The sequence below is a fragment of the Cheilinus undulatus genome, linkage group 15 (assembly GCF_018320785.1).
Source record: "Cheilinus undulatus linkage group 15, ASM1832078v1, whole genome shotgun sequence".
Lineage (NCBI taxonomy): Eukaryota > Metazoa > Chordata > Actinopteri > Labriformes > Labridae > Cheilinus > Cheilinus undulatus.
The window spans coordinates 17,817,955-17,943,155 of NC_054879.1; the positions used below are offsets into that span (position 1 = coordinate 17,817,955).

General features: G+C 38.6%; 2 protein-coding genes across 12 annotated transcripts; one reads left to right on the forward strand and one right to left on the reverse strand.

The window, feature by feature from the left end:
• Nucleotides 1–9,005: 9,005 nt before the first annotated feature.
• serp2 (stress-associated endoplasmic reticulum protein family member 2) lies at nt 9,006–66,251 on the forward strand. Of its 9 annotated transcripts, XR_005992964.1 has the most exons (42): nt 9,006–9,332; nt 9,704–9,897; nt 11,620–11,780; nt 12,020–12,244; nt 12,539–12,729; nt 12,810–12,842; nt 12,931–13,128; nt 13,341–13,596; nt 13,709–13,796; nt 14,100–14,275; nt 15,677–15,845; nt 16,330–16,426; nt 16,497–16,574; nt 18,279–18,497; nt 19,896–20,067; nt 20,292–20,487; nt 20,993–21,058; nt 21,330–21,489; nt 23,029–23,160; nt 24,841–24,969; nt 25,242–25,265; nt 26,280–26,350; nt 27,248–27,314; nt 27,621–27,799; nt 28,217–28,282; nt 28,519–28,617; nt 29,362–29,526; nt 30,861–30,972; nt 31,657–31,734; nt 31,884–32,020; nt 32,268–32,420; nt 32,568–32,682; nt 33,001–33,158; nt 34,663–34,761; nt 34,906–35,088; nt 35,248–35,293; nt 35,467–35,528; nt 35,871–36,020; nt 36,278–36,374; nt 36,573–36,684; nt 64,013–64,085; nt 65,457–65,512. XR_005992964.1 is itself a non-coding variant. In XM_041806681.1 (40 exons), the coding sequence occupies exons 2-40, from the start codon at nt 9,878–9,880 to the stop codon at nt 36,609–36,611; spliced, it is 4,866 nt and encodes a 1,621-aa protein (XP_041662615.1). In that variant the 5' UTR covers nt 9,006–9,176; nt 9,704–9,877; the 3' UTR covers nt 36,612–40,566. The 9 variants fall into 9 exon arrangements, 7 of the variants coding, with proteins under 7 accessions (XP_041662615.1, XP_041662616.1, XP_041662618.1 ...); XR_005992965.1 differs by lacking the exons at nt 64,013–64,085; nt 65,457–65,512 and adding an exon at nt 60,898–60,981; XM_041806681.1 differs by lacking the exons at nt 64,013–64,085; nt 65,457–65,512 and having other exon boundaries at nt 9,006–9,176; nt 36,573–40,566.
• Nucleotides 66,252–68,405: 2,154 nt separating this feature from the next.
• On the reverse strand, nt 68,406–112,676 carry LOC121522614 (TSC22 domain family protein 1-like). 3 transcript variants are annotated; one of them, XM_041807158.1, is made up of 4 exons: nt 112,517–112,676; nt 109,273–112,049; nt 71,618–71,669; nt 68,406–70,066 (listed from the first exon to the last, which is right to left on the reverse strand). In XM_041807158.1, the coding sequence occupies exons 2-4, from the start codon at nt 111,966–111,968 to the stop codon at nt 69,797–69,799; spliced, it is 3,018 nt and encodes a 1,005-aa protein (XP_041663092.1). In that variant the 5' UTR covers nt 111,969–112,049; nt 112,517–112,676; the 3' UTR covers nt 68,406–69,796. The 3 variants fall into 3 exon arrangements, with proteins under 3 accessions (XP_041663092.1, XP_041663091.1, XP_041663093.1); XM_041807157.1 differs by having other exon boundaries at nt 109,273–112,676; XM_041807159.1 differs by lacking the exons at nt 109,273–112,049; nt 112,517–112,676 and adding an exon at nt 72,029–72,329.
• Nucleotides 112,677–125,201: the final 12,525 nt, after the last annotated feature.

A 125,201-nucleotide genomic window follows, 5' to 3' on the forward strand; every position in this document is an offset into this window, starting at 1 on the left:
GACGTTACTTTCCAAATGGTTTAGTTCAGTGTGTCCATCCATATTATTAATACTGCCAAAAATGGTATCACTATTTGTTTTTTAAAGAGGTTTACATTTTGAAATTGGCTTATATGGAAATACAGAATAATTGAAATTCATTTTTTGTTGCTTTGATAAGAGTGATTATAATTCAGGTAAAAATAAAATTTCATTATCACAGCTAAACTTTACAGTGAACCATGATTTTTCTGACCTCCATGGGCCCCACATTAGGTCGGATCCCAGAAGGCTTTCTCCTTTATCCTCCCTTATGGGCGTCCTTGCTCAGTAGTCACATTTGTTAGGCCAGTGCTGCCAAATTTCAAATAACTGTGTTTGAAATTAAACATCAAAATTTGTGATTCAAATTGCACCAGAGGTGATGAGATTGTTCTAGTGGAGTAATAACAATTACAATATCCTCCATCTAAAGAGAAAAGGGAAAAGGGTTAAGTAAAAATATTTCAGGCGTATGCTACAGAGCTCTTTTGGCTAGAATGACCATAGGACCAGCAGGGTTTTGTGCTTTTTTATCTTCATGAGTAGTCTTATTATAACTTTCTTTGTAATCATTAAGGTGAGTGCATGTACATATGCAGTGTTTGACATTTACAGTGTGTTTATTTGGTAATGGGCAAACACATGACAAAGCCATGCATTAAGTTTTAAAAATGTTTATTCTACAGGAAAAATGTCACGGACACATAAAATGACACTGGACTGCAAGTTACCTCTAAGACAAAATAGTTATGCTGTACATGTCCTTTCAGATCAACTTTGTTTGACAGATTGAGTTCAGCAAAGCAGTAAATCTCCTTTATTGCCTCCACACACAATAAACATTTAACCCCCTCTTTCTCACACACACCCACACACACACCCACACTGGTCTTAGAGATGAAGTGCTAATTGATGCAAAGTAATGGAGGAGGTGAAGCGGATGCTGTGCTAAGCTCACTCCATTTTCTTTGTATGGCTTGTGTTCATCTCATAATGTGTTTAAGACTGACAATTGATGAAGGGACGGGAATAAATGAAAGAGAGGAGAAAAAAAAGAAAAGAGTTGTATTGGAGGAAAACTGAGCATGAAGAAGGAAGAAAATCTGGAGGGGGGAAGGTTTCCTGCAGTTTTGAGGTCAAACTTACAGCTGTGATCATCACCTTTCACTTTGAGGGGACTTTGTGACACACACTAAAGCACACAAACACACACACCCACACACACACACAGACATAGACACACTCAACTGTGATCATCACTCTCTGTGGGAGTTTGACCTGAGCCAGATGGTCACTGCTGACTCTTTTTATAACTTTCTCTCCTGTCATGGCCATGCTAAGCCAATGTTTTTACACCTTAAAACTGAGCTTTTAAATGTGCCCTTCAGAGACGAGACATTGTAATCACACTTAAAAACCTGAAGCCAAATCAATCACATGTCACTTAGGATTTTTCTGTAGGAGTTGTGAATTGGAAAGACATTTCCTTGGAAGACTCATTTTAAATGCCTGTTGATACTACACAGCTGGTTTACATGTGTCTGAGCTCTTATTGTATAGAAATTAGCTTTGATAATTTAATAAGAAAAAAGCTCAATAACAATTGCATGCTTTACTAGCTGTACAGGATAAAAAAAAAATCAGTCTAGCCCTCTGTCCTACAAAGGCAGAGTGACTTTTTATTGTTTATTTAGGATTACGGCAACATCTTTTGTCATATTATCTCCCACAGAGTTGTCTTAGGCATTCTGCTCTATTGTGCACACTGATGGCTGCATTTGAGGACAACTTAAATGGGACATTTTTTTGTCGAATCAGTCTAGTTGACATAATGCTGGCTGCATTATTAAGTAACTGGTACATTCTAAACCTGAGTTAGTTGAGTTTATTAAACAACCAGGTGGAAACCTGTCTGGTAAAAATATTTGATATCACAAGGTTTGGAGGACTTTTGACTCGTCCACTGAGCTGCCTGTAAGGTTTTTAAAGCTGAGACACTGAGGAGCAATGTGGACTTATTTTACATCGCTGTGGCTGCAGGGAGACACATCAGTGGCTTGACCAAGTTTGATAAAAGTCAAAAATAAAGCATGTGATTAATTATGATTAAAAATAGTGCGTTAATTGTGGTTCATAATCGCAATTAATATGATAAATCTTGACAGCTCTAAAAATGTCTAAAAACAATTTGTTATAATACGTTATCTTTCTCTTTTAATTTAATGATACTAAATGATAATAAAAAATAATTCAAAATTCTGCAACAAAATGTAGCACCATAAGCTAGAGTAAAAGCATTCTGTTGTAACTCTCACTTTTTTCAAAAGCAGTTTTCTTTCCACACAGTAACATTAACATGCTCACCATAAAAAAGCAGGAGAGCCAGTATGTGCATGCTCTTTCTGTCATAAACTCATGGTACTTGCAACACCACTGCATCTTCTCAGGGGCCTGTTAAAACAAAACATAAGAAAACTTTCAGAACAAACAATTTCACTGAAAATTAAGAGTGATTATTCACTGAGTGTGCAAGTGTTTGCATAGGCCTATTAAAAATCTTTCAAACTCCATTATTTACAAGGGTTAAATTTAACGGTACCGTAATGGAGTTTAGAAGCAATCCCAGTGACAACATGTATTTTGAGAGGGGGGAAGGACAACAGCCCACCCGTAGATATCAGGCTTTCAGCTAACCTAATTTAGGTACAGGGTGTAGCTTGCTTCTGTTCTGTGTAATTAGCCTACTACAGCTCAGATTTAACCATGCTCCTCTTAAACCTTCTAATATCTAAATGTTAATTTCATAGTAAGCACTACTCTTGTAATTGCTTAGGTAACATGTTGAAGTGGGTGAACGAAAGGCAAACAGGCACATGACATGTGACGTAGCACTTAGGACCTAAAACTTAGCACGCTAAGCTTCAGGGAGCTTGCCTTGTTAGCACCAAACCAGTTTTGAAATGATTTCACAGAGAGATGCCAACAGTACAGAGCATTAAACTTTGTTAAATCTATGCTTATTTAAAAAAAACAAAACTTTCTGTAATATCTTAAAACAAAAAAAAAGAACAGACACAGAACCATTAGCATACTAATGCTAACGGAAGCTTTGAACTGTTAGCTCCCAGTTTGGTAATAATTGCTACCAGTTGTCCAAGTTTCTCGCTAATGAATTCAAGGGTGCCATTTTTTAAACACCTTATTTTATATTCAATAAAATCTTTTTGGCCATTCCTCTCTTCACAAAGGAAAGAAAATATGCCTGCACTTGTAGCCTGTTGTTCTACCTCATTACAGAAACATAACATCCTTAGTCAGATCAGCTTAACATGATAAATGCACCAAAAAATGACTATTGCAAACAAGTATTATTTAGTATTTGCACCCCTCTTGAAAAATCAAAACAGAATATGTAACAAAAACAGTTAAGGCAAACAAAATCTGGGTTAACACTGCATGATGCAATATCTGAATTGTACCATTTTGTTTGTTTGTATCTATGTTTGTTTGTTTCTTTTTACTTTTTAAATGTTGATAAAAAGGAACTGAGGCCATGTTGAGGTTGAAGATAAAAATACCTTTTGTATTAAAGTTCTTCCATCTGTATGGTCCTGTAATTGTTGTTTCCCAGAGGGTCAAAATTCTTCAATCCAAGAGAGCATGCTTGCGTGATTGTGTGTTTCTAAAGATCATGCCAAATCACCCTGTGCTTCAAATGTTTTTTATCGGTCTCCAGACATGTGTTTTTAATGTTCCTTAAATATGCAGCCTACACAAACGCACACATACACACACGCACACACAAACAGAAAACCAACAGTACTTCAGTGCCAGATAGTTATACTAAAACCCCTCCCTTGTTGTTTCTGAGACTTTTTTTTCCATCAGAGCACATGTGAGTCAAATATTTATGGCCTAAAGAAATGATTCAATGCTGACTGTGAATGTTGATCAGTCCAGCAAGCACCGGGTACAACACAGGTTTTGAAAGTAAACTTTGGAAAAATCACCTGTGGAGAGCACACTGGGGTAGTGATGTTTATAAAAATGTACTTTCTTGACAGTTTCTCCATTGGATTAGAAATTACCCTGAAGGCAGTTGACGTGTTTACTTTGCAGGTGTTGGGATGATGCAAGTTGTGGATATATGCACTGATGCATCCCTGATGGCCGACATCGGCCCATCAGTGAGTAATGTGGCATGAACCAAGGTAAGGAGCCAAAGTTTTTATACCTATGTGCTGACTCAGAGATTTTTTTGGATATGGCAAGAAGGCATAAGCGAGCGAGGGGGTGGCTTATGGGGCTTAAGCCAAAAGCTTTCTTAAAGCCCTGAATGCAAAAAGATATAAGCAATAAAAAATTGGGCCTTAAAAGCCAAACTTTATTTCAAAAAAGTCTGAGATTTTTTTTTTACCCTTTAAGAACTTATACAGAAGAGGATTGGGGCCACTTAAAAAAAGGCATGCATTTTTTTTTTACTCTGCTGATTAAACTCAGAATTTTGACTTTTTTTTTTTTTTTGGTATTTTAAAAAAATTGCATGCCAGATTTATTTTTCAATGCCCCTAATCCTCTACTGTACTTGTCTGCTCACTTCAGTTTAACAAGCACATGTAACATTGTTCTAAAAATACAATTTTCAGCATTTTTGTTCATAAATCAACATCTCTAACCCTAGTTGTTGCATTTTAAGTTCTTTGTTTGAAAAGGCATGATTTCAATAGTAAATTTTTTCACTAAATTCTTACCATGCCTATACAATGTAACTTTAAAAATTTGCTTCAGACATTGTTAGGGGGCAGAAGTGAAAATCATTGGACTTTGACATGGTGTACCATGATTTTAAACCAAGGGTGTCCAAACTTTATCCATCAGGGGCCACTTAAAGAAATAAATAAGCATGGTGGGGCTGCTTTCACAAACCTTGAGGATGTTAAAGTTAGTAAAACCAGTCTAATGTAGGTTAAGATACACTTGGTGACTGGGCATGCCAAAATGGCTATTTAATGGCTGGCAAGACAAATAGCCAATAATTTTAAGGAGTTTTGGATGGCTAGTCAGATTTCAGGAGCCTCTGGTTAGCCGTTGATACCACTGGCTCTATTCCTGGAACATCACTGGTGCTGCTATTCGCTCTCATGATCTATTAGATTGTTATAAATCAAGACATTATTATTATTTTGGTTGTCAAAATGTTTGTTTACAGAATTTGCATGGTAGCACTGCTTTGTTCTAAATCAAAGAATAATGCAGACAAGTACAAGCTTCATACTCTAATGTGGACCATATTTCATTTCATTTCATTTTAAGAATTTGTTAAGGGCCAGTCAAAAATGGCTCACAGGCCGCATTTGGCCCCTGGACCACAGTTTGGACACCCTCGTTTTAGACTGATAATGACACTTTTAGTGTAGGTAGATTAAGGAAAAAATAATGTTAGCAGTGAAGTACTACTTTAGGTTGAGCAGCATTATTTTTTGCCTCTATGATGCGTTGATTTGTTGGCATTTTAAATTGGAATTTTTGTTTAATGTGCATAAAAATAGTGCATAAAACCAGACTTCAATTGTCTGTGTGTAGCTAGTATATACCTTATCATAGAAGAGAAATATCATAATAATAAGAAATATCAACTACATTTACCTCCTGAGATATACAATTTTAATTAACTTTTTTTCTGTACAGGGGCATTCATTAAGATCTTCTGGTGAAAGACTGTTCTGTGTCTTATTCCTCGACTCCTCACGACATTGTGGTCTAACAAACCACTCTCACCACCCTCAGACATGCTGTGTAGCTGTGGTCTGGCTACAACCCTCTACAGTTTTATTCCCCTTACAAACATGCAAGCACACTGTGCTTTGGAGTCTTGTAAATTCAGATTGTGTTGTTTCCAGCAGCAGTTGGAGTTTATGAGAGTTTGGATGGGAGTAAACAGGCTGCTCAGGTCACGACATGGAGTTAATGGACATATGCTGTGTCTGTACGTGTGCACGTGCGATTGCTCATTTGAAAGAGTACATCAATGCATTTTAAGGCATTCACAAATAATTAATGTTGTTTTCTTTTGACACTTTTTTGCAGGTTTACAGGAGATTCCTTCTAATTCCTTCTCCAAAGCACCAGTCATACATTCAGGTGTGCAGAGACATTTTCAACTTAATTTCACAAAAATAAAAATAAATGCTCAAGCTAAGTCTCTTGCATAGCGTGTTCATGTTTTTTTTTTGGTTTCTGTATCTGAAGATATTAACTAAAAAACACATAGCCTGCTACTTTAAAGTTCTAAAATGTTGAATCCTCTTAAAATGATGGAGCTGATGTTAATGGAACTGAGATGTATGCATGATTAAAATAGATTAGCTAATGAAAAGGGCCACATGCTTCAATGCAAGACCACAGAACCACTGCCAGCAGCTGTAATCTTTAAAGTCTCCTTTCAGCTCCAAGAAGACAAGTATACAGCAACCTATTTTCCTGGATTCCCTTCTGCCTTTCTACTTTTTTCTTTTCTTTCTTTTTTTCATTTTCCCCATTTTACTGCAAGCAATAAAAGTTGAAGCCAAAACCTGCTGGGCAGAAAACACTAAAACGGCAAACAAGAGCTGATCACGAACATGGGTGAAGAAAAGGGTAAGGAAGGAGAAAAAAGGGTTGAATTTGATGTGCTTGCCATGGTATCATATCTTCCTTAATGCATGGCCTCCATCTGTAAACTACAGCCCATGTTTTGCACCCTGGTATTCTGCATGAAGTGTAGGCCTTGAGCTTCTCACTGGAGGTCCTATTGCTCAATTTAGAGATAAGGGAGCTTTCAGAAAGAGCGACATCTACTGGTCAAATACTGCTGATGTCCTACTTTACAGCCCATTTTACACATGCAATCCTGAAAATATCTAGAAAATTTCCAGAGAATTTTAGGGTAATCTACCAAGAAAGTTTCCCAACTTGCTTGTTCACACTTGTCCCTCACAACAAGATGTTTTCCTGCAAGTTTGTCTGCCGGAAAAGGGGCTTTGGGGGAGGGGGAGAACAAGAGGGCAAATGAGGAAAATTCAGGGTAAAGTCTGTGTGAAAGCTATGCTGTTTCTGTTTCTTACATGCAGTTCAACCAAGTACACTCAGGATTTTTTATGAATTTTGTGCAAGTGTGAATGGGGTTAATGTATGCTAAACATTACACCTTTGCAGTCCTATTAAAAAAAAACTAATCTAATGTCTATATCTAATGTCAGCCATTCATCTCACTTGTCAGAATTGCTAGTGTCTGTGCTATAAAAGGTAAATGGAGCTGAGCCTGTATGGGGCCTTTAAGTTGTCTGACTACTCAGGGCGCCTTTCTCACAGCTGTTGACACCTACCCAAGGCTGCCTATAAAGGGGATAGAGGGGAGAGCTTTCTGGGGCCTAGTCAAACTGGGGGCCCATGGAGGTCAGGAAAATCATGGTCAATAGTAAAATTAAGGAAACAAAACATGAATTTCATTTATTTATGCTGGAGAACAATTTTGCCTTTTTGAAAATGTAAACCCTTTTAATTAAATGTCAGGAAGCTGGGAAATAAGAACAAGAACTTTCAAAGAAATATAGTGAATGATTAAATAACAGTGAAAAGAGATAAGAAATTGGTGAGAAGTGGCACAAAAGGGCAAAAATGGGCAAAAAAAAAGATTTAAAAATTGGGTAATAGTGGCAAAAATGATTAAAAGTTGCAAAAAAGGCCAAAAATGGGCATAAACTGGCAAGAAGATGTTTAAAAATGGGCAAAAAGGGGCAAAAGTGGTTAAAAAGGGACAGAAATGGGTGAAAATGAAACAGGCAAAAATGGCACAAGGTCGCTATATAGACAAAAAAAAAAAAAATAGAAAAATGCAAATATTGGCAAAAGTGATTAAAAAAGTGGCAGAAATGGGTAAAATGGGGCCAAATTGGGATAAAAGTTGCAAAAATGGGGGGGGGGGGAAAGCAGTAATCATCCTTTGGCCCCAAAGGATGATTACATTTAGAGAGTGTATTAAAGCTATTAAATCAACCTAAAAAACGATCATTAGTAAAACACTTCTATCAGGAACTTACAGAAATCCACCTGTCAGCCATCATTAGTAATGCATGATAAATACATACTCATCATTCAAGTCCTAATTATCTGCTGTTTTTGATTTCCTGTATGTGTTTCCCACCAGTTAGGACAAAGCAACACTATTTTAATTGTATCTGATGACTCTTGGCATATAGCATCCCCCTTTATTTTTCTGCCTCCACAGAGTACGCTATATGCCCAATTCTAAATCCCCCTTAGGATGGCAAATGAAATAGTAAGAGTAGCTGCACCTGTGCGGTGTTTTATAATACATGCACAATTCAAAATGCAGTCGTGTAGTTGTCTCACCCTAAATTAAGCGTGCCAGACCTGTAAAATCTACTCTTTCTTTGCTGTAAATTTCATTAACATCCTTAAACTGAAGCAGCAGCAGTTAAGTGACAAAATGCCAATACTAAATTAGTTAACTAAATATGCAGGACGCTCTTACGTCTTTGTTTAAAAGGCGATTTTCCTTTGAAGGACGGGCCGCTTGATAGATGTGGGGGGCATGAGAATACCCACTGCTGCAAGCACCACTACATCACTGGGTTGTGTGAAAAAAACGTACAGAAAAAGGGTGGAAAATCGGCAGCTATGGGTTCTTTTATTATTAAAACTAGGCTACGTAACTGCCTATAGACTAAATATTGGTTAAAATATACTGAAAACACTTTCAACCAAATATTTTCTAAAATGACATTTGTCTTTAACTCGTAAGGTTGATTTGTTAAGTTTGTATCTGTAAAGTTTGTTTCCAGATTACAGTAAGAGGCTAAGCTTATTCATTAGAATGCCTCATTGGGCACTAACGCCCCTCTATGAACCTCAACAGCAACAGGTGTGTCACTTCCGCAACGTTTGTCCCTGCTCGGTTGCCTTAGAAGAGCTCGTGCCCCAGAATAACACTGTCAGAGAGAACTTCTGCATTTACTGCGCGACACTGATTGAGCTGTCAGATACATGCCATAGCTCTGGCTTTTCCGTGTCTGTCAGACACAGTTGTCGGAGCACATTCAGAGTTTCTGCATTGTCAATATTAGCTACGTTCTACCGAGTTAACGTAGCAGTCGGTAAGTTTAGTTAGCTTCTTTAGCCGTTTTAGCTTTGAGCTAACAACAGCAGTTTATAACGTCTGTAGCAGTTTTAGCTTTTAGCTAACAACATCACGCCCGTCCTAACCGTACAGACAATGTTAGTACTCGGTATTCAGGTGTCATATATCAGTGGTAAGTACAGTTCCGTACCATTTCATACAAAATGTTGAGCAATGTTGTCTTGGTCCTGGAGTTACATGTGTCTCTGTTTTCGCTGAACATGTCTTGTGATTAGACTTTAAAGCCATCATGTCTAGTCTACGTGCGTAACGTAGGGACTCTAACGTTCAGGTGGAAGAATCGTTAAGATTATTTAGTTAAACTTTGGTGGTAATTTCAGTAATGATTGAAGAACTGTATGTTCTTGCTTGTCTAAACTGCATCCATACAAACATGACAATGGATAACCTTCTGATCCTGAGCCAGAGATTACATTATAAATGCTACTTTTTAATGCACATATCATTCAATTAAAAGCTACTGAATGAATGATTTTTAAACAGTTGTTTTACAGTAAGGAGGCACCTGCAGCCAGATGGACCAAAGATGTCATAATGGGGCATAGAACCGTGTTTTTGTGAGCACCCTAATAGTTGGGATTGGCCAGAACAACAGATATTTTGAAATATGTTGCTAAAGATGTCTTTAATACCCCGTGAGATGGAGAGACTGAAGTGATGGAGACCAGGGAGGAGAGGTAAATATGTTCACACTCCAGAAATGTTCATTGGAATAATGTTAATAAAAACCTAGATGCTCATTTAATCAGTTTGTTAAAATGTCATCTAGACTAGAAAAATATGTTATCTCAGAATAGATTAAAAAACGGTTCTAAATAATATGTGTAATTTGAAAAGGCAATTCAAACTGCTACACAATTTACAACAAATTTAGAGATGTATATCAAAGTCATTTCTAGTGGTTCCTTAAAAAACTATAAAGATTTTTCACTTTTGTATGTTTTATTTTTATGTTATTGTTGAAAAAGTTGAATGTTAATTTAAAGTAAAACTATCTGGCTATTTCATCAGGGTGTCTACACAGTTTTAAAAAGAATTAAAAGTTGATGAATCAATTGACCAAAAACACAGGCATTTAAAAGTCTCAAATGCAAGACCATCAAGTCTTAAATGTACCTTTTTTTTATCATTTTTTTTATATTTGTCAAAGGAGGATGTGGGCTAGTTTTCTACTTTTGTTTTTACATTAAGTTTTAATCACAAGTGAAACTCTGATGGTACCTTACCAGTTTCAACGTTAGTCTGCAGGCTTGTTTATGTTTCGGCCCACTGAGCTATCAGTGCATCCCTGTCTCTAACTCGCAAGTTATGTATGTGACTGGTGATGTATGTATGCAAGTGATAGGTAAAGGTGTTTGAGCTAATGATGGTGGGACTTATACCTGTTAACACTTTACTGCATTTTGCAAAGAAAGCTGCTGCCTGGTGTAATACCAGCAGAGTTTGTAAATGTTAGCACTGCTAGTATCTCAGAGAAAGCTTTTTGTAGTCTCATTTTTATCACACAGCCTGTACAAAACATGCACATAACTGTCACTGATGTAACTGCTTGGAAATTAAGGATGCAGTTGGGTTTTAAAATATATTGAGGCAGTATTAAAAAAGGTCTTTCAAAATATTATATCTAATATCACATTTTCTGTACCCTGATCCCTGCAATTGAAAGCAATTAGAAGGCTTAATTTCACTGAACAACAGGATACAAAAAAAATTAAGATTGCTGATCCCTGGTAGGTGCATAAAAGTTAGAAAGACACACATGCATACTGGTAAAATATCTCCATAGACTGCTAAAATCCATACAAAGAAACATGCATTTAAAAACAACAGCGTCACACTCAGCACATAAATGAATAAAAGATAAAGTGTTGGAGAAGTAACAAAGAAGAAGCCTTAGAAGACCTAAAGTGTAATTATTAGATTTCACAGTTCATGTGGGTTATTGCACTGTCCTTAGGTAATTCTTGTGGAATAGAGTAGATGTTGTAGTGTGAAAATGTAATTTAGCAGAGTGTAAGTAGGCTTAATTTATTATGTGGCTTTTTAGTGGTGTTTCTGCTGTGTGCGCCCAGCTCAGTGTATGTTTTGTGGAGAGTACCCATTCCCTCAGTTGCTGTTGTTGCTTCCATCTGTGAAAACATAACTGCATGTCAGGGCCTGCATGTACTGTACAAACATTAACTGGTTGACAGATGAATGAGTTTGGATTTAACTTTCAGAGATAGTTTGCCTCTTAAGCCAAACTAAAATCAAAAAGAATTTATCAGGTTCAGTACTTTGCATTGTGATCATCTCTTTTGAGTTTGGATTGAAATTTTTTAGGAAAAAGGCTTGTCAAGTCTTAATTCTTGGTCCAAATTGGAGCAGTATAGCAATAGATTTGTGTATGTTAATTTCAGCCCTGTGGGAGAGCAGGCCCAAACATCTCCAGAGCGAGGACTGCTCCACTTCTGGCAGTCAGCAGGCTCCAGTCTTCAGGTCTGTCCAGAGAGGGTATTCCTTTCCAGGCCTGTCCTGCAGGCTTCTCTTGGAGAATATCATGGACTCCTACTTACAGAAGGTATGTAAAAAGAGCTCCTTCTTGGATCAGTTAAGTTAAAGTTGAAACTTTTTTAACAGAGAAGCTAACTTTTTAAAGTTTTAAGTCTTTTTTTTTTTTTTTTTAACTTAAATTTGTTTTTGTTGTTGGGTTTTTTATATAATGTCCTTATTACAAACACAGTATGTATCAGTCTTAGAGGACTTGTCATAGCTTGCTGTATCCCTGTTTGCTGATACTCAGTCATTGCTTTCTGGCAGGTGGTCATGTGTATTCTTTTGGTGAACTGTTGTGGAGGGATTTACGCGTCCCAGTGTCTTCTCCAGTGCTGGAGGTTTCATTGCTGGGAAAGGTAATGGTCCGTGTGGCTGCTGGTGGTTTTCATTGTGGAGCTTTGAGTGACCAGGGCAACATCTACATGTGGGGGGAGAGTACTGCAGGACAGTGTGGGCTGACTGAGAGTGGTGCTGCTTCAAACATCACAGGTTGGTTGAACCTCAAGTCTCTTCCCTCTTCTCTTATGGACAGTATTTCCCCCTCTTTTTTCTACGATAGTCCTTTTATGAATTTTCTGTACTCTTATATTGCTGAGGAGAGGATTTATTCATCAGCAAATATCAGAGTAGTTCAGTTATTTTATGTACCAGCTTGGTACTCTCCTCTCATTTAGTCTAAAATGTGAGATCAGCTGTTAAAGCCCATAACATGACTTTGGGCAACTGTGATCATGTCAGTCAGCGCACCTTTCTGAGTCCATCTTTTGTCAACCGCTGTATCAGTTTCAGAGCCTTGCCATGTCCCTGTGGTGGACACTGAGGTTGTTCCTCCAGCAGTGGTTAGGGTGGTGGATCTGGCCTTTGGACGGGAGCACAGCCTTGCCCTGTCAGCCCAGAATGAGCTGTGGGCGTGGGGAAGTGGCTGCCAACTTGGCCTTGTCACTAGTACCTTCCCTGTCTGGAAACCACAGAAGGTGATTAATTCTAATGCGTTTGACAAACCTGTAGGGCCTATATATTTTGATGAACTAATCATATTCATGCAATTACACAGGTGGAGCATTTGGCAGGCAGACATGTACTTCAGGTAGACTCCCTTTCTCATATCATTACTGTTGCATTAAAATCACAGAAATTATGATCTGTGCCCGGAAATACTGTCTTATTCTCCACAGGTGGCTTGTGGTGCTTATCACAGCCTGGCCCTGGTTCGTAGTTTACCTCCAAAGAACTACAGTACATTGAATCCAGAGAAAGAGGAGCAGGGACAGTTATCTCAGCCCCTCATGACAGAGAGGGATGACTTGTCTGCAGCTGACACCAGTCACTATTGTCCTCTAGGAGTGGAGCTGACTAAAGGCATATCAGATGAGGTAATCATAGCCCTAAAATGACAAACTACAGGAAAATATGGGTTTGGGCTTCTCTAATGCTTTGTTTTCAGGAGGGGATTCAGAATCTCAGACTCTAGATGGTGTAGAATGTATTATCAGCTGTAGTCACACTATTGCTTTTAGCCATATTTTTACTCATTAGAGGTTGTGCTTCTTAGTTGGTTGATGCCCTCATTGGTTTGCATTTCCAGACCCCTCCAAGAAGAAGAAGCCCCAGACCAATGCCCCAACATGGTGGTGTGCCAGCTGGCAGTAGCCCTTACACTAATCTTGAGACCCATGAGCCCTCTGACTCTTTCACTCAAGTAGATGGCAGCATGTTGTCTCGCTCCCTGCCAGGCTCTGAGGAAATGGAGCTTCAGAACCTGGTTCAAAAACATTCAAATTTCTCATGGGACAACGTTACAGGACCAGGAGATAGTGACTCAGTGAGCAGTTTTACTTCAGGTTAGAAATGTAATTCAGTGAGGCAGATTTGGCCTGTTTGCTTGCCTGTTATATTTATGTTTAATTATCTTTCTTTTCTTATTCTTTCTCTTCTGTCAAATGACAATTCCAGATGACAGTTGTGTTTCTTCAACTCCACCTTCTGATCATTTGACCTCTAGTTTCAAAGAAGAGGTAAAAATTAAAAGCCAAACCAACAGGTAAGACTTAGATTTATTCAACATTGGGCACAGGGTTTGGTCAAGAGTTCTAGCTTGTGCAATTCATCGGTGTGAGTGTAACTTTGTGTTTAGGAGTTGAATTTGTTTCATTTAATAGGGATATAGAGTTTATAGCTATAGCTTCTTTCCGACTCTTGTCCTATTTGCTGCTCAAATAGCTAAAAACTAATGTAAATGCTATTGAAGAATGCTATCGAGATCTTCTATTGATGCCCCTCTGTCCACACATCAAGAAGATCATCAGCTACAGTGTATCTGCTGCTCTGCCCTTAAATCCTACAGTAACAGCGGAGTTCTCATCCCATGCTCTTCATCCGTACGTGTGGAGGAAGTTCAGCTTTGTCTTGCTGAAGAGAAGCAGGCATTTCAGGGGAGGAAGAGCGCAAGTCTCACAAATGTAAATCAGAGGAGGAAGGCTACAAACAGGGGACGCTCCCTGCCTGGAACACCCACCCGGGGTAGGAATGATTCTGTGACATCTTCACAACACAAATTTGCACATTTACTTTCTTGCCAGTACTATACAAGAGAAGGATACCTGAGCCTGCTTTACTTAAAGTTTGTATTTTTAGAAAAAAATAGATATGAAAAATGTCTTTCAACAATGAGTAAATAGCATACTAATGCTAGATTTTTGAACTACAGACAGAACAGAGCTGTTTCCCTCTGCTAGTATAATTCTTGTGCTCATCATAATGCAGAAGGTGAAGGTATCTGGTATGTATACAGTGTTGCCAGATACAACTTGTAGTTTCCAGCCCAATACGTGTCCAAAATAGATGGGACAGAAAAAACAAATGTTTACCAAAAACTTAATGGCTATTGGTGTCATGCTTTGGATTTTTGAAAGGGCTAGGCATTTAGCAACATAATCGTGTTTTATCTATCGTCATTCATAAGCTCCCTTAACAAAGTTGATTTTAAAACTTATCCTAAAAGATGACGAAGACTCCCCTCACCTGGTACCAATAAATAATACCTGCAGAATCGCCTCTGTAAATGTGAAGCCTGAGTTTACAGGGAAGAGGAATATGAATGCACTGTACTCTCAAACAGTAGCACACAATATAATCTCAGCCCATGTTTGCCTCTTTGACGCACACAGCATGTGTTCTCCAAAGCTTTACCTTATCTGCTCACTTCAAATACTTTATAAGCCGAGATCACAGCACGCCTATCATGCTTATCTTCAGATAGCAGTATTTGCTTTTTGAGACAAAATTATACAGTTAACTTTGAGATAACAATGTTTGCTTTTAAAGATATCCTTACTCAATTTACAACAATAAAATGAAATGGCTAATCATTTGAAAGTGAATGAATGACAAAGACGTACAAAAAGAAGATGCAAGGGATATTTGTAATCGGCTGATTTAGGACAGGATTAAAGGTTTTCATTAGTCAACAGACTGACACATGTTTCATTGAGTTTTGATATTCATCCACTTACTAATTTATATATTAAATTTGAATAGGCATAAAACATAACTGGTTTGAGTGGTGGTAGTGTCTAATAGGCTGGATCTTCAAAAACAATGTCATGATTGCCTTGCCCTAAGACAGTTGTTCCCACCCAGCCCAACCCAAAAAACAATGGGTAAAAAAATCAACAGTGATTTATATTGTTAAATGATAAAAGCCCAAGAAAATAGGTTAACATGCTTTTCTCTTACCTAAAGAGTCTTGTTTACACTTTCTGATAACTGTTTTATCATAGTTTTAGTTAGTATGTGCAAATCTTATCTTGACAACCTCAGAGCACACAAAGCTTTTAAGCCCCCCTGAGATCTTTGCCCCCAAGGGGGTCCTGTACACCAGGCTGGGAACCAATACCCTAAGATACAGTGTTTTTCTTAAAGGGTCTCCAAGACGACAGAGGCCTTGTGCATGCAAGCCATCATGTATTTGTCGAAACCAGGCTGTAGCTCCGGAGACTGCTGGAGATGGGCTCCCAACTCTGGAGACCGAAGTGTGGAGCTGGGGTCGAGGGTCTGAGGGGCAACTGGGCCATGGAGATCAGCTTGCTAGGTCTGGTCACACATACACACACTAACACAAAGTCGTATAACAAGTTTAAAGTTGCTAGATGAATTAAATAAATCTTTTTGTTTAATATTAGTCCTTATGGCATAAACTGGTGAATTAAATTAACTTTCAGATAGCCTATGAAGTGAAACACACAAGACTTTACTCTTGCACAGTATCCACAATCAAACCTGAGCTTTTCTAATCAGTTTTGGGCCACTTTTGTGTTTGAATCTGTTTAAATCAATGGAGGAGTCTGATAAAAGCCACATCTTAGAAAGAAATGTCAACAGATAGAAAAACACAAGATCTGAGCAAATAATCTAAATTGTGCTTAAAGGCTTGCAGTGTGAATGAAGCACACAGACTCTCTTTAGTCGCACATGTAATACAGAAGGAGCAAAATAATGTGAAGAATGAAAATAAGACTACATTGCCTCTTTTGTTGAAAATCTGTGCTTGTCTATATGTTTTTGTTTATGTCTAGACTCCAGCCTCTATGTGTCAAGTCTTTGACAGGTGAAGAGGTGATCAAAGTTGCTGCTGGTTCACACCATTCTTTGGCTCTCACTGCTAACTGTCAGGTAACAGACACCTAGCTCACACAGTCTCATGCTCAAATGAACTTTACTAACCTTTGCCTTGTGTTTGCAGGTGTACTCATGGGGTAGCAACATGTGTGGACAGCTTGGTCATATTAACAGTCCTGTGACTGTTCCTCAGCTCACAAAGGTGCAGAATATGTCTGTCGTTCATATTTGTTCTTTAATTTCTCAGTCAGTTGTCCAATTAAATAGCAGTAATTGAATTTTAAGTGATGTCTTTATTTATATCATCTATGCTCTGTGTGAAATATTTGTTTCTGTCTAAACAGGACCTTGCATTGAAATAAGATGCTAATACTGATTATTTGAGCAATTTTGGAGATTAAAATATGCAAACGTCCTCTTTTACACCTCAAATATTATTATTCTTCCAGCTTCTACTGGAGAGGAAAAAATGAATAAATTATCTCAGATAGCCTACACAAGCAATTTTAGCAAACTTAAGTAGCTTAATACCAGTATTTGCATAGTGATAGAGACAAACGAGTTCTGTTAAATGAGTTGAGCGATGACCTTATACTCCAGGGTAGATGTACAGCCCAGTCAGAGCTCTGATATTCTTATCTTGTCAATAACTAGTCCCTCTTTAAATGCATGAATTATATTGATATCCCTGACTCACTTTGTCAACTCTTCTGTTCAGTAAATCTCTAATTCTTTAGTAAGAATTATTAATAAATTGATAATAAAGAATCACATCTTTGATACGTTCAGACAGTAAACGGCATGTTTATGATACCATTGTTAGAGACACAGACTTGACTTTGTCTAGTTATTAGTACCATAAACACAGCAACAGGTACCGGGCATTAAGTTACATTTAACTAGATGTTTGATTTAACAAAAATGAAGCAGTTCCTATTAAATTAAAGATGTATTCCTTTCAGAAAAACTGCTGTTGGCACTAAATTACTTTAGTAAGCCTTTGAAAGAATCACATTTTTGCTATTATCATTACTGTACCAGAAGTGCCAGCGTATGGTGTAGAGTGCTTTTTTCTTCCTTATTATTCAACTTTCCATTCAACTAATGGAAAACAGTTATTCACACTTGAAATAATTCAAAAAGCAAATTAGAATAAAAATGTCCTGACAGTAAGAGAATAATGGTGAAACTATGACAGAAAAATTTTAAATAATAACTGAAATTTATAGATGAAATTTCGGCCTTACTTGTTATTGGTCAAGATAGTACTTTAAAACATACACAAGTGCAAATGAATATCAAGGCAAAGGTTCAATAGGAAATGTTTGAGAAAAGGCAGAGGCTTTGAAAAAAAATCGTGTGATTGGGTGAACGTTCTGTCTGTCACATCTCTATGGGCCAATCAGAGCAACAAAACACATGACGTAACCGCTATCGAGCTGCATGTGCACAGCTACTGGGGAATAACACGAAACATGGCGGTTATAGACATGTAAGTACTTTTGTCGTTTTTGAAAAGAAACAACTCACTGCTGTTCTTAGTCCCTATATTAACAAAGATATGTCGTCAAGTTCTGATAAAACTGGCGCTTTAGCAGCATCCACGCTAAGCTCTTCCGCCATAATTGCACCGGCCTCTTGCTGCTTGTTTATCTGCCGCGCCTGAAAGTACTTCCCCTCGTCGCTGATTGGTCCTGTCACTTTCTAACCGGGCCCAAACGGTTCAGATGGGAGCTTTGCAAGATGGATTCGCCAGTGAAAAACAAGGAAACAGGCATATCCATCTGCTTTGCAAGGTTAACTGAAGTGTACACAGAGAAATGTATGACTCAACATGTAAAAATATGTCAAGTCAATACATCTTCTAAATGGTATTCTGTGTTTTGTCCCTGATGTTCCACTATAGCTGTCCGATGGTCTCCGGGTTTGGGACGTATCAGCTGGTCAGAGTCACTCCCTCCTCTTGGCTGATGGAGACTGTGTCCAGCCAGTTCTGTTGTACTGCGGTCAGCAGCTTGAGTCCTTGAGGGAAGAGTCACACAATGATCAAAGGTCATACCAGAGGTCACCCAGCAGAGCAGAGAGTTATACTGTGAGACCCACCCTGCTGCCCTCCTGCATGGAGGTTTGTATGTAGAAAACAGAACTGAAAACAGTGTTGGTGTTGTTTTCAGCAGGATTGTCTGTAAAGAAGAAAGATGGAGCATTTTTCTAACTGCAGCGCTGTAGTACAGGAGTGTAAAAGGGGCTGTGGTTCAGTTAAGCATGGCCCGCAAGATCATATCATATTTCTATTATAACTGGCCCACTGATATGAGGTCTGCAGATTTCCTCCAGCATAAAAAATGTAAACCTTGATGATTTGGAAAATCCATATTGAGTCATAAAGTTTGAAAAAGTAAAGGGTAAAAATAATTTGATAAAAAGTTAAGAATGTGTGAAAAGAAGTTAATATGTGTTTTAGTTTCATATTTTTAATTTTGCATTTCACAATTATGACTCAAACTTATAATTTAAACTTTTTATTTCATATTTTAGCATTTTTAATTCATAATTTTGACTTTTTTAACCCACAGTTTGAACCTTCAGATTTATAATTTAAAATAGTAGTTCATATTTCCCTCTGGAATTTATTCCCAAAAAATATCCAACACTGTATGGACTCATCCACATTCAAATCAATGCTCAAAACTCACCTTTTAAACTGGCTTTTAACGTTTGTTGTCTTGCCACCTTGGTTGCTTGCTTGTTTGTTTCTCTGTTTGGCTGTGATGTTGTCTGTTTTTGGCTCTTCCTTCTTTGTGTAATTTCTTTTTACTATTATTGTACAGTGTCTTTGGGTTTTTGAAAAGCGCTTTATAAATATATTTTTACTTTCATCATTTGACCTTTTAAACTAATGATTTTCTTTTTTTAAATCATATTTTGACCTTTGACACTCATGATTTTAACTTTCTGTCTCATATATTTTCCTATTGAAAACATTACCTTGACTTTTGATTTCGTATTTTGACCTTTTGAACTTATAGGTTTGACTTTTTATCTCAGATTTTGAGTCTTTAAACATATTATTTTATTTTTGAAATATCAAAATCATTTGTCATCAGTGCTGTCTTTTTCCATCTTTCATTACTAGTGAAAATAAGGTTGACAGTTCTTGGTTAAATGGTGACCCTGTTAGGCCCTCAGGTCAGACCTAAATTCAACGTTAATTGAGTTTGACACCCCTGTTGTAGTTTATTGATCTGCACATATTGTTTTTAGTTTTGTGTAGTAAAAATGTTTTTGCAAGTACGCTTAAAAAGTGACTTCTGTGTTACCAGTGGAAATCTGTGATCAAACAGCATAAATACATCACACAGTGACGGCAGTCCATTTTAGCTGCCTTTTTAAACGTAGAGTATGAAGAGCATACTGGACTAAAAGATAAAGAAACATTCTCGCACTGCCAATGCCTGAATATATTTAAAGAAATGACCCTTAACTTTATTTCTTTTTCTTTTGGGAATGTCTCTATGTGTAGATGGGTTACATTAGCAGAGTGTGTTGTGGCGGCCCTAGCTGTGCAGTGTTGGCGGATCAAAACGTGATGGGTTTTATCTCAGCTATCCATGAGCTGGCCTCCAGAGAGAGACAGTTTTTTTGCTGGTTGAGCAACACTAGGAAGCTCCTCCTCGCACCACTACGCAGCAGAGGTCAGAGTGATTCTTGCTGGCTCTTTTTTCAAATATCTGACTGTTTCAACTCTGCTTTCCACCTTTAAATTTTTGTTTGGAAAATTGCAGTTTGAATATTTTTCATATTTATTAAAAATTAAAGTATGGCTTGGAGATATTAGTAGCATGATTTGTGCACCTTATTTGTGCTGTAATAGTGAATGCATAAAGCTAAGTGAATGTCTGTGCATTGTCCTCCACAGAGAGTGTCTGTCCATCGCTAGGCGAGTCATGCACTCATCTCTTCTTCTCTCTTTGTGAGAGTTTCACTCGTCTGTGTGTCCTGATTGGTCGCCATTCTACATCACTCAGCTACTTTCTACATGACGTTCAAGGACAGGATGTCACTTCTCTTCTGCTGCTGACACACACTGAGCACTTTATGGACATTTTTAAAGAGTAATGGTCACTCTTATAATAAAAACAACATCTTCACTTTATCAGCACAGATGTTTTTAATGCAATAATAACATTTTTAACTTGTTTTAGTTTGTGTTTTCTGCATTTACTTTAATTTCTTGAAGTTAATTTATTAGAGAAGCTCGGTCAATTGTAAAAAAACTGTACAACTTTAGCATACAACACAAGTTGTTCCAAACATCCTAATTATGTGCTTGAGCAGTAATAAATGCAAGCTGGTTAAATACCAGCTACCTTTATCATGAAGTCAATGACCTAAAGAAACATGCTTCATCTAAAATCTATGGCTCCAGATTTCTGTGTACACTTTCTTTTATAATAATCTATGTTAGAATTTGGTTTCCTTGAAATGAATTAAGTTGCATGGTTTGATAAAAACAAAAAAGCCTGTAAATAAGACTGACTTAAAGGATTGTTTTCATGGTGCCTGTAGTGTCAGATTGACAGCTCAAATTGAAATCCCTTCCTCTTGTTGTGCCCTCAGGTATTGTTCGTCAGTAGGTGATTTCCATGTGATGGGTGGATTCCAGTCACTTCATAAACTCTCACTGTAAGCCTTTTCCCCTCTAATTTTTTCAATTGATTATTGGGGTTTACCTAACTTGGTTTGTTGACAAGTGTCAGTGTAGCAGGAGAGCTACTTTTGATACCCTTAAAACATAGAATTGATGTCAATCAGTAAAAAAAAGAATAAAAACAAAACAAGATCAAAAGATTTGGTTTTAATCAAAATACAACTGATATTTTTGGATGAAGGAACTTCTAACAAATAAGTACTGGGTGTTTTATATCCTTTAATTTCTCTGTTTGTCTGTGTTTAGTGAGTGTTTAGGCTCTCAGCAGACCATACTAGCTCAGCTGTGTGAATCAGACCAGTCCGTCAGCGGGGATGTTGATCTGGTTTCACTGTTATACTGGCCTCTGCAGCAGCTCCACCACTACAGCCGAGTGCTGCTCAAACTGGCAGCATGTTATGATGTGGTGAGGCTAATGTTTTCTTGTGTCCCTGTGCTTGTTTTCATATTTCTCTCACATACTTTCTTGATGTTCTCTCTGTCTTTCACTTTCTGTTTTCAGAGTTTTAGGTTTCCCAGTGTTGAGTAATCTTGGACATGGTTCAACATTTTAAAGTCACTGTGTTGGCTTAGTATTAACCCGACATTTTTAAGACATACTCAAAGATAGATTGAAAGTCATAAATGTGCATGACCTAAAACTTAGAGTTTTTGAGATTATAAAACCAAAACTCAAACCATTGTTTTTATTTTCATTTCTTTTAATTTTTAGAAAGAAAAAACTTGAAAATTTTCAGTTTCTATTTTTAACCTCTCATATATTTAAAACTTTTAAACTTCAAAATTCTGAGTTTGGTTTGTAGTTAATGAAAGACTTTATTATCTTGAAATGTTCAACTTTTTATTCCAAAATATTTACAGATCCTCTAAATGTTTTTTTTAATCTTTTAGGGTGGCTCCAATACACTGTTGTTCATTATGTTTTGAATCAAGATTTTAGTAAAATACATGAACATCTTATTTTGACATCATCAGAGCAGACAGGGCCCCACGCCAGGTTTGGAAACACTGGTTTAAATAGCTAATACTTGAAAGTAAGGCAGACATTTATAGCATAGCATTTACCACTATAAATACATTTTAATCATCTTTTACTATAGAATCGAGCAGCTTGACTGTTTCATTTCTTTCTTCTTAAGATACTCACTCCTGTCGAGCTCTTTGTATTGTTTTTTGTTTGTCTGTTTGTTTTTGAAGGCATAAGATAATTTCAGATTTAGTCTTTAAAAATCTCTTCTTCTTGCAGTGATAGCATTGGTTTGAGATCGCTAGTGTGTTTTTAGTTTGTTATTTTAGTAAAGAAGTGAGTCCCTTATCCTATTTACTTGAAATCCAATGTCTCTCTTATCAGGGACTGGAGTGCAGTGAAACTGCCCCTACTTGAAGCATATTTAAGAATTGACTCCTTGCTGCCTCAGTACTGGAGGAAAGTTTTGAGAAGATGGCAGAGGAGATTCCCTGTAGAGCCAAATAATCTAGATTATTCTTGGAAATTGGAAAAATATTTCTTTTTTGGTTCTGGTAGAGCACAAGGAATTATTCAAACAATATCCAGTACCATCCTGTAGCTTCATGTGAAGTTGTATGCATCTTAGTCTGTTCATTATTTGTAATCATTGTGTAACAATCAGGAAACATTTCTACATCTTCTAAATCTTAACTGCATATAAGACATTTCCACTTACTACCCACCCCAGTATGAAAAATCTGAGGCCCATAAGCCTGTTTCAAGTAATGATCTGTCTCACTTAATGTCAAATTTTACAGATATTTAAAGATTTTAAATACTTGGTGTTGAAACAGAATCAGAGCATTGATACTTTACCTATCGGAGTGTAAAATCTGTACTGAACTGGGATAAGTTAGCTGGGATAAACATTTGTTCTAGTATCAAGAAAGAAAAAAACAACTAAAACCTTGTGTGCTTTTTCTCTTTCTCCTGCAGTTAACTACTGAGTATCAGTCTCTCCATCAGGGCTGTAGTCAGTATGAATCCCTCTCTTTGTCCCTGATCAGGAGGAAAAATGAGGCTGAAGCCACCTTCCTCTTCTGGAAGACCCATCCAGGAAAAATTACTGTGAGTACAACTTTGTCTGTGTTTGAAGATATTGATGCTGCCAGAATTCAGTCCACAGAATTCTTGTAAATAATTTGTTCTAATAACACTTAGACTTCTTAACTTGTGATTTTTATTTCACTACTGTGGGATGGCAGTAACTTTTAATCTACCAGACATCATGACTGTCTGTGTGCTCCTTTTCAATCAGACATAATCCACAAAGTGAACTGTTTGCCCCAGCATGTGTGCACACTTGCTTTATTGATAAACCTTTATATTATGTTGGTTACATGCAAGCTAGATTCAGGGTACAGTTGTTAATTCTGAGGAAAAATATGTATCACATTGGTTATAATAGTTAAACCAACTTAAGTAATAAGAGATCATGTAGATCAGTGTGGACTGTGGCCCCCTGGTGGGCCTTGGGGAGTTTGCAGGTAGACTGTGAGAGCTCATTTACAATGAATAAAAACTATGACCACAATTTTAAAAACTTCAATCACATTTTAGATTATTTCAAAAGCTTTCTGACATTTTTGAAATTGGTTAAAAAGACCCCAAATTGCTAGATTTAACTTACATGTCATCCTTTAACATGTAATTTGTCTGATGTAACTGGTGTCTTGGTTTAACTGGTGTTGGGTCAACAGGTGTCACTCTCTTAAACAAAATACTTCATTTTAGTTTAGTTTTTATTAGTTTTAGTGTTAGCTTTTTAGCAATGTGGGACACCTGTCAGGGGCAAGACCCAAAAGAGCTTTTCACTTCTGATTTTATTTTTAATTTTGATGTTTGTATACAACTCATGACCTAAAATTATTCATTGTGTGAAGTCTTCTGCGATCAAATCAGGCCACTTAACTCTTCAGGCCTGGGTGTTCATGTCAGTCTGCTGCTGTCAAAGACTAAAACTAAGGAGATTTTGTCTCTAATTTTATTTCATTTTAGTTAGTTTTGTCAGGACAGAGCCAAGTTTTAGTTAGTTTTTGTTTTTCTTATCAAGCTCAGTTTTTATTTAGTTTCAGTTAACTAAAATGATTTTGTATACACCAAAGCACACTATCAGACATTTTCATGAACAACCTGTTCTTTATGAATTTATTGAAATATATACTGAACTGAAAAAAAAAAAAATTGCCAGCCATTGTGACAGCGTAAACAAAAGGGATGCTGCAACTGTCACTATGGCCGTTATTAGTCAGCATTGTACTGGTGAGGCAGAGGATGAGATATGAGTTGTCATATTTTGTTATCTATCTTTTTATGACTTTTATGAAGATTTTTTATCTTTGCATTTATCTGGCACTCCTTTCTTAAAATTGCTTTGCTATGCTAGCAGTTTTAAACTTATTGCATTTTTTGTTACCTTGCTGATCAGATAATAAAGATTGTATACCTGCAACATGAAGTGCATGTCAGGACCAAGATAGGAATAACATTTACCCAGAGTAGAAGTTTTTGTAAAGCCAAGACAAAATGTGGTCTTAAAAGAAGCTTAGAAAAATGGTCAGCAAAGTGTTTGATGTCCTGATAAACTTTTTCTAGAAAGTCTCTTCACATGTTTTCATAAAGGCAGCCTGTTCCTCTTCACGCTGGTTTTAACCTATCACTTGGCTATGAAGGCAGGACTTCTTGCAGAGTGCAAAATTGTTTTTGTCAATCTTTGTTTTAAGAAGAAAATATATATTTTCTCATCAGGAGGTTCTGCGTCTACCTAAACGACGTGTGGTGTGTGAGAGCAGCAACAGATCCCTGACCCTGCAGAACTCTGGGCGGTTCTCTAACCACTGGTTCATGCTGTTCAATGACGCACTGGTGCACACACAGGTACACACATGCAAGCTAAAGTATAATCTGTGCTCTAAATGATTGTATGAGTGTTGATTTATATGTAGTAATATTTAATGGGAAACCAAACCTGCCCATTAAAGGTTTTTTAAACTTCATATGGATTCTAACAGACATATTTTTAAAAATTTATTTCTGTCTACTTGACTAATCTTCTGTAGGATTTTGTGTTCATCGCTGTCTTCCTGCTTCTGGAAATCTGGCATATTTTTTGATAAAGTTCATACTTAATGTGTCTTTCAATCATCTAGGGTGCCATTTCCTCACAGAGCCTTGTGAGTATATCTGACATTAGTTTACCCTGTTTTCCCTCCAACTAGCTGACCCATTTAACTACACTGAGCTTTGTGCTGCAGCAGCATTCGGGGTTTTTCTACACAGACAGATTTACAAGGACAAAGCAGTTACATTTTATCACAGGACTCAAAACGTTAAATTGATGGTTAAACCTGGTTGATGTCTGGCTAGCTACTAGCTAAAATGATGTTCAGAAAATTCTATTTTCATGAAGTTTAAAACATTCGGTATAAAGTCATTTTTTAGCATTTATTTTAGTTTGAACAGCCCAATGAGGTTGCTTTGAAAATTAATTTTAGGCTTTGTTTAGTGAATCCCTTGACATCACTGCCGTCCTGTTTTAAAATGTGTTTGCTTTGCTGTCCTGGTGGCTGACTATACGCTTTAGCTACTACCAACAGGCTGCAATGTGTGGCTGTGGGTTAAGATTTGCTCCCAACGTTGGCATTAGTGAGTCGGCGTAAAATAAATGACGATGAAGTGGAAATAGCTTTGGGCCTAAATGACGCTTGTGAAGGGCTGAAACTTACCCCTGTATTCTGGCTTTCAGAAGAATAAAAAACATTAATAGGTCTTTGACATCTTATCGCTGAATTTGCAAAGAAATCTCTCTCTTTTTCTTTTTCATTTCAATGTTAAAAATTTTCTGCCATAAATAGTTTGTCTCCCTCTGTTTGATGTGGTGTGTTACTACAGACAGTGAGTTAATATATCCTGTTTCTCTGTGTTTTGGGGTTTATGCCTTGTGTTATGTACTTAACTTTAAGTGTTGATTCAGAACTTTTACAAGGTTGTTTTGCATCACTGGTTGAAGAAAATATGTATATATTTAAATTGATTAGAATCAGGACGAAAGCCCAGTGACAAAGTTAAACATTGATGTCTTTTTCCAGCCCACAGGTTTATCTCAGCAGGTTTGATCACAGCTTATAGTAAAGGTATGACTGTCATGTTAATTTAATACATAAACTTCTTTCTGTCTTTAATTGCAGTTCTCCACACATCATGTCTATCCTCTGGCCTGTCTCTGGGTGAAACCAGTCACAGAAGAAAGCAGTGCACAGTGAGTTTTTGTTTTATATGTTTGTTTTTGTCTGTATTATAAAGGCCTAAACTAGTATGATTAATAAAAGCTTGTGACTGAAAAATGACTGCCCTAGCTATGTTTATGTTAATAAACCATTATGAAGATTATATTAACAAAAAGACATCAATCAATTATCAGTCATCCTCACATGTGAGGTAATTTAACACTATAGATCAGTGATATTTAACCTGCACCTCTCGAGCCGCATGTGGCTCTTTAGTGACGGGTTGCAGCTTTTTTAAGGCTTACCTGGAAAAGAAACAGTTGCCTTCAGCTCCTCTGCGTTGTTGGGTCTGGTGTCTCGCATCTTCCTCTTCACAGTCCCCCATAGATTCTCTGTGCGGTTTAGGTCAGGCCAGTTTGCTGGCCAATCAAGCACAGGGATATCAGGGTTCTTTAACTAGGCATTGGTACTTTGGTTGTGTGGTCAGGTGCCAAGTCCTGCTGGAAAATGAAATTAGCATTTTCATAGAGCTTGTCAGCAGAGGGAAGCATGAAGTGCTCTAAAACTTCCTGATAGACAGCTGCATTGACTTTGGACCTCAGAAAACAGTGGACCGGCCCCAGCAGATGCCGTGGCAGCCCAAACCATCACTGACTGTGGGAACTTTATGCTGACTCGGCTATCTGGATTCAATTTCAGGGAATGGGAGAAGTGATTAAAGACTATTTTTACTAGCCCTGTTCATGGTTGTGTTGTGTATAGGCTGGTATACTGGTATAACAACACCTCAGAGTTCACTTTTATGGTTGAAAAAAACAAAACTAAAACCAGGTATCTTTAATTGTTTTTCCTTGTCATCATTTCACTAACTTTTAAGTGAAATAGAAGTTTATACTTAAATGTTTATTATTGTGTCTGTGTGTTTACAGCTATGCCATCAAAATTACATGTCCTGAAGAGAGTTTCACCCTGGTAGCATCAACACCACAAGAGAAGGTACATTTATTATCAGCAGCCCCCCCCCCCCCAAAATGCTGATAGTCGATTGTGATTGCTGGATAACAGCCTGCAGTCATTTGGTACATTGAGTATCACAAATATTTAAGGGGTTTACAGGACGTTGTTAAAAAAAACAATGAAAGACCCCAAAAACACATGAAGACATTATTCACTAGAAACTGCAACAGCACACATGGAAATAACCATCTTAAACTCAGAATGATGTGCTTTTTGTGTGTATTACTTTCTTTCTCCCATTGCCATCCTTTCTGTAAAATCACTCGTTTCCATCTCTCCCCACAGAACAAGTGGCTTCGTTCTTTGAATCAGGCTGTGGATCAGGTGCTGGGAGGTGGAAGTCAAGGTTCATCGCCTGGTTTGACAGCAATGTCTCGTACGGCATTTTATGTGTTCAGTGGAGAGGGACGGTTTAAAGATGCTCAGTACACTGGGAGCTGGCTGGCAGGGCGAGTTCATGGCAGGTAAGAGAGCAGTTTGTGTATCTTATATGCATTGTGTGTGCCTCCTCTATTTCCATGTGTGCTGCTACTCTGTGTGCTTATTAATGCATTTGTGTGTTTTTGAGCTTGTATTATCATGTGTCCCTGTATGTAAGTTTGTGCTTTGGTTTTGACAAACTCCTGTGAACTCTAGAAATATGGGTGTTCTTTAATGTACCATCACAAGAACATTTATAACATCAGTAATCATAAGTCAAATAGGCTGACAACAGCGACATTAGCCTGCTGAACCATCTTAAATCACAGTTAACCTTTGGGAAGAAAAGAGGGACCAAATAAATGAACGTCTCACAGTAATCTCTAATTTCAAACCATTGAGTGTATGATGGGTTACCTAGGTGCAAATAGCTAAATTATAAAATATATTTGCTTTTACAGAGGCACGATGAAGTGGCCAGACGGTCGAGTTTATCATGGGAATTTCAAGAATGGACAGGAGTGTGGGTAAGTGCTGTCATAATACAACAGGTATCTGTACCCCTTAGGCAGACCTTTGATAAGGAGATAAAATAAGTATGTGCTTTGACAGAAAACTCTGAGAATAGGGTGATCTACCTGATCTTGTAGTTTTGAATGCATACAGTGATATTAGCAGGTCATTTTTTTACCTGATGACTGTGATTTACAAGTTATTAAATGGCTGTTAAAGCTTTCAGTACAACTGTTATTGTTCTTTACAGCTTTGGACTTTGTTTTATACCTAACAAAACACTAAATAAGCCAGACATCTACCAAGGAAACTGGAGAGATGGCAAGATCCATGGATTTGGCAAGTACAAGTCAGTATACTGATTTTTTAATTGCTTTTTCTTAGAAGGGAGTGTAGCAAATAACATGGTTAGAAACGTAACATTAACAGAGTAATTTATGTTATGCCTGATATAAACAGTTACTTACACCAAAGTAGACATAAAAGGATATTTTTATTCATAAGTAATTTGGTCTCAGCAAGGCTTGAATAACAGATCGTCAAAATTGGGGAGTATAGAGTATAGAGTATATTGGTACATCGCATTTATTGAAAAAAAAAAAAAAAAAGAGCCATGTGGGTAATTGAACCATCTTGGAAATTTTTTCTCTTGTTCAAACTTCAGATCCACATTCTTTAAAAAACTAAAATTGTATCCAGATGAAATTAAAAAGAAAAGAGAAATCAAGGAAACTGGAATAAGGACTTTTGCAAATCCAGTCAATCAGATATTTTAGATGATTTAAAAAGCAATTCTAATTGGGATTGGTTCATCTCTTGCCAATCATATTTGAGTTTCAAAGCGTAATTTATTTCACTTACTATGCCACACAACAATGCCAATTTAAGAGTAATTAAAGTGCTTAATGGCTGTAATTAAATTTGATTTGGTTATTGCAAAATAAAACAGGATATTATGTTGATCATTCATTATGAGGAACATATCTGATCTGTCCTTAGTCTAAACAAAGCTTTAATGATTTGCTTGGACAAGAACATATCTAAACTCTTCATGGTTATCAGTATATATTTATGTGTCATGGTCCTTATCCAGGTATGCCAGTGGTGAAGTCTACGAGGGCTGTTTCTTCGAAGGGCAACGGCACGGTTACGGCATGCTGAGCTCTGGCAAACTGGACAAGAAGTCCTCTGGTGTTTTTATTGGCCACTGGGTCCACGACAAGAAAACAGGATATGGAGTCTACGATGACATTACAAGGTCTGTTTCACTCATTTATATAAAATTAGAGATTAACAGGTCTAATTCTCTCCTTTCGCTCCTGTCTCTCACCTTACTTCTCCTGCAAAAACTGTGATAGTGAGGGCCTTAGGGATTCCAGAGTGTCAATTGGTTGGCAAAAGAAGGATTTAAACAATTATGTATGCGCAAGTTGAGACAAAGGATTCATCCATTGAAGCACAGTCAGAGGTGAAGGCATGTGCCCATTGAACTCTTATTGGCCCTATAACTCCAGCTGTGAATCACATGGGAAGGCAAGTGAGGGCTTAAGTGAAAAATGAGATTCTCCCATTCACGAAAGTATTTGAACCACATTTCTGCAACATAAAATGACAAGATATTGATAAAAACACGGCGGCGAGTGGTTAGACCTAAAAGCTGTTAGGAATAAGCATGATAGATAGAGTCCCTCTTCCTTTCCTTTCTTTTCTCTTTGTAAATTGTTTTGGACTGGTTTTCATGTGGGAAATAAACATTGGGTTAAGCTGTGTTGGAATGTCCGACAGCCTTGAATGCACCATGCCAGCAGCACGCGCGAAGCTGCGACTGTGACACTTTTAAATGACCTCAGAAGACTCAGGTAGTGGGGAACGCTGCCACTGAGAGAAGGAGAAGACGCCAACTCAGACTCTACAGCAAACCAAGTCCCGTGGACTTGAATGAAACTAGTCATTGTTTTTGAGTTGTTACCCAACCGAACTAAAATTGAACTTAAAGAAAGCTTGGGCTCGCCAAACCACGCAATGCTTGCCAAACGATTCAGGCCGGAGGCCCAGATGACAACTGCATACAGGTGAGCTTACCCAGCTTGTGTTTCCATACTGAAAACCAGTCCTGTTTATTTTCCTTTTCCCTTTAATACACTAGATGTTAGGGCTTCAGTTTCTGACATTGTTTATCTACCCGGGATTAGCTCGTAACAGTTGATCAGTGTTCCTCTGCCACTGAGCATGGGTGGGTAATAATTTTCTGTAGAGCAAAAAGGAAGAGCAGAGGTTTAAGTGCTTGTGAAAAATCCTCTTTACAGCATTTTTTTATACATGAGGTTAATGGAGACCTAATTTATTCCATGCTTGTCTCAACAGGGAGAACATCAACATTTTTAATAAGACCTGGAACATGTATTTGTACACAGATGAACACTAAGCAGTTTGTTTTTATTGTCAGCCTTGGCTTCAGCTGTCAGTCTTAAAACCCAAAAAGTTGCTATCACAACCAGATAGAAGTAAGGTGTTATACTGACTTTGCTAAGTGCACTATATAAAAAAGAAGCAGGAACCTCATCAGTCATTACTCTCATGTGATCTTCCCAGAGGTGAGAAGTACATGGGACTGTGGTTGGAGGAGCAGCGGCATGGCAATGCTGTCGTTGTCACGCAGTGTGGTGTTTACTTTGAAGGGATCTTCAGAGACAACAAGATGAGTGTATGTTCCCCATTTTACATTTCAACATTTCTGCATAAAGTTGGAAAATGTATGTAAAAATGTTTGTAACTTTATTTTGCAAATATGCCTTCGACTTCAATATCTCAAAAATAGCTGGATTGGAGTAAACGTATATACATTTAAGTCTGACGTATTTTTTTCCATTTAGTCATTATGTTTGATTGATTTATTAATCTTTAGTTTAGTCAAATACAATTTGAAATGTGCTATTTTTAATGGACAACATCTGACTGTACTTTATAGGGAGCAATTCTAGCATAGATGTGTAGAAATTTGATTTGGTGCACCTTAGCATCTAATGAAGATCTCTGAGTGGAACTGCAGCGTTGAAAAACAACCCTGATAAGTTACTTACAGTGTTTAAAGCAGGCGATCAGAGCGGTCTGTAGAAACAGGGAGTATGCCATTTCCCCTGTTGAAAGTCATTGCCCAGTTAGATCTTAGAGCTTTGAAACTACCTTATGAAGTGGAAATATTACATTTTGTTGATTTAACACTTTCACCACCAGTATAATTAACAGTATAAGCTATAACAGCCTGTTCAATCACATTTTCTGTCCTGCTTTACTTAATAAAATTAAACAACTCCTTAAATCCTTGATGACAGTTCTGATTCTTTTCAACGTGAGTTTCTAAGTTTGACGAGGTCATGTTTTCTCTCAGGGTCCAGGTCTGTTGGTGTCAGATGATGACACAGCTCTCCATGGGGAATTCTCTGATGACTGGATTGTCAATGGGAAGGTAGAAAGAGTATACATCTCCTTTTACAGCTGTGATTTTTTATTCTCTAGTATTCTTTCTTCATAAAGTTGTACATGGTCACTGGTACAAATATTGATATATAATACAATACTTGATCTACAAATTCATGTGCACTCATTTGTCTTTAGGGTGTTATGTCTCTTGCTAATGGTGACAGTCTGGAGGGCATGTTCAGTGGAGAGTGGACCACAGGTCTGAAGGTGATGGGAACTTACACCAAATCAGCCACTGAAGAACCTGAAAACAAAGAGAGAAACGGCCTAGTGTCAGTATTTTTTTGGTCACATGATATGCTGATGCACAAATGTTCACCAGTCTGCAAATGTTTAAGATATTCGTTTTTTTGTCTTTAATCTATTTTTTGTGAATCTAATGTTTTCAGTTGTTTGCTCATCTGTTGTGTGTGATATTTTGAGGCTGATGGGTGACTTAAGAAACAGAGAGAGAAAAAATCTATAATGTAGTACACTTGGTTTAGAATTTTACGTTGTCTATGTGTTCATGTTAAGCAGGTTGGGTCAGCATGCGGTGCCTGCAGGGCAGCGGTGGGTCTGTGTGTTCGATGAGTGCTGGGGTCGGCTCAGCTGTGATGCCCCTGGGAGAGGAGAGAGGGCTACGGCATGGGAGAACATCGCTGTGACTATAGCAACAGCCCGGAGACAGAGGTAGACAGAGCAGCACACAGACACACACAAACTGGACAAAATGTTATTTATTCATTCTTTATTTAAGTTTGTTGAATGAAAGATATCATAGCCACACTGACATACAGCTTTTCTACAAAATAAGGGGGGTTATGTTTGTCTTTTTAGCCCAGACCTCAGTAGGCCACAGAGCAAAGTGCTGGAGTCCTTGGAGTTTATCCCTCAGTATGGAGAACAAGTCACTACTGCCAACTATGACAACATACGAAGATACCTCCTCAAGGTACAACTCTAGAAATGTGAAATTCTTAGTTTTTATAATTGTCTATGCATTGATTTGGTTCGTCTTAAATGTTTTAGAGGATAAGAACTGCTGATTACTAACTTAGAAAAGTTACACATTCCTTTGACAACTCTATTAAGTTATCATCTGTTATTTACTAGTACTAACAGCTAGATCTCAAATAAAGCAAAGTAAAGCAGTTTAGCAACCACCACACATGCGGTGTGTTCCTAGAGTCAGTGTTTTCTTTTTAATTTTCCTTTGTCCTGTTAAAATGAATCACAAATATCCATGCATGTGTCTACTCTTGTTTGACAGGCATCTGAAACCCCTTACCACCCCCTGGGCTGGCTGGTGGAGACGCTGGTTACTGTTTATAGGATGACTTACGTTGGTGTTGGATCCAACCGCAGGCTGCTCCGACAGGCTGTCCAGGAAGTCCAGGCCTTTCTCACACATTTCTACAACATTGTCCGGTAGATCCAAGTCCTGGGTTCTCTAGTTCAGTGTTTTACACACCATGACTTGCCGTCACGTAGGTCTTAGTGTGCTGTAGAAATTTATACAACCATACGGTATAACTACAACCAAACCACAACTTGCTGCAACATGTTTTTAAAGAGTCTAATTAGAACGCATACAGTGTGCCTTAAGATTTTGGCTTGATCTTTGTTGTGTCTTGCACCAAAAAGGTTGAAAAACACCTCTCCAGCTTGTTTGCCTCTTAACAGTTCAATGTATAGAGCTCTCAAGTGTTACCTTTTTTTAGCAGGGTCCTGAAAGTTATCATAAAGCCCCAGAAAATGCATCTAGACATGTATCAAGAGTATATCGTAATTATAAGGATGTAGTCTTCTCTGTTTCTTTGGAAGACCAGTGGGAGTAAATACTGTAATTGTCTGCTGATGGTTCAACCTTCATTATGATAGCAGCATAAACGATATAAGAACTCTTTCAAAGTCACATCTTTCAAAGTTAGAGTTGCGTTGAACAGTTTTATGATATTTCACTGTCTGCAAAATTAAAGACATACTGTTAAAAGTTTATTACTACAGAGATCAGTGCAATTTTTTTATTTTATTATGACCCAATACAAGTCTGGGTACACACAGAGCTATCACACCTGTATTGAACCGATAAGTTTAGAACAAATCAATCAGTTCTATCTGACTTTGCAAAGAGGGCAGGTCTAGACCATATTCTCTATTGTGGCCTACAATAGATGAGCATTAATCATTAATATTATAATAAAAGACTATGCCCTGTTATAATAAAGGCCAGCGTTAATCACCATTAGCAACAGTATTTAGCGCCATTACAGTGGTGACATTAACCTTCCCTTTAATGGGCAGGAATGTCGAGCAGACCAGGTTCATGTTGAGCAGCTCTTTGCAGAAGCTGCAACGAGGTTGGAAAGGCTGAGAAAGAGAGGATTACATTTGTTACAATCAGCAGAGAAAGTTATGGAATCCAAGCGCCATTTTTTGGGACAAATATGCTCCAAACATTGTGCAAGTATCAGTTTTACTTAGTATGAAGAAGTCTTTTCCTTCAATACAATACTTAATATTGAATTTGCAGTATGAGTAAAAATTGATTACAATTGGATATTTTTTCACAATTGTTCAGCCTTAGTCTAATCTACTAAATGTTGTGTTTGTTATGCTATAGAATAAGTTATTTGCTTGTTTGTTGAGAAATACATCAGATGAGGAGCTTAAGAAAATAACCACATATTAAATCACAATTGCAATATTGGGGGAAAAAAAATTGCAATTAGATTATTTTGTCAAATCGCTCAGCCCTCCTCTAGACATCATTGTAAGACACTGACCAGTCCCTCCACACAGCATACTGTGTGACTGATACTGTCTAAATGTAGAAGTTTGAGTCTTAAAAACATAGAAAGGCACATAAAACCAAATCCTTAGAATACATACACACATGAATCATTTGATGAAATAGTGTATTTTTCTGCAGGTTTCTATTTCCTGGGTTACCTGCAGATGGCAGTGTCATTCCAGACTCTCCTGCGTCTCAGTCTGTAAGACGACACAGCACAGCCTTTGCAGAGCAAGGGTAAGCACAAACATACACAATCTCACACACATGCAGTCACTCTGCTAATATTTTTTCATGACACCTCTCTCTCTCTCTCTCTCTCTCTCTCTCTCTCTCTCTCTCTCTCTCTCTTTCTCCCTCTCTCTCTCTCTCTCTCGTCAGAGGTGTTGTGGTGGTGAGCTGCTCCTCGTTGCTTCTCCCACTGCTGCTCCCCCGCCTCTACCCCCCTCTCTTTACGCTTTACTGCCTCCAGGAGGAGCAGGCAGAGGCCCAGTACTGGGAGCACATCCTCAGACTCAACAAACAGCCTGACCAGTCCCTGCTCAGCTTCCTGGGAGTGCAAGAGTGAGTGTGTACATCTAACACACACACATAAACATTGTTTATGTGTGTGTGTTGTAAACCTGTTGTAAATGATGAGAAGTTAATCTATGTAGACCAGGTTTGTGTCAACCAGAATTTTATAACCTCTATTTTTTCCCTTCATTTCTTCTTCTTCTGTAGGAAGTTCTGGCCTGTCTGGATGTCAATCCTGGGAGAGAAAAAGCAGGTTAGATGATAATTTGCTCTTCTTCTTTGAATTTGAGTGAGTTCTTCCTGCAGGATTTACTCCACTTATTCGTGGCTGACATAAGTAATGTATCTCCCATGACTCACATATTAGGTTATTCTGTTGCATCTTTTATATTGTCTCGTCTAACTGGCATCTTTACTTTATAACAGATTGTGTCCAGCACTAAAGATGCCTGTTTTGTTTCTGCTGTAGAGACACTCCAACAAATCAGGTAACTTCAGTGTGACCTAACGTGACATAATAACTGGTACCTCTGAATTTGTCATTGCTTGACAGAGTAAGATATGGTGTGTTTTTGAAGTCCAAGTTCTCGGCCTGATTGACTCTAATCTAAAAAGTCTTATAACCATGGTGAAACTGATTAATTTTGTTGGTGGTAATTTTAAAACATGTCCTTTATCATCTGCAAGGATGGATGTAAATGCATTTGTAATTCTAGAAAGAGGTCAGTTTTGCATCCATACTTGACAGAGTAATGCTTGCACAGCGCTGCACAGGATGGTATTACCCAGATTAACTGTTAGTACAATTAATAGTCTTCTCTCTCATGCAGCACCACCTTCACTCCGTCAGACAAACTGCTTGTCATTCAGAAGACATTTGAAGAGTTGACCCAGGAAGTAAAACCTATGCTCGAAGGAGACTTTCTGTGGTGCATGGATGACCTGCTCCCTCTCTTCCTCTATGTAGTGCTCAGGGCGAGGTGCGTTACCATGCATACACACACAAGCACAAAAGTAAATAAAGTCACAAAAGTAAATTAATTGTGTACAGCTATTAAGTAAACACTGTTTAACTAATATAACTCAGTTATGCTTTACAGCGTAACTCTTGTTGTTGATAATCATGGAGTAGGACTGTATTAGTAGGAGTTTATTTATATTACAAACACAAAGTGGTAATCTTACCCTACAAGCATGGTGACAGATCATGTTTTGTTTCTGCTGGTCTGCTCTTCAGGATCAGGAACCTGGGAGCTGAGGTCAGTCTGATAGAGGACTTGATGGACTCCAATGTTCAGCACGGTGAGCTGGGACTGATGTTCACCACACTGAAGGTAAGATGTCCTCAACACACAAAACCACACTGATAACAAAAACTACAGTTTCAAAATATGCTAGCATTCTGACAAAATTTATGCAAGACAAAATTCTGATTTTAAATTTAAAGTAAATTAACAGATTTACCACAAAGGCTCACAGGGCCTGAAAAGGTGTCATTTTCACTTAATCTTCATGTAATAAATCTTCTGTAGGCCTGTTACATCCAGATTCGACAAGAGTCGACTACGTGAGAGTGGGCGGAGAGACTCAACACTGTCAACGAAAAACTACATCAGCGATTAAAGCACTGCCAGGAACAACAAGGTGCTTCACACGTTCAAGCTGCAGAAATACAACATTACTAAGAGCCAGAATAAGGCCACATGAGTAGTTTGACAGCTGGTTCACTATTCATTAATTTGGTTTGTTCCAGCATGCCAAAGTTTTCACATTTCTGTGAAATGTGTTAGAACATGTTAGAAAATATTTTCACAAATGAGTGTGATAATATTTTTTCTGTAGATTTTCAGTAACTCTCATAATAATATCAACTCGGTTTTCTATTGGTTCAGTTATCATCAAAGTCTTTTTTTTTAAGTCAGATATTGATGAGTGGGGTTTGCTTTGCATTACATTTCCCTAAAGGATGATAAAGAGAACAAACAGAGCATAGTTTTCTGTTGTCACCCTTTTTTGCAGTCTGCAATTAATTGAGACTCAGGAAAATGACTAAATACTTCCATAAAAGGAAAAAGCAGTTTTAAATAGAAAAAAGGGATGGAGTCTAAAATAAAAGGGAAAATATAAGGAAGTTGTTTTTAATGGAAGGTAAAAAAGAAAGGCTGTAAAGGGAACCACACTATGGTTCAAGCTATGAAAGGGAATAATGGTTGATTAGAAGAATACTGCTTTAAATATTACACAAACAAGTCCGTTGAGACCAAGGTTATAATAGTTTTGGATTTTTTCATTAGTTTTTTTTTTATTTAGTTTTTACATTTTATTTTGAAATTCAGTTTAGTTTTAATTCATTGTTACTGCTGTTTAGTTTAGTTTTATTTTACAAAAATGCTTCGTTTTCATTAGTTTTTATTAGTTTTAGTGTTAGTTTTAATTTTTTTTTTTTGGAAATGTGGGATACTTGCCAGGGGCAAGACCCAAAAGTGCTTTTCACTTTTCATCTTAATTATTAAATTTTAATGTTTGTATACAACTCAAGACCTAAAATTACTGTTGTGTGAAGTTGTCTTCAATCAAAAAAGGTGATTTCATTCTCTTTAGGCTTGGGTGTTCATCTCAGTAAGTATGCTAGTGACAAAGAATAAAAACTAAGGAGTTTTTGTTCATTTTAGTTCGTTTTTAAAGCGCACAATACAGTTTTAGTTAGTTTTCATTTTATTTGTAAAGCTTAGTTTTTATTTAGTTTAATTAAACAAAAATGATTTACATTTCAGTTTTAGTTAATTAGTTTTAGATAACCTTGGTTGAGACAGTTTCAGTTATTTCTCTTCACTGAATTTTTGAGCTATTAAAAGCTTGACCTCCTCTCAACAACAATCACTGGTTGGTTAAATTCACAAAGAAGCAGTTTATCTCAGGTCTGAATATTTGATAACCATAACCAGGACAGCTGCATGACAAAACAAAGGAGAATGATTTAATAGCTAGTAGGTAGGGATCCCTTTTACAACATATCACTAAAAAGGGAAATACTAAAACCATAAAAAATGATGTCTTGGAAACCCCGACTGGCTAAGCATTAATACAGTTTTTGTTTCCTTGTTCATATTTTACCTACTGTTAAGTTTTTATTTTGTGTTAAAAAGCATTTATGAATGTGTGACGAGGAAACACTGAATTTTGCACTGACAGTTTTTAGCTTAATTCCCCAACCAGCAGAAATTAGAAGATTTTTCTCTTTCTGCTTGAAGGACATTTTGTGTTCTTTCTTGTTTGTTTGCAATCAGGATCTTTCTTAAACATGTCACCTAATTCAAACATTTGATGGGGGGTTGGTTTTAAAATTGTATACTTCAAGGATGTACAGTTGGTAAATTTTAGATTACTTTACTTGGGAGTTGACAAATTTTAAACACTTAATGCCTTCATAAACTACTGCACTTAAAGAATATTTCATTGATATTGAACAGCTATCACATTGTACGTGTTTCAATGCAGATCAAACAAAAAGATGTTTTAAAGATTATTAGCTTATGAACAAAAAAAGGTACTTTTATTCAGTCGTTTTAATTTACAAGTCTGTGTTTGTTAGAAATGACTGATAAGACAGCATAATGATTTTGTGTTTCTATGTTTTTTGTTTATTATAAGCCTTAGGGAGCTTCACCTTAAAGGTATTACTTAATCTACTCAGTCCTCATAATTGATAAGAAATGTATTAAAATGACCCATCAGCTGGAAAATTACTCACATCAAACTTTGAGATGTCAGAGTGAGTATATGTTAATCTATTGTAATAAAGAAAGCTTTGATTAAAAAAATCAGGTAGACCATACATTAGACATCATGATTAGGTTATTTGGTGAGTAGTCACATTATGCAGAAGGTATGGTCAAGGTGTTACTGAATTATGATGAGCAGTCTTTATATTCTCAGGAAAAAAAACAACCTACAGACAAACTCAACTTCAGAGTGTAACAAGACGTTACAGAACGTAGCTGCTGCATTAAAGTTTGATGAATTATTTTCTTTTTTTCCCAACAATGCTCAACTTTATTTGCACTGAATTCAGTTTTCTAGAATGTAGACGGTCGGTTTTTTTATTTTTCATGTATTATTAGAGTGACTGCAGTGTTATTTAAAAGAGAAATATAGAGGAATGACAACATTACTGAGTCAAAGTCTCATGGTTGATTACACATTTAAGCCCACTGTTAACCACTCTATCACAGAATTAGGGTTTTTTTTCTTACCTTTCACCTGACACTAGTTTAGTTATGTTCAATATGAATTGAAGCTTTTGATTTTAAGTTCAACATGCTGTCTATCACAGTGAACATTGTTGCTGTTTTAAGTCGTTTACTTGGGTGCTGATGTCATGTAGAAATGCACTTATAAGAAAGAAAATTCTAATTTCATACACATAAACACAAGATGATAAAAAAGTGGTTATTTTCTGGGTTAAAGTGTTTTTAACATCAACATATCATGATCTTTTATAAAACCTACATTGTTGAATTTAGTTTATTTTTTTTAACTAAGCCTATTTTTGTAACTTTATCCCTCGGTCCCTACTATGTCCGTTTTGAGGACATTCATAATTTTAATCATCGTTTTTTTTAGTTAATAGTCACATTTTTAGAGATTGAGGCATCAAATTTGGCCAAAGTTATTATTTTTCTTCATATTAAAAAAAATAACAAAATGAAAACCGTGTCACCCATAGAACGCCCATGACGTGAAATAGCTACATCCAGCCTTGTTTGTCCGAAATCGGACACATAGACTTCCATTCAAAACACATTTTTTGACTGTGTGTCTAGGGCACCAAAACAACTTTTAGCACCCATTTTTTTGCAGTCAGTCGATCACCAGGGATCTAAATTTCACCATTAAACAGTGATCCAGCGGATAGTGCAGCGCACCATTTTAACCCTTTCAGCAGCGCAGACATGGTTTTCCTTCCATGCGCTCAGAGTGTTTGGAGTGCTATTTCACCCACTAAACATAACCAGAATTAAATGAACCGATTCATGCCACTAGATATGGATGTCTGAGAGTGGGCTAGATGTGTAAGGAAAAGTTTGTGGGCTCCTACGTGTGTGATTGGGTGCAAATCTGCGTGTATGTTTACAAGCGGAAGTGCCGTAAGTGAAGTGTTTACATTAGGATATGTTACCTGTGGATTCTGCAGCCTGGGACTAAGAAAGAGGGACATTTGGACAATTTCAACTTTGCCCTCACTTCATAGCAAGTGGATTAACAAGCATGAGGATGCATAGGTCCTTTTGATCAATAGGTAAGAATATATCATATCTCAAAGATGCAGTACATTTATATCTGTGCGTAATTGGCATATTTGTGGTCACATTTTGGTTAGAGGAGGAACTGTGCGTGTTCGTGCTTCATATCCTACATATATCCTCTGATTCTTTATGCCTGTACATAAAATAAACCTAATATGAACAAATGCATTCAATCGCATTAGATTTGGTAGAGGAGGAAGCACGAGAAAAGGAGGGTAAAACTGGCGTGTTTTACGCACGGATGGACTCATCTGTTTAGCATGGACGTGTAACATTGAATTTTTTTTTTTTTTTTTTTCAGTAGTCACGGTTGAAGTTGTTGAAGAGATCTGAAGCAGTGAAAGTTTTTAAAAAAGTTGAAAAATTTGTATTTTAGTAACACCTTTCTGCATGTCCGTTTTCAGGACAAACAAGGGTGGATGTAGCTAAAATATGGCATTTGGCACTACAGAAAAAATTTCAATGCATCAAAATCAAATTTACTACTTATCATTGGCATGGCCCAGACTCTATTGAAAAAAATATTTTTTTCTAGATCATTTTATATGGGAATTATGGTGTTTTTGTGTTTTTTACCATAAAAAATAGCAGTGACATGGTGTACAATAACTGGCATAAAAAGCGTGTAACATTGAATTTTTAATTTTTTTTTTTTTTTTAAGCGGTCAGGGTTGAAGTTGTGAAGAGATTTGAAGCAGTGAAAGTAAAAAAAAATGTTGAAAAATGATTATTTTATTAGCACCTTTCTGCATGTCCGTTTTCAGGACAAACAAGGACAGATGTAGATAAAAATTATAAGGGACCGAGGGTTAAACGTGTAAAAGAAAAGAGAACATTAACAGAAATGCTGTGAGTGTTAACTAGTTTCAATGATATGGAAATGGAACAAACTTGTGGATTTAAAGAAGTGGCAATAAATCTGGTTAAATCCTGGAAATGTCTGTGTTTTATTATTGCTCTAAATGAGTTTGACTGCATGATAGACTTGTGGATATGTTGGATAGGTCCTTTTAGAAAGCATTTGTGTTATCAGTAACACCATTAGCAGAGGCTTTAGTCTGTTTCATTCTGTAAGCCATGACATCGATCAGTACAGTTCCCACTTCCTAACATTGAAGCAACTAAAGGGAAAATAATCAATACTTAAGTCTGTGATTTCAGACTGTTCTTGCCCACAGCACACCTAAGATCTAACCAAAATCTCGGCACACCATGCTTATATCCATGCAAAATCACCACACAAAGATTTCTTACAGTATCTTTACTTGATATTTAATTGTAGTAATAATGCATCGGCGTTAAAATTCACCATGCACACTTAGACATGCCTTGCTGCACCATATGGGAATAACCGATTTAAACTGATACACACTAAAGTTGATGTTTTTTCAAAGTACATTTCAGCCGTATCAGCCTTATTCACAGTTAAAGATTAAATCAATCTGCTGTAGCAAATTCAAAAATGTTGTACCTGTTATTTGTCATTTTTATACCAAATTATCTAAAATATACAAAGCAAAGACACAGTTCAAAAAAATGAGAAATGCATTTGTGATATTGCAAGTTTTGAAATAATCTGGTATCAAAAACACCTTGTCATTAGTTTTTTGTATTATTATATTAATTCAGCATGGTTGTACAAATTCCCACAGCACAGAGACTTGCCTCTAGGCACACCGCACCTTTTGAGAACCTCTGCTCTAAGTCATTTGATACTGTGACCATACAGGAAATGGTCCAATAAAATCAGTAGTTTGCATGTATGTTAGCAATGGTATATAAAGGAATATAGGGCGTCTTTTCTGTTAATTTCTCTTTGCATTTCTAATATAATCATCAGCTGTAAGTTAAGTTTCAGTCTGGCAGGTAAAGATGTGGTAGTTGGAAATTCGTACTGAGAAAGATTTTTAAGCTTTATAAAACATGGGCAGAAACTTAATGGCTGCAGCTGTCAATGAGCATAAGCTGAACTTTATTCACTCAATTCTTTATGACAAATAATGTATTTTAAAACAAAATAACTTGAATTTTATCCAATAATATCACCATCAAAACTAGAAAGGCTTTATTACGATCCTAGACAGCTGATTTACATAGCCAGTGGTTCTCTAGGGTTCGTTGTGGAGTTATGAAGTATTTTTTCTGTCTTTAACAGAGGAAAGCTTCTCTTACTTTAAAGAAAAATAAGACCTAAGTTCTTAATTTTGGTTTTCTTGTCTCATATTTACCTTCAGCAGATTCTCTAGTTCTGCTGCAGCATGGATTGCACAGTTATAGTGTAAAAATGAGCCCAGGTTTGAATGATTTTGTTGCATTTAAGGTTCTCTAACCTCATCCCTGAATGTTACTCTGCAAAACTTAGAGGCACAGGCCTTTTGAGCCTTCAGGGGTACGGACTCTGAACATGACACGGCGAGCATTAGAGCTATAAATGTAAAACTATTAAAATGTTTCACATATATTGGAGACACTGGGGGTTGAGTCTTATACATTGTAGATTAAAACTTTTGTTGCCTACTTATTGATATCCCCTCACTAGAATATTTGAAAGCAGTTGGTTAACGCTGAATTTTGATTGGTCAAAAATGGGAAAGTTTTGCATAAAGCGACACAACTAGGGCATATCTCAGGATGGCTGCTAAAGTAGTAGTGGCATAAACTGGACACAAGAGGGAACTGTTGGTATCTGCAGGGACATTGTGGGATGGAGGGATAGCAGGAATGCAGATGTGGATTATGAAAATAATAGCTGCAGCCATAACTGAGGTAAGCAGCACACTAACTCAGAAAACTGAGAAGTTTTGATTTGATTAAAATAACCCATGTGTTAGCTTCAGTCTCCTCTCACTGACTTTTTCATCCTCTCTGCCTCCTAACATGGATCACAACACGAGTATGGTTGAATTTAAACAGCTGATTGATCGTGACCCTGCTGTGTCTCGATAGTAAATAGGAGAAGATAATCTCTTCAGTGACTAAGGTAATATAATATTCAGGCCTTTAATTATTAAATCATAGACATTAACACACTCAGCACTGGTCTATTATCATAAAACTGTAACAGGCAATTGTAATTGAATTAATTATGCTCAAACTTTTTAGCCTTTTACCTTTAATCTTTTAGGTTTCCTGCCAAAAAAAATTCTTGATGATCATTTCTGCATAAAAGAGTGTCATTAATGAGGCCATTCAGTAATCTTTGTTCCATCATCCACAGGGAAAGTTTTATTTCTGGCAACAGATGGTTTATATATGCATCTGTGAGACTTTTTTTTTAGATTATTCAGCACTTTTATTTAAAGCAACAACACAAAAAGAGCAAAGGGGGAGCTTTGGCTTGTCTTAGACAACCTGGGAGGCAGTATTGTTGATTAATGACTGGATTTACTGACATAAAGCTGCAATACTGACCTTTATAATACCATTAGAACTGAACATTATGAAATTGTTATTTGTCAGTCAACATTTATTTCCTAATAAATGTAAGAAATGGTTTATATTTTGTGCATGCTTTTATGATTCATTCGCATCCTTTTCCCACATGAAAAAACATCCTGTGGTTGGCACATGGATGTTTTGAAGCAGCAGTAATTTCAAACCTGCATGGTTTATTTTCCACACCAAAGCTGCATGAAGCATAAAAGGTATGATAATCCTGGAAGTAAACTTGTTGACATTTTGGTTGTATAGTGAGAGCTGACGTTCAGCTCATCTGCAGGGAGGGAGCTGAGGGGCCGTCAGAGCTGCAGGTCAGCAGGTTCAGGTTGGCACAGCTTCCACCTCACACATCCTTACACACACACACAGTCTGATCGTTTGCCCACACTTCAGCTGTGTGACTCCTGAGTGGAGGAGAGAAATTAAGGCGAAAGTGAAACCGACAGGAAGAGCGCAGGACAGAATACAAAGTACGCAGAGCAGGGAGAAAAAAAAGATTACCTTCTTCTCTTATAGTATCCTGTTAACTTCTGGTTATAGGGAAGGGTGCTAGCCTGCCATCTATTTCAAAGATCGGTATCCACATTCAACTGTTGTCCAGGGAACGCAGAATGAAAACCTAAATTGAAAATGAAATACTGTGTAGCTTTAATATCATGTGATAAGAAATCCACTACTGATATACTAGAGATGAGGAGGCATTCAAGAGAACATAAATGTATGGGAAAAGGTATGTTTGAAAGCCCAGAAACAATCAATTAATACAAGAATTAAGTTATTACAATGCAAATGGTTGATGAGTCAAGTTTCATAGCTGGTCATGTGCCTTGCCTCTAACCCTGTATGGCAGCACCTTCATCCGATTGGACTTGAAGCTCTCTGTGGCACTTACTAAAGTTTCCTCCTGTCTGTTGTGTTTTACTTACTCTTGGATGTACGCCACTTTGGACAAAAGCCTCTGCTAAATGTAACACTCCAAACACTAATGTTCAGAGCAAAAAGTACTCTGTTTCATTGTATATGGGACTTCATAAAATTGAAACAATACTGGAAAACAGATGCCCAGACCATATCTGAGATTTTTTCTCATACAAAGTGAAATATTCCAAGATTTTTTGTTTTAATCCTGAGTTTACAGCTTACAAAAAAACTAAAATCTACTTTCTCAAAATATAGTAATATTGTGGAAAAGTCAAATTCCTTCATTCTTTCACTGTGGTTTAGTTCACACAGCTGCAATCATTGTCATCTATCGTTGTCATCCTCCATGAGGAAGGTAAGCCACAGAAGGTCATTCTTTAAAATGCAGGCTGTTCTCTGAGGCTGCATCAAAGCTTATTCATGGAAAGTTGACTGGAAGGGAAAGTGTGGTAAACAAAGGTGCAAAAGCAACAGGGATGAGCTCAGCCTTCAGAGGACTGATAAGCTTTAAAGCAGTCTTCTTAAGTGGACGTGCGTGTGTTGTATCTTTATTCTATTATTTAAAGATATGTGTGTGTTAACATGTATGTACATGAGTGTGTAATGATTGTTTACCTATGTTCATATGTGTGTGTTAAATATATGTTAAAACGAATAAAAAAATATTGTTCAAATAGCATTAATGATAATAAAACACTAAATAGACACATCCTCCTAAACTGAAGAGGAATCTGTTGTTGCCAGTGTGGAGTCACAGCGTACTCAAAGGCAGTCTGCTCACAGTCTGTGTTTGTGTTTTCTCTACCCGTACTTGTCTTACACTTCCACCCACACAGAATGAATGGAGGAAGGTGTTGAATGAGGACTTTATGGCTCACTGACCCAGTTACCTGCCTTCACTAAATACTGGCATCACAGGTACATTGGTCTGGCAGTCTTCGGTGCTGAGCTCTGCCATCAACTTTTATTGAGCAATCCAACAACACTTTCCATCAGAGGTGGCTGCCAGTGAGGTTAAAGGGCCATTTCACTGAACTTACATAGGAGAATAAGCACGATGAGAGTGTTTTTAAAGAATTACATGAAATCATTCCAGACAGCAAACTTTGTCGTTTATGCAGCTCGTACAGTTGGTTTATGTTTGGGTAAGATCCAAGTCCTAGACTTTAGTTTATAGGAAAAGGGGAACTAATATAGAATGAGATGGGACATTACCAATAAACCATGACCTGCAGAGGCAGTGACAAAAGACATGGTTTATTAATAAAAACATATATATTTATTATAACTGAATACATGATATACTCAAAACTGGCAACCCAAGAGGCAACTTCATAAAAAAAAAAAAAAAACTTTTTAAAATTGTTATAAAGTTTATGCATGTTTATACGTTACTAAAAACAGATTATGCTCAGTTATTGCCCAGAGTTTTTAATGCTAAGATGTTTTTACATTTCAAAGATGACTTCTTTTTAATCTAGAACCATACAAATATAATCTATTTTGTAATTAATGCCATATTAAGTCACTTCTTATTTTATGTAAGTAGCCCAGGAGTAATCCATCCACTCTCTCGTCATTAGTAACTTAAGAAAAGAAATGAAAGATGATAGACTTCTGTCTACTGGTCAATCAGCTGTTAGCTGGCTGTTCCCACGCCATGTGCTCGTTACCCTTCTTTTCACTGAGCACCAAAGGTGTCTTATATCACTCCTAAAGGAAGCTTACACACCAGCATGGTAAACCCCTACAACCCAGCCATATAAGCCCCTCAGTCATCTACATGACAGTCTGCAGTAACAATAGCTCTTTGTCTGTCAAAGTGAAACCAAAGAAACCAAAACATCACGCAAAACATCAAGCTTAGCCTGAGATGGCCCTGAGGAGCTCCATATGTCTATGTATATCCAAACAGGTAGGCTGGTCATTGTGACTGTAGGCATTGCTTTAAAAAGGTTTCTGTTCTTTGCCTGTGTAAAAAAAAATGTAGGCTGACTGTGGATATCTAAGGTGATGATTACTGTCATTCAATATTCATCACTTATAAATGGTGTGAGCTCTATGTCCCATATAAACAAAGGGACAATAATGACAATGTATAAAATAGAGTGAAATCACAAAGATGGCCAAAAATGGATCAGGCTTTCATGTGAAGAGCACTAGGCATTTTGTGTTTATTTTCCATTTTAAATCTCTGGTCTTTCTCAAAATATAAGAAATGTGGAAAGGAAAACAAGGACATGTGCTTTTTTACTCTTTGGCTAACTTTCAATGTTCAGAAAAATTCTACAAAGGTTAACTAACAATCATGCATGCCCATTCATTATAAAGCAAAAAAACACAGAATCAAATTCACAGGCCAACCAGCTGTAAGCTATAAAAGTTTCTGCATTAATGCTGCGTTCCATTTGTCATCGTAACTCGTATTCCGACTTGTTTCCCGACTTCCGGCTGGAAGTGTCTAATAGAACGTCTCTCCAAGTCATATTCATAATTCGTGAACTCGTTCTTTCACAGAGCACCCCGACCTCAGTGACACCCCAGGGTGGCACAAAATATTAAGTGTAGTAAAAATTTGATTTTGCTCTATATTCAGAGAAGTTTGCTGTTTCTCAGTGCATTTTTAGAAACTGTAGACACAGCATTACCCTATCTAGTGTATTTATTGACATATAGAAAATTGTTATTTTCCTTGTATTATCATTTTCTATCAGTTATTTTCTGAGTGTCTTTAATTTTGATATGAGAGGTTATCACGACTGTAGCCTGTTTTGCTTGTGAAGTGTAACAGATTGTGGTATGTTCATAGATCATATGGATTACGAATCTGTCCATCGTGGTTTGCATAGGGCCCCAACAAAGCTAGAAACAGCCCTGGTGGTAGTGACAAATGGAACACAAACAACTGGGAAATCCGTTTTTTTAGATGAACGTGACGTCATTCCCAGTTCTGACTTCCGAGGTAAATGGAACGCAGCATTAAGTCCATCTTTGCCAGTTTGATATTAATGTGGCATAAACACTACAGTAAAGTAATATCTATAAAACAACATTTTTAAATACCATTTTGTAAGTAAAGAACTTTAATATTGGATATAGACTACCTTCTCAAATTGCTCTCTCGCCCACACAACCTACAACTCTTGCATCTCTCATTTTGATCCTTTCACATACAGATGAGAATTTAACTATTTCATGCACACAAATGACCAACCTACATATTACCTCACAGGTGCTGCAGACATTGATGGACTGCGGCACCTCAGATATCTATACAACATATTTGCTTCTTGTTGGCTCATCTGGAGTCCTGCTGACCTGAATATTACATCAGGATGTCTCTGACAGTATTTGTAAAAGGAGTTGTATTTTGACTTTAGTCATTCCACAAACATTGTCATCTGCCCATGGAGGTTCCTCTTTCCGTCAGCAAATTTGTCTTTTCTTTTTCTTTTTGCTCTGTTTAGTAGACTTCGGTGATTGATTGTGTCAAAACAGCAATTTTAGTAAATAGTCCACAACTGCTGTACCAGTCCAGCATTTTCAAGGAAAAGGTGTCTACATCTGAGATAAACTCTAGAGAGGATTCTTAACAAGACAGTGATGCCATTTTCAAGACTACTGTGATAATCTGTTCACAGTAGCGGCTGGATAGCTTAGTGGTTTTTATTGGCTTAAGTATTGGAGATTGGGGGTTCAAATCTTAGTCAGAGCACAAGTGTCCAGTGTGGGCCCCTGGGCAAGGTCCTTAATGCCAGATCACCTGTCCCAGATGTAAGATGCTTTGGATCAAAGCATCTGCTAAATGATGTAACAGTAGTTGACTGTCAGGAGATTTGTTGAGGGCATTGGTTTAGGGTTAATCTCCATGACTAGTTGGTTTACATTGAATGTATTTCATTTCTGCCTTTGTGTGAAACCTTTTCTCCTCAGGGACCCTGATTTTCTTTTCCAAACTACTGCTTGTCAAAATTGTGTGTGGTTGTGTTTGTCTGGGCATATCCCCTCTCTCTCACACACACACTCGCTGTGGGTATGTGTTGTCATTGGCTGCCTCTGAGTTGTTACTCATCCATGCCTGGGTAGCCAGGAAAAGGCCATTTTCCAGGAAGTTTATCCAAAACATACACACATAACTCTTTTTTTCAATGTGCAAATGCTAAAGGCACTTTTTTAGTGAAATAACTGTGCAAGATTTATGTCTTTGTTTATGATACATGGTGGTTTGTTGCTGAATAGGCAGCTTAAACGTGCTGAAGATAAATTAAGAGTATGTTAAAAACAACTATCTTAAAACAACACAGGCTTGGTGATGAGAAATAACCTGTATCTCTTTTCCGTGTGTGATTGGATTATGAAACAGTCTTAACATGGTTGGTCATGTTAACTCCATTCAGGAATACTTCTTTATTCTCATAACTACAGTCTCCCACAGTGAAAGTGGGATCTTAAAGATATACAATGAGCAGTCAAAATAAACATCCCCATGCTCCATGTTGTTGCCCAGTCGTTTTACTGTGAAGATCTCAGCTTTCACAAAGTAGACCACAAAAGCAGGTGCTGTTATTCCCCTTTCTCAGTTTCTCTAAGCCGTTGATTCATCACACAGTGAGATGAGACACAGCTATTTTATAAAGAGAATGAACTGGACATATTCATTTAACTGTGCTGGTTTGCTGGCTCCTGTGTTGACACTTTCAGCTCTTTCCCTCGTGTGACGGCACGTGAGAGGCATGTACATCTTTTCCCCACCACGCGTACTGTAAGTGCATACATGTGTTTTTTGCCCCCTTGTTCATGTCCCGGGTTTTGGGGCTTGCTGTCATCGTGCTTCTTTTGTCTGCAGCTGCTTTGTTCAACTGGTTGATGGTCAGTAAAACAGCAGTGGTTAGCTGCTAAAGCAGTGCGCTGGTTTTGTGTCTCAACATAGCAGGACAATATGAAGCTTGAGCTACATAACCGCCAGAAGACCTTAACAAAGAAATGCTGGGAGCACTAATCATCTGGACAAAGAGGGATGAGCATCCTCTGCAGTACCAAAAACCAAAAGCCCAATTCATGGCCCCTGCAGGAGATGAGAGCATTGGCAGGCTGGACCAACGGCTACACTGACCATTATATGGATTATGCATTGCATTGCATTTATGCAATTTATTTAATGTAATTAATGGAAACTGTGGGACAAATGCCCGAGTGACATAACCAGGCCTGCCCACAGAACTGACTGGGCTGTGGAAAAACCCAGTGAACCAGCCTTTCCCAGTTGTGATTAATTGATGATATCAATGCATGTGTGTTGGATCAATAGCATTAGTGCTAGCATCCTGGCTAACAGTTACCTTATTTTAGTAGATGAAAAAAAGCATCTGATGTTCAATTAACTTATTTGTGCCACTTTTTAACCTCTTTTCACAACTGTTTCCACCCGTTTTTCACACAAATGATCGATGTTTGCATCTATACACCAATTTTTGCCACTTGTTGCCATTTCCCCCACTTTTCACCAATTTTTGCTACTTTAAGCCCATTATTGACATCTTTAACCAATTTTGCAACTTTTCAAACTTTTTTTTTTTTTACCACTTTTCACAATTTCACCAGTTTTTGACCCTTTTTGCTTTCCTTAAATGTTTGTTTCCATTTCAAGCCCATTTTTGCTAACCTGACATGCCAGATGGATGTGTTACACACATCCATCTGGAAAACCTCCCATAGACTCTGTTTTGGAAAGGACAGAGCCTTTGAAAAGAAACTCAGAGGGTGATTGGATGAACGCTCTGTCTGCTACATCTATATGGACGTCGTAGGTTTGGCTGCTACTGAGGAGTAAACTCCATAAAGAACTGCATAACGCGAACCACGGCGACTGTAGACATGTCAGTAAACGATTTTTGTTGTTTTTGAAAAGAAAACAACTCACTGCTGTTCTTTGTTCTTCTTTTAACAAAGAAATGTCGTCAAGCTCTGATAAAACAGGCGCTTCAGCAGCATCCACGCTAATGTCTTCCACCATAATTGCACCAGCATCATGCTGCTGCTTGCTTACGTCACGACCGCCGCGCCTGAAAGTACCGCCTCTTACTCTTGATTGGGTCCAAACTGTTCAGATGGGAGCTTTGCAAGATGGATTCGCTAGTGAGAAGCACAGAAATGGGCGGATCCATCTGCTTTGCAAGGTTACATTTTTGCATCTTTTAACCATCTTTTGCCACTTGTCTCCCATTTTTCTCACAAAACATATTTTTACAACTTTTTAATCCCTTTACACTATTTTAGCTGCCTATTTTGCCACTTTTGCACTTATTAATCTCTGTCACTGTTGCCACTTTTCACCCATTTTTGCTCATTATTGACACCTCTGACCCATTTTTTCAACTTTTTAATCACGTTTCACCATTTTTCTTGCCATTTTTGCCACTTTTATCCCATATTTGCTTCTCTGAACCAATTTTTTCTACTTTTTACCCAATTTTCCCCCTTTGTAACCCCTTTCTCCCACTTTTTTTCAACCAGCAAGACGGAGGAGTAATGAACTTCATTGATGACCTCTGACATAGTAATAAACTCATATTTGGAGTTCATGTCTCCATGTTGTTTGTCCAGTTCTTGCAAAGTGCTGCAGTGTTCCTGCCCAGCAAAAACTTGATGTCTTAATCATGGTAAGGTCAACCAGAGGAAGGTCTATACCTTTATTGAAGATTTATGTAATGTGGTTGCTGAGTGAATGGAAAATGAGAGGGCATTCCTCTTGCTGCTGAGCTGAACTTTGAGTTGTTTTAGTTACACAAATATGACACACACATTCTGAAGTCTTAAACTGATGACTAACTTTTGTTGATCATTTGTTGAGTGAGAGGAAGTGATGTTGAATGTGAGACATCACAGTGTCTGTCCTTGGTAGGATTAAGTGCTAGAGCAGAGGAATGCTATCTTGAGTAAGCCATAGGGGCAGATGGAAGTCATGTTCACAGGCAGAGTGCAAACACAGGCCGACTGAAGACTCAGTGGGTGAACGGATGGTCATCGAGTCAGACATGATCATGCTGTGTGTTGTGTGCATGCCCATCTCATGTTGGTTTTGATACATTCAAGTGAGGGTGTTTTTTGTCCAGTTTCAGATAGCTAATGGACTCCTATTTATCTAATCCAGCACCATTTCATAGATTTATAGGCAGGTAGAAGCTGTCCTATGTATCCAGGTTTGATATCAGTGATGTAAAGTCTAAAATGAGGTCTATGTTATGGAGCTCAGACAGGTGAAAATACTGTATATCCTTGTTTGATTTTATTACTGTTTTATAACTAACATAATGAGTAACTGTGCATGCTTGCTTTCTGAACGAGAGTAGGTTTACTGTAACTGTGCTATGCTTACTTCCTGGTTGGCAGTTCCTGCAGCCTGGGCAGCTCCCTCCCAGTGATGTTTTGGGCCATGTGCACCACCCCCTCCAGTGCCTTATGGTCCATGCTGTCCAGCTGTCTCACCAGGTGGTGAAGAAGAAGCCTGTCAGCAGGCTTTCTATTGTGCTTCAGGGGAAGGTCCTGGGGATTTGGGGCCTTTCTTAGGCTGCCGTAGGCCAAACATTTCTGTTGAACCGTTTTTTTTTTTTTTTTACAACCAGTGAGATGTGGTTATCCTATATCAGGTCTCTGCTAATTTGCATCTCCAGACAGAAAATAGCCATTATCTCCACCGTTGCCTTGTTGGTGTTGAGGAGTGAGTGCCTCTCCTTCTGTGATCCCTTTGGTCTTGGAGATGTTCAGCGAGATATGCTTTTCCTGGCACTGCTGTTTGACGGTGGTCACAATGGTTTCTGGAAGCCTGTGTTGCTAAGCGGCCATGGGTGTAGAGATAATACAGGATGGAGCCCTGTGGGGCCTTTTTCAGAGCTGAATGTGTGGCTTTCCAATCTAGCCACCTGGAGGCCTGTCAAAGAAATCCAGAATCCAGTCACACAGAGCTGCGTTCAGTTCCGAGACTTCGATGGGCAAAAGAGAAAAGCAATGTCTCTCTGTTTTTTAATTTCCCAAGAGATAGGAATATATAGGAGAACCCTCCAGGGGTACAAGCTTTCCAGGCCTGGCTGCCAAGAAGCATCCCCACAGCATGATGCTGCCACCACTGTGCTTCACAGAGGGGACGTGTGTTTGTGTGATGTGCAGTATTCGGTGTCCACCAAGCATAACGTCATGTCTGATGGCCAAAAAGTGCAATTTTGGTCTCAGACCAAAGAACTTTCTTCCACTTGACCACGGAGTCTCCCACATGCCTTTTAGTGAAGTCTAGTGGCATTTTAATGGCGTTTCTTCAACAGTGGCATTATCTTTGTCTTTCTCCAATAAAGCTTTGACTGGTGAAGAACCTGCGCTACAGTTGTATGTAGAGTCTCTCTCATCTCAGCTGCTGAAGCTTGTAACTTCTTCAGAGTAGTCATAGGTGTCTTGGTGACCTTTTTCACTAGTCTCTTTCTTGAAATCAGTTTGTGGGGACGGCCTGATCTAGGCAGATTTACATTCCTTCCGTATTCCTTCTATTTCTTAAGGACAGATTTTACTGAATTCTAAGTGATGTTCAATGCCTTGGAAATTTGGTAAAAATTGTATCCATTCCCTGGCTTATACTTTACAATAGTCTTTTCTCTGAGTTGCTTGGAGTGTTCTTTTGTCTTCATGGTGTAATGGTAGCCAGGAATACTGATAAACCAGTGACTTGACCTTCCACTACAATCACTTTAGACACAATCACTGCACTCAGGTGATCCCCACTTCACTAATTGTGAGACTACTAGCACCAGTTGGCTGGACCTCTGTTGAATAGGGTAAGTTTAAAGGGGGTGAATATTTATGCAGTCACTTATTTTACATTAGATATTTTTATTTATTTTATGTTTCTTTGTACAGATCTGTTTTCACTTTGACATTAAAGAGGGTTTTTTTGGTAAAAAAAAAAAAAAAAAAGCTTAATTATATTGACCATGATTGATTTATAAAATCAATTAAAGGATAATATATAAATATATAAAGAACAAAGGGTGATCTCTACCATCTCAACAAAGGGAGAAATCTAAAGCCAGGTTTTAAAGGCTATAGCATTTATTTGTGAACAAACTAAGCTTTTGTCTCTAGTGTTACTCACCTGCAGAAATTGTGTTAAAGTAACCTAGTAAAGATGAAACAGCCTTCTGGGATAATTTAGTAAAGACTGAACACTTTGTCAATGGCTCTCAATCTATTATCTGATACACAGCATGACCTCAAATTACAGTCGAAATGAATTTTTTTTTTTTTGGAAGTCATTTTCCATTTCTCTAAAACTGGAGAGCGCCTGAACTGTGGTATTTTTACTCTGCAGAATTGAAATGGGTTTCTTTTAATGGTAAATATTTAAAAAGGCAGGTTTCTGTCTTTTCTGGGGGCCAGTGGAAGCCCTGCCTGCGTTTTTGTGTATTTCATAAACACGCAGTGCTGAAAGTCTCTGAAAGGCCTGTGCTCATGCAGCAGGAAGCGTGTCAGTGTTGTTTCCCACTTGTGACTGCAGCACTGCTCATTCCGAGGGTGAGCAAAAATCTGAAATCACTGTTTGCTGACATAAAAATAAGCTGAACATAGAGCTGCTGGTGTGTGAGAGTGTGGCGATGTGTAAGTCTGCCTGTACTGAGCTACTGTATACAGAGTTACACATACAGCTCTGTCTGGCAGCTTGAAGGCCAGAGGGAGTTGGTCAGTGGGGAAAGGAGGCAAGCAAATAGCCTGGCAATCAAAGAGAAGGGGGTTTGTTTGGGGGCGTAACGAGTTTCAGCCCTGCAACCTGCCAACATTTTTTTTCCTTACAGGGCTTATTTTGTTCATGTCACACCCTCACATGCAGACATCAAACATTTCCTTCCCTCCTCCACCACTCCACCCTCATCTCTCTTTACCTGGATTCATCTCTCACGTTTCTGGTTTATTTTGCTAGCGTTAACTACTGTTTACCCTTCTCTTGTGCGGTAGTGGACTGCATGTTTCTGCTCTTAAAGGTGTGTTAAGGGTGTAATTTAACCAGCAAGTTTGAAGTAAACAAGCAAGAATTTAGGTCAGAAGTTCTCAGTGTTACTTTCTGAAAACAGATCCATAACAGGGTTATTGTAGGGTGTGGCCCCTAACAATAGACATGCTTTCATTTTACAATGAGAGATACTGTAGCTGCTGGACTGCACTATGTCTCTCTGCTTTGATCTTGAGTTATATCCCCCTTAGAGTCTGCTCCAGCTGCTATGTTGCACGTGTATGCATGTTCATGTACACCTAACTTTTTTGTCTGCCATCCAGACGACTTTTCCATAATTATCACCCAGAGCAGTTGTAAACAGCCTCTGCCTCCCATGTCTCCATTAATTTTGGTCTAACTCAGAGTGAGAACATATAGGTCCCTCTGTTCTTACAGCAGTGTTACTACTGGCACGTTCATGTGTAAATTTAAAACACAGTGTTTGAACAGATGTAGAACTTCTGAACGTCTGGTCTGTACATCTGTAGACTGTAAATGAATGAGCTGCATATTTGGCGGTGCCTGGTTCTTTCCTGTCAACACAGCATTTTTGCCTCACGTTCATACTCTTTCTGTTTTCACACTAAATAAACTGTATAAATCTTGTTACATTTTGAAAAGACTGGACATTTTTTTTTATTTTATGGAAATTTTCTTAAGGGAAAACATCTCAAGTTTGAGAAAAGTTGTAGAATACTGGAGTACAGGAGAAACAAATCAAAGTGCTGAGAGAACTTAAATCCAGATCTGGCTTAATATGCGGCTTTGGTTATAAACCTGATGGGGGATAAAAGCCCTGCTTCATCAAAGTGGTAGAATGAGAATGAGTGCCCATCCACACTGAACACTGCAAAAAAAGAAAAAAGGTATTCCTGTTTTTTTAAAGGTTGAAATTTTGAAAATGTCTATATTGTACTAAAGAATAAACAATATTAATATATTTTGTCTTGATAATAGTTGTTATTATTCAGGTTAAATCTGAAATATGGTTTTAACAGCTTAACTTAATAATGATTTTTGACCTCCATGGGCCCCCATTTGGGCCCCCATCATGCTTGTCTAGTTATCAGTCACTACAAGAACAAAGCGACTGCCATAAATTTACTTGACTGACAAATTTTCATCCAGCTCTTTTGGTCCGGGTCGGTTTCTCCAATTCATCTTCAGAAAGTTGAAGCAGGTCAGTAAAACAGCAGTGATTAGTAAGGCAGGGAACTCTGGATGGAGAGTGATGCCCTGAACTCTAACCCCTGACTCATTATTCTTAAACAGCTGAAGGTAGATGGTAGTGTTGTAATCAAGATCACACTATCTGAGACTGAGACTTGCCCAGGACCAGAGTGCATTGAGACCAAGACAAGACAAAGACTTTCGTGGGCCGAGACCGAGACAAGACCAAGACCATAAAACCCAATATTTAAAAACCATGACAAGGTTGAACAGTTAAAGAGCATTCTCTCTTTAATTTTAGTTTTCTTTTTTATAATTCTGACAGATAAAAACAAGGCGTCTGCAACTCTTTCAAAGCACAACATGCAAAAATCTCAAATCTTTACAAATTTGTTCAACAAACCAAGGTTATAATAGTTTTGGATATTTCATTAGTTTTTATTTCTATTTCATTTTATGTTCAATTTCAGTTTAGTTTTTATCAGTTTTGACTGTTGGTTTGTTCGTTTAGTTTAGTTTTTATTTTGCAAAAATGCTTTGTTTAAGTTTAGTTTTTCTTAGTTTTAGTTTTTTACGGATAAATGTCGAGGATGAGTGAGGGTCATTTTTAAAAACATATTAAAACAGGCCCGTCCTCACTTCACATCTTTACTGGTCTTGATGGAAAATCCTGAGTCAGGCCAGTCTGAGACCGGAACAAGACCGAGTAAAAATGCTCTAGAGACAAGACAAAGACATTCAAAATGTGATCTTGAGACCGGTTTCAAGAACAAGACCATTCTCGAGTACTACAACACCAGTAGATAGTTATAAGAAGTCTCGGTTCTAGTGGAAAACCGAAGACAAATGTGGCAATGTTGTTGAGGAATAGATACTTACACCTCCATCAAATAAAAACCTGATGTAAGGTTATGGTCAACAGGGATCCCAAAGCAAGAGAACTGACTCAAAGAGAAAAGAGAAAAGGCAGGCAGTGGAGACAAGGAGCAGGCTGGCTAGTTAAAGCTCAAAGACAAAACTTGCAAGGCACACAAAGGGCTAAAACAAGCAGAAACACGCAAAAACACACACACACACACACAAAAAAAGCTCTGGTAGTGTGTGAGAGCACTACAAAACAAGACAGAATTATTTGGCAGAGTAGTGGAGTGAAGATCAGGCTTTTATATTCGAGGGGATTAGCTGCCTGAAGACAGGTGTGCCTCATCTGCCGCTGCACCAGAGGCCAGCCATGCCCTCTGCTGCACTCACGCTCTGCTGATGAGGAGAGAAAAGGGAGGAGAGAAAACATCAAAAAGTCACCTGAATGGATATGACCCAGATCAAGTTTTAGAATTTTTATCTCTGCAATAGTTCCTGATTCTATTTGAACATAAATGTTAATTTTAATACTTTACAGACTTAACAACAAATTCACTATAAGTAAGTTTAGCATAAGCCTTCTCTCACTCCAAGCACACACAAACACACAATAGTACAAAAGGGGAGTCACTCTCATGTACTTAATTTGCATTAGGAGTAAGACAGCATACATGTGTGTGGTGTCAACAAAAGTCAAAAGCTGTCATCGTCAAAGACCAAGAGGCATCCCTTGTTGCTTCTTTCAAGCCAAAACAAACTGAGTTGTGTGTGTATGTTTTGGATAAAGTTGCTGGGAAATGGACTCTTCCTGGCTACCCATGGAAGAGTCTTACAACTTTATGAGAGCTAAGAGTCTCTCTTTTTTTGGCAAGGTGCATCAAGGTGCTCTCTTAACTCGTACAAAAGTCGTCTGCCATCCTTTTTAAAAGAGGAGACATTATAAAGCAGCTTTTGGTATCTGAGGAATTCATGTTGAGCTGTTATGTCAGAAGTGTTTAATGGGAGAACACTGCTCCAAAGCTGTGGCTGGATGGATAAGTTGGCTTTGTCAGTGAATAGTTCAGGCGAATCCATCAATGGTTGTTTATTCATTTTCCATAATTTCATTAACTAAACATGACATGTTAATGGATAAGTATAACTGATGTGATGTTTTCTGATTAGCCACAAGTACAAACAACAAAATAATAACCCACATGCATGTTTTTTATGCTTTCAAGTCTCCTTTAGTTGGAACTCCCCCTCAAATGAACCTTTCAGCACATGTTCAGTCTAATAACTAACAGATCATTTACACAGTAAGAAAGACAACCAAAGAAGACTTGTGTTTTGGATTACTGTAGCGTAGCACTTGTCAATCCACACATCAGAAGTTGACTGTTTGGATTTGTGAGGGCTTCCCTTGTTTGCGTCATTGGTGAAGTTTGTATCCCTCCCCATGTAACCCTTTAACGCTGTTGCTAAGCAACCTCTGCTCTATCCTTTTCCCAATGTCCTCATTTCTCTGAGCAGCAGAGCTCATCTGATGAAGTGAATGATGTAAGTCAGTTTAAGTGATTTCACACAGCGAAGGACAAATGTGTAATGTCAACTTGATTCAGTCCTACTTTAAGATATGAGCTCTAGACTACAACTACATTTAAAAGTGGGATTTTTGTTTTATGTTTGCTTTCAACTTTAGTAACAGATTCTATTGCAGGAATGAACACCACAGTACTCAATATATGCACAAGAAGGGCAAGCAATGTGTCTATAGCTTAACCATGTCCTCATTCCTTTTGGTTTCACTTGTTTTAACTTTTGGGATATCACCAAAGTTGTTCTGAAGAAAGCCGGGACAAAGAAAAGAATGATGATTATGTAGGAGAAGAAAGCAGGGACAGACAGCAAGATGAAGATGTTGGAGGAGAAGAATGCAGTGGCAGAAAGCAAGATGAGGATGATGGAAGAGAAGAAAGCAGGGATAGGGAGCAGGATGAGGATGTTGGAGGATAAAAGAATAAAGAGCAAGATGATGATAATAGAGAAGAAAGCAGAGGTGGAGACCAGGATGAGGATGATGGAGGAAAGGAAAGCAGGAGCAAGGAGCAAGGTGAGGATGTTGAAGGGGAAAAGGGATGGAAAGCAAGATAATTAGGAGATGAGAGCAGGGACAGAGACAAGGATGAGGATGACATGTAGGAAAAGCAGGAAAGGGGAGGTACAGGTACAGAGAGCAAGATAAGGTTGTTTGAGAAGAAGAAAGCAAAGAACAGAGAGCAAGAGGAAGATGACTGAAGTGCAGAAAGCAGGGATGGAGAGGCAGAGGATTATACTGGAGGAGAAGAAAGCAGGGACAGGGAGCAAGATGAGGATGTTTGAGAAGAAGAAAGCAAAGAACAGAGAGCAAGAGGAAGATGACTGAAGCGCAGAAAGCAGGGATGGAGAGGCAGAGGATTATAATGGAGGAGAAGAAAGTAGGGACAGGGAGCAAGATGAGGATGTTTGAGGAGAAAAAGGGACGGAAAGCTAGATGAGGACGTTGGAGGAGAAGAAAGCAGGGATAGAACGCAAGATGGTGATGACAGAGGACAAGAAAGCAGGTACAGAGAGAAAGATGAGGATGTTGGAGAAGAAGAAAGCAGTGACAGAGAGCAAGAGGAAGATGACTGAGGTGAAGGAAGCAGGGACGGAGAGAAAGATGAGGATGTTAGAGGTGAAAATGGGACGGAAAGCTAGATTAGCATGTTGAAGAAAAAGTGAGCAGGCATAGAGAGCAAGATGAGGATAACGGAGGACAGGAAAGCAGGGACAGAGAGCAAGATATTGACTATGAAGGGGAAGAGAGCAGGGACAGAGTGCGAGATGAGAAAGCTGGAGAAGAAGAAGGCAAGGAAAAAGAGCAAGAGGAAGATGACTGAAAAAAATGCAGGGACCGAGAGCAAGACAAAGATGACTGAGGTGAAGAAAGCAGGGGTGGAGAGCAAGATGATTATCATGGAGGATAGGAAAGCAGGGACAGGGAGCAAGATGAGGTTGTTGGAGGAGAAAAAGGGATGGAAAGCTAGATTAGGATGATGGAGGAGAAGAAAGCAGGGGTAGAGAGAACAAGATGAGGATGTTGAAGGAGAAGAAAGCTGGGACGGTGAGCCAGAGCAGGATGATGTAGAAGAAAAAAAGAATAGGGATCAAGATGATGACAATAGACAATAAAGCAGGGACAGATTAGGTTGAGGATGATGGAGGAGAAGAGGGCAGGGATAGGGAGCAAGAGCAGGTCAGATCATCTATCATCAATCCCTAGCTACATCCCTGAGGTTGGCTACATTAATACAGGGTAGAAGTTAATGTTATTAAGTTTTAGAGAGACTTAAGCATCAACAGGTACATTTATAAGTCTCTGAATATTCTCAATATTACTCAGATCCCTCTACAATGTAAAACAAAATATTTAGAAATGAATGGGAAGAGCATTCATTTCAAATTCAAATAATTAATTTATGTTATTTTACTTATTTATGTTATTGATTTTTAAAATATAATATGAATTGATCAGTTGTGCTTGGTGTGTTCTTGTTTGTAGTTTTAAGGACAAACTAGATCAATGGCAGTAGCCTATCACCGTTTTTTGTAAAATATTATAGGGCTAGATTATTCTCTATCGAACAATCAAAATGCAGCACTGTGTCAGAACAAACTTTACATTCTTTCTTTAATAAATTAAAATCCATCACCCAGCAGCGGAACAGTCGCTGGTAATGCAGTCCCCCCTGCACCTGACGACGGGGATCACTGTAAAGGAAATGATTGCATGGCAGGTTAGTTCCTGAAGTAACCTTCAAAGTAAATGTTGTAACTATTTTTCTACTTTTGCGTCTCATTGATAGATTGGCAGATGAGGGGAAATACTGATCGAAAACAAATACCAAAACTGATATTTGAAAGGTGCAAAATGTGTATCTAAAGCAATGTGAAATGATTCATTGAGTTAACTAAGCTTTTATTTTGAAAGGAGGATTGGCGAGTTTCCGACTGTACTTCGTCAGGAGTCTTCTAGCTTGATGCGGGGGTGCTATCGACAGCCTGCACCTCAAAAATAACAGGCTAAACAGATATATAAATCCCTGCTTGATTTTTTTATCATTCTGGAAGATGGTGGCTAAGCAGAGGATCCGCATGGCCAACGAGAAACACAGCAAGAACATCACGCAGAGAGGAAACGTGGCCAAGACGCTGGTGAGCCTTTAACTGACAGTGAGATGCCAGCATGACATTAGCCCAGATAGGTGACGTTCACTCCGGTAGGACCACAGCAGCATGATGAGGCAGATGATGATGATGATGATGATGCCAGCCGGCTGTTTAACCAGTGTCGCTTATCACCACACATATGTCGATCTATAACACCTCTAGAGCTTCGTGCTGTTCCCTGTGAAGTGGCCAGTGTGACCCATGAAGAAGAGTCAGTTCATTAAAATTAGATGTATTTACTCTGCTCGTTACCGCCCTTTTGCTCTGTAAGTTAGCGTTTCTTTGAAAATATTGATGAACAATGCTGGCCGTAAAGGATTTTGAGATATGAGCCAACTATCCAAATAAAGCTAATATATTACCATTTTTATCTCTAGAAATTTCTACTCCTTCTGAATCTTTAGTTAAAGTTCATATTGTTTTTTCCCCTCATCATTTTATCAACATATTAAGAGACAGAAGATTTTCATCCACATTGTTGCTATAAAACCTGAGCCAGACCAAAGGTTTAGAAAATTGGACATATTTTTTTCTTTCCAACAACTAAAGCATTTACCGTTTCTGTATAATAAATAAATAAGACACGTTAAAGACATGATGTTTCACTCAATAGATTTGGATAAGATACATTTACGTTTAAAATTTTAAATACTTAATTTTAGCAAGTTTCTGTTCAGGGACACTATGTGTTTGTAAAGGTGTCTAATAACATCTACATATATACATGTTTTAATGTTTCAATCTATTATTTAAGAAAAATTAAAAAAAAATTCAATTTTCAGCATAAAAATATTACTATGCCCCCGCCTGCTGCCTTCCCCACAATCCAAAAGCTTATGACCCTCCCCATCGCAATTTTCTTCTCAAACACTGTCAGCCAGTCAACTGATCACTCAAAAATCAGTGTACATTTGTTTGAATAACATGCAACATTTAAGGCACAAAAGAAGAATAAATAGTGGTAAAATCATAGGAGGAAGAAGAAGATAATGACTGGTCAAATTGAAAGGCAAAACACGTGATAAGGATTAAATGAAAATAGAATGATCATGTACAGGTGCGTCTAAAAAATTGAATATCATGTAAAATTTCATTTTTCCGGTGATTTACTATAGAAAGTTAAATTTCCATAAAGTCTAAATCCATCCAATACAATGTGATGTATTTCAAGACTTTTTGTTTTAATGTTGATTATCACAGCTCACATTTCACAGAAATAAAAAATCCTCTATCTTAAATTATTAGAATATCACAAAAAAAATCTGTCTACAAAAGGATTTATGACACAGAAATGTTGACTTTGAAAATTAAGCTCATTTATGCAATCAGTACTTGGTTGGATCTCTTTTTACACAAATTACTGCATCTGTGTGACATTACATGGAGCCAATCAGTCTGTGGGATGAAATGAAGCCCAGGTTGCTTTGTCCCTTCAGCTCATCTGAATTATTGAGGCTGGTGTCTCTAATCTTCCTCTTGACATTTCCTCAGATAATCTCTATGAGGTTCAGGTCAGGCAAGTCAGCTGGCCAATCAAACGCAGTAACACCATGGTCAGCAACCAGTTTCTGATAGTTCTGACTTTACTGTGGGATGGTGCACAGTCCTGCTGGGGAAAGGAAAATATTATTTTTATAAAGCTTCTCAGCAGAAGGAGGCATGAAAGGCTCTCAAATCTCCTGGTAGATGGCTGACAGTGTTGACTCTGGACTTGTTAAGCACAGTAGACCAACCCTGACCCATCACTGACTATGGAAACTGAAAAAACTGGACTTCAAGCACCTTGGATTATGTCCATCGTGATCTTCCTCCAGACTCTAGAACCTGGATTTCCAAATAAAATTCAACAATTACTTGCAGCTGAAAAGAGGACTTTGGATCAGATCTTTTATTCTGTAGCCCAAGTGAGAAGCTTTTGCCATCTATGGATCAGGATTGGCTTGACACTGGGAACACGACGCTTGTAGCCCATTTCCTGGACACCTATGTGTATGATGGATTTTGATCTTCTGACTCCAGCTCTTTGTGAAGTTCTCCCAAGTTTGTGAATCTGCTTTGTTTGACAATCTTCTGAAAGCTGCTTACCACACTTTCTCTGTGAGCATACTTTGGCAAGCACTCTGAGAAAAGCCTGCCCTTTTAACAATGACCTTCTGTGGCTTACCCTCCTTGTGAAGGGTGTCAATGATTGTTCTCTGCACAATAGCCACAGTCAGCGTATACACAGACTTGTGTGATTTAGTGATTTGATTTGTGACACCTGGCACAGTTTTCCCCTCCTCCTGTTCCTCTGCCACATCATGGAGTAGAAACGTGATGTCTGTATTGAAGGAACCTCAGTCAAGTCCAGTGGCCCTCTTTGACTGAGATTTGGCGTTGAAACAATAGAATAAAGGTCAAATGTGGAGGCTGGTAAGGTTTGGTTTCCATTCTCTGTTACAGGATAAACACAAGCAGTTATTATGTGAAGAAAACAAGCACTTCCTCCTGCATGAATGAGACCTTTGCTGGCTCAGTGGCTTGAACAATCATTCTCAGCAACAGCAGACAGCCAGGTCACATATCCAAACAGATGATATCATCTGGTGCAGCTCATGTGTTCTCTCCAGAGTGGACTAGACCGACAAAGAGATGCTGGTTAACTCGTCTTCCCACATGCCACAGTTTTAAAAAGGGGGGAAAAGAAAAAAAAAACTAACTCACCACCTTACAGCATATGAGAATGCACTTTGGTCTGTGCTGGGATAAATTTGTTTTGTGAACATTTTAATGAGCAACATCAACAATGTATTTCAGTAGTCTGTAAAATCAGGATTATCTGCAGAAACGTGAAAATAGAAAAAGCAGAGTCTGATGTAGGAGAAGCAATGAACCGAACAGTGGTGAAAATGACACCTACTAGCTAATATGTCCACATCCACAGAGTTTTACTGCTGCTCTGCAGTAGGTGTCACATTTCTTTTCGGACTGCAGTGCTAATTTTCTGTTTTTGTATCTGTGTTTTTGTTTGTTTTAGCGACCACAAGAGGAGAAGTATCCTGTGGGACCCTGGCTGCTTGCCCTCTTTGTATTTGTTGTGTGTGGATCAGGTATGCACTTACTGTAACTGCGTGATGCTTATAACTTATAACTACGGCCCGTAAGATTATATCATATTTTTATTATAACTGGCCCACTGGTACGAGGTCTGCACTTTTTCTCCATTATAAAAATGTAAACTTAACCTTCCATCAGTCCATCCATTTTCTATACTGCTTATCTCGTTGGGAGTTGTGTGGGGGAGAGGGGCTCTTCCAGCAGTCATTGGGCGAGAGGCAGGGTACCCTGGACTGGTCGCCAGTCAATCACAGGGCTGTCATAAACTTAACCTTGATGATTTAAAATATACTCGCTAAGTTATAAAATTTGGAAAAAGTAAATTGTCAAAATAACTAGATAATTATATATATATTTATTATTATATGTTTTCATTTCATATTTTCAATTTAGTGTCTCACAATTATGACTTAAACTTATGACTTTGACATTTTCATGCATATTTTGACCCTTTAAACTCCCAACTTTGACTTTAAATCTCATATTCTGACCTTTTAGACTCACAATTTAAAAATTCAAGTCATATTTTGACCTTAAAACTTATGATTTCAACTTTTATCTCATGTTTTTACCTTTTCAATTCTTAACTTTGACTTTTTATGTCAAATTTTGACCTTTTAGATTCACAAGTTTATATTTTAAGTCATTTTGACCTTTTTAACTCATGATTTTGAATATTATCTCACATTTTGACCATTTATATTCACAATCATAGTATTTTTTGACCTTCAACTCATGATTTCTAGTTTTATCCCATATTTTGACCTTTAAATTTCATGATTTTGAATTTTCTCAAATTTCAACCTTTCAAGCTTGTTATAATGAATTTTATCTCATAAATTTTAAGTCATGTTGACCTTTTAAAGTCATGATTTTAACTTTCTATTACTTTTCATAACATTATCTTGACTTTTAATTTCTTTTTTTGACCTTTTGAACTGATACATTTTACTTTTTATCTCAAATTTTTAGCTTTTTAACTTCTCATTTTGATTTTTTTTTTTTAAGTCTCAAAATCGTTTATCATCAGTTCTGTTATTTCCCATTATTCATGACTGGTGAAAATGAGTTTAATAGTTTTTGGTTAGGTGTTGACCCTGTTAGGTTCTCAGGTTAGACCTAAATTCAGAATGCGGCCCCTGCTGTGGTTGAGTTTGACACCCCTGATCAGTGGCTGAAGGTCTATCACTACTGTGCTGAAAGACTGCCCCACCAAGCTCGGCTTTCCAGGACAAAATTAATTTCAATGTGTACTCTATAAAGATAGAAAAAACCCTTGGTTTTTGATTTAATTGCAATTAGAAGTTTTAGTCTTCATTCAACGGAAAAAATAAATAAAACCAATGATTGTCATTTTCCTTTAGCCATATTTCAGATCATCCAGAGCATCCGTATGGGGATGTGATCCAGAAGAAACCGCTGGACTACCCCCAACCCTGCCCCCGTTCCCCCAACACCCTCACCAAGCCCTGCTAGCCCACCCCCGCACAGCCCTACCAGACGCCCAGAGACTGACGCCAAAGCCTCAGATCAAGCAGACCTCAAAAAGAGAAGCCTCCCTGACCACTGCCTCCACCAGCTCCTCCTCAAGACATCTCCCTGCCCTGATCAGTGTTTACAGTGATGCAGTCTGTGGTATTGACAGCTTTTCTATGGACAGTCTAAAACCACACTGGCTGGGAAACGTGTGTCTCATTGCTCACTTGGAAAATGTGTGTGTGTATGAAGGTGTGACTGCTCTTGTAAGAGTGTGTTTGAATAGTAATTCCTGCTGATTATGTGCCATATCTCTGTTAAAGTATTTGTCCGTGTGATGTGAAGAGAATCTTTCTCTCACTTTTTTTTTTCAAAATAAATGTGGAGCATTTAGGAAGTTCCAAGTTTTACTTCTTTTTTTTTTTTTTTATAAATGACCTACTACTGTGTATTCAGAAGAAAACTTACCCACTATATAAATACATTAAAAGATACCAGCAGAACAACAAATGATAATAACATTTTTAAACATTGTTGAATAAATCTTAAAGATCTATATCAGTGACATTGTATTAGTGATCACGTTAGAATTTTAGAAATTTTTGCAACTTTTTGGAAAAAAAAAGTGAAAAATCACATTTACGCAAGTTTTCAGACCCTTTGCAAAAACACTTGAAATTTTGCTCAGGTTTCTCCCATTCCTTTTGATTGTTGCTGAGATGTTTCTACACCTTGACTGGAGTTCACCTGCAGTAAATTTAATTGACTGGACATGATTTGGAAAGGTGCACCTCTCTATAGAAGACCTCACAGCTGACAATGATATCAGAGCAAAAATGAAGCCATGAGGTTAAGGCACAGATCTGTGGAAGGCTACAAAAAAATCTGCTGCACTGAAGATTCCCAAGAACACAGTGGCCTCAGTAATTCTCAAACAACCAAGACTCTTCAAGAGCTGGTCGCTGTTGTGTTTGGACTGAGCAGAAGCTACTCACCCATGGAGGGTGATGGTTGTCCTTCTGGAACTTTATCCCATCCCCACATGGGATCCCCGGAGCTCAGTTAGTGTGACCATCGAGTTCTTGGTCACTAAGGCCCTTCTCCCCAGATTGCTCAGTTTGGCAGGGCCACAAGCTCTTGGAAGAGTCCTGGTTGTGCCATGCTTCTTCCAATTTGTGAATTGTGGAGTCCACTGTGTTCTTGGGAATCTTCAGTTCAACAGAATTTTTGTAGCCTTGCAACAATCCTTTCTCTGAGCTCTGCAGGCAGTTCCTTCGACCTCATGGCTTGGCTTTTGTTCAAATATGCATTGTCAGCTGTGAGGCTTTCTATAGAGAGGTGTGTGCCTTTCCAAATCATATCCAGTCAATTAAATTTACAAAAGTGGACTCTAGCCAAGGAGTAGAAACATCTCAGCAACAATAAAGACAAATTGAAGGAACCTGAGCTAAATTTCAAGTGTTTTTGCAAAGGGTTTGAAAAGTGCTTAACAAATTTATTAGACCACCACCAAAAGTAAGGTTTATGCCACAGCTGCATCATGAAGTGCTTTAATGTGGACTCTTTCATTTTCAGTGAGCTCTCCACATTTTACCATTTTGAACAGGAATGAGGAATTTCAAACTGAATTCACCTTTTTATACCAAAATTTGAGCCAGCTCACTGGGCTTCTCTGAGAAGTCAGAAATTAATCAAGCATAACATTCAACAACTACAACTAATTTTTCTGTTCAGGAGTGCAAGTAAATAACTATAATCTGACATATTAATCAAGAAATAATAATGTGCTTTACTATTTTTTCAGTCTTTTTGTAAATCAGTAAATTTGAAAATTCATGGATAACAATAATAACTATATTTTAGCATTAAAAATATCATTTCAGTTAAAGAGCTTCTACATATTGGTGTATTAACCATTGGAGAAACATAAAAAATGATTTTGGAAATTACCAGTGCTGTTAATTTAAGGCAGCTGTGGCATAAACCTTACTTTGAGTGGTGGTCTAATAAATTTGTTAAGCACTGTATGTCAATGTGAAATTCCAGTTTTCTATTTTTCAAAAAGTTGCAAAATGTCTACAATTCTGTTTTCACTTTGTCATGATGGGGTGCTGAGTGAAGATCAATGAGAATAAAAATTGTTTTTTTCAACTGCAGCACCAGACAGCAACATAAAAACGAATCAAATGAAGGGGGTCTGGATGAAAAATAAAAAATATTTTAGTCTTAACTTTTAGTCCAAGCATTTATTTTCTTTCCTGAGTCTGGTACCAGATCATAAAAATGTGTTCTATGCACCCTGCCAAACCTAGGGACCCTGCTCTCTACGGCTGAGAGGCAGAAAAGCTACAGATGCATTGTGCTTTGACAGATTTACCTACAGTGGAGAAATCTCATGGATTTTGATTTTGAATGTTTTCGTGGTCAAATATATGGATTTTGGATCATTAATACACAAACTCTCACTTATTAAATAACCTATAACTTCAGTACTCTATGCCTTGATTTTTAATACCTTATTTCAAAAATGCTGCTTGTGAAAATGTGGCTGGTAGATTTTTGAATCACCAGCCACTTGCAGGTTGATAAAAAATTTAATTAATCCCAATGTAAATGAGAATATTTTACCATACTGCTATTACGATGGTTCAAGGACAAAGTAGGAAGTCATCAACATTCTGAAAAACATACAGTATGTACAGGCAGGTAGAACGTAGCCCATGTCTTAATGTGACCATCAGCACTTCGGATGACTGATTACCAGATACAGGGTCACGCAAGCCAGATTAATAGGAGGTGAAATAAGAAAGAGATGGTGACAATTTATTAATTGTCCTTTAAGCATGTTTATTGAAAGTTGTGAAGTGCAGCTGTCAAGTGCAGTTGTTGTAAGTATGTTACAATATCTTATCCGGTTTTTGCAGAAACATGCACAGAAAATGAGCATACAACTGATACACAGAATGAAAAAGAAAACATTTCAGGAATTTGTTTTTTTTTTTTTTTAAATGTTGAGTTTTAAGATATTGTTCATCCAGAAATACATCACTGTCAAAAAGGAAAATAAAACTCATAAAGGTGCAATACTCCAGAAAAGAAAAAGAGCCAAGTGAAACTGGTTTTACAGTAAGAGTTCATGTTGCAGTATATGAACAACATTGTTGGCTGTGTGTTGTCAAGTTAAATAACCTACGCTCCCGTCCATCCACAATTTTGAAAATACAGCATTAAAAATAGATGACACAGACCGGGCAAGACCAGCACGTTAATCGCTCACTCGCTTCAATCTGTGACCAAGATAGCATCTGTGTTTTTTCCTTTTCCTCACTATTTTACATGATACTTACACTATACAGAAATATACATCATCTTTTGCCCATCAAACTTTGAAGGAAAAGAGAAAATGCAGCTTAGCCCAGAGTCTCAACCCTGTCAAATAATGTTTACATTACATGCCACTGCAGGGTTGAGAAAACAGCATGATGAGCTTTGTCAAGGGCAAAATGAGGAGCTGAAAAGTGAAATACTGAAATAGAATATCATAATTATCTCCATAAGGAACCATGTTTTTGTTCATCCCACATTTGAAGTAATAATGCTGCCAAAGTGTTGTTCAAAATACCCTCCCACCCACTCCCCAACCCCCCCATTCCAGATGGGGACTTTGTCATGATAATAATTGCTCACATTCTTCATTTGTCACTCTGAGAAGGCCTTTTGTGTCTCTCTCAAATCTCCAAGCCTGTAACTTTAGAATCTGACCTTGAGAGAGATCCACTTTTATTTACATCATTCAGAAAAAACGTTAACCAAAACACTCCTCCACCTCCTACTCATCAATTGCCAGCATCAGTAAAATCGACATCACTTAAAATCCAGACACAGGCACAGTGATCATTTTTCTAAAGTTAAGTATATCGTTGCCACTGATAAGCTGTTTTGTTTCATCTTAGTAAGACATTCTAGTTGATATGTCCAAGGGTTATTTGGCAAATGTACGATAGTTCAGTCCTCCTCTGAAACAAACCACCCATAAAGCATTGCCAGATTGTCACCCTCCATAGTGCCGTAAAGCACCACTTGTTCTGCTAGCTGCAACCTTCTGAGAGATAAATATGTGCAAAATTCTTGTCTTAACAGCATAACATCTTGCTGTAAAAGGCAAGTGAAGCTCTGCTGCTGTAGCAGAACACAAAAACTGTCAGTCAGTCTGTAAGCACAAACTGGGCTACGCTGAGGGTCCAGAGCTGTGAAGAGCAGGCTGCGAGAGCGTGGCAGAGCTCGTTGGTCCTGGTGTAGCCGCTGTTGGGGGAGCAGGTGGGGAGCCAGTCTGAACCTGGGCCTGAAACTGGGCCATCTGTTCTGGACTGGCAAGTGTCTTTAGCAGAGTGTTCTCCTGCTCCAACTGGGAGTTACGCTCAATTAGTTCCTTTATCTGTTCCTTCAGGACTTCCACCTCCTCACGTACAGCGTACATCAGGTGACTCTTCACCAGGTCCTTGAAGACACAGATGCAGAGATTTGAGATTTGGATACATCAACCAATACACAACAGAAAATAAACAACCAGGGTCAACCAAAGTACTTAACAGAATACATCATTACAGATTAATATCAAATAAATAAATTCAACCAATATACAACATTAAAAAATGGTAAAAATAAAATCTATAAAATCTGTTGGGATAAAACAATCTCATCTTGAAATGAAAGCTTAAGAGAAGACAGTGATTTAAAGTTTAGAGTTTTCATAGCACCAGAAAAAAACATTTTCAGTGAGAAAATATTTGTAACAAACAAAGCTTTCAATGGCTGGGGAACTATTTTGAATTGATCCATATAAGGTTATGACCCAAAGGGGGGGAGACTTTCCTTGTGAGAAAATAATATAAAAAAACATTCTTTATAGTCAACAAGCCTAAAAATTATAAATGAAGTAAAATTTCATCAGCTTTGATTTGAATTAATTTTGAGCTCACTTTGGATGGATATTTGACTTGGGAAAAGTATTTGCTGGTCAGAAGTTTACCAGTGTGTTGAACTGTCTGAATCAATATGGCACAATTTTATAACATCGGAAATTGTAATATTTCTTTTTTCTCTTTTAGCAAATACATATGCTGATATGAAAAATGGGTCACTTTGGAAGTAACCTTAGGATATACAGCAGTAAGGAAAACATATGTAAGCATAAAGCCAATTCATGTTCCAAACAAAGAGAAAAAAACCTTCTCTTCCAAGATTTTTAAATATATTTAAGGAGAAATCCAATTCAGTAATCGGTGGACATTTGAAAATATTTATAATAAATAAGTGCAAGATAACTTAAACTTAAGGTCAATATAAATCACTACACGAAAGTTGATTTAAATTAAGCCTTTGAGCTGAAACGAGATACCACCAAAAAGGGAAAGAGAAAACGTGAGAGAGCATCTTCCCGAAGTGCCACGTCATGAACTCTGCCCACATTAAAGTCTTAGCCAATCAGAGGCCGAGATATTTATAACTGGCAGTAAGCCTTTCAGTTTCCCTAGCAACAGAGCTGACAACGGCCACAACAACAGAGAACGAAACGGAAAACAAAACTCAAGTCGTTACCGTTTGTATCTGGATTTTACCTGAGACTTTTAAAACAACATAGGAGAGAGCTTACATTTTTAACTGCTTTAGAAAATATTCAAATAGACAACCCGACATCAAGTATTTAGGACCTTTTTAAGCTAAATACCACTATTGATAAAGGTGTCATCGATATACTACGATAAATGCTTATCTCTCACATACAAAAAAAATAAATAATTGTTACTATATTATAGATATTTCTGAAGTAAAAACACAGCACAGGGCATGTAAATAAACAGAGTAAATAGAGTGAGTTATTGCAATGTTAAGCCACCATTTCCACATCAAATAAACCCTCTCATTCTCCTAATAAGACACAAATTATACCGATGAAACAAATCACCATTCTGTTGTATTTTATGGATAACAGATCAGAAGTAACCTTACTCAGCATTTGGTGAACAAGGACGAAAAGCTGAAAACTCACCATTGCTTGTTCAATCTTGTTGTCTATAGCCACAACGCTGGCTCCTGACGAGCTGCAAGAGAAAAAGTGAAAAATTAATAACACATTATAGACTAGTCTTTACTGAAATACGAAGAGATGTCAACCCCGATGCTGCGAGGAACTCGTCTTTAACCCTACACAAGAATATGGGTCGTTACGGGAAGCCACTGGAATATGGCCTAGTTTTCATTGTTAGACAATTCCTCATTTCTATAGGCGTTTATTTCAGTATCAACACTGTAGCATCAGTGGAGCAGTAGAGCACTAGCGTTACCTCCATCACACAGCGGTGACATTACTGGTGCAGGTGAAGGGAGCAGAGCCCTGAATACAGTAGCAGCAGTGCACAAAGGACAATGATCCCACAAAGACCCGTTTCACTGTATTTACCTATTGTCGAGCTTGACGTGTGAGCTCTCTGCGCTCAATAATGACGACAGAAACGATATGGAGAAATTTCTCAGCTGGCATACGCCTAGATCCATAGCCATGGTGTAGCACGGCGAATTCATACTGGCCATGTTTTACAATCCGCTAAAAGACAAGCCCGTGTGTCGACTCGACCTCCACACGACCAGCTCTCCGACTATAACATCCACAAGCTCTTTCCAATTTGTAGTTCGTTAAAAAAAACCAATGCACCGACGACAGCGGTACAAACACATCCAAGGTCAGCTCATCTCGGCACTACACGAAAATCTGCAGCTCGGTACAAACCCGCATAATTTATTCGGTGACAAACCCAGAGGCCTGTCGCTGATTGGTCGAGACAGAGGCTGTTTGACTGATTTAGTCAGAAACGCCCCCACCTGCCGCTCAGCTGACATGTTTTAGCATAAAATATTCCAGGAACGGAAAGGAGGTGGATGGAACCGGGGAAAACCGGATGGGAAAGGAAGAAGAAAGAGCCCCAGTGAAGACAAACAAGCAGTAGGGTGGCAAAATGTAATACTGTTAAATCAAGGCGGCAGTACACATTAATCAGCCTTAGTTTGAAAGTGCATCTGTCAGCCGTTAGTCAGGGATTTGTTCGACCTTTACCAAAGATGTGTTTGTAAAACAAGAAAGTTACGTTTTTCATTGTTAGGGAACCGTTTCAGAGAAAAGGATCATTGCCAAATAAGAAGACGCATGAAGGCCTTATTTGTTTTTACGGCTTATCCCTCAAAACCTAATTCGGTCAGTTGCATGAATCCCAAGAATGTAATTTAGAAACACTGGAAACATTTCATTATTATAACAACTTTGATGTGAGTTGATAGTAATAAAAATGGGCCACTACATCTCAGTCAATTGTTATATGTTAATTAGCATTTTAAGTGTGACCTTCTGAAGTATCAAAACCTTATATTCAGGGTAGTTTGGGTGCATGCAGCCCAAAAGAGCTTTGAAATCCATCCATTGTCTCTATATCTTTGCTCATGTTGCCCCCATGTGGCCCAGAACAGCACTGCAACAGCAGTGTAAATACACACAGAAACGTCATAAATCCCTAGGATGGTTACTCCTGTCAGGAGAATTAAATCTCGTTGGCAAAACTTGATTTTGTAGGCTTTTCAGATATGAGAAATATATATGTTTAAGGTTAAATCTATAATGGGGGGGGGGTTAAGTTCTCTAAATGGAAGGAGAACATTTTTGACAACAGAAACCATGAAATCTAAATGCCACAATGTCTCAACTATTTCCTCAAAAAAAAAAAAAAAAAAAAAAACTCCCAGCTTGTCAGCTCTCACAGACTTGGCTGAAACATTTGTATGCAATCTGAAACTTTCCTGTCTCCAAAATCTGTTGTAAGAAACTGAAGTTCCACTTTAGAGGGAGATTTTGGCTTGTCAGATGCCTTTGAGATGATGGAAGTTACTGAAAATCAATCAGGTCCATCTGACTGAAACATGACACACTGAAAAGAATCTGATAAGCCTTTGAAGAGGGGAGTATCTTGATCATAGTCACAAGCACACTCCCAGACTGATATTTCACAGAAAGCTCCCACCCAGATATCTCCATTACTCCCCCTCCAAATCCACCACACATACAAAGAGAAATCTACCTCCCTAAAAAAGGGATAAACTTTACTCAACATATTCCAAGTACACCCAAAATTCTCCAAGCCACTATTGCGCTCAATCTGAGTCTGATCAATTACACCGCAGTTCTAAGCACAATGGAACCCTGCTTTTATTTCCTTTCCACACAAACATCTAATAAAAGAGGGCTGGTCAATCCAGAAACCTCTATTTCTGTGTACTCAGGTTCATCAAACCAATTGAAAAGTCAGTCGCCACCTTGAAATACGAGTTTAGGATTATTTTGGTATTGCAACACATGCCAGAAGCTTAGACATGGCCTCCGAGCTCTTGTTCTGAGGTCAGCTTAGGCTCTAGCCTCTGATCCCAGTCAGACACTTTAACAAGAAGCCAAATAGCTTAAAAAGAAGCTATAAGCTGCACTCATCTCTTCCGGTCTCTCCTTTGACTGGAAGAGGGTTTAGCCAATTATCCAGACCCAAATAGCCAGTACACAGGCAGTGCCTAAATAAAACCCATGTCTAATACCACCAGTCTCAGAAACTCATTTAGAGGAACTCAAGAATCATATCCAGCAAAAAAAAAAACTTAGTGATGTCAGATAAACACCTTGAACAATCTGTGACTGATGGAAAATCATGCTTTAAAAATGTAGATACAAAGCATTAAGCAATACTAAACAACATTGTAGTTAGAACTTCTTCTAAAATACATTTCAAAACTCCAGTTTTCAGTAACAGCAATTACAAAACTACAGTCATTGTTAGAAATGTATTGTTATATCACATTGTGTAAAGTTCCCACCAGTGCTGTTCAATCAAACGTCCAGTATACTTTCTGCAAGCCCACAGGAGGAGTATGAAACTGCACAATAACCAAGTTACAGGCTCTAGGACAAAGTGCTAATGAATATGCCTGTACCTTTTTAGGAGTGGGATGTTGATGCATCAACAACTATGGTGCTTTTGTTAAATTCCTAAAGAATTCCTTTATGCTGACAAAAAATATTTCTTTACTTGTATCTGCTTCTGATTGATAACAAATCGTAGTACTTGTAATAAAAGCTTGTTATGTTATAGGTATATAAATCAGCTGATGGTTGATGTTCCTGCTATGCTGTTCAACAGCTGCCCAGTGACCTACTGAAGCAACTTAAGAGGGAAATGACCCCTAACTGTATGCAGATAAATGCCCAAGGTACTTAAAAAGTCAATGGGTTATGCCCTGGAATCTCTTATTAGTCATGGTGCAAGACATTTTAAAATCTTAAAGACATGCCGTTTTTTAAAAACATAATCACTTGGAGAATTTTAATTCCGTTTGTAAATTACAACACTGTCCCCCACCAGGTCTACTACTAAAATAAGCTACATACACCAAGAAAACATTAGAAACAGCTATTTGAGGTGACAGAAACGCTACCAATAGCCTAATATCAACATAAAAAGTTCCCTGATGCTGTTATCAGGATGTTTTAGCATGCTGTTTTAAAAATAAAGGATTATTCGGGACAGCATCATGGCAACATAGTGATTATAAAAAGAACAGGGAGAGTTATTCAGTGATAAAAACAAAACAAAACAAGATATTCTGTAGGTTTAATGACTAATGATTTCCTAGAATTATTAGGAAATGGCAAAATTCATACCACAGATTTTTATCTAGGTTTCTACTCTTTTCTAAACACAAATAAATCCTCAAATATTTTACTCTCTGCAATATATTAACCCAAAATGACACAAGGCCCAAACCAACCAGTAAATAACATTAGCGTTAATATTCCCTCTTTTGTTGATGCTGCCCGCCAAGCATTGAATTGCTGAATGAAAAGAAAAGTACTGTCGTGTAACCTTTTGTGTGCAGCTACTGTATTGATTGGCCCAAGCAGTGCTACACTTGTATGGGCTGCCCAGGGACCCCCTGTCTCTATTTTACCTTTTCAGATGCTGCTCCAGCTCCCAGAATAAAAGCTTCATTGCCATCTCGTCATGGCCCTGCACCCGTACTCCCCGTACTCTCATGGAGCCGCCTGTCAGCAGGATTATATACACTCCAAAGTAAATCAGCAATGCGTCCCCCAAGCGTCTTTGTTTGGTGTTTTTTTTTTAATGCTCCTCGTTCTTTCTTAAATTAACTGAGAAGATCTGGGTTGCACCCTATGGATGCATTAGTGGGTGCTGCTGCACAGGGAATAAAAAGGCAAGGTTGCTAGGTTGTGATGACTCTGTTCACGTATGCTCCTAATTTCTCCTCTGTCCATGCCATCTATTTGTGTTTGAATGGCTGACTAGGGAGTGAATTACTGAGTACAGACAGTAACTAGGCGGGTGGTGACGTGTGATCATGTGACACCAGGAGTTACATAAACCTTCAACAGAGATCAGCATGTGGTCCACTGGTTTCCCTGCTTCTCCACTTTAAGCCCACTACCCTCTTTGGCTGAGAAAGGGATAAACATTAAGGCATTGAGCATCATAAAAAAACTCCCCATTTGCATGTTTTATCTGACAAAAGAGTACAGATCACAAAGATCTACAAGCAGGAGATCACTGGAAAGTGTATGTGCTGTATTTGTATGTGCTGTATTTGCAATAAACATTTCATTTTCAAACATCCATGGCTTGGGTGTGATGCAAGTAGGTCTTGACATAGCAGACAGACTGTTCAAAAAAAGGAAAAAAAAATAGGGTGACCATAATTACTCTTAAGACAACATATTATTATTCTCCCTTTTTTTAAGGTTTTAATATTGACTTGTGTCTCAATCTTGTCAAAGTTTTAGGTCTTTCTATAGAAATTACAAAAGCAACCCTATTACTTCCAGATGAATCCTTTTGTTACCCCTTGTGGTCTGTAAGGCAGCCCTATGTGTGATAGACAAGAGACCCTGTGCTTCAGGGTCTTATCTTGTCATTTTCCATTGAAAGACAGCCTTAAGATGGCTTAGGGCCTCCACACACAGAAAACACAATATGCACTCACAGTGCCTCTACAGGCTTAGAGACAGACAGCCAAGAAACAACAGGTAACGGATGAGCACAATGCCAGGGATTTCACTTGTCCTAACAGACTCCGTGTGCTGGGGTGATTCAATATCCCATGATTTCAGGTTTGGTCAGACAGTCCTACGGCAGCAGAACTTAAAATCATTGAACAAGTGACTCTGACTCAGTCACATTTGATGGATGAAAAAAAAATCAACAAAGAAAAAACAAACAAACAAACAAACAAACAAACAAAAAACACAACGCTTACATTTCAAAGGTTTGATATAACCTTTTTTGTTGCTCTGTTGGTCTGACTTACCAAAAGAACATAGTACTCTCTATAGTATGACTGCAATGTTATCATGAGATGTGAGTAGTTTGTTCCCTATGAATATAGTCCAGATTTTTAGAGGAAAATCATTGACTTGCTAGAGAGCATAATCACTGCCACACACTTAAGACACTTGTTATCAACAGGCAGGGTTGGAAAGTAACTGATTACATCTACTCAGATTGCTGTAATTGTACTTTTGAGCACATCTGAAATCAGTACATCACATGCATACGCAGCTGTTCTACACAGCAAAAACTGGAGTGTTTATATCTGTGGTGTAAACATTTTTGAGTTGCTTTAAACTCCCAAAGAGTAATTCTGACTCCATTCTGAGTAAAATTTGGTTCTTTTGGTCTTGTCTCTGGTGGATAGTTGTTTTAGTTGTCTGACACATTTGCACCGTCAGTGGAGTTATCCACTGAGTTACAGTTCCTGTCTGACTTCAGGTGCTCCTAAAGGACACAAAGCACCTTAGTATGAATTGCCTTGCTATAAGGTTGACTTTTTGTTTTGTTCTTGCCAGAAGAGACCAACCTTGGCACACATTTGTCATATTTTAAAATATTTAACACTTTCAAAAGGGTAATTTAACTTTATGTATTGTGGACCAATATAGACAGTGTTAGATTTAACTCTGTATGAGTTCAACAAACACCATCAATTTTGCTGTGTATTTTACTTTATTATAGAGGTGTGACTCTACCTGAACAATCTCTACTTGAAGTAAACTTTAATCTAAATACTTTATACTTTTATCTGAGTAGATTTATGGACTAGTAATTTTACTTAAACTCACTTTAACCACAGTAATTATACTTATACTTGAGTACAATAGTTGTGTACTTTTTCCACCTCTGTCAACAGGATACAATGATTCAATGAATCAATAAATCAACTGTCCAAACAGCCAAATATGACTGAGGCGTAATCCCAATACACCCTGTGCCCCCAACTCTTACCCCTACCCCTGCATTGTGCATATTTACATCTAAGGGTAGACTGTCCTTATTCTTGTTGGAATGGAGGGGCCCAGTGTTATGGGAAACCTCCCAGAACATTACAAATATCAGCAAAATTTGAAAACGGCAAGAATCTATTACATAATTTCATGTCGGTACATTTTGATTTTTGAATAAGCATTTAAAAAATTATTCACGTTAGAAATGTCCGTCAGGGGTGGAATATACATTTTCTCGAATTATTGTAATTGAGTAGCTTTTTTGTATACTTGTGTACTTTCTGAGTGCATTTTAAAATCAGTATTTTTACTTTTACTTAAGTATGTTCTGGGGAGGGTACTGTGCGCCACTATATTACAGTACAAAATGTGGAGGTTTGTCAGCAAAATGAAAAGAAAAATCTTAATTGGTTTATTTTCACGTGTCGGCAAAATTTCTTCAGTTTCATGATGAATAAACTAAATAAAAACAAAAGAAAAGCACCATTTTATACTTGGTGCATATGTAGCAGACCCCGCCACCTCTCTAGTGTCAGTGTTTTGCTGACCTCATTTTCCTCTGAGAATAGTTGGTTTCATCAGTTACGGAAAAAAATTATTTCTGAGTTTGTATTATTACCTTATTAGTATTGTAAATAGGAAATTCCTGAGTTTTAATGTCTTCGGAAAACTTTCAGTGGGCTAACACATTGATAATAAATACAGTTTTCTTAAGAAATAAGTGTTGTGTATTGTTTTCCACAGTCGACATGCAATGGAATTTAGTTCTAGGTATGTTGTGAGCAAAATGTATGCACTTGACAGCCAGAAAAAGCACCTCCTAGACAGGGCAAATAGGAATTTAGATGGGGCAAGTAGATTTGGGAAGCACTTGCCCTGAAGGGCAAGTAGGCAAAAACCTTAACGTCGGACCCTGCTGTACAACCCCCGAGGTATCAAAAGTAGTTACTCATTACTCAGTACTTTGAACTTTTTACTTATGAGTTTATTTAGAGAGCAATACTTCTACTTATGTTTAAGTAAATTTTAACTTAAGTAAGTGTACTTACACTTAAGTATAATAATCTTGTACTTTTTCAACCTCTGAAGTCTGGTATTATTGTCGCATCTGTTTGTATAACGCTGTCAGTGTCTAATGATGATCTAGCAGGAGCCTTAAGCGTTGTTCCATCTTGTAGGGGGAAGATTTCCCTACTTCCCTGAGGGACACTCGAAGTAGGGGGGACTCAAAAATGACCAAATCTCCAATTTCACGCATTTATGCATTTAACCCTTTTTGTGTGTGAATCAGATAAGATGATTACTGATGTGCTGACTGGTTCTTTGTACAGCATCCTCTGCCTTTAGAGTATGAGTGTAAGTGTGAAAAGGAGAATGTGATATGCAGTGCAAAAGTGCTTAGAGGGGTCTAAATTCTAGAGAAGTACTTAGTAAGAGCAATCTTTTTATCAGTAAAATTAGAGATATTAAAAAACCTTAATTCAACTTACCATAAAAATCTGTATTGCATAAATCAAAAGTGAAAAAGGTTGTGTTAGAAAAATCCTGTACATGAACTGAGATAAAGGAGATCAAACAAACAGCAATTTATGATGCTTTGATTGTCAGTGAATTCTTTGAGACTTTCAGACACATTCTTACAGAAAACAGTTTGGCCTCATGTAATTTATAAATAAAAATTACATTAGAAGTGTGCAAAACACTAATAGTAGTCATTCATTTAAAGGTTGAGCTGCTAGCAAGCCCATCTTGTATATCGCGCAAATTATTAAATTATTGGCATGCTAGCTCTGCTTTCCAAAGCTCTTCACCTTTTTTTTTTACACGCAGACTCATTACTACTTCAATTCCAAGGACTTCTAATCCATTTTACTGTCAATTTTCTTCTATAATTCCTGTTTTGTTTTGTATGTTTTTACAAAATGTGCTGTACTCACAGGTAAAGGAACTGCCCTCACATCTGCTGTGTTCAGAGGGAAAGTCAATCTTGCATGTCCAAGCAAAAAAAGAAGCCTATTGAATTTTTGAATTGTAAAGGCTTTTGGCTCAGCTGTAGTTTGATAGTGAAGAGCACACACAGACTTTACCAGTAAGCCCTGGTGTTGGTTTTCCATAGTCAGAACCTGACTATGGAGAATGAGAGAGAGCTACTGAGTGAGTCAGTCAGAGAGGCAGGGGCGAATGATGAGTGGCCATTTCCACCCCCATACGTAAGAGAGAGAGGTGCTGTTGGAGAATTAGGGCTGACAGCAGCAAGTCCTTAGTCCTCACGCCAAACTAAACCCTAGCACCCATACACTCTGGGGGAGAGGCAGAGAGAGAAGGAGGGAGAGAATCAGTCAGGCAGATATTAGAGCTAGAATGGCCTCGATCCAATGACTCAGCATTCGTTCTGTCCCAAAAAGACATAGAGCAGAGAACATTGTTCCCTAAAATGATTTGACTGTTGTAGATTTCTTTTTTTTTTTCATTTCTACATGGCTGTTAGAAAAAGAAAAACGTCTGATCTTAGGCAAAAGATCAGTTATAATAATTAGAAACTTTTCAAATTATAGAAATGTTTAAATGCATCAAGATCTTCCTGGCTGTCCCATTTTATAATCTACAGTTACAAATACACAACTACAGGAAACCTACCATCTCACTGCATACCACAGATGATCGACAGTAGTGTCTGACAAAGCCCCAATGATGACTCAACAGAGTAACTGTGCAAATCACATCAAGCAGATGGGTGTGAACCACTTTAACATTCTGAAAAATGATTAATGAATGCCAAAACAACCCAATGGTTTCTCAATAATAGCAGGCTTTGCTGATAAATGCAACCTGCTGTGCTGCTGATGACATTTGCATTGTCAGGAAACTTCAGTGAAAAGTGGGAGACGAGTCATCTGTCTCAGAGGAGGTTCAATCTCTCTTCTTTTCAACAGCGTCCAAGTTACATAAGAATGTTTGATTTGTATGGGCAGCAAGTTTGAGTAATGTGGAGTGAAACCTGGCATTAAAAGGATTAGCAGCCTATGAACACACAGGCTCTGAGCGCAGACAACAGAGGAGAGAAATAATGCTAACCACAGCATTACAGATGGGGATGAAGGCACATTCTGTGGTTTAAGGGTAAACATAGGGTTGCATATATCTTAACACAAATGTCCTTTAAAATTGGACTATTACTTGTTTTTTTTTTTAAGATGAGACAACACTAGATACTTCTATAGCACTTTATGTAATTACAGAGAATAATTGTTGGTATTAAATCATGTTCCTCTTTTCCTGTAGTCCTAATAATTCATTCATAGTAGTACAGATGGGGTCGAAATTATTGCCTCCCCTATGAAAATTTCACCTTTTTCCCAAGTACTTCCCAAATGTCCAAAACAGAGCAAAGAATTTTTATCACGGTTTTTCCAAGCAACCTAACTTTATCTTACATGCTTACATTATTTTACTTTGGGCACAGAAACAAAATTATTTCACAAAAAGAAACTGCCAGGGTCAAAATTATTAGTCCCCTTGATGCTAATAGTTGATTGTATCTACTTTTTGTTTGAGAACTAGATAGCGTGCAGTCGTTTTTCTCCTGAGGAATCCCAGCCCATACTTTCTTGGAGAATCTCTCAAACTCCTCCAGATTTGATGGTCTTCTGGCATGGACCTTGGTCTTCAGTTCACCCAACAGATTTTCCAATGGGATTTGTGCAGGTCAGTCCATAACGTTCTCTTTGGTCTTCTGGAGGTAGTTCTTCACCAGGAGCCCTGTATGTTTTGGGTCGTTGTCGTGATGTAAGACAAAGCGACAACCCAGACGCAGTTTTGCTGCTGACTGCTTGAGGTTTTCTTTTGAAATCTTTACATATCTTTCTTTCTTCATGATTTATTCCACCTTTACAAGATTACCAGTTCCAGATGCACTGAAGCACCCTCACAGCATAATACTCCCACCACCATGTTTCACTGTGGGGACGGTGTTCTTTGGATTATACGACTCTCTCCTCTTTCTACAAACATAAGCAATGTCTCTGTGGCCAAAGAGCTCTAGTTTGAGCTCCCCAGTAGAGCTCCCTACTAATGTTTTTATGCAGAGTTTATATTGGAAGATAACCCTCAGTTCTAACCGGATTTTACAAGCTTTGAGCATTACAAAGTGAAAGCACATCATTACAAAACTGTGGTTTGTGCGATGGCTAAAAAAAAGGTCAGTTCTAAAGGGGGCTAATAATTTTGACCCTGATACTTTTAGTTTTTTTGTGAAATCATTTTTGTTTCTGTGTGCAAAGTAAAATAAAGTCTGAAAGAATAACACTTACTAGGATGTTTGGAAAAATCCCTTGCTATGTTTAACAGCACTTGAGAAAAACTGAAATCTTCATGGGGGGCATGTAATTTCCTCCTCATCTGTGTATGGTGCATGATACTAAAAAAGTATAAACTCAAAATGCTAATTTTCAATATTCTAATGTTGCACATATGTAACTCACAATTGTTTTTTATACATTTTTTAATCCATCTTTGCTTATCCAGGGCCTGATTGTGGTGATAGCAGGCAAAGCAAGTCAACCCAGACATCGCTCTCCCCAGCGACAATTTTCCAACTCCTGCTGGGGGATTCCAAAGCATTCCAGGAGCAGACAAGGAAGGACCCAGCACATCCTGTCTTCCCCGAGGTTTCCTCTCACCTAGACATGCCCGGAATACCTCCCCATGAAGGCATCCTGGAGGCATCTGATCAGATGCCTGAATCACCTCAACTAGCTCCTTTTGATGTGAAGGAGCAATGGCTCTAGGGCTGCAACAAATGATTATTTTTTATGTCGACTAATCTGGCAATAATTTTTGCGATTAGTCAACTGATCGTGGCTATTTGGCATATTATTTTGGATCCCCATTTTACCTTGCCTTCTTATGCGTGCACACCTGTGAAAACTTAATGGTTTAGCAACTTGACATGACATGTCAAGTTGCTTTGGAAGCTCTGGGTCGGCTTTTTGGTGTGTTCTCTGTGCTTTCCGCCATGCTTAACTTCTTCTTCTCAGTTTCTGTGAATAATGTAAACAGTGGGAGCGATACTGCCCCCACCACTTCCTGTAGTGAACTGCAAGTACAGATTAATCCTTACCGGCCAGTACTAGATTTTACCTATATAAAAAACAATAATAAGAAGCGTCGACATTTCAATTCCTGCGCCGCGACAAGTATTTATAGTCAACACAAACGATTATGTCAACGAATCGTTGCAGCCCTAAATGGCTCTACTCTTAGTTGCCTCCGGATGTTTGAACTCCTCACTCTATCTCAAGGCTGAGCCCAGCCGCTCTTCAGGGGAAAACTAATTTTGGCTGCTGACCATAGGTGAGGGTTGGGAGGTTGATCACCTGGTAAATGGAGAGCTCCACTCTGGCACTGCAGCAATAGGCCTGCCAATCTCCCACTCCTTTTAACCCTCACTTGTGAACAAGACCCCAAGATTCACCTGAGGCAGAGACTCCCCTCCACCCATTGGGAGCAATCCACTGTTTTCCGGCAGAGAACCATGGCCACCATAGGTGAGGTTGGGAGGTTGATCACCTGGTAAATGGAGCTCACTCAGCCACAAACTCAGCCCATTGCCTGCAGCAGGTCCCCAGCTGAAGAAGCATAACAAGACCCCAAGATTCACCTGAGGCAGAGACTCCCCTCCACCCATTGGGAGCAATCCACTGTTTTCCGGCAGAGAACCATGGCCACAGACTTTGAGGTGCTGACTCTCATCCCGACTGCTTCTCACTCAGCCACAAACTCAGCCCATTGCCTGCAGCAGGTCCCCAGCTGAAGAAGCATAACAGAACCACATCATCTGCAAATAGCAGAAACAGAATTCTGAGGTCCCCAAACCAGAAACCCTTGCCTTGAGTTCCTGTGCACGTAAATCAAAAACAGAATCGGCGACTAGGGGCAGCCCTGGTGGAAGCCAACACCCACCAGGAAATGTCCAACTTTGTGCTGAGAATGCGCATACAACTCTCACTTTGGTTATACAGGGACCTGACAGCATGCTGCAACAAAACCCAGGACCCCGTATTCCTGCAGTACACCTCGCATCACCCCTCAAGGTACACGATAGTAAGCCTTCTCCAAGTCCACAAAGCACATGTAGACTGGATGAGCAAACTCCCATGTTCCCTCAAGAAGTTCTGCAAGGGGAAAGAGCTAGTCCACTGTCCCAGGATGGAATCCACATTATTCCTCCTGAATCAAAGGTTCCACAATCATCCGATGCCTCCTTTTCAGCACCCTAGAGGAAACTTTTCTAGGGAGGCTGAGTAGTGTGATACCATAATAATTCAAGCACACCCTTCGGTCCTACCCCGGTGGTGTTCCCCATTTTTCTCATATCTTTTTTTGAGTCTGAAGGTCAAAGAAATACGGAATGTCTTTTCATATAGCTACATTACACACACAAACGCACAATTGTGGTGCCCACCTCCATGGAAGATACAACAGTTTGAAGTGCATCTGTGCTTGCTGGCTATAGACAGGGCATTCTGAATTCTAGACAGAATGGCAAGAAGTGAGTCATCTATTTTTTTTCTTCACCCTGGTCTACGACTCAATAAACCTCTCACTAATACACTCACAAGCACCAGGTTGCCATCAAATCAGCACAAGTAGTGATTCATTGTGGATTGCATTTAATTACCAGCTGAAATATAAATACTTTGACAAAATACAACTTTTCAAATGCACCTATCAGGTTCAACATGTAAATCTTACCTCATTATCTTAAATCATTAAAAAAACATTAAAAAAAACATAGAAAAACTCCTATAATGTCTATTTTTCACACACATTTAGGTGCACCCATGCCTGACAGATATAACTTCTCAGTCCTAGCCTATTACCACACCAGGGGTCTCATGTACAAAGGGTGCGTAGGCACAAAAACGTGGCATACGTTCTTTTTCACGGCAGAGTTCAGATGCATCAAGAGAGAAATGACTGTGGAAATGTGAGGTGCCTCACGCCAACTTCATGGCTGGCGTACGCACATTTCTACAGCTGTGGATCCTTTGGCGACACTTAGAGGTGATGTTGGGAAACTGTTATAATAAATAAATGTGATGTTCACATCAGAGACACATGGACAATTAACACGTCTGCAATTACACGAGTGAATATAAAAGCATGCGCCAAGTGGTGAGAATAAATACCATTAACATTAACAACAATGGCTTCAGCAGTATTAGAAGACATTGTAAATGGTGCAATACGAAGAGAGCATGTGTTTAGAGACAGAGAGGGTTTACTGGTGCATGATGACAACCGGCTCATCAGCCGCTTTAGGTTCCTGAGGGCAATCCTCCTGGAACTGTGCGCAGAGCTGCGGCTCGCTTTGGAGCGCGACACAGCGAGGAGCCATGCACTGCCTGTATCCATACAGGGGCTGACCACACTGGAGTTCTTAGCAACTGGGGCATTCCAGAGGAAGCTGGCCGACTGATCAGGACTGTGCCAGTCGACCCTGAACCAAGCCATGCCAGCTGTGTGGGATGGAATTATCCGCACGTCCGCCAGGTAGCCTGCGCAAATGCAATTAACCAACATTGTGGCGAGGTGGCCTGGTTCAAAGCACGATTCATACATTCTGAGTGACAACATGGTTGGGAACAGACTACAAGCTAGTACTACGCGCGATGGGGGGGGGGCTTCTTGGTGAGTTAATTTATTCGTTTAATTGTCCTAATATTAATCCTCCTGATGTGCATTGAGCATGTGCGCCCCTAAATACTATCCCGTCTTCACAGCATCATTACTAGTCAGTGGTTAAAGTTAGTGACTTGATGTTTTTTGCTGGCTAAAGTACAGCTTCAGATCTTTCCAACAAGCCCCTGGTTGTCTCTGTGTGCAAAATACTCATGTTAATAACCCCGTGCGTAAAGTGTGAAATCCATGCATAAAGTGTGAAATGTCTTAATCAGCCTCACCTTTTCCCCAGCGCACTTCTGCATTAATTTGCAACAATAGTGTGTAATCCATGTAAGTAGTGTATAAAACTACCAGTTGGAAACTGTAAATCCAGTTTACTCTGTCTGCTTTGTGGCGACTCTCTGTTCAAACGGGGTGAGCCCCTCTTCTCCTGTCCCCCCGCCTGTTTTGGTCACACTTTGGCGGTGGGCTGCTGTTCCCCGCTTCACATCCACCTTGATGTCGGACCACTTCTTCTTCAATTCAGCATGTGTGCATTTTTCTGACTCCACAGCATTGACAGCCTCACGCACAGATTCATACATCTGGATATTTTTATGCATACAGCGTTTTCTGGATTTGAGCGTACACCATGTTTCAGTAGGAAATCCACGCAAGTCTTTGTTCATGACGCCCAAGGACCCTCTACAATTAACATGCTTTATAGACTTTACTTCCTGTTTCATATCAGTCATCAAATGGCTGTAGATACTACAAAGGGCTTTTCTGATTCTCACAGATCATCCTGCCACAGCAAATGATTTTCTTGCAGCTGGTAACACTGTAATGTTCTGAGGTATCCAAGTGCTCATGCTGTTAACCTCTAGAGCTGGGGGCTCATCGGTGAGCACTGACAGGTTCTGCCCAAACATCACTAGGGACTTTGGCCGTGCACATTGTGGATACAGTTTTTGCCATCAGTTCCCAGTCCAGCACAGGGACTGTGTTCCAGTCACAAGCATCGTCTCGTTAACGTTCAGTAATACTGGACTTTGAAATTTTGCCTTTTCAAGAGGCCATTTCTCCAAGAAATGTACACTGCAGTTTTTTTTTTCACTTCAGTGTTACTTTCAGCTATGTCTCTCATCTTCTCAATGTTCAGTTCCCTTCCATTTTATCAAACAGACGGGCAATGGGTGCTTGTGTAGCACTGAATAAAGCACTTCACAATTTCTTTAGGTTCTCTGGAGGTGACAATGCTCCCTCTGGACTGAAATGTATAAAATGATTAATAGACTGCAGATACTATGCTACTGGCTGTTTCTCCTCAGCCACAGTTGTATTACAGGTTGAAGCCATGCGCAAAACCAACTGCTGACTTTTGCTTTGGTTTGCTGTGTGTGTGCATGCATATGTCACAGGTTATTATAATGACCTGAGAATTGTGTTGCATTCATCATCATTATTGCCTGAACAGACCACTGGATTTTGCAGTCTGTCAGCTGAGGCGTGTGCAAATTGCCTGTGTAGCTTAACAAAACTTTCTGTTTGTTCTGCATTGTCATGCTTTCTGTCACTGTGAGGATTACGCCCTCATTTAGGATCTCGCATTCATTCAGTCTACGGCTGTCTTTTATTTACAGTAAAGTCTTTAAGATGTTAATTCAAGTTAGACTTTTTGCTGGAACAATGCAGCTTTAACATCAGTCTAAAAATGCACAAACCAGCTCTTTTCAGTTTAGATTTGCTCAAAAGCAACACAACATCAACTGCAAAAACTTCTGTTTCGTTAGACATGTTGTTAGACATGTAGTCCATCCTATGAGCTGCGATCGTCTCTCCTGTAGACTACTCCCCTTCCAACAAACTTAGATGAATGCGTCCTGAATGTCAGTGTCCACTGAGGTAGTGATACAGCCATCTCTCTCCACACACAGTTCTGGTGCAGGCTGTGCCCCTTACAGTTGATCCCAAAGACACTACTGTGATCCACACTAGACTGCACATCCAATTCGTCTCCCATATCTGTCCAGTGGGTTTGTGCACATCACAGTCCCTTGCTGATTTGGATTGATATTTTTCTACTTCTATTCTACTATCCTATTCAACTCATCTGCTGTGATTTTATGTATGATGTACAACACTCTTCCTTTTGTTTCCTACTACTAGCAGTTATCCTTTGCCACCAATATAAGATCAATAACTACCAGGGATGCACAGATGCATCTTCTCAACATTGACACCAGAGATAGAGGCCCTGTGGACAGATATCAACACACTGGCAAATAATTTTTCATGATCAGATTTTGGATCAGATTGTCTGTTGCGTAGCATCAATCTTATGCTGACATCTCGTATTCTAACTTTTTATTTAGAGAAGAGAGTTTTTTATCAGGCAGAAGCCTGTTGGACAAACTCCAATCTGTTTTGTGGTCAAACTAACATAGGATAAAGGTCTGCATTCTGGGAGTCTTACACCAAAAGAGGTAATGAAAAAATGCATCTGTAACAGATACTGGTTAAAATGTTATTTTAAACATTGGTACCAGCTCTGACGGCCATGATTTTCCCAGTCAGAGCATCTCTAACAGTCTGAGATACTTTCACTTCCAGACTGCAGTGGTAAAACAACTTTAACCATATGTGACCAATATCTATATCCTTTCACACATAACCAGAATAGGACATGACACTTAAAATGATTTCTTTTAAGGCAAAGGGTGGAAAAATATAGAAAGGTGTCTGAAATGCATGCCTTCAACATTTCAAAGTTAAAAATCATCAACTGATCTTATGATGATTTTATGTGGTCCAAACACAAAGAATCTTGATTGTTTTTTCAAACTAAGTTGTCAGCTGGTCAAGAGTTAATCAAATCAGTTACTTTAATCTAACAATGCTTTTAACCCTGACCCATTTCCCTGCTTTCTCATTTCTATGTGTGTGTTTTTGAGAGTCTGCATTAGTAGGTGTATGTGGATGTGTATATACTAAAATTAGCCTATATAAGATTAGAGGTGAGAAGAAGAGGACAGTACAGTGAGAGGATTAACCAATGATGACTCAGCCGCCAGGGCCTAATTCTCTGACGACAGTGGAGCTATCATAAGCACAGCTTAGCTGCAAACAAATACACTGCTGTTTCCTGTAAGGCTTTAAAGTGGGACGTCCTAACATAGACAGTCTAGTCAGAATCATGCCACCTTCGGTGAGATGGTCCATTTTTAGATTTAGAATACTTGAATGTGCAGTCTCTGTGACAATGTGTAAAGTCTTAAAAACTGTAAGACTTATCCTGATATCACAGTTTATTAGACCATGTTCTGTTTATCTGAACTTTTACATAAAGCAATGTTATCCTGCAACTATCAAGAATTTATGAATGACCTGGTTTCATATGGTTCCAGACATTGCTAACATACACTCTTCATCTTAGCAGACTGCTCACAGACTTCCCAGTCTAAAACTTGTAAGGGCAAATAAAAAAGAAGGGGAAGAAAAACAAAGCGATTTCACAAAATAACAGGCAAGAAGAGGAAAGGTTTTCTGACATGTTGCTAGAACTACAAAAGCCTGGTACTGTTCCTCTATTCTGTAGCTCAATTCAACACTGCCATCTTCTGGTGAAAATCAGACTTTGTTTTAAGAGTCACAAGGCATTTGTTCAAAATAGCCAGAATACCTTTTTATTTTTTTTTAAATGATTTCCGTAGTGAGCTTAAAAAAAGATTAAGAAATGCTTGCAACAGTTCAACGGCAATTGATTAAATAAATAAGGACGTAAAACAGTTTCAACCATGCATAAAGCATGCGCCTAAACTGCCTGAATTGTATTCTATCATCAGAAAAAAAACTAACTGCTTAAGAGTAGTATTTGTTAACAGATTTTTAATAAAAACTACAAAATAAAACACATTAATTCTCACATAATGTCACTTACCCACAAACACAGAGGATCCACTCTAATGCAGTAACTTAAGGGCTGCATGACTACTTCATTCATTCACTCATTTTTGACACAAAAATTTCAGCAATGTGCCAACTCTGCTCAGACATTTGCTCTGTAAAAGTAGGTGAACTGACACTTTGGAGATCCAAGCTGGTGAACACTGCCATCTAGTGGCAAATGCTAGAGCTACCTTATCACTGGATACACTGCTGTAAGAGTAAATTAAATATACAACTTCAGGGACAATTTCTGAGAACTGAGAATTCAATCAGTCATGTGCATGTGCTCTGGAGTTGTTTCCAGCGTGAATGTGGTGCAATTTTAGGTGCATTCCCCTCATTATGAGAAATTTATGAGCGAAACAAAACATCAGTTTCTGTCTAGTAAATACGCCGTATAGAGTGCCTTTTTACCAAACTGCCGTAAGTTCAAAACAAAGAAATTGCACTGGAAAGGAAACCACTCAAGTGACCAGTGCTGGTCTTAATTCACCAAAAATGCAGAGTGTGTGGAGCTCCATGTTTCAGAAGCAACTGAACTCACAACCTCAGGCAGTCACCATGACAACATACGACTGGTTACAAACATGAAGATAACAAAGGAATGGTCACTTACTAAATTAATACAGATATTTCAGAGCAAAAATCCTACATATTGCATCTTTAACACAAGTACTCACTGATTTACAACATCCACATCACAAATTTAATGAACTTAAATACACTAAAGATGGGAGCACAGGTGGCCTAATGGTTTAAGGCGCCCCCCATGTATGCAGTCAGCCTGTGACACTTTCCCGCAGTTCAAGACTTGGTAAGACATAAACTAAGAAAAATGAATATAATTTTTTTCATGGCAATCTATCAAAATGAAAAGCAACTCAGATTTCTCAGTACATGGAACCAAAACAGAATTTTCAGATTTCATGTACTGTTTTCAAAATGATAGAACACAGACATTTTTGTCAATTTTGTACATCAAATCTGGTGGTTTCTAGCAAATGCAATGCCACAATTCTATACACAGTACACTGACATTCAATATAATATTTTTTCAAGTTTGCAAAACTGATTCTAAACTATTTACCAGGGATTGAACAAAGAATAAACCTTCATGTCAGGAAAGGTCTGCTAAAAATAAGGGTGGGCTGTACACATTTTTAAGTGGGTAACTTGGTTGCCCAGTAGGGCTTGGAAAGAGGAGAAGACTTGAGAAAACTGTATTAACATTTGTACAGATATTTTTTTAATGCTTACTGTGCAGTTGGGGTTTCTAAGGCAGCCTTCAATAACAACGAGTCCTCTCTGAGTGTCCGAATAAATTTCTTCTTCTTATCTTAAAAAATGTATCCAGTATCTCTCCAACACTACAGGCTCCTCTCTGAGCACGCCGCACATCAAGGGGCAGGCAGTCAGATAGGTATAGGCTGCACTGGGTAAGTGCCATGTACTGTAACATGCACAAATTTCTACACATAAAAGTATTATTAAAATCACATAATGTCTTACAGAAAAAGAGGTCTGGATAAAAAAAACAGTTTGAGAATGTTTATGGGCCTAAATTTAAAAGTCCAAATTTTTGAGACTTTTTAAAGATCCTTGGGAAGCCTTACTTTTTGATTCGCTCGCTTTCATGAGGCCAAACCATAACTGAAAATACAACTCAATTGAATGTGCAACACTACAGTACTACATAGTCTCCCAATCCTGACTAAAAAAAAATATTACAACAAGGAAGATGTTTAACAACCCGCAAGAAACAGCAACTCCCACAACAAAAACATATATTCAATCATAGTCCACAGACATCTGAGACCACAAAACAAATACAAGAGAGCCTTTTTACAAACATAAAAATGGAGTTTTGTCTGCTCTGAGGCTGCCAAAAATAGAATAGGAAATATCAACTAAAACCAGGATAAAGCAGTTATTAAGTATTGTATACAAAGGTCTTATGATAAGAAAAGCATGCATAGGCCGTTTTCAGGGTTTTATAGGTGAAACAATTAAAATTTATGTTAATTTTTGTTGGCAGTGTGTCACTTTTACTTTTCTCGTGGGTCCCTGGGGGCTCCACTTTTTAAAGGTACATATTGGGGGGGCTCCAAGAAAAAATGGTTGGGAAAACACTGTCCTAGAGCACTACATACTCAACAAGCCACATGAACATTTTGAATGAAGCTCCAAATGTTAACAACTACCAGACTGTCTTCACTGCTTCACTCTCTGCTCCACTTGACTTAGCCTCTCTTTGCTTGAAGACACCTGGTGATTTTTGACTGTTAAAAAAAAGTGTGTATTTATCATTACTGGCTGAAATGAATATGAAATTATCAGCATATCCAACAAAAAATCTGATACCTAGCATCACTAATGGAGAGAATGTCAATGCTTTTGGGGGTTGGGTGCCTTGCACAAGGGCACAGACTGGTGACCCACTTGTTCCTGAAGCCTTACAGACTGAGTTACGGTGGTAGCAGCAGCTGCATCACCCCAGGGTGGTAGCTTTTGTGCTTCAGGAACTGTGATGAATGTATTTTAAATGTATGTGTGCAATACATGGATGGAAGTAATGGACATACATCTGATAAAGAGCAAAGTGTCTGTACTTTAATTATGCTAACAAGAGAAAACACAGCTGGTTAGACTACTGAGGGGAAAAAAAAGAGGGAGAAAAAACTTCCCCCTCCCTCTACTAGCCTACCTCATTCAGCCACAGAGCATAGAGAAGGGGATTAGCATACACAAAGCAAGAATGAATATCCGACCCTATGGGAAAAGACACTCGCTGGATAAAGCTCTCACGTCATCACAGTCGAGCAGAGAAGGCTGAAACTGTTTGACTCCACTGCTCTGTCCTGAGCAAAGGAGTGATAAACAGTTATCTCCAGGACATTTCTACATGATCATCCATGCACAGACTAAATCCTAAGTTATAGGGACAGATTTTGAACATGACCCCCAACACATACACACATGCCTGTATAGGGCTAACACCTTCCACTCTGCTGGTCAGTTGATATACTCCTATGCAACTAAGATCCCACCAGTCAACTCGTTTTGTGCATGTGAGAACGAAACGGCGGGAGCGCACAGATGACTGACTGAGAACGGCACAGCAGGAAACGGAGAGGAGCAAATCTATGCTGGGCAATACAAGCAGAGAGGGACACCAAGTGGCACAGAACATAATCTGTTATGTTATAATCTGATTGTTTCACAGCAGTTATGCAGTAAATTACTTGGAAACGACAAATCTTAAACCCAACACGAAGATGCAGGATTTTTGCATTGAAGTGGCGCTGCTGAGTGTCTCTACTTTAAGCTTCGTCAAAACATCAAAAGTCTGTTTAGTTCACCGGTCAGCAAATACGCGGTACTAAGTCCCTTTATCATTGCACTAAAATGTAGATGTCAGCGTTAGTGTCTGTTACAGACAGAGAGAGAAATGTCTCACGGTCATTAAGCCCCAATCAGCAAACATTTTTACCTTCTCCTCGGTAAATAAATGCTGCATGTTTTCTGCTGCTTTTCAACTGTTAAATCTACAAATTGTATGAAAAAAATAAATAAAAGGGGGAATGCATACAGCTAAAGCAAAGTCATCCATGGCATTCTGTATGTGTGTGTGTGTGATTCCTCGAGCTGACTGGACAGTGTTCTGGCCACAGGAATGTCGGCCATGATTCAGCACATTGCCTGCATGTTTAGGGGGGTGACAGTGGCAGACCACTAAAGCCTTAATATAAAACTGCAAGTGTGAACATGAAAACTCAATTGACCAAACTTCCTTCCATGCAGCTACACAAATGGAGATCATTTTAGGTGGTGTATTTAAAATAAACGAACTGTGCCAACCAGATATTCAAGCTATGATTGAATTCATAGTTGTTTTATATGAAGCCTTTCAGGCTAAACCGATAAATGATCAGATTAGTGACTCTCAATTTGAACGCGGAGGTCCATTGCAACCATGGTCTAGGGACTTTTGAATTGCTTCAGAAATACAAGGAAACTTTAATATAAAATCAAATCTATGTAGTTAATTCTCTGTTAAATCAACACCATGCTAATTTATAACATGGTTTATTTTACATCCACATGTGAGAATAATTAATATTAATTTATCTTTAATGCTCTTTTTAATGCTTATGTTAAATCTAACATTAAATGTAATACTTCTACCTTCTTCAAGACCCTCTTTGTTTAAAGACCATATCACATCTTCAATTTCCAATCATTTCTTTTAGTAGTAGTATTTCTTATTGTAGTATGCAAATTAAGCTTTCTTAAAGACTTTTGAGATTAGAATATGAGGAAAAAGGCCTCAGTTTGACATCCTGTAGCTGACATGGAGGGTCTTTTTTATCTGTTGAACAAGTTGCCATACCACAGTCCAGAGATGCACACAAGTCATTCTTTGCAAGTCCAAGTCAAGTCTCAAGTTTCCAAAGGTTAAAATGAAAGTTCTATGATGTGCATCCAGTCTGCTTAGACCACTGCATCATTATATCAAAAGGAATTTAAAGCATGTACTGTATTATCATCATCAGCAATAGGTGGGGTAGCGATTGTTATTGTCTGTAGCTGGCTGGCCATGGGGTAAGCATGCGTACGTTTACTTTTTTCTTTTTAATAGGAATTAAGTTTAAACTAATAATAAAACACTTATAGTCATTATTAGTGTGTGTCTTTTTATGTGTAAAATTAAGCTTTAAAGGGGACATATTTTACCATTTAAAGACAAGTTTATATTGTTCTCAGAGGTCCCCAAAACATGCCTGTGAAGTTTGTTTCTGAAAAAACACTCTAAAATAGGAATTTTGCATGTCTAAAAAACCCTCTGTTTCAGCCCTTCTCAGAACGAGCTGTTTCTGTGTCTGTGGCTTTAATTGTTACTGATCCGTCTGACTCCGCCCCTGACCACACCCCTCTTAGGAAATGGATGTGGCACTCCTGATGTTAAAATATTACAGACACTTAAAAAGAGGGGAGGATAGAATGGATTTTATTTTTGGTAGTTGAGGGGATTGTTGGCAGGCCAGGAGCACATATTTTTGTTAGAAAAACCCGAAAAAGTGATTCTTGCATAGTATGTCATTTTAAATATATTATCTGTTAAAATAACGGATTACTTAGATTTGCTGTGTTAAGTCCAAAATAGGAAAGGATTCAAACATCTGTTCTTAACACTTTTTATGTAGATTAATATCACTGGAGAAAATTAAGAAACTTTTTTTTACTTTATTCAGCTGAACTCTCCAGGCTCTAAAGTTTCTAGATTATCAGTTAAAGCCTCTTGTCCATCTGTCTCTGACTCTTACTGCCTCCATGAACTGTATTTAAAGTTTGTCGTCTTTTTTCTCTGTTAATTATCAATAAACAGCACATTTATTACATTATCTGCAAATACAGGGGTATCAAACATTTGACTAACATTTTCTTAACATTGCATTTGAAGAGATTCTAACATATATTTGTCCTGTGCAAACAAATAATATTAAGGGAAGATTAACCAAGAAATATTTTAACTTAGCGCACACCTCTGGCTCATGCAGGCGACACGGACACGCAACTGGAGCACACACACAAACAACCCTGAAGCTCTGATCCTCCGTGGTCAGGGAGGAGCTTTAAGGCAAGAGGAGAAAGTGTAGGTATATGTTTATCCTCTAGTATTCTGAAACTTATGCCTTCATCAGAGGGAAGCCTGAAGTCTGCACTACCAACACGTTGGTGTGCATTTCGGTGTAGGTGTGTGCATGATTGTCACTGTTCCTAAGTTAGTAGTCCTAATATAAAAGTGCAGATACAGTGGGGCATTTTAGTCAGACATCTATGTGTTCCTGTAAAGCATCCTTGGGTTTCTTAAAGGGTGCTATATAAATTCAAGATATTATTATTATTATTATCATTATTATTATTATTATTATTATTATTATTATTATCATCACATAGCAGAGTTCGTAAAAGTAGTAGTAAACACACTGGAAAACCAAAAAAGGCAACACTACAAGATAAAGATAAATTAACCGACTAAAATCAATAGAAACAGCTATTTACAAATAAAGTAGCCTTATGTTACCCTTTCACATCGTTTTCTTCATCTGTGATACTGGCCACAGTTAAAACACCAATTAAACTGATAGAAGTCTGTCATGGCCATGGAGAACTTTAATCCCTGTGCTGATGAGCTTGGACAGCCTGTTATTTGTTTAGTCTGACAGAGTCAGAAGGCAAATATCAGAGGCCAAGGTAGCACATACCTAGGAAGTTTGCTGCTCAGTGTAGAAAGCGTCCAAATCTTCTGGGCTCGAAAAAAGTCACTGAAGGTTTCTGTTTTCTGAAATCACCCCTCGACTTCATCATAAATTAGCTGGAAGCTGCCTTTTGGCATACCATGCTAGCGGTGCTAACATTAGCATAGTCTGTGCAAGTATTAAACTCTGCACAGACTTCACTGTAAAAGCTGATTTTAATTTCCAAAATAAATTCAGGTACAGTAGTTGTAGCTCCAATTTCTTCTCCTCTAACCACTTCGCAAAAAAAATTAAACATACCAGTCATTTACACGCACACAGCACTTCCTAAAGACAGCAGAGCTTTGAGCATGCACTGACAGCTCAACAAGCCACAACACAAGCGTGCTGAAAAACATCAGATCTAGAATAGTTCCCAAAGAATCTCATATGTGATTAAATGCAATATAAAAACACAAACGTAGAAAATTATGTTACAACCTAAAGGGAAAATGAAAATCGCAAAAGCTACAAAACTTAAGCCCTCATGCCTTTCAGCCAAGTAGTGATACCCAGACACCATGCCAACTTATTTCGGTAAATTTTTAAATCCCTTCAAAAAGGGAAATGAACATTTTGAACTAAACACTTGGCCAAAGATCTAACTTCCTTCACCATGTTTTACAGGTACATAAAAGAAGCAAGATACAAACAGCAGAAGCAGGTTAGACTAGTGCTGGTGATAGTGTTTGTACATGTGTGTTAAGAGATGGTCAGGCAATATTCTCATAGTTGAAAGGCAGGCAGACTAAAAACACAATCCATTATGATCCATTACAAGCCATTAGTTTCCCCTGCCGCACTCTTAAGTGAAACAATTTTGTTAATTGATGGAAACCATCAGAAAGATGGGGGAAGGGACAAATGAAATCAATGGTGCATCTGCACAAAGGTGAAAAAATAAAAAATAAGGAAGACATTGGGTGAAAAAAAAAAAATCATATACACCTATACTACTGTTTTATGCTCACAGCTCTTGACTAAAAAAAGTCACTAGACAAACATTGATTCACGTTGCTGCTCTGTCGTATTCCGATGTTTTTTTCTGGCTTGGTCTATATGGTAGAAATTGGGGATGTGTCATACATCTTAGATGCTTTTTACTTTTTGTGAACATTTTAGTGATTTGCAAATCTGGACAAATCAAAGCAATGCAAACAAAACAGTCGAACAGTGCAACAACATCCATGCATTTACTAAGGTTGATTCATAAAACTCGATCAATACATTGGTTGTTTGATCAAAGATCAAATTAAACTGATGTCAAGTAAAAACATCAAGCTTCATCATCTTTAAGATGATGGCCTATATTGTGAAATGTCATACTGCATGCATCTTTAACAGTTTTTGCCCAGCCACGTATCACAATGAATTTTTTGTAACAAGCTTGCAGATAGTTGCAAACAACTTTGTCCTAACAAACAACATAAGTAAACATGAAAAATACAAATACTGCTTTATGACAATCACAGATAATATGAAGGGATAAAACAACATAGAAACACAAAGTTCACTACTGTGTAAATGCATTGCAAAGAATTTCAAAATGGGTAAAAGAGGACAGGACTGCATCATGATTGTATAACTGTGCAGGAAAGGCGCAAACTGGTTCATCCTACTACAATAATTCAGGCTGGAAGATTTGGTTGGGTACAAGGTGTCTCCAGATCTCTCAGAAGATGACTCACAAATCAACAAACTCAATGGGAAAGGATCAATGGGAAATCCTCAAGCACCCTTTCAAAACCATGAGCCACCACTTTGGCAAATTCAACAACAGCTCTCATGTGAAATCCAGCCTTGAACTTATGGAAAAATGTCAGGATGTAGGCTCAGGTGACAGAGAGGATGTGACTAAGGAGATGACAAAATCCTCCACCAGTACTGTTGGCCAGGCCTAACAAGGTTATCATGATGAGGGTAGCCCTACTGGGCGGAGTGGTGCCCATCAGAGCACCATCAGAAGCACAGTATAAAGCCCAGGAAAGAAGAAGCAAAGTAGTGATTACTCAGAGCGTATCAACAGAAGCCCAAATACCCCCGAAATAAAGAGGGAGAAGACATGCATAGAGCCAGTATTCAGTGAGACCAGTGAGCAAAGAAGACCAACAGAGGCCATTCTGAAGAATAGACAGAAGGATGCTGATGAATGCACAACCACTGATGTCCTCTTCCCTCTAAGAAAATGAGGTGTGGTAACCTCAGCCGAGAGCTGGTGGACAATGCTCATGAATTATCCGGTACCACAGAAGAAGCCTGTCCCATTTTGGCAGCCAATGAAAAGGATGTGGGATGATGGGGATGTGCACATGGTCATGGACGATACTGCCCCAGCAAAGAAAATTAGGAGCATTAACCTTGGGAAAACAGAAGACGCTTTTCCCTTCTTGACAATGATTCCTCAGAAGACAAAACCTCGCCAGTTAAGATGAGGAGAACAAGTTTGGATGAAGAAGACACGCTTCAGAGCCTGCTGGCTGATGATGTTCTATCAAATGTTTTGAGCTGGTAAGATAAAATGAATAAAGCTTAAAGAGTAAACCTTTGAGTTTGGACCTAAGTTTTTCTATTTTGGGATATCAAAAAACTTTCTTTGTACATCATAGACAAAGAGGGGGTATACGGCATATCCACTCCCCTCTTCCAACTTTCTCCATCAGCCACAACATAATTTTGCTGCTTTTTAGACCTGATCATTAGCCATAATGCTATAAATGTTCATCAGAGACTTATCCTGAGCTACGTGAGTGTAAACAATGATACATGACACATTACTAAACAGCAAACCAGTGTTTTGGCTTTATGGATTAATTCACTTTATTAGGAAAAAAGCAGTTAAATGTGGCCTTCTAGGATTATGCTGTAAGCTGCTTACAAAACTTCATGGGATTGATCGCAGCACAAATCAGGAAGGGCACTTTTGTTGTCGATCACCTGCATGATGAGTGCATACATGAGAGAGAAAGTTATTTGCATCTTTGTTTTAGCCTCAGCAGCAATGCATAAGAGGCAAGAGGTCTCCAGGTAGCAGCCACACTAGTTGAAAACCACTAGAATGCAAGACAGAAATGTTTGGTGCTTTAACTGTGTTTACACCTCCCCAAGATGCAAAACTATGTTCAAATGCAACACTCAAATATTTTTTACTTCATTGTGACAGTTTGTTGTTCTTCTCTTTAAAAATAGGATTATTTTATTAAAATGGCTGTCACAATTAGTTGTAGGATCAAAAATGCTATTTTTTATACAGTATATACAGTTGCAAGAAAAAGTATGTGAACTTCATCTAAGTCACAACAATAGACAAACACAGTCTGCTTAAACTAATACCACACAAAAAATGACATGTTTTCATGTTTTTATTGAACAAAACATGTAAACATTCACAGTGCAGGGTGGAAAAAATATGTGAATCTTTGGATTTAATAACTGGTTGACCCTCCTTTGGCAGCAATAACCTCAACCAGACGTTTGCTGTAGTTGCAGATCAGACCTGCACAACGGTCAGGAGGAATTTTGGACCATTCCTCTTTACAGAACTGTTTCAGTTCAGCAAGATTCTTGGGATGTCTGGTGTGAATCGCTCTCTTGAAGTCATGCCACAGCATTTCAATCGAGTTGAGGTCAGGACTCTGACTTGGCCACTCCAGAAGGCATATTTTCTTCTGTTGAAGCCATTCTGTTGTTGATATATTTCTATGCTTTGGGTCGTTGTCCTGTTGCATCACCCATCCTCTGTTGAGCTTCAGTTGGTGGACAGATGGTCTTAAATTTTCCTGCAAAATGTCTTGATAAAATTGGGAATTCATTTTTCTGTCAATGACAGCAATCCGTCCAGGCCCTGAGGCAGCAAAGCAGCCCCAAACCATGATGGCCCCTCCACCATATTTCACAGTTGGGATGAGGATTTGATGTTGGTGCGCTGTGCCTTTTTATCTCCACACATAGCATTGTGTGTTCCTTCCAAACAACTCAATTTTGGTTTCATCTGTCCACAAAATATTTTGCCAGTAGTGCTGTGGAACATTCAGGTGCTCTTTTGCAAACTTCAAACATGCAGCAATGTTTTTTTTGGACAGCAGTGGCTTCCTCCGTGGTGTCCTCCCATGAACTCCATTCTTGTTTAATGTTTTACTTATTGTAGATTTGTCAACACAAATGTTAGCATGTGCCAGAGATTTCTCTAAGTCTTTATCTGACACTCTAGGATTCTTCTTCACCTCATTGAGCATTCTGCGCTGTGCTCTTGCGGTCATCTTTACAGGACGACCACGCCTAGGGAGAGTAGCAACAGTGCTGAACCTTCTCCATTTGTAGACTGTCTTATCATGGATACATGAACATCAAGGCTTTTAGAGATATTTTTGTAACCCTTTCCAGCTTCATGCAAATCAACAACTCTTGATCGTAGGTCTTCTGAGAGTGCTTTTGTGTGAGGCATGGTTCACATCAGGCAATGCTTCTTGAGAACAGCTAACTCAAAACTGTGTGTTTTTTATAGGGTAGGGCAGCTTTAACCAACACATCCAATCTCATCACATTGATTGGACTCCAGGTTGGCTGACTCCTGGCTCCAATTAGCTCTTAGAGAAGTCATTAGCCTAGGGGTTCACATACTTTTTCCACCCTGCTCTGTGTTTTTACATATTTTGTTCAATAAAAACATGAAAACATATCATTTTTGTGCAGTATTAGTTTAAGCTGACTGTGTTTGTCTATTGCTGTGACTTAGATGAAGATCAGAACACATTTTATGACCAATTTATGCAGAAATCCAAGAGGGTTTACATACTTTTTCTTGCAACTGTAGTCTAGTACATCACAGGCCACAGTTTAGAATCAAAATTAAATTAATTTTGTCATCCAAGATATTGATTTTGTATCGCATTGTATCTAAACTGGTGATTTGCACCACTAGAATTTTTACAGAAATATTTGTCATAGTGCGAATTTGTGTCAAGGCTCTAGTAAACAAATACACCTGCTAAGAAAAACTTTGTTCTTTGTGTGTGTGTGTGTGTGTGTGTATGATTCATGTAAAGCTTAACTGTGTAAAACAATGAAAAATTCTGGCTTTAAAAATATTGATGGATTTTCTGTATAGAATAGCTTTACTACAGTGTAGCCATAGTCAGGAGCTATGATGTGGCTCAATCCGTCCGTCCTTTTTCTGCTCTTGTTGACAGCCCACAGTTACACTTAAAATTAAAATCTTAAAATACTGTTAAGGATAACAGTAACATACCTCTTTAATCTGACTACTGAATCACCATGTCCATTTGTTATTATTAACAACAGATAATCCATCTTTAATGCATTCTGTTTTCTGAACAAGTTTTCTTGCTTGATTGTGTAATTACATCATATATGATGATTTATTATAATGAAGCATTGAATAAAATTTTGGCTTTGTGGGGCACTGGTTTAGCGTAGCAGTTGAAGCATTTGCCCCATCTATAGGCTGCAGTCCTTTGCAGCAAGTCCCATCCTTGACCCTTAGTTGCAGATCTACACACCCTCCACCAAAACATTGGGTCTCTTTACAGCCTCGGTAAAAAGGGGTGGAAAAAATACTGTTGCCTTTATGTAAAACCCATCATCTACCAATAACAGTAAATATCTGACAATCAAAAGTGTTCTGTTCAACAAGCCATTGTTCATACAAAATAACAGTACTGATGGAGACAGCTGAACGCCACAACGGCAGGTTTATCAGAGTCGGAGCAGTGTTACACAGTTCTGCTCAGTCTGGTTCCATCTGCTCCAGTCTGCTGTGTATTCAGTGGTTTGAACAAGCTTCAGCAGACCTGACTAAGTTGGTTTGGTCAGGTTAGGTCACTTCCTCTATGTAGTAAATTTTGGCAATCTCGTTGATCTCCACACAATGAGCAATGGGCACAGCACCCTCTGGCTCCCTGCACAGCCAGGGGGCAGATTATATTCAAAACAGACAGCAGCCGAGACAACCATGCTGCCAACCAGCCCACATTCCCCTGAGCCCTCACACACAAACACATACACTCACACACAACCCTCCCCAAACGCACAACGCCCCATTCATTTGAATCCAATTTATGCATTGGCATAGTTACAGATTCATTGAAAAGTTGCCACCCATCGTCAGACAAAAAGTTCTACTTTGCTAAAATTTTACTGCAACATATCATTACTAGAAATCTGTTGTCCCTTGTTGTTGTCCTTGATGTCCCAGACATGAATGATAGCTGAATGAACACACAAACACCAAACATTGTGCAGCCACCTCTGTTTTGTTTGATGGAAACCAAAGGCAGAGATTTTCTGAGTTTCTTGACTTATCTAAAAAATAAGTCTGTATGATCAGTTGTCAGAGGACAGATCACTGTGCATGCAGAATGTGTTCCCTACATGTTAAAACATAAAGATTACAGGTGACACTGCTGTCACAGATATACTGGCATGCACTGCAGGCATACACCCAGATCACCCAGATCTTAAGTGACAGTATCCCCACTATCTGCAGCACCTCTGTCCTGTGGTTGTTAATGCTTTCGCCACATATACAGCATGTTAATGGCAAGCATGCGTCCCTGACAACTTATTTTACAGCTGTATGTGTGAGCTGCAGTGTCTAAGTCCCTTGCTTTTGTTTAACTCACAGTCTGACAAAACTTAAGGGAACTTTGAACAGTGTTATGAATAGTTTTTGACACCATGCAACACAACAACAAGCAACAAGTTTATCTGTAAACATTTCAAAGAAACGAACTGCTCCTTGAAAAGAGAAAACAAGCATCTTTTATCTCCAACATTCCTCCTCTTCAATGTGGGTCACAGTTACACTCGATACAGTGTGAAATAAAAGGAGGGGATTTGGATTTGTAATCTGCAAATGACTTGAATCCCCAAGTAAGAAAATAAATGTTACTGTTTCATTGATAATGTATTAATGTGGGATGCAGATGGCCTAGTGGTTAGGTCACACCCCATGAAAGCTGATGGCCTGCAGCCTACTTCCTGCACGTCCCACCCCTAATCCCTTACCCCTATTTCCAACTCCATCTCTGTACTCTCTAAAGAAAGGCAGAAAAAGCATAAAAATATAAATCTGAAAAAATTAAAATGAAATAGAAATGAATTGAAAAAAAACCCTGAAAGTTAACTAATTTGCATTTAGAACAAGCCTGACATGCCAAAATATTTCACATTCATCTGGGAAAGGCAGGAATTTTTAGAAAATTCCTGGAAGGTGACTAGACAAACGTTCTGTCGGTCACATTCATCACACACTAATCAGAGCAAGAAAACGTGATGTAGCTCACACGCACACCTCTGCAACAAATCTAACGGTATATGCTACCGTAGTTTAGAAACCGTGGATTATGATTTGGATTAAACGCCGTGACTGGTTGGAAGAAGAGCAAAAACGTCTTCTCTGCCACGAGGAGCCTACAGTGTGGCTCTTTGCTCGATTATGTATTTAGACCCACATTACACCCTCACACTACACTCTGAACAGTGTCTGGTTTGCCACAAACGTTGCAGATGAGAGCTTTACCAGATGAATTTGCCTGATGACAGAAATGGAGACTGGGCAATCCATTGGCTTTGAATTCAGAACCATTCTTGTTTTAATTTTGTACTGTCCTAAATTTAGGTTATCTACTTAATTTTTGGATATGAACCAGTTTTTATTTTAAAAGAAAATAATAAACTTCTGGTAGATTAAGGACTATGACATGATCTGAACCCTTGAAAACGAAATGTGTCATGGACTGAAAAGAACCCATGGCTGATTCTGTCAGATGATGATGATTTTTATCATGTGCTTTACAAAAATTTAAACTGAAATACTATTGTGAGTTTTACCTTCATCCCTTAGCCTAAACAACGAAAGACTGTAGGACTTCTGCCACACATCTAAAACATTTGATTGTATTAACTTATATTCCTCACAGCAGAAAACCTGCCTGTTTTCAAATTAAACTATTAACATTTTGTCTGTACCATTGATCATGTGATACCATGTTTTAGAGTTCTATCAGGAATAGCCTAATAACCCCAACAGTCAATAATCAGCAGGCTGTCGTCACATGCTCAGACCACCCACCATCCTGACCTAACCTATTAAGACTTGTCAGGTCAGATACAGCAAATGGACAATTGACATCCTCACCAATTCAAACTCTCACTCACACACATAAGATACCCTGATGTCAGTCAGATATGACTTGGTTAGAGATTTATAAGGGCAGAGTAAACCCAGACACTGAAATATAAAAAACTATCTTACAGGAGCCACACAGCCTACCATAGTAGGGATGCACAATATTAAATTGCTGCCGACATCCAATATGTTGATATTTGAAAATTCATTTTAACTGATAGCAATATCAATATAGATGTAAATGTAGTTCAGACCTAAAACCTCTGTCATTAAAGTCTGAGGGTTAACAAATAAACAAAAATAGAACTTTATTCTGTAGAACACACTTTAAAGTTCAAGAAATGAGGATGGATAAAGAGAGAGACTTAGCTTAGCTGATCTATCAGTTGTAAATAGCTAAGAAATGTTCATATTTGCTGATACAGAAAATGTACTTTTTAAGCTAATGTTAGCTGATACTGGTATCAGGCAATAATATTGTGCATCCCTATACCACAGGCATAACAACTACTCATTAGTCACACACACACTCCAGTCAGAATAGGCTTGAAGCAATGAGGTAACAAACAAATGAGCTTTTATGAGAGGAGCTGGCTGTATCGCAAATATATATACAAAGGGAAAAGGTCCTGTTGCTCAGGAATTCTTGTACAATAAAAAAAGTTATGATCTCTTATTCTTATGCCTCTTTGCATAAAATGACATTTTCTTTGAAGAAAATGAGCCTTATTACCAGGCTTGCTTTGGTGTGCTTTTACAATTACACACAAAAGAAAACCTGAAATTTTCCCATAACCTTTGGGGTAAGCTGAATGTGGGACTGACCAATAATCCAATGCAAAATTTCAGGAAGAATTCAAGTAGTGCTCAGTAACCATCATCATAACGTTGGACACAGTGGCTTTGTCCTAATGAAGCGAAGTCACAACATGTGCAAAGTTCCATTCACTTCATGTGTTTATCCGCCAGGGCTGGAAAATCTGAACTCAAGTAAATCACTCCAGGGATCTTCAGAGGACAAGCCTAGTAGATTTAAGCTATCTACTACCATCCATTTTGGGCTTTCCACAGCAACAAAGCAGCAATCCTCTCAATGTAGTCAAGCTCAGCCATGTTTGCTGACAACTGACTAAAATACCAGATGTGGAAGAAGGAAGCCCTCCTCTATCACGACTTTAGGGCACCTACGTACACACAATTTGACGTGCCAGTGAAGCAAGTTATTCCCATGAATCAAAAAAAAAAAAAAAATCAAGCAACTCCCTATATTTGCCCATTCAGATATGCACATTCTTGTCTGGTGTGAACACGAAAGTAGACTCCCTTCTCCCATATAATTCAAATAGATTCATGCATCATGTTATGTCATCCTAGTATATACATTAGGCCTGACCTACTGAAAGAACAGTTAATGCTCAATTGATCTGATACTGTGTTGATTATGATATAGAATGATTTATTGCCTGTGCTTGATGAAATATACATATTATGAGGAACTTGAAAATTACTGCATGTCAAATAGCGAATGCAATATTGGAGAAAATAATCACCATTAGGTTATTTTCCCAAATCATTCAGGGCTAAGTCAAAACTAAGCAGGCCGCGTGGACTTACAGACTGCTTAGCAGCCTCTGAGTGAAGACAACCATCCAGACAGACAGACGCTAGTTTTATGACAATGAATACAGTACAGAGTTGTTTCAAAACTGTTCCAACCAGGGCTCTGACTCTGGGGACTAAGGGACACTGCACTTTCAGATAGCGGCAAGAGAGCTATGAGAAGCAAGACAATTGCAAGAGGGAGCTCTGGCATCACAAAGCACAAACCTCTGCAAGCCAAGGGGTCACAATGGTATCAAAACTTTGGGTACAAGGGGCAAAATTCAACAAGAAATCCACCTTGGTGCTCCAGGAATCCCATACATAAAAATCTTTGTATTCACTCCTGGCCCACTCTTTGGTACACTTTCTTACACTAATGATAAAATAAATATAGAAAAACAAGGGAAAAACATCAGGACTGGAGATGTGTGCAATCAGCTAACTAACAAATTTAAAGTCACCCTCAACAGCCATCAACACAATTACAAGTTGGTTCAGATAATTACTACAGTTCTGTAAGTGTGGGCCCAGAATGACGGTTAAATGTTGTATCAAGCTGTAACCAGGATAGAGCTGAAAGGTAGATTTAAAGCAATCCACCAGCTAAAATATATTCTGTACAGGCCAAAATAATAAACTGTGTTTTTGTACACACATTTCTGCTAATACAGACACCAGTATTGGGTATGGGTACAAAGACCAAGCACAAGCACTTGTACTCTTACACATGAAACATTGCAGATACAGCAGCTGGTATCATTTTGTTATTCTGCCTCACATTATTTAAGCAGGTAGGCTAAACTGGAGCCATGTCTGCAGTTTGGTGACATTTAAACATAGATAAGAATGCCAAAAGTAGAACACACTCCAAAATATGCACTCTGGACATCTGATGACAATAAAACCACCCCAAGTTTCAAAACATTTCCAAGAACTCTAAAAGATATCATTAAGTATTCATATTGTACTCTGTGAGTAGGGATGTGAATCTCTCTTTATAAAAATTATCTGATTTACCGCTTGATTCACAGGCAAGGTTTAGATTCACTGACCATTATATCATATCTTACAAATGACTCAGTTCAATACAATTTGGTTCGGATGTTATATTTTTTTCTTGAATTGGTATCCTGAGTGAATGCTATCTGTTTTATATTGTATCAGTAGGCTCAGATGAGTTGATTATGCCACCAAATCAATCACTGTTAACAACACTTTTCAGCTGTGAGCCCCAGGAATAAAATGGGCTGTGGATACCATAACTGAAGACTTGACAACAAAAAACTTTCAATATTCCGGTTTGTTTGTGACGCTTGCTAGTGGGAGTGGGAATCACAGGGTACCTCACGATACGATACCCGATACATGGTCCACAATACAGATATTATCACAATACAGCGATACTGCGATAATCGGTACATTGCAAGAAAAAGGTATAACAATACATCACAAAGTATTCCTAACTAGAGAAAACAAAATCGTTGTAAAATGGTCAAGTGCAGCATTTGATTTACACATGATTCGTGTCTGGGCTTTGTAAGTATTCATGAGTAAGTTGTACATTTGCAGCTACTTTCTTTCCATGGTATCTATCAAGACTGAGAGCGACAAAGTCATCTCCCGCACCAGGCACAAGGGGTGTCTAAGGGTATGTGTTCTGCATCTTTTAGACAATAAAATCTAAAAAGTCAGTCAACTGTGTGCATGTCTGAGTCAAGGAATTTGATGGGGTGCAGATGGCCTAGCGGTTAGGTTGCACCCCATGTACAGATGCAGCCTGGATTTAAGTCCAACCTGAGGCTCCTTTCCTGCATGTGTCTCCTCCTCTCTTTCATCCCCTGTTCCGACTCTATCCACTGTCCTATATCGCTAAATAAAGGGATAAAAACACCCAAAATATATGAAGAAAAAACTTTGATATTCCATGGTGTGACAGTGACGGAGGCACAGAGAGACAAAGAAGAGGTCCTAATCATACAGATTCAACTGGTTGTAGAAAAAGCTTTACGCCTTAAAAATCTGTTTTCCAGCACTAGGGATGGTGTTGACAAGTAATATTTTATTGTGGGTCAAGTCACAAAATGTGTTGTAAAAAATTAAAAGGGAATGTCCTTGTATAATCTGGATCATAATAGCTTTCCTGAACATCATTACACCACTGAGTGAATGCTGGCACTTTAAATAAACACATTAGCTTTTATGATCTTATGCATGCAGGTCAGTTAGGAAACATATTTTTAATAATATAGGTTCAGATGTTAAAGTTGTACTGTACTTAATTACAAAATAGCTAATTTCTCAAGGAACAAAACTTGATTGGCTACCCATTCAATTTCCATGGGACCCACTAAGATCACCACCTGTGTGGCAGCAGGTAAATTAAAGAAAAATGAAGCATGAGTCTAACTCACCATGACAGTTTTCTCATTTATTACAGTCTTTGGTTTCCCCCAAGTGCTACTTATCATCAAAGACAATAATCCACCTTATCCCCATAGAATCCACATTCCTTGGAGTTAAATGTCATGTGATAACAGTGGCCATCCTTGATTATCCATCTAACTGGACTTTGAAGACAGACTGAAACTAAACAATCATTACATTTATTTTACATTTAAATCTCCTCTAATTTAAACTGGTCTGGTAATCAGATATTTTTCAGTTTTTTTTAATCAGTTATGAAAAATAACTACTGCAGAAGAGGTGATAACATCTTAGGATGTCAGGAAAAACAACAAAGGACAATAAGAGTAACCAAATGTAAACAATTTCCTGTTGCTGCTGCGAGGTGAAATCCCTAGTGCCCCCAAAATAAGATTTTAAAACTCATTATACAACATTCCTCTGGACTTTCTGCTGGTTAACAACATAAAGCTGTCACTGGCTGCTACCAGCAAACTGTTGAAAGAAAGGAGAACTAGACTGAGATTTTGAAATGTCAAAGAGCTTAGTGATGTAAAGGGACAATTGGGCTATTGCTATCATGTCAGCAAGAACATTTACTTCTTAAATGTGTAGGCTGTTTTCAAGCCCTGCCTTAAAAGGAAGAATACAAACAAAAAATAGAAGTTATGAATTGACTGATCTGTTAAATAGGACCATTTTGTTCACTACAATCACATTTGCATTTCCCACCTATTTATAATGCTAATTACACTTCCATACAACCTCTGCCTTTTTGTCGCATTTAAGTAACAAATATGCCAAGTGCGTATCAAGAAAACTGTGCTCCTGGCAGAAATTGTGCCCTGTACGTCAGTCTGAATTTAACCATGGAATCAGGGTAGGTAAAATGTTGATTCGCTGCAGTCAATTGATAAAGATGAGAGACGTCACATTCAGCTGAGCCCTGCACTGTGTATCACTGACAGAGGGCAGGCAGACTGTGGCAGCCAGGCCCCTGTCTGCTGGTTATCTAGGAAACAATAACATTTTTCTCCACTCACAGCTAATGCAGTAATCAGTGAAATGACCCCGCTCAAACAGACTCTGAATGTTGAGTTTACTACAAAGACCCATTTAACAGGAGTAATCTACTTTGAGATGGCTGAGAGACTTGTGTTAAAAAGTTTTTCCATTGTGCCTGGGTTTAACACATTTACAGTTTGGTTGTAACATTTCATATTATTTGAACAGGACACAAGTAAGTAAAAAGAATCTCTTACCCATCTTCCTCTCCATCAACAGCCTTGAGACCAGATGAAGCAGTTAAGGCACTGGCGGTAGCAGCGTTGCCCTCCGCTTCTTGACCCTGGCCGGTGCTGGATCCAGTTCCAGCCTCCCCTCCTGAGAGCTTGGGCAGCCCCAACAAAGCTGACTGGTGCTGAAGGAGCAACCTCTGGGCATCCTGCAGCTGAGTTGTGGTGAAGGTGGGCAGACTAGCATAGAGGGCACTAGCCTGGGCAGCATGAGCCAGGGCCTGGGCACTGTTGGGGTCCTGGGACAAGCTGACACAAGATGGTTGGCTGTGAGGAACACTCTGAGGGGGGATTCTACTACCATTTCCAGTGTTTTGGGTTTGGGGATCATTCTGAGAGTTGGGGGGGAGAACACTTGATGCTGACACTTGACTCTGGTGGACTGTTGTAGGCAGCTGGGTGCCCATGCCCAGATTTTGATTTTGGGGTGGGAGTGACTGCGGTTTCTGCTGCTGGATATCTAGTTGGCCAGGGTGACTCTGGGGCTGTTGGCCAAGACCAGGTACTCCAACTGGAGATGGCATACTGGAACTTGGGGCCTGAAGGGAAGTGGGCTGCTGGGGCTGGGTGTGAACGAGTGCCTGTGTTTGCTGCAGTCCCCCTACCATGTGACATGCTCCATTGCCAGGCCCAGGGGGTGCTGATCCAGCTTGGTTGGACAAAGACAGAGAAGCAGCAGCCTGGGGCATACCTTGGTGAGCCTGGGTGTACTCCGTTTGCCTCACTTGCACTGGAGCAGCTTGGGGGGTAGCAGTTGGTTGCTGCGGCATGGAGGCATAGCCCATCTTCTGTTGCTGAACACCCACTACGCCTTGTGTAGAGCCTGTTGATTGATTAGCAACTGCCTGGGCATAGGTGAGCTGCTGCTGGTGTACAGCAGGTGCACAGAGCCCGAGTGTTGTCTGGTGGCCTGACATGGGAGCAGGCTGATTAACATTTGTGGGTGCGGAGGGGGCCACAGTAGTCTTAACATGAGAATGGGTAATATCCTGCAAGTGCATGTGAGGTTGGGTTTGAGACACTCCCATGCTTAAGCCACTGGGGAGGATTCCTTGAAAACCCTGAGGAGGGGGTGCATAATCCTGGGCATTTTGGGGTCCCCCAGCTTCTCCACTGCACACACTCTCCGTATAATGGCTCAATGTACTCATAGTGCTACTCACAGAACTACCACTTGTGCTTTCCCTCTCCGAGGCCCCTGCAAAGCTCTCAGAGACAAAGTGACGCATGCTGAGAGCCCCAGTATCAGATGCAGAGGAGCTGGGAGCAGAGGCAGGGATCTCCTTGTCATAAAATTCAGTGCAAGTCCATCTGCCCTTTTTAAAGGGCTCAGAGCTAGAGTCCAGCTTCACCACCCTGAAGCGAGAACTGGTGGTAGCCACTACAGGGGCTGTAGGGAGGGCGGGCTGTGCAGGAGTAGATGGTATAGGTGCTGCGGCCACAGCTGTGACAGGGACACTCACTGACTGCAGCACAACAGATCCAACTCTACCTTGGATCCCACTGGAGAGTCCCATCCCTCCAGAGGCACTGACAGCAGCAACACCAGCATTGGTTGTGGTTGTCATGGAGAGGTTTGAGTTCATGTTTTGCTGTTGCTGGATAATGCTGACATTAGTACTAATAAGGTTACCCACAGCTGTAACAGCACTACTCCCCCCACTGCTGCTTATCACATTGGGAGGAAAGCCACCACTGCTACTGCTAGCACTCATGCTGATCCCCCCTTTCACAGGCACGTTGGCAGAGCTCACCCTATTCGCATTACTAACACTGTTGGTCTGGGGATTAACTATGCTAACTGTAGTGCCTGTAGCAGAGTCGTGCATTCCAGGGACAGATCCCGGGGCCACAACCCCCACAGACTGGGCAATAATACTTGGAGGGGCAACCTGGGAAACATTCTCTTGAACCCCCACATTAGAAGGCATTTTCGGGGTGACACAAGGTAACGCTCCTGAAGCCAGGGCCGATGGGGTGCTCCCGGATCCAGAGGACAGCGGGTAAACATGTGTATGATTAGGATGATGATGATGTTGATGGTTCACAGTCCCATTAACCATAGCTCCACTGTGGTGTTGAACCTGGTTTAGGGCATGAGGGTGTGAAGGCTGGTTTGGAGAGACAGCTCCAGGGGTCTCTGCATCATGAAAATTATTCAGCGTCTCTTCTGAAGAGCTTCTCTCTGCACCCACTATGTCATTAGCTCGAGACAGGGAAACATCCAAGATTTCAGAGGAGGAGAGATCCTCTGTGTGGGACTCATCCAGGTCATCATAGCTTTCTGTATCTTCAGCGATGCTGTTGTTGGTACTCACAGATATTTGTGCTGGAGTCACACTTGTGATCTGGAAACCACTCTTCTTTTTAATTTGAGCTCCAGATGACTGTGTTGCCTGGGGCTGGGAAAGCAAATTCAGGCTGTGGGGTGGAATATGATGGGGACCAGGGGAGGAAGAACCAGCAGGAGGTTGGCACTGTATCAACAGGGAAGGTTGATAATCATCAGCAGGGACGTGGCTGTTATCGACCACCGGGTTTGCCGGCGTGGACAACGAGGAGCCGCTCCCACTGCCTGTGTTGCTACCCCTTCTGTGGAAGACAGCCGGATGCGCCATCTTTCTAACACTGCCAGAGTCTCCTGCAGGGTCCGGATGATGCATTTCGAGAGAGTCCGGGGAGTAGTTGGTCTCTGACAGTATGCAATAAGCTTGCAGTTCGTTAGCGGCGCCGTCTTGACAAAACTACGATCAACAGACAACACGATCAAAATAAATATCTTCACCAAGCGAGGGCTATTCTCAAACGTCAGGCAAAGTTATGCCAGTATTAACAGCCTCTCGTACAAGATTCAGCGTATTCTGATGACAGTTAGCGAGGCAACAGAAGCTAGTGGCCGCTTTCTGATGGCTAGCGAGTTGTCGTCAGCTGATGCCCGTTGTAATTCACCGGCTAACTACCAACGTTATCCATTAATGCTCCAGTTAAGCACAAGGTAGTTTGCTTTCGTGCTCTGTGGATTTTGTAACGGCCACTTGTCTTAAAAGCAGGAATAACTGCAGTATATATTAGCGTTACAGAAGATGCTAGCCTAAAAGAGGAGTAACGTCGGCTAGCTAGCTGCCAGTCTCCATCACCGGCTAGCTAAACACAGACTATAGTCGTTTAGCTGCTGGATTTGCTCAAATGAAAGAAAATCAAAACAAGCAACCTTATATCCAGTGTGCAATCAGTGATGTGAGATCGAATACGATTTTATAGCTGCGCACGAAGGTTTAATCCATTCCGCGGAATCCTCCTTTAGGTCTTGGTTTTGCTGTATCACTGGTCCTCCCCAGCGGTAGCGTTGTTCAGTATGTAGCCTCCTGCACTGCTTCTGTGGCTCAGTGCTGTGACGAGGCTGAAGGGGAGGGGTGCTCGGTAATATGGCGTCCGCGCATGGTCTGTGTTGCCAGACATAAAGCAGTCTGGGAGAGGCGGTGACGAGCCCAATATCAACACACACGGAAAGTGCCGGAAAGTGCCGAGTACTGGGCGCTACCTCGAAAACCTTAAAGAAGAATGATATATTTTTACAGGATGCGAGATATGATGCTTACAGATTTAAACATATTATTATATCATAAAGTGCAACAGCTGCGCATTGAATTGCCTGCTGTAATTATTATTAGACCATCTCTTCAGCCTACATCAAGATTATGATTGTTATAGATGTCTTAAAAAACAAGTGTTGCTTCATATGCATGTTGATATTACCACTCTAAGAGTTAAAAAAAAAAAGAAGTCAGTCTCTTTTGTTCTGTCTCTACCTGTCTGTCTTTCTCTCTGCTCCACTTTTAGGGTCAAGTTCATTTTTGGCAAATTTCAAGATTCTGCCTCTGCTTGGAGTTTCTGCCTGTTAAATCAAGTTTTTTTTATTGTCATTGTTTCCAATTGCACCACCACTGGTGAGTTAAATTAGTCTCAGTCATAATATTACAAAGTATCTAGACACTGACATTGGCTTTTCAGAGTTGTCAAGATTAATTGAGATAAAACTCTACAATTAGAGCACAAATTTTTGCTCTGAATCGCAATTAATTGCATAATTAGTAGTCTCTTTTAGCACTTTGGTTAAGCCACCGCAGCAACTCTGCAGCTCGAGTGATGTTAAATATGTCTAATTTCTCTTTTTTTTTTTTTTTTTTAACAGACAGCTCACTGGACAACTCAAATGTGCCCATTGGCCTATTATATCCTTTTCAATCCATTGCAATGTCTTTTTTTGCATGGTTAAGTTCATGTTAAAAATTATTTATCTACCTAGAAAAACAAGTCTTTATCCAAACAGAAAGTTTGGTGTATCTGTGCAACTACTATTGGTGATTGTATTCTTCATATGATTTGATATCATCCATAACTGATGACCATGATGGTTTATAATGATGATGATTGTATCTTTGATCTTATGTATTGTGCCATCCATGTAAAGTCTTTCAAAATCATCATAGATTATGAAGGAATATAAATCTACCCATAAGTAAACAATGCAAAATAGTGCAGTCATTTCATCCAAAAGTTTTAAATAAACAATCTAACAAGTTCCAACCTCTGAGCAAAACATCAACATCACAACACCGAAACAAAGGTAGAAAGAAAGCTGCTAGATCTCTCTGCAGACACAGATGCGAACCACACTGAAGGATTATTCTACACACAGGTACTGTTTTGGGCCTCCCTCTCTCTGTCTCTGTCGCTCTCTGTCTCTCTCTCGATGTGTGTGAGAGAGTGAGAGAGTGAGAGAAAATGTTTTGTATATTTGTATGTACTCTCTGGGTCAATGAACCCTGCTGTTAAACCATCCAACCATCTCCATCTTCTGTGTTCCGGTCTTTTCTGTTTATCTCAGATCCTTTTCTAAGTCCAAACCTTTTCAGGGAATATTTTCTCTATAATATTCCTCCTCTTCTTTCTCCCAGTCAGTCAAAAAAAACATTTGCAGCTTTCATCTGGGGTTTCATATTAGTGCCATTACAATCTAGCAACCACATTAAAAATTCCAAGGTTTAATCATTCAGTTATGAGAATTACATCATGGACCATCTTAATATGTACAGTGTCATGAGTAAGTTATTTTTGGTCTAAGAGTTATATAAATAAAACTGTTATGGCCTGACACAAATACAGTTTTATATATAACCTCTGACTGATCTGCTCCAATTTGGCAGGATCCATATGCATAAAAGCGCAGCTGAAGTTCTCCATATTTGTATAAAATGTACTCAGGCAAAACAATGTAACTCTGGCAAAAGCTGAATTAGTTCAGGTGTTGTATTTATTAATTCTGTGGTTATTTAACAGCTTTAGCTGTTCAAAGTAACTGTGATTTTGGGAATTATTGTAAAAGCCTTAACAGAAAAGAAGCAGAGAGGGAAGAGAACGAAAAAGTGTGGGGAGGATCTGAGGTCAGAAACAGAGTTTAAGGACATGCAGAATTGTGGTTTGTGAAGGGGCAGGGGTGCAAGAGAGGAAGAAGAGAGAAGTAATGATTGACTGTCAGGCAAGCAGACAGGCTATTTCCATCGATACAAATGATAGAGGACGAGAGACAGCAGGAGCCTAGTGCAGTGTAAGCGTCTGGTGCTGTCAGCAGCTTTAAATCACACTGGCACTCCACAACAAAAAACACACAGCACTATTGTGCTGCTCGCCCAATGAACAATTTAAACTCAGGACTCCGTATTCATTTTTCTAACACTGTTCCATTTTGAGAGAAGGCAGTAATTCCTGATGTAAAAGATTTTAAAAGATTCAAACATACCTAGTTTTGCAAAAGTAGAAGTATTTGAAATTTAATTCATGAACAGCTGGGAAGTGGGTGGTGGCTTTTGCACATAGGTAAGTCAGGTGGCTAACATAAACAGTTCAATCCCCAGATGTTTTTTCCAATCTTTCGGCAAGACCCTTAACACACGAAAAGCCCTTTTTTTATTATGTTCAGCAAGAAGCTACAGTCAGTCAGACAATGACACTACTGATTACAGGATTCAGTATTCTTTTATACATGGTTTCCAAATTAATAGTTGAAGGTCTGCTATTTATGTTTTTCAAATTACATTTTCAGATAGGAACTTTTCAAGTTGTGGGGACACATTTATTCATCAAAATCACTGACAAGTTTCCCAGACAGGATTTGTCCTTATTATTGTCCCGTTCAATTTTGATTCAACAAAGCAGATCATCACAATTTCTCACAGACTCTTCTCACAGAATTCTCAGCATAAAGTAAGGACACGTTAAGCAGATGTGAACCAAATTTGTCACATTAATCTCAGTTTGCATATCGATAAAACGTTTCTTTAAACAATGTGAGTCATGGTTTGGCGATCATACCGATGAGTATTCTTTATTTAATCTTAGCCCAGAAAGGAAGGATATTTGTGTTTGGTCGTCATAACTATGCTTCTTTGCAGTATATCTCATACCATTAGAAAGCCTGTTTGTTTCCCTTTCAAATGGTACCACATTTGTAAGGAGCATGCGTTTGTGGGATGAGCAGAAGAGCTGAGTGTGTGGACTGCCCCAATGAAAAACATGCCAAAACTTCTCTGCAAAATAGTTTATTTTCCTGTTGCTATTGACCCTTGTTTTGAGCTTCTGGTACCCCCAGGTTCTCACATCAGGATCCTGATTGGTGCTGGTGTCAGCAACACATGCACTGGAACCTGAACTTGTGGAGGAAAGTTACATTCAGCGATAAGTACAGATTCTACCTACCACAGTTGGATCATAGGGTCAAAGTGTGGAGAAAACACGAAGAACATACTGATTGTTGCAACAGTAGAGGAGCATCTTTTGGTGGAGGCAGTGTGATGTTGTGGGGCGGCATGACCCTCACTGGAAAAAACAAGACTCGTCATCATTGGAGGCAATCTTCAGGTAGAGAGATACTGAGATGAGATTCTGCAGCCAGTCTTGTATTGAACTCTATCCTCCAAGGTGACAACGTTGGCCCCTACAGAGTGGTGTTTATCATGCCATTACACAGCAGTGTGTGACCAGGCTGGTAAGCAGGATGACGAGGATATGCAAGGCTGTCGAGACTGTGTTTGGTTCCTCCACACACTACTGAGGCTGCTGTTTGTTAAATGAATAAATTGTTAAATTGCCGATATGTGTTGTTTCTTCAGACTACAATCATCCTGTCCACTAAACACCAAAACAAAAGTCAACGGCAGAATAAGCTGGCAATTTTTCATATTTTCCATGGGTGCAACCCACACACTCAGCTCTGCTGCTCATCCCACAAATGCATGTTCCTTCCAATTTTCTGTACTTTTGTGCTATGATTGTATTTACTTCCTGTAGGTAATATGATGCAGAAAATATCCATAAATCATCATAGTTATGCAGATGATACTCAATCATACTTACCAGTGAGGTCAAATGAAACCAAACTGTTAACTAAACTTTAAGCATACCTTTTCCAAAAAAACATTGGGAAAAATCTCAGTCTATTCTAATGTTGATTTATGATAATTAGATCCCATTATATTGGAGATGTGAGACAAAGCTGCAATGTGCATTTCAGACTATTAGAGAAATACATAGGTGCATTAGCATTAGCTGCTGATTGGCTACTAATTACAAACCCCTGCATTATATACAGCTAGCCTTTTATTTTTGAAAACATTTATTAAATGTTCATTGTTTTCGCATGATAGGATTCAAAATCAAACTTTTCATGCAACAAACTGTATTCTTTATTGCAGTGTTAGTTCTTTATCTTTAAAAAGACTGGTGATTATGAGGTATCCAATTGCCAGACAGTGAAAGTACAGTGATGCACTAGTTGGGCTTGTGTGGTGGTTTTTGACCTTGACCTTGTACCTCCAAAATATAATTAGTTCACCCTTGATCCAGAGTGAACATTTGTGCAAAATTCGAGAAGAATTCCCAGAAGTATTTATGAGACATCATACTCACAAGCAAGGGATGGACATGAGGCCCATAACCCTGACTTTTGACCTATGACCTTCAGAATCCAATTAGTTCATCCTTGAATCAAAGTGGGCATCTGTATGAAGTTTAAAGAAAATCTCTCAAAGCCATCAAAGTGTTCTGGATGGATCTTTCTGTCCCTGGTTATAGATGGTGCAGGGGCATAAAAAGAGCATGCATATTTAAACAGTAATTTATTAATTAGACATCTCCCTGGGTTATCCAGCAACATGGCCTTGTTTGTGCAACTTATTATGATTACTGCCTTTAAATTAAAAGTAATTGCCCAGTTTTGTGCAAAAAAAGGCTAATCTATCAGGGCAGCAAGGTGATGACAGTGATTAAAACCATCCGTGAATTCTTGAAACAACACAGCCCTTTGCCATGGATAGGACAGGGTTCTGCCCAGTGATGCGGGGCAGGGTGTCTGTGTCTCTGTCTGGGGCTTGTGTCCACTGAGCCTCCCTGCTCTGTATGAAAGCCCGAATAGATGCTGGCTTTATTTTTACTGGACAGCGTTCCCGGCTGAAAATCACAGGGTGTGCTTTTAGCTGTATAAATACTCAGGCCCACCACATTCATTCATGAGTTTTTATCCCACACACACCGTAGTCCAAAATGAACTTGGCACAGCAACTCTAATACAGTAATGAGGACAGAAGAAACAATACGAAAAACAGAATTATTATCTTCCAACATGAAATGCATGCTGAACTGACTGTTGGATTAAAAAAAAAGCATGCTTTTCATTTGTGCAATCCATTACCATTTTTCTATGTAGATTGCTGACCTTTTTGTTGTGGCAGATTTACAGCTGACAGAAATGTTAAAATAGTCTATATATGCTGCACTGAGTCCAAAGAGCAATTAACTTCTAAGCTGAATGGTGAAATGTTTGCGTTGAATGTCACATTGGAATCAAACAGTAATTAATGTACCAGCCAACTCATAATCTTTCAGTGTATGTTTTTGTCCTCAATATGAATGAGAGCAGAGCCTCAGGACAGTTTCTTTCACACATACTGTATATAACATTTGAAGACTTAGTTTTTATATATAGTCTGATTACCTCATTTTTGAAACTGAGGTAATAAGCTAGACTACTATAACACCACAAGGCAGTGACTCTATCCCCCATGTTTGCACTGAAATCATACAGCAGAATGTATACATCAAATGTTCATGTGTGCTGGACAAGAATTAGAAATTAAGGCTAGTACTAAAAATCTTGAAGTTTGGTTGGCTTTAAAAGCTATACAGTCTGCACAATGGATTAATCACAGTGGTAACCTGAGATCTCTACACCTGACTCATAATGACTCATGACTAAAAGGGAAACTTGAGATCAGCTGTTAGAAATACTATAGGTGAAAGGGACGGGACAGAAGGCTTGAATTTAGACTTAAATCTTTACAGAAATGTTGTTTTATAAGGAGTTGTTTGTGTATTTGTTGATGTTAGCAGCCCTTCACAGCTCTTTCTCTCAACACAGCGGTGTATTTAAATATGACTTACTTCTCTCTAATCCCTGCTTGCATTAATGTTGATGAACCATGCTGCTGCTGGCAAAGCTTCACCTCCTCCACCCCAGCCTCCTCCTTTATGGCATAAAGCTTGTTGCACCCTCATATTCAGATTCATGCTACTGTGGATAAGTTGCTTTTGAACTTATTGTATTAAATAAGTATCGAATACAATAAAATATGCTGTCCATATGGAGGTTTCTAGCCATAGGCTAGAAAAAATTTCCAGTATGAATATATACAGTACTTAAGTTGGCTGAAATCAAACAGTTGGTACGACTACATTCATGCCACAAAATGTTGGCTTAACTTGAATCTTTTATTCACTTGGTATATAATTATAGTATATAATTCAAGAAATTTGAATCTGTTGAATCTGTTGTAGCAACTAGTGAAGTTATCAAAATACACTCAGTACTTTATAATTTCTTCATTCAACATCAATAAAGTTGGAGTTTTCACATAAGGTTGATTGCCTTATCTAAGCATTTGATGACAGAGTGAAACTGAAGAAGCGCTGATTTATATCAAACCTAGTACAGGACAATTTTGCAACAGATTTGACCATGGTTTTGTTTTCACCCATCAGTCATAGTCATAGTGTCACAGCCTCTGAATTTTATTTCTATCCTTTCATAAATCAAGCAAAAAGAGAGAAAAAATCAAAAGCACCACAATCAGGCTATTCTGTATACTTTCCAAATGCTTAAAACACTGGTTCCCAACTTGGGGTCTGGGACCCACAGACGCAGTATCAAAAATCTTGGGGGGGGGGTGGGTGTAAGGCTTTGTCTGTTCTGAGGTTGCCAAAATTAGCTTTCCAAAAATTGACTAAAACCATGATGAAGCCATTATTAAATTGTTATTCAAAGGGCTTTTAATAAGAAAAGCATCCCTTTTCTAGGGTTTTGTTTGACTCTCTTTTGCCTTCACCTATCTTAATAGTTTGTGGCACAGGTTCACCAAGATGTTGGAAACATTCCTCACAGGTTTTGGTCCATGTTGATATGATAACATCACACAGTTGCTGCAGATTTGTCGGCTGCACATCCGTGATGTGAATCTCCCATTCCACCACATCCCAAAGGGGCTCTTTTTGATTGAGATCTGCTAACTGTGGAGGTCAATGGAGTACAGTGAACTCATTGACATGTTCAAGTAACCAGTTTGATATTATTTGAGCTATGTGACATGGTGCATTATCCTGCTGGAAGTAGCCAGCAGAAGGTACACTGTGGACATAAAGGGATGGACATAGACAGCAACAATACTCAGGTAGGCTGTGGTGTTAAAACGATGCTCAATTGGTTCTAAGGGGCCATAAGTGTGTCAAGAAAATATCCCCTACACCATTAAATCACCACCAGCCTGAACCACTGATACAAGGTAGGATGGATCCATGCTTTCATGTCATTTACACCAAATTCTGACCCTACCATCTGACTTGAGACTCATAAGGCCAGGCAACGTTTATCCTATCTTCTATTATCCCGTTTTGGTGAGCCTGTACAAATTGTACCCTCAGTTTCCTGTTCTTAGCTGACAGGATTGGCACCTGGTGTGGTCTAATGCTGCTGTAGCCTATCTGCTTTAAGGTTCCATGTGTTGTGCATGCAGAGATGGTATTCTGCATACCTTAGTTGTAATGAGTGCTTTTTTGAGTTACTGTTTCCTTTTTAATCATTTTGAACAAGTCTGCCCATTCTCCTCAGACCTCTGACATTGACAAGACATTTTCGTACACACAACTGCCGCTCACTGGATATTTTCCCCTTTTCAGATCATTCTCTGTAAATCCTGTAGATGGTCGTGTGTGAAAATCCCAGTGGATCGTCAGTTTCTGAAATACTCAGACCAGCCTGTCTGGCACCAACAACCATGCCATGTTCAAAGTCACTTAAATCACCTTTCTTCCCCATTCTGATGCTCGGTTTGAACTTCAGCATGTCATCTTGATGACATCTGCATGTCTCAATACATTGAGTTGCTGCCATGTGATTGGCTGATTAGCTATTTATGCTAACAAGCAATTGAACAGGTGTACCTAATAAAGTGGCTGGTGAGTGTACATACATCAGTAAACCTGTCAAATGTCACTGCATAGAAATTGACAGGCAAGAGAGAGTCTATTTCCACATTCTAAAAGAAAGAAAAAAAGAAAAAGGCCTTATTGTTTTCTTTGTGTATTCCTTGCATTGCTACAGGAACATGACAAATAGTTAAACATGTAGCAGTGGAGAGACCAGACATCACTCCACTACAGTATGCTCAGATATTTTGACTATTTGGCTTGGTCCCTGCCAACAGTACACCCAAGCTAAATGTTTCTTGGCACCAGTAAATAAATTTATAATAAGATTCTACCAGCAGTTTCCCAGCAAACACCAACACGGTGTTGACAACCAGTTGTTAAAAGACTGATTTAAAACAACAATGACATAAGCCTGGGTTGCGTTACTGGGTTGTATTTCATAAGGAAGCTGGAAATGACTGGAAAGGAAAACAAACTTGAAATTTCTTACTGGGTTACAAAAGATTATTGCATCATAGCAAAAAAACACTATGTATTTTAGAAGTTTCCAAAACACCTCTAAATATATCTTTAAAGATTTCTATTTCAGAACCCAAGGCTACCATGACAACAGCACTTGAACACACTGCAGACACTAACTGAAATGAAATAAAATGAAATAAAATGATTCATTTTATGTATTAAGGCCAAATAAACTCAGTTTTTGGGAGAAAATTAATTCCATTAGGGGCAATAATTTGACAAGGACAAATGTTATGATACTATTAATATGAGAATGTTTTTCTCTAGCATCTAAAGGTTTATCAGTGGACATAGATCAGTGAAACTCTGTATGCTGCTATTCAGTTTTGTGCCTGCTCCATCTGTCTTGTGTAGTCCCTGAAATATATGCAAAATGTGAGCAAAAAGTGCCTCTCTCAAAGTGAGGCTGACCTTGAAAGGAAAGCCAAAACCCTCAGACCGCTGCTGCCAAGTTCATTTTATCCCTGATGAAAAGAGGTTTCTGCATCTTTGTACCCAAGGACTGTGTGTTGCACAGTTTCAGACATGGGAAGTAGAGGGAGTTAGGATTCACTGTCTTACATACACACCAAAACACATTTCAACACATTCCAATGATGCTGATAAACTGCAGCCAGCAGCTGGGACACTTTGGAGACTGTGTCTTGATGTAGAGGAGAGCTCTGTGCGTGATAAGCTTTATGTGAATATGCTGACGGCTGGTCAGCTGATAAAGGATGAGCTGAGGTTTCTCTAAATGAAATCTTTGTGTTACACAGGCATGGCTGCTTTGCTTGGGTCACACTGTTGAAAGATCCATTGGGGGCACAGGAACTTAAATTGGTTCAAAACCAACTGCCATAACTCCTAGCTGACTATTGCTGCTAAAATATGCAAGGACACCCGTAAGGGCGGATAAAGGGGAGAGCTTTCTGGGGCCCAGCCAAATTCGGGGCCATGGAGGTCAGCAAATCATGGGCCACTGTAAAGTTAACCTGTGATAACCGTTTTTTTTTTTTGTTTGTTTGTTTTTTTACCTGAATAATAACCACTCATATCAAAACAACAAGTACATTTTTTACATTTATTTATGCTGTAGTATATATAGCCATCTTGAAAATTGCAAGCATAACTAACATAACATAACTAACTAACATAACTAACAAAACATAACTAAATGGGTTAGAAATGGCAAAAAAAATTGTGGAGAGGAGTTGAAAGAGGATTTTTCAAATGGAGGAATGGGTTAAAAGTGGAAAAACGTGTTTAAAATGCCAAAAACGCATCAACAGAAACAAATACAAAATAGACAGAAGGTGGCAAAAATGGGTTAAAAGCAGCAAAACCAGCAGAAATACCAATGAAAAGTGATTACAAGTGGCGGAAATGGGTTAAAAGGGGCAAAAGTGGGCATTACAAATAATAAAATGTTGTTAGAATTGACAAAAATGAAAGTAAAAAGTTGTGAAAAGAGGTTAATAGTGGCTAAAATGGGTCAACAAAGGCAACCATAGGCAGAAAGTAGCAAAAATGGGTTAATAGAGACAAAAAGGTAAAAAATATGGTGAAAATGGATTTTGAATCAACAAAAAATGCGTTTAAATTTGCAAAAATGGGCAAAAGTGCGCAAAATTGATGAAAAGTGGCAAATTAAAGTAGCAAATGGGCAGTAAAGGTGGTGAATTTTGATTTTAAAAGCACCAATATGCATTAAAAGTTGCAAAACTGTTTAAAATGGCAGAAATTGGTTGAAAAAAAAGATGCAAAAATGGGCAAAATTGATTAAAAGTGGCAAACAATGGTGGAAAAAAATGGATGGAAGATTAAAAGGGGTCAAAATGGCACAAATAAATCATTTTAGAATCAGAACCTTATAATATTTTTACACACTTTTCAGCTTCAAAATTAAGTAACTGTTAGCCAGAGTAATAGCACCAATGCTACTGATCCAACAAACATGCAATGATGCTATCAATAAATCACAACTGAGGAAGGCCCATTCTTTGGGTTAGTTGGGGGCCCAGCCAAATCTGTGGGCAGGCCTGAAAATATGCACCACAGATGCACCATATTCACCAAGGGCAACACTTGGGTTACATTTTTACACGGTGGTCTATAGGTTATTACTTTAGGCTTACTTGTTTAACGCAGCTCTACTTAGAATGCAGATCAGAAACAGCAAAAGCTGTTTGAAACAAACACTAAATTGATAATATACAATATGTACAGCTCTCTTTCAACTCAAGCTTCAAAATCACCTCTAAAAGCAGGTTTTTGGCTTTTTAGTAACGCTTTATTGATAGTGAGGCACAAGTGGTGTTTGATAAAGCCATGAAATAATTGAAAAGGTAAAAGGTTTCTTAGTTTCAGATCATGCTGTATATAGTAAATTATATTTGATTTTGTGTGTGAACCTTTGGACTGTGTCAGAGAGAGAGGATATGGCTGCAGGTCAAAAAATATACACTGGCACTAGGGGGCAGTATTGGACAAGTTGCACTGGACTAGTAATAGATAAAACATTATTTACAAGTGAGCTCCTATCCATCATTTGTAACAAATGTTTCTGTACAGTGTTATGGCCCTTTATTGAAATGAAGATGGAAAGGTATTTAGGGTTAAATAGAAAACCCTTAGCTGCAACACTGAAATAATCTCCCGACCTCTTCAAACAACTGAGAGGCCCAGAGTTTGTGTATTTTTTTTTTTTTACTTTATCAGAGAAACTTAACGATCCCAGAAGACGATTATAAAGGCTTCAGAATAACTGTCATATTTCTTGTTGCTATTTCATTCATTCATTTTCTCATTCATGCCGTCTCACATATGCAGTTTTATTAGTTGTCCACAAGGTGGCACTGCATACAAATTAGAAGTAGTATCAGACAACTACCATGTGTTTAGTTACCCCAATAATAAGCTGCCTCTTGATTCTTTTTAATCAAACAGTTCTTCACCATGAACCTAATGAGAGAGAATATTTTAATCATTTCTATACAGAGACAATCTCGGGTTTGACAAAATATTTTTAATTTGAATAGAATATATAAAGCATTTATCACAGTTTTGAATACATGGATTTATTAACAACATTGACAGGAAGAAATTAAAGGCTAGGGATCTGAGGGAAATGCATTATGAATTCCAATTCAGACAGGACACACAGTATTGTCTTACATATGTGAGAGAAGCAAGATGCTTCTATGGGAATATTGGCTTTATTTTTTCTATCTAAATGTTCAAAGAGTCTAATCAAATCAAATAAAAAGCCTCAGTTGTATGTGACAATGCAGTTCAAATAATTCTTAGTCTTATTTCATGCTTATTTTTTACCTCCTTATTATACTTACATTTATAAGAGTTCTTAAAGGGCTATAGTAAATAAATGTAAAAACCTCCATATTTTTACTTGTAATCAATCACTGATATGCCATTCTACGTGTGAATCTGCATTATCTAAAATTCCATTTTATAACTATAGTGTACAGGGCTCTTAACTGCAATTTTTCATTAACATTCAAAATATTTTCTGTAACTGTCAATACTACAGCTCAGTAATTCTTAAATGCAAAATGACTTTTCAGTTTATTGCCTCAGCCTAAGCCCACTGCTAAGTCAATCATTATGACAAGTGTGTGTAAGCACTCTGTTTAATGAAGCCTGTGTTCTATTTGCTCTGTCCTCTTAGCCACTTAATTTTTTTTTTGTAGATCTTTGATATTTTCATAATAGTTATTGCAGCCTATTTTTGATCAGTACTGTTATTTGATAATCATATTAAACTTTGAATACAAAAATCATAACAAATGTAAAATTCGAAGTAGAACACAGTTAAAGGCTGTTTACAGGCCCTCACAGAG

Coding starts and splice junctions, on each gene's coding strand:
- serp2 (XM_041806681.1), top strand. CDS start 9,878: ATGGAGACCAGGGAGGAGAG. Junction 12,245..12,538: donor TGCTGCTTCAAACATCACAG/GTTGGTTGAACC, acceptor CCGCTGTATCAG/TTTCAGAGCCTTGCCATGTC. Junction 20,488..20,992: donor TTTATGGACATTTTTAAAGA/GTAATGGTCACT, acceptor TTGTGCCCTCAG/GTATTGTTCGTCAGTAGGTG.
- LOC121522614 (XM_041807158.1), bottom strand. CDS start 111,968: ATGCATCATCCGGACCCTGCAGGAGACTCTGGCAGTGTTAGAAAGATG. Junction 71,670..109,272: donor GTTGATGGAGAGGAAGATGG/GTAAGAGATTCT, acceptor TTTCTCTTGCAG/CTCGTCAGGAGCCAGCGTTG. Junction 70,067..71,617: donor ACAAGATTGAACAAGCAATG/GTGAGTTTTCAG, acceptor TGTGTCTTCAAG/GACCTGGTGAAGAGTCACCT.